Source organism: Salmo salar, chromosome 19 (genome assembly GCF_965601325.2).
Source record: "Salmo salar chromosome 19, fSalSal1, whole genome shotgun sequence".
Classification (NCBI taxonomy): Eukaryota; Metazoa; Chordata; class Actinopteri; order Salmoniformes; family Salmonidae; genus Salmo; species Salmo salar.
The window spans coordinates 54,403,840-54,542,500 of NC_138309.1; the positions used below are offsets into that span (position 1 = coordinate 54,403,840).

At 43.1% G+C, this 138,661-nt stretch overlaps 7 protein-coding genes and 1 non-coding gene across 10 annotated transcripts; 3 read left to right on the forward strand and 5 right to left on the reverse strand.

Moving 5' to 3' along the window:
• The first annotated feature begins 7,903 nt into the window (after positions 1–7,903).
• Positions 7,904–17,664, forward strand: zdh16 (Probable palmitoyltransferase ZDHHC16). The gene is given in 6 exon segments (NM_001141856.1): positions 7,904–8,057; positions 10,989–11,242; positions 11,656–11,850; positions 11,973–12,061; positions 12,182–12,193; positions 17,184–17,664. Coding segments are annotated over 5 exon segments (573 nt in total). The 5' UTR covers positions 7,904–8,057; positions 10,989–10,996; the 3' UTR covers positions 17,215–17,664.
• A 2,692-nt stretch (positions 17,665–20,356) lies between these two features.
• On the reverse strand, positions 20,357–37,405 carry LOC106578995 (MMS19 nucleotide excision repair protein homolog). Of its 2 annotated transcripts, none has more exons than XM_014158374.3 (31): positions 37,269–37,405; positions 36,796–36,844; positions 36,581–36,681; positions 36,398–36,483; positions 36,187–36,261; positions 36,001–36,070; positions 35,709–35,837; positions 34,542–34,603; positions 34,064–34,150; positions 33,778–33,852; positions 33,600–33,677; positions 33,326–33,464; positions 32,062–32,216; positions 31,671–31,740; positions 30,609–30,734; positions 30,292–30,373; positions 29,918–30,015; positions 29,628–29,789; positions 28,987–29,142; positions 28,660–28,753; positions 28,235–28,337; positions 27,994–28,068; positions 27,661–27,787; positions 27,463–27,569; positions 27,124–27,180; positions 26,779–26,965; positions 26,567–26,649; positions 23,166–23,330; positions 21,475–21,534; positions 21,229–21,329; positions 20,357–21,017 (listed from the first exon to the last, which is right to left on the reverse strand). In XM_014158374.3, the coding sequence occupies exons 1-31, from the start codon at positions 37,354–37,356 to the stop codon at positions 20,987–20,989; spliced, it is 3,078 nt and encodes a 1,025-aa protein (XP_014013849.1). In that variant the 5' UTR covers positions 37,357–37,405; the 3' UTR covers positions 20,357–20,986. The 2 variants fall into 2 exon arrangements, with proteins under 2 accessions (XP_014013849.1, XP_014013848.1); XM_014158373.3 differs by having other exon boundaries at positions 27,994–28,071.
• Positions 37,406–37,768: 363 nt separating this feature from the next.
• Positions 37,769–49,313, forward strand: LOC106578996 (ubiquitin domain-containing protein 1). 2 transcript variants are annotated; one of them, XM_014158376.3, is made up of 3 exons: positions 37,769–38,549; positions 45,523–45,750; positions 46,014–49,313. In XM_014158376.3, exons 1-3 carry the CDS (start codon positions 38,462–38,464, stop codon positions 46,394–46,396), a joined length of 699 nt encoding a protein of 232 aa, XP_014013851.1. In that variant the 5' UTR covers positions 37,769–38,461; the 3' UTR covers positions 46,397–49,313. The 2 variants fall into 2 exon arrangements, with proteins under 2 accessions (XP_014013851.1, XP_045558405.1); XM_045702449.2 differs by lacking the exon at positions 37,769–38,549 and adding an exon at positions 43,652–44,144.
• An 18,417-nt stretch (positions 49,314–67,730) lies between these two features.
• Positions 67,731–67,860, forward strand: LOC123729073 (small nucleolar RNA ACA64). Its single transcript, XR_006760852.1, has one exon. It is a non-coding gene; the product is annotated as a small nucleolar RNA ACA64 (small nucleolar RNA).
• A 705-nt stretch (positions 67,861–68,565) lies between these two features.
• Positions 68,566–96,055, reverse strand: LOC106578998 (anthrax toxin receptor 1). Its single transcript, XM_082965789.1, has 18 exons — positions 95,205–96,055; positions 86,512–86,583; positions 85,493–85,564; positions 85,224–85,305; positions 85,081–85,111; positions 84,905–84,978; positions 84,728–84,796; positions 83,916–83,996; positions 83,619–83,679; positions 82,631–82,729; positions 82,396–82,465; positions 80,486–80,564; positions 80,169–80,264; positions 79,111–79,149; positions 78,391–78,489; positions 78,044–78,211; positions 77,758–77,838; positions 68,566–71,264 (listed from the first exon to the last, which is right to left on the reverse strand). Exons 1-18 carry the CDS (start codon positions 95,363–95,365, stop codon positions 71,004–71,006), a joined length of 1,695 nt encoding a protein of 564 aa, XP_082821915.1. The 5' UTR covers positions 95,366–96,055; the 3' UTR covers positions 68,566–71,003.
• Positions 96,056–100,394: 4,339 nt separating this feature from the next.
• Positions 100,395–110,815, reverse strand: LOC106578999 (retinol-binding protein 3). The gene is made up of 5 exons (XM_014158379.3): positions 105,939–110,815; positions 102,794–103,108; positions 102,423–102,613; positions 101,822–101,964; positions 100,395–101,701 (listed from the first exon to the last, which is right to left on the reverse strand). Exons 1-5 carry the CDS (start codon positions 108,594–108,596, stop codon positions 101,373–101,375), a joined length of 3,636 nt encoding a protein of 1,211 aa, XP_014013854.3. The 5' UTR covers positions 108,597–110,815; the 3' UTR covers positions 100,395–101,372.
• A 651-nt stretch (positions 110,816–111,466) lies between these two features.
• Positions 111,467–114,403, reverse strand: LOC106579001 (growth/differentiation factor 2). The gene is made up of 2 exons (XM_014158381.2): positions 114,055–114,403; positions 111,467–112,564 (listed from the first exon to the last, which is right to left on the reverse strand). The coding sequence occupies exons 1-2, from the start codon at positions 114,401–114,403 to the stop codon at positions 111,663–111,665; spliced, it is 1,251 nt and encodes a 416-aa protein (XP_014013856.1). The 3' UTR covers positions 111,467–111,662.
• A 1,608-nt stretch (positions 114,404–116,011) lies between these two features.
• LOC106579000 (growth/differentiation factor 10) lies at positions 116,012–120,627 on the reverse strand. The gene is made up of 3 exons (XM_014158380.3): positions 120,131–120,627; positions 118,460–119,355; positions 116,012–117,012 (listed from the first exon to the last, which is right to left on the reverse strand). Exons 1-3 carry the CDS (start codon positions 120,387–120,389, stop codon positions 116,821–116,823), a joined length of 1,347 nt encoding a protein of 448 aa, XP_014013855.1. The 5' UTR covers positions 120,390–120,627; the 3' UTR covers positions 116,012–116,820.
• Positions 120,628–138,661: the final 18,034 nt, after the last annotated feature.

Genomic DNA, 138,661 nt, shown 5'->3' on the forward strand with positions numbered 1-138,661 from the left:
TTTTTAAAATCATGTATGTTCAGACATTACAATAATACAGTGCAGAATGGAGAAATGTCATTTCAGTAGAAATACATAAGTATACAATCATTTGAAATGGAGTAAAGTTTAACGGCACTGTATGAATTGGTTATCTATAATGTTTGTTTATGGTGTAGTAAGGAGCTCTTCCTATCTAGGATCAGTCTAGACTGGAAGAGGGAGTGTCATATTAATCTGGCAATTAATTGATCAATTGATGTAACTTATTGGCTGGAGGCACAAACCTAGTTTACTAGGTCCAAATGAAATACTGAAAATGTTAAATCTGCAAGTGTACAGTCCTCCAGGAGCCTAGTTGACACTAAACAGATGCAGTTTTAAGGTGAGACAATCCCTACAGGGGATGTACAGTGTCTTCAGAGAGTATTCATACCCCTTGTCTTATTCAGCCTGAATTCAAAATTGATTACCGGTAAGTATTTTTTTTGTATCACCCATCTACACACAATACCCCAGAATGACAAAGTGAAAACACTTCACCATGATCAGAGATATTCAATGTCTGCTTTTTTATTTTTACTTATCTACCAATAGGTGCCCTTTGCGAGGCATTGGCATTGGAAAACCTCGCTGGTCTTTGTGGTTGAGTCTGTGTTTGAAATTCACTGCTCGACTGAGGGACCTTACAGATGATTGTATGTGTGGGGTACGGAGATGAGTCATTCAAAAAATGACGTTAGACACTTATTACACACAGAGGGAGTCAATACAACTTATGCGAGTTGTTAAGCAAATCTTTACTCCTGAACTGATTTAGTTTTTACAAAACAAAGGGGTTGAATGCTTATTGACTCAACACTTTTCAGCTTTATATTTGTTATACATTTGTAAACATTTTGAATAACAATTCCACTTTGACATTATGGGGTACTGTGTGTCGGCCAGTGACCAAAAAAATCTAATTGTAATCATTTTTAAATTCAGGCTGTATCACAAAATGTTAAAGTCAAGGGGTGTGAATACATTCTGAAGGCACTGTAGATGTATGGGACAGGGGATGTAGTTGATGTCCTCAGGTCCTAGACTGCAGGGTGAGGTGTTGAACCATGTCTGAGATGTGAGACATGCCTGGCTGCTGGGCCTGGCGCTTGATGAGTTCTAATGTCCTCACCTGTCAAGAAAAAGAGGGCGACTAAGAAATAAACCATATTCTGTGTTGTGTATATAGAGATATTCACTATCTCTCCCTGTTTTGTTTTTGCACCTAAAACTGCCTGTGCTTTACTCACGGAGGTGCGGGTGTCGCAGTAGCCGTGCTTGTGGCTCAGATTCCACAGGTTGACAGACAGCTGGTTGAGTTTGTTGTTACGTAGTTCCCTATGAGCCGAACAGAGAGAAGGCTAGACTACCCTGTCTACGAACACTATAGCACAAAGAGGAAGAACAGGAAGGGATAAGAGAGGACAGTTAAGTAAAACATGTTCTATGGAAAAATACAAAGAACATCATGTATAAGCAGCGACTTTGACTCCAATGATTCTTTAATTTCACGTTCTTCTATATTTCTAAAGTCTTCTCTGAGAAATCAATATCAAATGGTCCTCTATAGCTCAGTTGGTAGAGCATGGGCTTGCAACATCAGGATAGTGGGTTGGATTCCCAGGACCACCCGTACTTAAAATGTATGCAAGCATGAGGCGGCAGGTAGCCTAGTGGTTAGAGCGTTGGGCCAGTAACTGAAAGGTTGCTGAATCGAATCCCCAAGCTGACAAGGTAAAAATATGTTGTTCTGCCCCTGAGCAAGGCAGTTAACCCACTGTTCCCCGGCGCCGAAGACGTGGATGTCGATTATGGCAGCCCCCCTCTCTGATTCAGAGGGGTTGGGTTAAATGCGCCAGACACGTTTCAGTTGAATGCATTCAGTTGTAGAACTGACTAGGTATCCCCCCTTCCCGTGACTGTAAGTTGCTTTGGATAAAAGGGTGTGCAAAATGTTGTTGGCCTAAATGGCATAAAGTACCAGTCAAAAGTTTGGACACACCTACTCATTCAAAGGTTTTTCCTTTATTTATTTTTTACTATTTTCTACATTGTAGAATAATAGTGAAGACATCAAAACGATGAAATAACACATGGAGTCATGTAGTAACCAAAAAAAGAGTTAAACAAATCAAAATATACTTTATATTGATGACAGCTTTGCACACTCTTGGCATTCTCTCAACCAGCTTCATGAGGTAGTCACCTGGAATGCATTTCAATTAACAGGTGTGCCTTGTTAAAAGTTAATTTGTGGAATTTCTTTCCTTCTTAATGCATTTGAGCCAATCAGTTGTTGTGACAAGGTAAGGGTGGTATACAACAACAAGGTAGGGGTGGTATACAGAAGAAACGACAGTCCATCATTACTTTAAGACATGGAGGTCAGTCAATCCGGAACATTTCAAGAACTTTGAAAGTTTATTCAAGTGCAGTCGCAAAACCAAGATTCACATCTGGAGGAAACCTAGCACCATCCCTACGGTGAAGCATGGTGGTGGCAGCATCATGCTGTGGGGATGTTTTTCAGCAGCAGGGACTGGGGGATTAGTCAGGATCGAGGCAAAGTTGAAAGGAGCAAAGTACAGAGAGATCCTTGATGAAAACATGCTCCTGAGTGCTCAGGACCTCACTCGCAAATGCTTCACAATGTATTTCTTTGTAGGCTATATCCTTAAAATAATACGCCATAACATCTGATTTGCACTTAGTGGGACTATCATTTGTTTTTCAACAGGACAATGACCCAACACACCTCCAGGCTGTCTACAATGTAAAAAATAAAGAAAAACCCTTGAATGTGCACGTTCGTCCAAACTTTGACTGGTACTGTAGATAGTGCTGTGGTGTGACAAACCCTGACAAAAGCAGCAGTCTTATGGGAGTGGCTCCCCCTCATGACACGGCTTGTCTCCATGGCCAGCTGGTTCACAGCCTGAAAAGAAGACAATAAGTTGAGTGCATATACAGTATGTGCTCTATGTGTAACCTTCGGAAAATTATTACAACGTTTAACTAGATCGATACCAACTGTCAAAAGAAGTCAGTTTGTATTGCAATTACAGAACTACACACAAATTAATAAAGGTCAACCATGTCTAGTTGTCGCATGCATGTATGTGCACACATACACACAGATAAAACGATGTAGATAAGGGCTTATGCGGGTATGGTTGGCCCCTTGGCTGTTCTCACGTGGTGGTGGTGGGGGGGGGTCACTGTTTGTTAGCCTAGGAAATGCAGGAGGAGAAGTAGTGCATGAGGACCCAGAGGAGGGGTAGTCAGTCAGACACTCACCATGCATATGAAGCCATTGAGCAGTAAGGCTAGAGATCTCTTCTCATCCTCCAGAGTCAGCGCACTAAAGGACACAGAGAGAGTAGGGTCACTTTATAACACACCCACCCACCCACAGTTGACTACTTACTTTACAAAGTCGTGCATGGTCTTGCAGATGTGCAGTAGAGCATTGAGGATAACAGGGTCTCTGGTGTGCTCCTGTTGGTGTCTGAAGGGACAGACACATACAGACATTCGGGATAGACACGTGGATAAATGCACAGAAGCAAACTGGGTTCACATAGAAAAGAGTTGAAGAGGTATTTAGCTTGGGTGTCATTAACCACTTAGCATGACATCCATGAAGGCGTTGCCTAAATCAGACGTACTTGATGAAGACGTCCATGATGGAGAGACACCACCCTGGCGCTGTCCTTCTGGAACATGTCCACGAAGGGAAGGAAACGCTCCTAAGGGAGAATCACGGAGAAACTAGTTAGATCGATCCACTGACAAACACAAGTGATTGTGTGAGACTGGAGAATATCAAACCAAGTCTTACCATGGAGAAGATGATAGAGAAGTCATGAAAGTAGGTGAGGATCTTCCTAATCACGGACTGGAGCTGAGCATAGGCATCCTCAAAGGCACGATCCGGCATAATGTGCTTGATGGTGTCAGAGAGCACAGTGTTGACCTCACGTTTCTGAGAGAAAGAGAAAATAAGGATTATACTAGCATGAATCATTTGGAGACCCTGATGCTTACAACTCTTTCATTGGCAGTCTTTTGGAATGGATGGCCAGTAATAAACTGGTCCTGAACATCTCTAAAAAAAGAGAGCATTGTATTTGGTACAAATCATTCCCTAAGTTCTAGACCTCAGCTGAATCTGGTAATGAATGGTATGGCTGTTGAACAAGTTTAGGAGACTAAATTACTTGGCGTTACCTTAGATTGTAAACTGTCATGGTCAAAACATAGAATCAATGGTTGTAAAGATGGGGAGAGGTCTGTCCGTGATAAAGAGATGGTCTGCTTTTTTGACACCACACTCCAAAAAGCAAGTCCAGAGGCTCTAGTTTTGTCTTATCTTGATTATTGTCCAGTCATGTGGTCGAGTGCTGCAAGGAAAGTTACGCTGCAGCTGGCCCAGAACAGAGCAGCACGTCTTGCGCTTCATTGTAAATCAGAGGGCTGATATAAATACTATGCATGCCAGTCTCTCTTGGTTAGGAGTTGAGGAGAGACTGACTGCATCACTTCATCTTTTTATAAGAAACATTGTTTTGAAAATCCAAAATTATTTGCATAGTCAATTTACACACAGCTCTGACACAGACACTTATGCCACCAGACATGCCACCAGGGGTCTTTTCACAGTCCCCAAATCCAGAACAAATTCAAGAAAATGTACAGTATTATTTAGAGCCCTTATTGCATGGAACTTCCTTCCATCTTATATTGCTCAAATAAACAGCAAACCTGGTTTCAAAAAACAGATAAAGCAGCACCTCGCGGCACAACGCCTCTCCCCTATTTGACCTAGATAGTTTGTGTGCATGCATTGATATGTAGGCTACTTATGCTTTTTGTAAAAACATTTTTTTAAAGTAGTTCTGTGCTTGTCTATTGATGTTCTGTATTATGTCATGTTTCATGTTTTGTGTGGACCCCAGAAAGAGTAGCTGCTGCTTTTTCAACAGCTAATGGGGATCCTAATAAATGGGGATCCTAATAAAATACCCACAGTGAAGTGACGACAGGTGGACTCCACCCTGATCTCAGCACAGTTGATGTAATCCTGGAATAAGAGAAGGTAACATTTACAACCTGACCATTTGTCCATGTGCCCCACCAAGCATGTCTTCATCGTCTAACAGGGTTATTATTTGTTGTGCACCTGTGGACTGTGCACTTTGGTGATGACCTTATTATATAGAGCCAATCCTAAATGTATTTTTTATACTGTCGCAAAGCTAACTAAAAAACAGCGTTCCCCAAGAGAGGATGGCTTTCACTTCAGCAGTGATAAATTCAACTGCTTTGATGAAAAGATCATGATCATTAGAAAGCAAATTACAGACTCCTCTTTAAATCTGCGTATTCCTCCAAAGCTCAGTTGTCCTGAGTCTGCACAACTCTGCCAGGTCCTAGGATCAAAGGAGACACTCAAGTTTTTTAGTACTATATCTCTTGACACATTGATGAAAATAATCATGGTCTCTAAACCTTCAAGCTGCATACTGGACCCTATTCCAACTAAACTACTGAAAGAGCTGCTTCCTGTGCTTGGCCCTCGTATGTTGAACATAATAAACGGCTCCCTATCCACCGGATGTGTACCAAACTCACTAAAAGTGGCAGTAACAAAGCCTCTCTTGAAAAAGCCAAACCTTGACTCAGTGCTATGATGGGGTCCAAAACTATCAGCCTATATCGAATCTCCCATTCCTCTCAAAAAAAATTGAAAAAGCTGTTGCACAGCAACTCACTGCCTTCCTGAAGACAAACAATGCATACGAAACGCTTCAGTCTGGTTTTAGACCCCATCATAGCACTAAGACTGCACTCGTGAAAGTGGTAAATGACCTTTTAATGGCGTCAGACCAAGGCTCTGCATCTGTCCTCGTGCTCCTAGACCTTAGTGCTGCTTTTGATACCATCGATCACCACATTCTTTTGGAGAGATTGGAAACCCAAATTGGTCTACATGGATAAGTTCTGGCCTGGTTTTATCTTATCTGTCTCTGTGGATGGTTTGTCATCTGACAAATCAACTGTAAATGTAGGTGTTCCTCAAAGTTCCGTTTTAGGACCACTTTTGTTTTCACTATATATTTTACCTCTTGGTGATGTCATTCGGAATAATAATGTTAACTTTCACTGCTATGCGGTCGACACACAGCTGTACATTTCGATGAAACATGGTGAAGCCCCAAAATTGCCCTCCCTGGAAGCCTGTGTTTCAGACATAAGGAAGTGGATGGCGTCAAATGTTTTACTTTCAAACTCAGACAAAACAGAGATACCTAGTTCTAGGTCCCAAGAAACAAAGAGATCTTCTGTTGGATCGGACAATTAATCTTGATGGTTGTACAGTTGTCTCAAAAAAAAACTGTGAAGGACCTCGGCGTTACTTTGGACCCTAATCTCTCTTTTGACGAACATATCAAGAATAGTTCAAGGACAGCATTTTTCCATCTTCGTAACATCTTTGCAAAAATCTCTAACTTTCTGTCCAAAAATTATTCGGAAAAATTAATCCATGCTTTTGTCACTTCTAGATGAGACTACTGCAATGCTCTACTTTCCGGCTACCTGGATAAAGCACTAAATAAACTTCAATTAGTGCTAAACACGGCTGCTAGAATTTTGACTAGAACCAAAAAAATATGATCATGCCTCAGGACTACCTGGCCTGATGACTCCTTGCTGTCCCCAGTCCACCTGGTCGTGCTACTGCTCCAGTTTCAACTGTTCTGCCTGTGGCTATGGAACCCTGACCTGTTCACCGGAGGTGCTACCTGTCCCAGACCTGCTGTTTTCGACTCGCTCTCTCAACCTCTGAATGATCGGCTATGAAAAGCCAACTGATATTTACTCTTGAGGTGCTGACCTGTTCCACCCTCTATAACCACTGTGATTATTATTATTTGACCTTGCTGGTCATCTATGAACGTTTGAAAATCTTGGCCATGTACTGTTATAGTCTCCACCCAGCACAGCCAGAAGAGGACTGGCCACCCCTCAGCCTGGTTCCTCTCTAGGTTTCTTCCTAGGTTCCGGGCCATTCTAGGGAGTTTTTTCCTAGCCACCGTGCTTCTACATCTGCATTGCTTGCTGTTTGGGGTTTTAGGCTGGGTTTCTGTATAGCACTTTGTGACATCGGCTGATGTAAAAAGGACTTTATAAATACATTTGATTGATTGACCTGCATTAATACAAACACACTGCAATATATATATATATATATATATTATAGCAGTGTGTTTGTATTAATGCAGGTCAATCAATATATATCAAAATAATATGAGGTTCCTGCACGTAAGAGAAGTGTGTTTTTTCCCAGATTTTATTTTGATGCTGAATGTTGTTAGTTAGAAAGCTGACTTCGAGAAAAAACAAAGTCAAGACAAAGTTGACAGCTTCTGGCTAGTTATGACAGCAAGATCATGACAGCAATATCAAGCAAGTACACACATTTTAATTTGCTGTTATGCATCTAGCTATGTTATTTTAATGTGATGTTTATACTCTTAAGATTTAAAGAACAGCAAAGACCGATTTTTTTATCAGAAAATAGGCATCTTTCCACTGCACAGATGCCGTCTCTCTCCAGTCATATGACGTCTCCACTTCCTGCTTGCAGTACCAATTTTGAGACAACGCTGTTTTCTCCTCTAATAAGACATGTTTCCAGATTTAATTTATGGTACTCATTAAACATGAAAATCCCAAAAGGATGGATGATGTAGTGCATCTTGAATCAATCAACAGATTAGCAGGGAACGGTTTTATTGACATCTTGAAAAGTACAAAAAAAAGTCATTTCCCAAGATCCAATGCATGCCCAAGGGTGCACGACGTCTCGAGGATTTTTGACACAAGAAAATATGATAGGCTGCTTCCGCGCGCGATTTATAATGTTTTGCTCACTTTGCGAAATCTCTTGAGTATAGCTAACGTTTCACAGTTATAATGACTTGACTGTCAATGCATTTAACCTAGCTGGTCCTATCATCTCTGAAGATAAGGTGAGTGAAATATTTTGATTATTGGCATATCAATGGTGTCAGTACTAGTAATTAGCCAGCTAGTTATTATAGCTAGCTGCTAGCGAGCCATCATAAAATGGCAGTATTTTGCAATCAACACATCTCAGATTGTAATCTAATGTCATGGAGCGGCCTGCCAGCGGAAAACTCAGCAATCAAGATTGCCAGGCTGGTGGCACATTATCAACATTGTCTTATGTGGTAGCCAGCGGCAACAAATTTTAACATGACAGTGAGTATACTTGTCTGTGTCTTAAAGCGGCAATCGGAGGTTGCACCTCCCGAGTCCTGCCACCTTTTCGGTAAAAGGCTGAGAAATGGGTCTGGAGAAATGTTAACTCTCAATCTCAAATTCATAAGCAGAGCTATGGACACAAGGACTGAGTCATCCATGACATCAAATTGATCGTTTTAACCATGTTGAGGCTATATAGGGTTTGTTTACAAACATTTGAGTAATGGTTCTGATGGGGTACGGCAGTTGAACTAAGCTAATGAGACATTTATAAGTTAAATTCTTGAATAATTAATGGGTAAATATAATTAATTATGTCCAAATGTATGTAGTAACTGCAGATTGCCCCTTTTAACGTTAGAGAACCCTGTAAAATGAAGACTAGAAAGAAGTTAGGGCTATGTTATCTGTACAGTCAGCACAGAGCTGCAGACATTCCAAATATTTGGAGTGTTGGTGTGAATGTGATCATAGAAATGTAATACTTTAGGATGTAGAACTTACTGTTCAGTTGTGACTGCATTAACATTCTATGTTGTGGATTAATATGTGAATGTTTGACAGCTCATTTGTGTCTCTTTGGATTGTAGAATGAGGCCATTTTCTGGAGTACAATAACCCCAATAAACTCCATAATTCCTTGGGCCCAGTGCTGTCAACAACGGTGTAAATGTTTACCCCGAGTACTGAACAAAGAGACACAGCAGTGGCAGAGAGAGAAAAGTCTTGAGCAGGAGCAACAAACAGACTGAAGTGATTGTTTAGAGTTGTCAGTGCAGCTTGCCAGTTGCAAGGCCTGTGCTGCACACAAATATGCTAAGCCAGTTTCAGGGACAGACAGGGCAAAGCTTATTACCCTGGCAGAGCAGAGGAGACAATTTCCTTGCTGGGCAGATTGAGGTTGCCATAGAGACTGCCCTCGCTGCCTTAAAGAGCTTAATTGTCATGTTTTAAAACTGAGAATTAAGGGGTTAATCTGAGTGAGGAAAAAAACGAGCTTTCTGATGGTGCTGTTCAGGTTTAGAGATTGATTGCATGGTCACATTTTGTTCATACTGGTTTGTTCCAATATGTCACTCGGAACTCTACCTTTGGAAATTCAGGTGTAATTGGTAGGTAGTCAACAACTGCCTGTCAATTTGGCAGGAAATCACCCCTAATCTTTTCCAGTTCCACGCAGCTTTTCTATGACTGGCATGCTGCCATATGCTGATCAATGATCTCCGTAATACTGGGTGACTTCATGGTCACCTGTTGGCATTATTAGATTTCTGTCATTCTATCTGCGCAGGTTGTAAAGAGGGATTATATACTCTGCATGTTGACAGAGGGGGCAGTTCTAGGCCAAACAGCTGGCCACAGTGAAGGTCCCAGCACTAATAATTGATGATTAGGCCATTCAAATGTAATTAAAAGTTGGAACGAATGCCCCTCTTCACTTTTCTGGAAATTGCACAATTATAGCAAAAAATGATGTCCCCAAGCCTCCAGTGAAGAGAGAAACAACTTACCCCTTAAGTTATGGCTGAACCTTGCCTAATTTAGCTTCCCAAAAGGCAAAAATATCTTGATTTGGTTGCTAGATGTTGAACTAAGGTTGCTATAGTATGTTAACAAGACGGTCTACTTCTGTTTTTGTTGTTCACTCGCCTCACTCAAAAAAATAATCTGTAAGGCCTTAACGTTCTGGAGAGCCTAACCAATGTTTCCCCCTTATCAGTGTAACTAATACTCACTTTCATGAAATTGATGCCCTGAATGGGTGTCCACTTATTCCCCTCGTAGGAAATTCATCCTTGGGCTTTTGGTGTCTTATAAGGTTACTGGTTTTGCATACCCAAGGTCTTTCAATAGAAGGCTCAGCCACAGAACTGTATTTCTAATGAATTATTAACAGTATAAGTTTTGTGAGAGTGGATGTACTCATTACCTGATAGCCCTGTTCCATTTTCTGGACATGCCTCCTTTTGTTCCATTGGAAATGACACTCACCTGGTTTTAATTACTTTAATTCCTTGTCTTCGCTCTGTGGAGAGGAAGACTGCGCTGGGTCTTGGAGAGCTGGTTGTTGTTAAGCATTTAAAGGGATACTTCAGGATTTTGGCAATGAGGCTTTTTATCTACACCAGAGTCAGATAAACTCGTTGATACCATTTTTATGTCTCTGTGTCCAGTATGAAGGAAGATGCAGGTAGTTTCGCAAGCTAATGCAGTTAGCAATTGCACTAGTTAGCAACTTCCTTCAAACTGCACGCGGAGACATAAAAATGGTATCCACGAGTTCATCTGACTCTGGGGAAATAAAGGGCCTCATTGCCAAAATCCTTAAGTATCCCTTTAATTGAGAGATAAGATGAGGTTCTTCAGTATTTCTAAGGAGAGTGGAATTCCACCCTCTTTTTATTGTATTCATGTTTTAATCAGACAGATTAGAATTAAAGGAGGAGCTTGATGAGGAGAAGAACACATTAGGAAGGGTGGATGCAGGGATTGAACCCTGGTCTCCGAAGTCGCAGTATGTGTCGAGCTGGGAGTGTTACCACTCAACCGTGGGTTGTATTTCTCAAAGAAAGAGTGACGACGATGACATCATCTGCAATATGGATGACTGTACATTCCAAGTTCTTTCCGGTCGTAGTAGTTTTTCACCTGCTTCTGTGTTGTGTCTGTGGAAGACTGGGCCATGCGCAGCTGGAGGTGGCAGCTCTCCAGGATGATGAGCCTTTGCCTGCGCTGGTGCCGGCTGTGTCCTAAGCGAGGGGTGCGCCCCAGCAAGCCCCGGAGGAAGCTAGGAGAGCTGTGGAGCTACTGGAAGCTGCTGCTCAACTCCCTCTACTTCAACAGCCTCACCAACTCTGACACCTACCTGGACTGTGTCTTTGAACCCATCTACTGGATAGTGGACAATGTGACTCGCTGGTTTGGGGTGGTAAGTCAATACATCACTTTTCTGATACATTTGATATTTTTATATACATTTGAGTCATTTAACAGATGCTCTTATTCAGAGCAACTTTCAGGAACAGTTAGGGTCAAGTGCCTTGCTTAAGGGCACGTCAACAGATTTTTCACCTTGTTGGTTTGGGGATTCAAACCAGCAACCTTTCGGTTACTGGCCCAACGCTCTTAACTGCTAGGCTATCTGCTGCCCTGTCTGTAGATGTACAGTCAAATTATGTGTTTTAATGTAGTTAATTAAATATAGGCTAGTTAATTAAATATCCCATGTTTGGTTACAATAACCTCTTTGCTCTTCCATTTTTTTCCCCACAGTTTTTTCGCCTTTCACGCTCCCTCATGAGTTGTTCCCTCTGTCCGTGTCCTCCTCTCCTCTGTTCCCAGGTATTTGTGTGCCTGGTGATTGCCCTCACCAGCTCTGTGGTGGTCGTTGTCTACCTGTGCCTGTTGCCTGTTATCCTCAACACCTACCCACTGCAGTGGATCATCTGGCACCTCACCTACGGCCACTGGGTCCTCATGATGGTCCTCTTCCACTACTACAAGGCCACCACCACCTCCCCTGGACACCCACCACAGGTGAGGTGCCCGCTCTAATGCCTGCAGAAAAACGGTTTTGTGAAGACAACGGCTATAGGCAGTTTTAGGTGTGGTTGTGCGATAACTGTCTTCTATTTCCCTATTTTTGGTTTGTTTCTCAGGTTAAAAGTGATACACCGTCAGTGACCATCTGTAAGAAATGCATCGTCCCCAAACCAGCCAGGACTCACCACTGCAGCATCTGCAATACGTAAGTTAAAGACTATCTGTCAGTCATTAGATGATGTCATCAAGAAATACAAAACCTCTACTGGATAGCTCTAGTCCATGGCACAGGTCAATCACACTGAGTGACTTTCTTTCATTCCAGGTGTATTCTGAAGATGGATCACCACTGTCGTATCCTTTCTATCGAGACCCACAAACAGTCTTCAACATCTCATCTGTCAGAACTTTTTTTGTGTCATCTTTTTTATTTGAATTTAATACATGTTAAAACCCAAGGGGGGACAGTTATTCAATTGAATAATCTCTCGCATTCCTACATGTTTTATCTTTGTTAGATCTGCCTCATTAACTTTGACCTTAACTTGCCTTGTGACGCTAGCTTGGCTCAACAACTGTGTGGGCCACTTCAACCACCGCTACTTTTTCTCCTTCTGTCTGTACATGACCATGGGCTGCATGTACTGCAGCGTCAGCTGCAAAGACATGTTCATAGAGGCTTACAACGCTGTTGAGGTGAGGGAGATCAACAGATGGAAGAATGTCAACTTCTTACAGGTTCTAGAAGGCTTGACATTTTGACTTTCAAAGAGTATTCGGAGTACTGCCCTCCATGTAAATCATGCCTTGTTATTGACATGTGGACCAAACACCCTGATTGAGTGAGGCCGCTTGGTTCATGACTGTTTGGGTAGTCTGGCATGTCTTTGCCACATCTTTCCTTCTCTTATGTGCTAGGTGAAGCGTGGGCTTGTCGTATAGGTAAGCGAAAGGCCATACATTCTGAGCATGATGTGTCAAGTTGCGATGCCGCAAGTTTAGCTAAAGAGACAGGCAACAGACAGCAGCCAAGCAAAGATGGCTAACGGACCGCCAAGGGAGCTTTGGAATGTAGGAATCAGACATCAGATGAAACATTAACAGCAATTAAATACACTTGTTTCTTGTCAAGTCCACTGAGAAGGCTCATGGCTGTTTGTCTAATGTAATTTAAAGTCTCCAGGATCAAGATCACTTACTGTTTTGACACCAGTCCACCATGGTAAGATGGGAGTTTATATAGTAACAGATCCTATGGCTCTTAGGCAACACCTCACTGTTTTAAATTTTTAAAATGCTTCCATCGCTGTGTGACATTCTCTCTAGCTACAGAGGTATCATGATATAATAACCCATAACCAGTCTAGTCGATAGTTTCCCTCACTATTATGAGTTCCTATTGAGCTAGTCAACGGCACTAACTTCTCTCCTGCATTTGGCTGTTGTCCCCCAAATGGAATTTTATTCCCTATATGGTGCTCTACTTTTGACCAGAGCATTGTGGGCCCTGGTCAAAAGTAGTGCGCTACATATGGAATAGGGTGCAATTTGGGATGTAACCAGTGTATTGACATTGTTCCATTAGCAGTGTGAATGGGGAGCCACAGAGGGAGCCAGTGATAAGAGTAGGCGACAGACTGCTTCTCAGTCTGGCCATGTAGTAGTACAAAAGGTTCTTGAAATCACACACTCAGAACAGGGCCCAGTTTTCCAAAAGCTTCTTAAGGCTGTTCATCGACGCTTTTGGGAAACCAGGCCCTGGTGTGTTGACCAAAATTAAAACTGCAGATTAATTTGTAAAGCGTACTCAAAAAAAGTGTTGAAAGTCATTATTTTTTGGCCCAGTAGTACTGGGCAACACTGGGTCCCACTGTCAATTAACAATCAACATTTGACAACAATTAGGCAATCATCTCCATGTGTAGTATGGGGCCTTCTATGTTTCCCTGCCCAGTGAGACTGCAGCTCTCTCCTAGTTAGTTCGAGGTTTCTTGGCTATGATTGGCTACAGACTTGGCATCTCGAGTTTTGCTGATTTGCAACTAGTTGCATTCTGAGGACCGTGGATGTGCTCCTTTGTTAACCCAGCTACTGTTTGATTAGGCTTTTTGTGGTTGGTGGTTTAACCCTGTGGAATACTCATTGGTATCACATTTACTAATTGAACTGCAACTCGAGTGAGACCATTCCGCACATTTTAAAGTGCGTTTCTAGCTTAAACGGTGTAGGAGGAGTAGCGTGCTTAAGAAGGTTGAAAACTTAAACTGGGGCTTTTGCTGTGCAAGCCCCACAATTAAATTGCTTTTCATGTAGGGTCTTTACATTGTTTGGTTTCGCTTTCTTTCTAGAGCTACTATCAGACCCCACCAGCACTGTTTTCCTTCAGGGAAAAGATGGTCCACAATGGTGTCATTTTCATTTGGGTGCTGACAAGGTGAGATGAATTTGTAACCGCTAAAAGTTTTAGGTTTTATAGTACCGTAATTTCCGGATTATTAAGCGCACCTGAATAAAAGCCGCACCCGCTGAATTAAATTTTTTATTTTTTATTTTGAACATAAATAAGCCACACATATCTATAAGCCGCAGGTGCCTACCGGTACATTGAAACAAATGAACTTTACACAGGCTTTAACGAAACATGGCTTGTAACAAAAATAAATAGGCTTTAACGAAAAATTTGTAGTAAGCTTTAGTTGTCTTTTTGCACTGAGTCAATTCCTCACGCTGCTGTTTCCAACGTCTTATCATCGACTCATTAAGACCAAGCTCCCGTGCAGCAGCTCTATTTCCTTTTCCAACAGCCAGATCAATCACCTTCAACTTGAAAGCTGCATCATATGCATTTCTCCGTGTCTTTGCCATGATGAGGGTGACAAAATGACTACCGTAATCAGAATGATGGGAAGTTTGAGAGCGCTCGATTTAATCTAAACCGTAAACAAAAAAGTTGTTTGACCTTAACCCGTTCGGTAATTTCATTGGTCTAATGAAAGCTTCATGCCGCCAAAAAACTGAGCACGTCACAGAATGTTTTTTTTTTAGAAAAAAAATTGAAAGCGGGAAAAATCCATATTAGCCGCGTCATTGTTTAAGCCGCGAGGTTCAAAGCGTGGTAAAAAAGTTACGGTAGATAGTCAACTGTTTTGTTGTAGTGAACTGCTAAGGCTGTTCTGTGTGTGTTCTCAAATAGACCTCATCTTGAGTCGTGTTCAGTACAGTCGTGGCCAAAAGTTTTGAGAATGTCACAAATATTAACTTTCACAAAGTCTGCTGCCTCAGTGTCTCTAGATATTTTTGTCAGATGTTACTATGGAATACTGAAGTATAATTACAAGCATTTCATAAGTGGCAAAGGCTTGTATTGGCAATTACATGAAGTTGATGCAAAGAGTCAATATTTGCAGTGTAGACCCTTTTTCAAGACCTCTGCAACCTGCCCTGGCATGCTGTCAATTAACTTCTGGGCCACATCCTGACTGATGGCAGCCCATTCTTGCATAATCAATGCTTGGAGTTTGTCAGGATTTGTGGGTTTTTGTTTGTCCACCTGCCTCTTGAGGATTGACCACAAGTTCTCAATGGGATGAAGATCTGGGGAGTTTCCTGGCCATGGACCCAAAATATTGATGTTTTGTTCCGAGCCACTTATCACTTTTGCCTTATGGCAAGGTGCTCCATCATGCTGGAAAAGGCATTGTTCGTCACCAAACTGTTCCTGGATGGTTGGGAGAAGTTGCTCTCGGAGGATGTGTTGGTACCATTCTTTATTCATGGCTGTGTTCTTAGGCAAAATTGTGAGTGAGCCCACTCCCTTGGCTGAGAAGCAACCCCACACATGAATGGTCTCAGTATGCTTTACTGTTGGCATGACTCAGGACTGATGGTAGCGCTCACCTTGTCTTCTCCGGACAAGCTTTTTTCCGGATGCCCCAAACAATCGGAAAGGGGATTCATCAGAGAAAATGACTTTACCCCAGTCCTCAGCAGTCCAATCCCTGTACCTTTTGCAGAATATCAGTCTGTACCTGATGTTTTTCCTGGAGAGAAGTGGCTTCTTTGCTGCCCTTCATGACACCAGGCCATCCTCCAAAAGTCTTCGCCTCACTGTGCGTGCAGATGCACTCACACCTGCCTGCTGCCATTCCTGAGCAAGCTCTGTACCGGTGGTGCCCCGATCCTGCAGCTGAATCAACTTTAGGAGACGGTCCTGGTGCTTGCTGGACTTTCTTGGGTGCCCTGAAGCCTTCTTCACAACAATTGAACCGCTCTCCTTGAAGTTCTTGATGATCTGATAAATGGTTTATTTAGGTGCAATCTTACTGGTAGCAAAGCAATGATGACGGCACGTGTTTCCTTGCAGGTAACCAAGGTTGACAGAGGAAGAACAATGATTCCAAGCACCACCCTCCTTTTGAAGCTTCCAGTCTGTTATTTGAACTCAATCAGCATGACAGAGTGATCTCCAGCCTTGCCCTCGTCAACACTCACACCTGTGTTAACGAGAGAATCACTGACACGTCAGCTGGTCCTTTTGTGGCAGGGCTGAAATGCAGTGGAAATGTTTTTTGGGGGGGGATTCAGTTCATTTGCATGGCAAAGAGGGACTTTGCAATTCATCTTATCACTCTTCATAACATTCTGGAGTATATGCAAATTTCCATCATACAAACTGAGGCAGCAGATTTTGAAAATTAATATTTGTCATTCTCAACTTTTGGCCACGACTGTACAATTGACAGATGGTCATGATCGCTGTTTGTATTCCCTACAGTTCGGTGGCAGTTGCTCTGGGAGGTCTGACACTGTGGCACGCTATCCTCATCACTCGAGGAGAGACCAGTGTGGAGAGACACAGCAACAAAAAAGAGATCAGACGATTAAAGGAGAAAGGAAAGGTGAGGCTTATTGGACTCTATGGATTTACCAAAATATCAGCATGGTGTACCAGTTCGGAATTAGTGAGTAAAGCCTGTTTCTCTTTTGTAAGGTGTTCCGAAATCCATACCACTATGGGAAAATAAACAATTGGAAAGTTTTGTTTGGTGTGGAGGAGCCAAGGTAAGCCTTGTTTTTAGGCTGTTGTGAAACATACATGATTGTTCTTACAGAGTTGGTTTGGCTTCCTCTTCCCACAGTCACTGGTTGACCAGAGTCCTCCTGCCGTCAAGCCATGTTCCCCATGAAGATGGACTGATATGGGAATGCCCTCGGGCTCTCACCAGAAGAGACCCTATGACCATCTAACCTCCCACTACTCACTGCTGCTGGACAGTTTCTCATCTCCACACTATGGGCCATAATCACTGCTATAGCCCTGGCCCCTGGATGGTGGGGTGGACAGAAGACTTCTTTTAGCCTCTGAGGAGTGGACTATTTGGTGTTGATTGTGGCCCATGAGTCCAGGCACCTCTGGGTGTTTGGGGACCTTAATGTGAAGTGAACTGATGGTCCTGTCTTTAACTGTCTCCTTGTCTTGTGAACTGATTTTATGCGTTTTTGTACTGTTAGGTATGTTGTCCAAAGTTGATGTGAAGTGTGTGCTTTTTAATTGTACTGAAGTCAAAGAAGAAGCAGTTTGGACTTTCAGTGCCAAAGAACAGCTTTCCACCAAAGGCTAGGTTCGAGCTAGATAACCACATGCCTTGGCCATTGTCCAACTATGGGTGAGTAGTCTGGAGACTTTGACAGAATTAAATAAACAATATTACCATTCAGGCTCTAGTTAGATCATGGTGCTCATGTTACTGAGCAGTGCCCCTGTCAATATTAGGAATTGTCAAAAGATTGCTATGTGCCTTGTTATGTTAAATCTTTAACCTGTTTTCTATTTGTTAATTATCAGGCACTAATGCAAAGTACAGTTTTAATGTATTTTCTACTATTATCCAATCTCTCCCACATTGATTTCCCCACAAAAAAGCGGCGTGTACACTACACGATTTTGGTCCTGATAGCTGTCCCGGTCAAGTTTTTGAGATTGGTATTTTCAAACATGGTTTTACTTTATCGGCACAAAATCAGCATTGATCTTGTAGTGTGAGATGTGCAAGAAGTTTTGAGAATGGTGATAAGCAATAGCCAATGAGAGCTCGCCAGTGAGATGACGCTTCGCATCACACAGAACGTGTAGACTCGAGCCGGAGCGATGAATACTACTAGTACGCGTTTGTACTTCCCTTTAACCAAAGCGTCAAGTCGTTACAGCTCTGAAGTTCACAAGCAATGTTATTGAATTCAAAATGTTGGCTAGACATTTCAACTCTGTATGGAAAGCGTGAAAGTCTTAAAAAAATAAAGGAGGGCCGCACACTCTAGGAGCTCAGATGCAAAACTATTTATGTCCAAAGTTTGGACAGACAAGCTGTCTTCATCAGGGTATAATGACAAACACTGCGAGATGACTCTTTATATAGTGTCAAAAGACACACAGGTGTCTAATCATGGCCAGTTGTGGCCTGATATCATTGGTTAATTATATTAAAATAGCATACAAAAAACAAATGGGTAACGTATGATCATAGATACAATTTGGCTACAGCGTGAAAGTCTGTCTGAAAATGTTTGAGGCTGTTCAGACAGCTCGTTGTAGCTACATTAAATCTAATATTGTTTTTGCGAGATAGCGTGGTATCTAGAATCCTCACAAACAAGTGAATAATGTTGTTTGACCCGTCTGCCACATCGTTTAGTGTGCATTTAAATGGCATATTATTGAATGCTCGCGGGGACACGGCTGAATCAATACCTCTGGCACAGAGGAATAATAATGAGAATGAGATACAAGGTCTGTGGGACAACTGTCACAGAGAGAACACATCTCTGCCTGATGGTCACATTTGACTCCTATCTATTTAGCTTTATCAATACTTGTCCTATTGGCATATGTCACGTTTATAATGATAGTGTGTGTGTTGTCTCTTAACATACCCTATATACACACACACACGTGGACTCCCCTTAAAATTAGTGAAGTCGGCTATTTCAGACACAGCAGTTGCTGACAGCTGTATAAAATTGAGCACACAGCCATGCAATCTCCATAGACAAACATTGCCAGTCGAATGGCCTTACTGAAGCGCTCATTGACTTTCAGCGTGAACCAACATAGGCTGCCACCTTTCCAACAAGTCAGTTTGTCAAATTTTTGCCTTGCTAGAGGTGCCCGGTCAACTGTAAAACGGGACCGCCTAGTGTTAAAGAGCGCAAAAATAGTCCACACTCACTACCAAGTTCCAAACTGCCCCTGGAAGCAACGTCAGCACAAGAACAGTTTGTGCGTTGGCTGGAATGGTTTAAAGCTTGCTGCCATTGGACTCTGGAGCAGTGGAAACACCTTCTCTGGAGTGATGAATCATGTTTCACCATCTGGCAGTCCGATGGACAAATCTGGGTTTGGCGGATGCCAGGATAACGCTACCTGCCCCAATACATAGTGCCAACTAAAGTTTGGTGGAGGAAGAATAATGGTCTGGGGCAGTTTTTCATGGTTTAGTCGTCACCACTACGTTGGCAAGACAACTACAGGAAAGAGGTCGTTTAACCTCTACGGGATCAGTGTCCCCCCCGGGGGATGGTTTTACGCTAACGTGATGAGCATGACGTAAGTAACAAGAACATAGATTAACAAGAATTTAAGAATCTAACTACACTGTCCAATTTACTGTAGCTATTAGTTAAAGAATATCATGCTATTGTTGAGGAGAGTGCACAGTTAGGTACTTGAAAATGTATCAATAAACCAATTAGGCACATTTGGGCAGACTTGATACCATCTTGAACAATGGTTCATTGGATCAGTTTAAAACTTTGCAGACACTGCTGCCATCTAGTGGCAAATCTAAATTGCACCTGAACTGGAATAATACATTGTGATCTTCCTCTTGCATTTCATATATACAAAACTTGTTTCCCTTTGTATTTTCTTTTACCAGATCTAATGTGTTGTTCTCCTACATTAATTTCACATTTACACAAATTTCAAAGTGTTTCCTTTTAAATGGTATCAATAATATGCATATCCTTGCTTCAGGTCCTGAGCTACAGGCAGTTTCGATTTGGGTATGTCATTTTAGGCGAACATAGGAGAAAAAGAAAGGGTCAGATCCTTGAGGTTTTTAATATGAGAGGCTCAGCGATGTTAAGATTGTGTAGTGTACACCTGGCTTAACCAACATTAAGATCACTTAACATGGTCATACACTCTTAGAAGCTGCTTCTCCAAGCTGGTCTCAAATATGGCCACCATAGTTAGAATTCCTAGAATGGTCGGGGGATATTTCTTGTGGCCAGCCTGTAACAGGAGGGAGGGGCTATGTGGTTGACATAGTGAAAGTTGACTGCTGTGACATGACCAATAGAAACTGCTTCACTATATTGCGCACATCTGTATCATTACTTTTGATATTAGCTTGTATTGTTTTAATATTTGATAAAGGATTGTTTTTGGAAACTTCATCCAGCTTCTTTGATTGAGCTCTTGTTGATTTTAAACCACTGATTCATTTACAAAAATGGTTTTATTGACGGCTTAAGTTAGACATTTAAATATTGTCCACATATCTTCGGCATGTTTTTGTGAGGTTCAAAGTTAGCCTAGTGAAATGAAATGTGCAGCCTACCATATGCCAGCTGCATCAACCCTTCCAATACAATGTTGACTCTTCATAATGGCATCTTCACGAGCGATGTTAAACACATTAATATTGTCCTCTATGGTTAGATAGTCAATGTACGTAAATCAGTAGCTCTCGTACACAACTGGCAGGGTGAGGTCAAATGTTAGACTTGCAACTCATGATTTCAAGGCATAATATTGTAGATAGAAATGGTTCTCTCTGTGCCAAGCTTGTTTCAGTGCAGCGCCGAGTCCTTCCATGGTGGACGGTTAGCGGTCACCTATAGGTCCATGCCACCATGCAGTGGTGGTCAGTCTAATGACGGTCAGGGTAGCAGTACAAAAAAAATAAAAAATGGCCGTGTAAAAGGTGAAGTGCTGTGGGTGGTGGTGAGATGTCCCAGACTCCAAGGGCAAAACTTGGGTCCCATGCCTGGATCCAAAGCCTCTTCCTCAGGAGCAGGCGGTCCCTCTGTCCCCTCCCACAACCAGTCCGTAATGGCGGGGCTAAACTCACCTTCCCCCTGGACTCCCCAGTAGGAACCTTCACATGAGGAGACACACATTGTAATGAAACCTTCCATTGACACAATGGAGAGAAATTCAGGGCCTGTTTTTCTCTCTGTTAGGCTTTCGTGCCATATTGACTTCTTGTCTGTTAGAAATGGAACAGGATTCACCAAATGTTACATCAACAGATTGAAATGACTAACCCTTGTAGTTGTGAGAATGTTTGAGGAAATCTAATGCCTCACCATTCATTCCGTGCCACCACCGCCTCACTCCTCACCATCCTCTTGAGGTCGTCCAGGGGCACAGCCAGGGCACGCAGCACCCTCGCACGGAAAGGCATGATCTGCCAGAGGAAAGGTGGGTTTGTTTATGACCAGAGTTTATATGAATCGGTTGTTAAAGCCAATCACAATCACTTGTTAAAGTCCCATCTGCGTGGCCAGTTGGCTGACAGAGGGTGTTCTGTGCAGTCCAGGACCGAGTCTTACCTCATGTTCTGGAAAGCGGGAGAGGGCATGGATACAGCGCAGAGAGGCTATCCGCACTTTCTGTGAGGACGAGGAGAGAGACAGACAAAAAAATTACCTTCATGAGTGAAGTTAAGTGTTTTGGCACTGTATGGGGATTGGGGACAATGGTACTCAAGGTTACCTTGGTTCATGTTGCAGCTACAATACTGAATAGTCCAGATTTCAAAAACGCTGAGTTGCACTCTTGGGGTTTATGACATTAATTGCATTTCAGGCTAAAGACCGCACCGGTACAGTCAAGCAGCATTTCATTTGCAGATCTATTGTGGGTTATAGTGATAGTGGGTTCGATTCCCGGGACCACCCATACGTAAAATGTATGCACACGACTGTACATCACTTTGGATAAGTGTCTACTAAATGGCATATTATTGAATGCGCGCGGGGACACGGCTGAATCAATACCTCTGGCACAGAGGAATAATAATGAGAATGAGATATAAGATCTGTGGGACAACTCTAATGTCACAGAGAGAACACATCTCTGCCTGATGCTCACATTTGACTCCTATCTATTTAGCTTTCTCAATACTTGTCCCATTGGCATATGTCACGTTTATAATGATAGCGTGTATGTGTTTGTCTGCCTGCTATTGGTTGGCAGTGTGTGGTGTCTCATATCTATCTATCTATACACACACACACACACACACGCGTATGTGGACACCAATTCAAATTAGTGGATTCGGCTATATCAGACACACCAGCTCCTGACAGATGTATAAAATTGAGCACACAGCCATGCAATCTCCATAGACAAACTAACAGTCGAATGGCCTTACTGAAGCGCTCATTGACTTTCAGCGTGGACCGACATAGGCTGCCACCTTTCCAACAAGTCAGTTTGTCAAATTTTTGCCTTGCTAGAGGTGCCCGGTCAACTGTAAAACGGGACCGCCTAGTGTTAAAGAGCGCAAAAATAGTCCACACTCACTACCAAGTTCCAAACTGCCCCTGGAAGCAACGTCAGCACAAGAACAGTTTGTGCGTTGGCTGGAGTGGTTTAAAGCTTGCTGCCATTGGACTCTGGAGCAGTGGAAACACCTTCTCTGGAGTGATGAATCATGCTTCACCATCTGGCAGTCCGATGGACGAATCTGGGTTTGGCGGATGCCAGGATAAACGGCGTATACATAGTGCCAACTAAAGTTTGGTGGAGGAGGAATAATGGTCTGGGGCAGTTTTTCATGGTTCTGGCTAGGCCCCTTAGTTCCAGTGAACGGTAATCTTACAGCATATAATGACATTCTAGACGCGTCGGTGCTTCCAACTTTGTAGCAACAGTTTGTGGACGGCCCTTTCCTAATTCGGCATGACAATGCCCCTGTGCACAAAGCAAGGTCCATTAAGAAATGGTTTGTCGAGATCGGTGTGGAAGAACACCTTTGGGATGAATTGGAACGCCAACTGCAAGCCAGGCCTAATCGCCCAACATCAACGCCCGACCGCACTAATGCTCTTGTGGCTGAATGGAAGCAAGTTCCCACAGCAATGTTCCAACATCTAGTGGAAAGCCTTCCCAGAAGAGTGGAGGCTGTTATAGCAGCAAAGGGGGGGTCCAACTCCATATTAATACCCATGTTATTGAAATGAGATATTCGACGAGCAGGCGTCCACATACTTTTGGTCACTTAGTGTATGATACGTACCATAGCAGGGCTTGTGGTGAGGGTGAGGGTGCGGCCCACCAGCGCCTCCAGCTGAGTGATGAGGGCGGAGGGGGGGTCCATGAGGACAGGTTGCAGGCAGGACAGGGTGGACAGCTGCACCGCCTGGTCTGGACAGGACAGGGCCTCTAGCAGGAGGGGCAGGAGCTGACCAAACAGTAGAGAATATAAAAGGAGGACATCACCACATCCTTAAGATACAGTGCCTTCAGAAAATATTCACACCCCTTGATTTTTTTTCTACATTTTGATGTGTTAAAGTGGGACAAAAATGGACTTAAGTAATTCTTTTGTAATTTTTACATTTTTGACCCATCTACCAATAGGTGCCTTTCTTTGTGAGGCATTGGAAAACCTCCCTGGTCTTTTTTTGTATTTTATTTAACCATTATTTAAATAGGCAAGTCAGTTAAGAACACTTTAATTTCCAATGATGTCCTGCCAAAAGGCCTCCTGTGGGAACGGGGTCTGGGATTAAAAATGAAATATAGGACAAAACACACATCATGACAAGAAACACCACAGCAGTACATAAAGAGAGACCTAAGACAACAACATGGGAGCAACACAATATAGTAGCAACACCACATGGCAGCAGAACAAAACATGGTACAAACATTAATGGGCACAGACAAAAGCAAGAAGGTAGAGACAACATCACCCGAAGCAGCCACAAGTGTCAGTAAGAGTGTCCATGATTGAGTCTTTGAATGAAGAGATGGAGATAAAGCTGTCCAGTTTGAGTGTTTTTTGCAGCTCGTTCCAGTCGCTAGCTGCAACGAACTGAAAAGAGGAGTGACCCAGGGATGTGGGTGCTTTGGGGACCTTTAACGGAATGTGACTGGCAGAACAGGTGTTGTATGTGGAGGATGAGGGCTGCAGTAGGTATCTCAGATAGGGGGAGTATTGAGTGCAGTGATGTGTCCTATAAGGAACATTGGTGGCAAATCTGATGGCCGAATGGTAAAGAACATCTAGCCGCTCGAGAGCACCCTTACCTGCCGAACTCTAAATTATGTCTCCGTAATCTAGCATCGGTAGGATGGTCAACTGAATCAGGGTTAGTTTAGCAGCTGGGGTGAAAGAGGAGCGATTACGATAGAGGAAACCAAGTCTAGATTTAACTTTAGCCTGCAGCTTTGATATGTGCTAAGAGAAGGACAGTGTTCCATCTAATCATACTCCAAAGTACTTGTATGAGGTGACTAACTCAAGCTCTAAACCCTCAGAGATAGTAATCACACATGTGGGGACAGGGGCATTCTTACCAAACCACATGACCTTTGTTTTGGAAGTGTTCAGAACATGTTTTTTTGTAGTTTTTTTAAACCTTTACTTAACTAGGCAAGTCAGTAAGGAACAAATTCTTATTTAACAATGACGGCCTACCCCAGCCAAACCCTCCCCTAACCTAGACAACGCTGGGACAATTGTGTGCTGCCCTATGGGACTCCCGATCACAGCCGGTTGTGATACAGCCCGGGATCGAACCAGGGTCTGTAGTGACGCCTGTAGCACTGAGATGCAGTGCCTTACACCACTGCGCCACTCGGGTTAAGGGCAGAGAAAGCTTGTTGCACACTAAGAAAGCTTTGTTGTAGAGCGTTTAACACAAAATCCAGGGAGGGGCCAGCTAGACTATCATCTGCATATAAATAGAGGAGAGCTTCCTACTGCCTGAGCTATGTTGTTGATGTAAATTGGGAAGCGCGTGGGGCTGAGGATCGAGCCTTGTGGTACTCCCTTGGTGACAGGCATTGGCTGAGACAGCAGATGTTCTGCACTCTTTGAGAAAAACCAGGCCAACGACCCCAATACTCCTTAACTGGCCCACAAGAATGGAATGGTCAGTCGAGTCAATAAAAATAGCAGCACAACATTGCTTAGAATCAAGGGTAATGGTGACATCATTTAGGACCTTTAAGGTTGCAGTGACCCATCCATAACCTGAGCGGAAAGCAGAAAGAATACTATAGACATCAAGAAAGCCAGTCAGTAGATTATTGACTGTGGTCTTGTGGTTAAATCTGTGTTTGAAATGTACTGCTCCACTGAGGGACCTTACAATTATCTGTATGTGTGGGGTACAGATATGGGGTAGTCTTTCAAAAATCATGTTGACCCCAATTATTGCACACAGTGTCCATGCAACTTATTATGGGAGTTGTTAAGCAAATCTTTACTTCTGAATGTATGGCTTGCCATAACAAAGCGGTTGAATTCTTATCGACTCCAGACATTTCAGCTTTTTAATTATTTTTTAAAATAAATTAGTAAAAGAATTCTACAAACAAAATTCCACTTTGACATTATTGGGTGTAGATCAGTGACACATCTAAATGTAATCGATTTTAAATTCAGGCTGTAACACAACAAAATGTGGAAAAGGTCAATGGGTGTGAATACTTCCTGAAGGCACTGTAACAGTACCATAGTGGGATATAATGCTCACCACAGATGGATAAAATAAGAATTTTATATACTGGGTGGTTTGAGCCCTGAATGCTTGTTGGCTGAAAGCAGTGGTATATCAGACTGTATACCACTGGTATGACATATTTATTTTTACTGTTCTAATTACGTTGGTAACCAGTTTATAATAGCAATAAGGCACCTCGGGGGTTTGTGGTATATGGCCAATATACCACGGCTAAGGGTTGTATCCAGACACTTCGCATTGTGTTGTGCCTAAGAATATATCTCACTGGTCACCCCCAAAGCCAATTCCTCTTTTGGTCGCCTTTCCTTCCAGTTCTCTGCAAAAATCACTTAAGCTGGAGAGTCATATCTCCCTCACTAGCTTTAAGCACCAGCTGTCAGAGCAGCTCACAGATCACTGCACCTGTACATAGCCCATCTGTAAACAGCCCATCTATCTACCTACCTCATCCCCATACTGTATTTATTTATTTATCTTGATCCTTTGCACCCCAGTATCTCTACTTGCACATTCATCTTCTGCAGATCTACCATTCCAGTGTTTAATTGCTATATTGTAATTACTTCGCCACCATGGCCTATTTATTGCCTTAACTCCCTTATCTTACCTCATTTGCACACACTGTATATAGACTTTGTTTTCTTTGTTCTACTGTATTATTGACTGTATGTTTTGTTTATTCCATGTGTAACTCTGTGTTGTTGTATGTGTCAGATTGCTATGCTTTATCTTGGCCAGGTCGCAGTTGCAAATGAGAAATTGTTCTCAACTAGCCTACCTGGTTAAATAAAGGTGAAATAAAAATATATACCACACCCCTCTCAGATATGTGTTTTAGATTTCAGGAATATATTCATGGAAAAAATGCATTTCTAAGTTGTTCCTGTTTTTGCTCCCTTGTCTGGCACTTATCTATACTGTTTTACTGGTCCTCTCTACTTACTGCTGGTAGCTCAGTGAGCTGAACCTGTCTGGGTAGGTTGTTCACTATGTGAGACAGTGCCTTCAGGTAGCCAGACTTCCTCTCTGCAGAGGGAGAGAAGGAAGGGAAAGTTAAGAATCGGTACAATGAACAGGACTCTCACAAACTGGTTAACAAGTTTCAACACGTGGCCAGTATCTGTAGTGCATTGAAAATGTGTCCCTCTCCAGTACCTTGGGCTGCAGAGTTAAAGCCCAGGACCAGCTTGGCCGAGTTCTCGGTGAAGAAGCGCTGGCGGTACATGATGCGTATGTCGGCGTTGCAACCGCGGTTGAGGACGTCCGGCGAGTCGCTCATCAAGAGAGAGAATCCATCGGCAGCTAACAAACCCAGTTCTGAGTCACTGAGCAGGGAGAAAAGCTGAGACCGACACAGGATTATTGCGGGGGGGTGTGTGTGTGTGTGTGTGTGTGTGTGTGTGAGGTTACTGAGGTAGAGATATTTTTCTAGGGGAGAAGAGACAAAACAATTAAACTACAGACTGTGTGTGTGTAGGAGGACAGAGGACTGTCCCTTACCTTGTCAGTCAGGGCTGTGGACAGAGGGTGGTAGCGGAGAAGGAGAGCCTTGGCCACCTAAAGATGAGAAAAGCCATTCACAACTTGATGAATGAATGGACAGAACACCACAACAACATACAATAGGCAAGTCACCATTCACCCTAAAGGAGAGGTCGTAGGAGTATCAGAGATCCCTAGTCTAGAGACACGGGGGGGTTGTAGTGTGGGAAGTTCAGTAGGGTAAGTATGGGCTGAGGGGAACGGAGAACGAAATAGAGAATACATGGAAATCATAGAAACTGATGTGAATGGATAAAACACTGCCATGTGAGTAGCAATACAAAACGGGGGTCTAACCCAGAGCAGCAGCGTGAACGCCTGCGTTCGGACCGAGGAGGACGCACAGTCCAGCTCAGTGGAGATCCTCTTTAACATCCTGTCTATCAGAGAGTCCAGGGCTTCTCCTGTAGAAACACACTACATTAAATATACCATCTCACCAACATTCACTTGACCAATCCTCATTCAGATCAAGGACAGGACTGGAGGACTCACCTGCAGGCCTCTTGTTGACCAGCCCAGCGTAGCACTTGGCGGCTGAGGTGTAGGAGAGGGGATGGTCACAGGTACAGCTCAGCTCCTCCAGTTCTAACAGTAGCCTATCCATCTGTGGAACCTCCACCTGTCCAGGACACACGGTCAGTCAGTCAATGATAACAGGCTAAATTAAGCCATTAAATGTCAGGATATCTTAAGAATGCAACATACTAGTATCCAGTATAACGCATTAAACCGGTATCCATTGTATGAACATTTAACAGTACAAACACGATTACAATGTGGTTTTGAGGCCTTGTGATGAGTAGCAGAGATGTAAGGCGTTCTTACGCTCCGAGGCAGCGAGCACACACAGCCCATGAGAAGACACACCATCTGGGACTGGCTCCAGGAGTCACCTACCTGCTTCTGGAGGACAAGGTCAAAGGACAACCCATTTAATATACCACTCACAGATACAATGTTCTATTTATTCCCAGCATGCATCCTGTCCCTTGAGTAGCCTCAGTAGTAGGTATAAGTGTGTTTTGATAAAGGAGATGGCTGGGTGTCTTTAGCATTGAACCCTGACCTTGAGGAGCTGGATCTTGGAGGGGAAGGCATTCTCTGGAAGGAAGGACATGTCACCGTCCAGGAAGAGGGACACCGCCCGCGAAGCTGTTTGACCCGCCAGCCTGGTGACACAGCAGAGCTTAGTAGGGTTACAAAATTTCGGGAACTTTCAATAAATTCCCATTGTTTTCCAGAAATCCTGGTTGGAGGAATCTGGATTTCCTGCCCGTTTCCTCCTGAATCTGGGAATCCTCCAACCAGGAGTTTGGGAAAACCAGGGAATGTATTAAAAGTTCCTAGAGTTTTACAACCCTAGTGGTTAGCACCAAGCCAACATATTTACATATGACATAATACATGTGCCGTCATCAATTATGTGTGTGTGTGTGTGTGTGTGTCTCTCATCTGACTGGGTGGCTGGCTCTCTCAGTGATGCCAACTCACTGGGACTGTAGTCGTGCACAGGTGGTGCTGATGACTGGTACCATGGCTGATAGGACAGACTCCTCCACTAAAGGACTCTGATGGTCTGAGGACCCTTCACATATAAAACAGAGCAGAAAAAAAACATCAGTCAAAAAGAGTTTGGTCTTTGCATTTAGTTTGCATAGGTTTGCCAAAACACACCTACTCATTTTCAGAACAGCTCTCCATTGAACCAGAGATTCCTTATCTCAAGGGACTTCCTGGTTCAATAAAAGGTTACATTAATCAAAACATTACAATGTGTTGCAGAGGCCTGAAGGCATTAGTTGGTCAGAATATTCTCACCCTGCATAGCTGCCTGCAAGGCCAGTCCGAGCAGGCGCGGAATGACGATGTCATGGAAGACGCGGCCGGTCTCTTCTGTGTCCTGGGCATGCTCTGCTATCCTCTGCAGATTGTGGCACACAGAGATCACCTCCTCCAATGAAAATGAGCCAGTGCCTGTTGGGAGAGAGATTACATCTTCATTGTCATCAGAGTCTACTTATACAAAAGGTGCAATATGCAGAAATTGCTCCGACATTTCCTGGTTGCTAGAATTCTTATAGTTCAAGCTATGTATAGTGTAGAGAACCATTGTACAATCTAAACTGCTGGGAAATATATTTTCAACCACCACAAAAATTCTGTTTTTCAGCTATTTGAAGCTGGTGTACAAAACCGAAAGTAAATGACAAAAAGGAAACGGGAGGCATCGAAATAGTGCACATAGAAGAGATCTGCCGCTTCTTAGACTTGCTTTCAATGAGAATAACATATCTATAACTCACATTTCTATGTGAATTTGGTCAGGTCGCCCAAAAAGTTAGATATTGCAGCTTTAACATAGAGAGATAGGGGAGTTTACCTATACAACGAAACATAAGACATATTTAGAAAGGGTCTACCTATACAAAGACAGAAGAGTCTATGGTAGTGACACATACCAGTGTGTGAGGAGGTGAGAACCTGTAGCAGGACAGGTGTGCTCTCCTGAACCACACTGGGACGGGACGACACCGCAGCCAGCGCCGTCAAACACCGCTGACGCACGGCCTGCTGGGGATGTTCCTGGGACAGCGGGGCACTGTCACCTTGTGCCATGGACTCTGGGAACAGGAGAGGAAAGGGTTCAAATTCAGTAACCCTCCTCCGGTTGGAATGACGTCATTGAAGGAACGTAAGGATAAAGACCCTTGTTTATATTATTTCGTTTTGACCTTTGACCCTAACCCACCTGAGAAGATCTCCTCCTTCAGCCGTGGAACCATCTTAGAGATGAAGGCTAGAGGGTGCAGACAAGCCAGAGCCCCTGCACACTCAACCACAGCCAGGCTGGACAGACAGGGAGAGGCAGAGAGAAGAACCAAACCCTTGTGTTAATTGATTAGGTACACACAGGTTGTGTTTACACAGGCAGCCCAATTCTGATGGGTTATTTTTCACTAACTGGTCTTTTGACCAATCACATCAGATCTTTATCAGCGCTTATCTGATTGGTCAAAATACGAATTAGTGAAGAAAAAAAAAAGATCAGAAGTGGGCTGCCTGTGTAAATGTGACCACAGACTTCTGATTGCCCTCCCAGAAGAACTGAAAACAGGTACTAACCTGACTTTAGCATCTTCCTCCTCCAGGATGAGCCTGGTGAGGTGTTCAACGGCCAGCTCCACATCTGACTCTAACAGCAGGACTAGGAGAGAGGTGGTAGAGGTCAACCTATACGTCTCAGCATAGGAGAGATGTAGCACAATCTGAATAGCCAATTAAATGCATTCTCTATCCCACAAGCTGAACAGCATGTGAACAAAGACTCATTCTGACTTCAATTCAATCCTGCGTAGCAGTGAGATGAGCTCAAAAGGTCACAAAAGTGTTGGTCAGGTATACGTTAATTGGAAGAGGGATTGCGAGGTCAGGAGTCTCACCTGTGTGTTGGCTCAGGGCAGTGAGCACACGCAGTGATGTGATCTGGAGCCCAGCACTGTTCTCAGACAGAGCAGAGAACACTATACTGCAAAGAGACTGCCTGAAGTCCAACAGCACACTTTCATCTGGCGAGAGGAGAGAGGAGGAGGTGGGAGAGAAAGAGACAAAGAAAGTAGGGAAGGCGAGAGGGAGGAAGAGAGAAAGGGGAGAGAAGGAGGGGTGTGAGTGGTGGGAAAAGGTTAAAGAACAATTCACACCGCCACATATAACACAAACCAGGAGGGAAATTTCATGAGGGACTGAGTTATTGTACAGTAGAAATGGCTGGATATTCTCATCATTCCTAAAGCATAAATTGTTATTATGCTTGGGCAAGTTCCAATGGCATTCTGCTTCAAATACTCTTTCAAATGGAGCCCTGAAATGAAGCATTGTAAATCCCTTGTTTAGCTACAGAGGCAGAACATGAAAGGAGGAACAGGGGACATTAAATCTCTAAAAGTCTAAGCCATTGGAGGGGGGGGGGGGGGATGACGAAATATTTAACCCACAGAACTACCTCTGTACTTCCATTGGTTTGTATGGGTTACATTCAGAAAAGTTCCGTGACACTCGTGGGGTCATAGAGCAAAATGAAGAATCGTGTTTGTGCGAGTCTCCCCTTTCCATAGTGGGGTCAAATTAGTTTGTAGCTCAAACTAAACGGCATAAATTACAGACAGAAATTGGCACATCAGAGTTACTGACTTTAAACGAGTCCCATGCTGTGGGGCTCGTAGAGCAAAACAGAGAACACCGCCATTACAGACATTTTCGTGAGAAGACCGATTTCTCATGGGCTGACAAACACCGCTGTAGCTCGGACACCTTCCACCGCAGATGCGCAAGGCCAACATAGGAGGATGTGGCGGATTGAGAGGCAGCCCATGAAAAAACATTTTTTTTAAAAGATGTCTCTGAGGGGTTTTGATAGAGATTATTTTATTATGTTACCTAGATTGACGCACAGCTCTTAATGAACGTGGCACAAAGAGCGGGACAGTAATGAACGTTACACTTACCCTCCTCTGAAGACTTCACTGGCTGGACGAAGCCCTGTAACATCTCCAGTAGGGTGCGCCGCTGAGCACACTACACAGGGGAGGATACAGACGGAAATTTAAGATTTCTGTAGGAACCAAGGAACCACATGCCTGTAGGAACCAAGCCAGAACCAAGATACTTACAACAGGCTGGGCTGCCTACATGTCCTGTGGCAGTATTGGGTCAGCAAAAGGCCATAACTTACAATGCAATAACACTGTGATTTTGACTATGTGGGAAGCCAGCAAAACACACAATGTGAGAAATGACTCGCGGAACTGACTCAAATCATTACCAAACAGTCAAGAATGGGAGACGAGCGTCAACACTGACGGAAATGGAACGACCTAGCTGGCTGGTGTGACTCACTTGTGTTCGGCTGTTGTATTGTTCTATGAGGGATGGCATGATGGCGGCTGCAACTCTGTGGCTCGCCCTGTAGGAGGCGGTAGAGGTGGCCTGCAGCAGCTTGGCGCTGGGCCACACCAGCTTCAGGTCCGGCTCACACAGGTGGTGCTGACAGTCTACAAAACATTAGGCTGGGTTGGCACACTGGCGATGGCACGTGTATCAGGACATCGAGCTGGATTATATGAAGTGTGTAAACATCTATCCGGGTGTAAATAACGCACAGTGTGGTGAGTCGAAGGTGGAAGGTTGCGAGTAAGCATCGAGAGCAGACAGGTAGCAATGAGCCTGAGATTTATTTACCATCGCTCGCTATCATCTGTAGCCAAGCTGCCTCTGTGGAGATGTCCTCGTCTCTCATCTCCCCCCCACCTCTCTCAATTTTAAAAATGTTTCAATTTAAGGGGCTGTTGGTATGGGAAACATATGTTTACATTGCCAAAGCAAGTGAAATAGATAATAAACAAAAAGTGAAATAAACTAAAAAAAAGTTTACATTAAACTCACAAAAGTTCCAAAAGAATAAAGACATTTCAAATGTCATTACGTATATATACAGTGTTGTAATGATGTGCAAATACAAAAATAAAAAAAACATAAATATAACCTGTATTTATAATGGTGTGTTCTTCTTCACAGGTTGCCATTTTCTTGTGGCAAGAGGTCACAAATGTTGCTGCTGTGATGGCACACTGTGGTATTTCACCCAGTAGATATGGGAGTTTATCAAAATTGGATTTGTTTTCAAATTCTTTGTGGGTCTGTGTAATCTGAGGGAAATATGTCTCTCTAATATGGTCATACATTTGGCAGGAGGTTAGGAAGTGCAGCTCAGTTTCCACCTCATTTTGTGGGCAGTGTGCACATAGCCTGTCTTCTCTTGAGAGACAGGTCTGCCTTTGGCGGCCTTTCTCAATAGCAAGGCTGTGCTCACAGTACACAGTCAAAGATTTCCTTAATTTTGGGTCAGTCACAGTGGTCAGGTATTCTGCCACTGTGTACTCTCTGTTTAGGGTCAAATAGCATTCTAGTTTGCTCTGTTTTTTCCTTTCTCAACACCTCTCCTACTTGGGTAAGCACTGAGGAGAACAACTGCCAAGTCTGTCTCCCTCTCACACATTTCCAAATACACTGACCCCACACAATAACAAAATACACGAACACCTTCGACAATAGTTGGTTCCTGTTCCCAGAACCAGATTTGTTTGGGGGGGGGGGGTGTTACCTTTGAGGACCAAGTCGAGGAAGACATTGAGGTAGTCTTCAGAGTCAGAGTTGAGGACGGAGCGGGAGATGCAGGCTGTCAGGGCACCGAGGGCAGCTAGACCAGCGGACTCCACCCTCTCACTGGCTGTCTGGAACACCTGCACAGGGATGGAGGCCAATCAAACTCTCCATTCAGACTATCAAGATGCCTTGTGTACTGTTCGAGACACTTTCACACAATTCTAATAGTCATTTTCGATGTTGCCAGCCCCCCAGGTTCCATTGAAACGCACCTCCCTGCGCAGCGAGGCCCAAAGGCCTGGTAGGAATTCGGCTAGCTCTTTATGTTCATACACAGAAGCACAGGCAGTCTGCAACATGAGGATGAAACACAGCTCATTAAGACATGAATGCCATTTACTTTTATATATAAACCATAAAGACGATCGGAGGTGACCAACATGGTCTTACCAGGGTCTGCAGGGAGTCCACCTTGGCACTCTGAACATCTGAGTCCAGCTTCTCAATGATCAGCGGCAGCAGGAACTGTTGAAGCGAGACAATCAACAAATCATGACTACACACCCCCAAACTCTTTCACTTGTTCACTTTCTGTCTCTCATAAACAAAGACTATATCTGATGTCCTTTAACATTCTAAAAGGCTATGCGTTGTGTGGTCTCGCTTGCCAGACAGGGCAGATGTGGGAAGAAACTACGCATTGTGTGTAGTGTGCAGTACAGTACGTCTTCCCCACCTCTGCAAAGCGTGGTGTTCCAGTAAGCACGGCCCTCAGGGCGAGGATCAGCTCTTCCTGGGTGATGCCGTGGGGGTCATTGGGTGGCTGGGTGGACACACACACAGAGACAGTCATGGATGTCAACCATTTCAAAACACGGAACAAAATGTATTGAATGAACTTAGATCCAGCTCATTAAAAGACATTCCTTAATACTCTTAACACTTAAAAATGAATGTTAATCAAGTACTGTTCTGAGTGATCTCCGCTATCAAGCTCTATCTGAATCACAATAAAATGGAATAATACAAGCTGTCTGTCAAAGTGTTTAGACTCGGGGCTTATCCATTTCCTATATTCCTCTGCCAGATGCTAGTCGGTGTCACATGGCTCAGGTATCAGAGCACACAGGACAGAGAGTCACATACGCATTGTCTCCTGGGTAGGTTCATCTGGTGGGTCTAAGTCCACAACAGCTGCACAAACAAACACTTACCGGGCTGAAGTCTATGGGGAAATAGCAGGATGTAACTTCAAACAGCTCCTCTGTGAATTTACCTGAATAAAGAAACACAGACATGATATTACCATCTACGGATTGAGGAATCATTAGATAATACATGTGTTAAATCTCAACCCAACTACTGGTATACATCAAACAGGGCTTAAACCTGTCCTCGTGTGTGTGTGCACGTAAAGGACTCCAGACTAACTCTTTCCACTGGTGCAACTAACATTTTCAGTTGGTGACACCAGCCCATGATTTGGTCGCACAAAAATGTTGTTGCGGCACCACGCAATATATATATATATATATATATATTTTTTTTTGCTATCATCTTATGAAATCATTCACAGTGTTACTTAGTGGGTATGCTTCAAGACATACATTTCATCCAACATGTCCAAGCAGAAATGCATGAACAGGATGTCTTGATGTGCAACCTAAACCAGTGACTCGCGAACTGTGCTCCATAAGGCGAGCTCTCAGGAGAGCTGTTCTCAGTAATGACATGCAGGTTTTTCCATGCCTCCGCGCACCCTAATCGCTGCGATTTACAGATACAATTTCATTACCGGAGAGAAAGACACCGGCAGTCTAAACAACACGAGCAGCACTCGCGAGACTACACTAAGTTCACTTCCGAAACATGACTCAGCTTGAATTAGTCTCTGTCCATCTGTCACACACCACAGACTAAACAAGCAGAAGCCAATGCTTCATTTCTCGTAACCAGGACATGGTTAATCCACAACAAAAAGTCAAGAGTTCATATCATGCCTTGACACCGTGTTGAATTGATATTGTTACCTGACACCGTGTCGCTATTGTTACCTGACACCGTGTTGATGGTGAGTTTTGGTCACCTGTGTGCAGCACACGTTTAGAGGGTCTTTTTTCCCATGCTTGTCGTTATAGCACGTTTTCCTGAGACACAGCTGATCAAGTTCCTCAAGCAATGTCATTTCCCTGTTCCTTAATGAATACAACATGCCTTTACCTCATTACTGAGGAAGCAATTAAATGAAGATGGATGTGTTACAAGTTCACTCAATGCCCAGTAAACCTGAGCAACATTGAAACACAAGATGACAACACAACTAAAAAAAGGTACATAAAACACGTTTGTAAAGTTTGGAATAACAATGTGTGTGTTCTCACCCAGATCATAGCCTCCATGGATGATTTTCCTAGCGATCTGGAAGGCCAGGAGAAGATTGCGTGGGTCCCTCTCCCCATCCACTGACTGGACAAACCCAAAAACAAAGTCTGCACCCAGGCCCTTCAGCTCTGTGGGATGGGAAAAGTGGTCCATCAATTTAACAACATGCAGATAAGCAACATACAGATCATGCTGATTATTACAAAGCTGTACAGTCTCAATGTTGACCACAAGGATTTCTACAACCCGCTGATTTCTCCATTATAGCTACCACTCGACCACAGCTCTTACCTGACTCTCTGGATTCCATAAGCTGGGTTAGGATGTTGTAAACACATGACCGCTCCACCAGCATCAGGGACTGTAGTGACACAGAAAGCAGAAACAGGGTCAGGAGTGTTGCAGTATAAGAAACATATCTGTATGCTAATTATTTAGGAGAGTTGACACTTGACAGGGCAGGTTGGATGTGCTCACCTGCACATGAACGTCCTGGAAGAGTGATTTCAGAATGGACACTGCAGACCCAGGCGGCAACACTGAGCATTTTGTCTGAGAGGGTATTTCAAAACGTTGGTCAGGAATGGGCAAGATATACTCTGTCTGTCAGTTCACTTTTGACAATATTCGCATTTCTATCTAATATTCACGTCAAATTTAACATGAGGCTACTAAGATTGAGACTTACCAACGCATTCAACCCCTTCAAGACATGTGGTGTGATGACATAGTGGTCCTTGAGTCTGTTCTCATAAAATGCTAGAAGGACTTCCACTGAGGGCAAAACGAAAAGAAGATAATCAATAGCCATGGACAGGACATATAGCACCCACAAACCAAAACGACAAAGATGTGTCATAGCGCTGTTTACCTTCTCTCTCTGTAAGGTCTCCATGGCACTGCTGTAGGACATTGGAGAGGAGCTGGACACCGCGGGCTCGTGTCTGGGGTTGGGAGCTGGCCAGATGCAAGCTGCACAGAGACAAGATAGTCAGCTTGTTAGTGTTGGCTGGAACTGCATGACATTGAAGTTGATGACATTGATAGTGAATGGGACAATAATGCTTAATGTAACTTAAACATTACCCCAACGCTTCAACCAACTGTAGTATTGTAAACTGTCCAGCCTTGAGTCCTAATAAAAAGAAAATGCATTTATTCAGCCAGAGGAAAGACAAGTGGTCAATGAGTAGGATATATCATACAGACACGTTTAGGGGACAGGGAAGTAGGTTCAGAGTCTAATGTCAAAGGATGGTTAGAAAGTTAGCAAGCAAGTTGTGGCCAACAACATATGTTCATTCGCTTGACTTCAAAGACATCGATTGACACTTTGTATACGTTGATAACTACTGAACAGGCTGTAGTCCGTTTTTGTAGTATGCACTTGAACCAATGACGGGTTAAACACAGAAAGTAACGTTAAGAGTTTTGATGGCCTGCTGCTAGCTAGCATGCTAGCCAGATGTCATGCTGGGCCACCAATCACGCGCGATTTCTGTATCGTTCATTGACGTTCATCTCAAAAACCAAATCAGAGAGAAAGGTGGCTGAAATACCTGTTGCGGTGTCTGCGGCCTTGCTGTCCTGTTGTCCCGAAACGAATTCTTCTACCAAGCCCACTAGCAAGGCACTACCCGCAGCCATCACGAACAGCCTTGGTTCAACCAAACTGAAGTGAGCATGCGTGGAAAGTTCTTGCGATTACCCTGAGAGCAGTCACAAAAAAAGTAATATTATCAAATATGATATTGAACTCCATGTATAACTGTGCAAATACTTTTTTGCTATGTATTAAAGCTGTACATTATTACTAACCAAATAATACAGAAACTGTTTGTTGTGGAAGTGCATGGCTATGTGCATATTCTAAAGAAATGTTATATATGGAAATGTTATATTTCTATTCAGCATTTTACCGTTCATCTGCAAATAATATATATATAAAGTTAGTTTTGGCATGGTTGAGGACTTTCATTTGTTCCAGGGATGCTCCCCACCCATGAAGGAAGTCGTGACGTGCCATAATCTGACACCCCTTGCCTTGAGCACGCGCAGGCGTAAAAAGTTACTGTTGCTACCCGCACCAGGAAGGGAAGGGGGATTTAAAAACCTGGCTGAGAAAAATGAGAAAGGTTTGAAATTGACCACGGTGTTAAACGGAGAATCATACCAACAATCATTTTGGTTTAAAATACAAGCTATCTGTTTAGAATACTTACGTGGTCGTGAAAGGTTGTTAACTAATGTTAACTAGTTAAATTAGCTAAGGCTGTCTCGCGCAACGACGGATGGCAGTGTGCGAGTTATCAAGACATCGATCTAATGTGAGCTTGCTAACAAGTTGCTTAAAAAATTGTTGTCAACGAAGCTAGCTAGTTGGCACGCTAACTTGTCTAAGTAGAATGTATAGAGGGCAGTCTAGATATAATGCAATCAATTATTGTTGACATTTATCCCGTTAGGTTGCTAGCGAGTCTGCACGTGACTACTGATTTTTGGAATGTTGGATCGCATCAAACAATAATAAAGCAGAAGTAGCTGGCTAGCTCTTCCGTGTTTACCATTTAGAGTTGCGAACAGTGTTCACATTCCGTGTAACGTTAATTTGTGGATTCTGCTATCAAGAAAAGCACCTTGACCTAGCGAGTTAATTTTGTACAGCGGATCTAGCTATATCTAATTGTTTTGGAAATAGGTAGCGGTTGGCTAATAATGGGGCCCCGACATAGTTAGCAAACTGATAATAATCATGGGAGGATGTGTTGGGAGAGAACGTGAGGACACACAGGGCCACGGATCATCCAGAAGCAGTGGAAGGGCACACCGAAAACGTGGAAGTAAGTAATGGTAACTTTGTTGTCTGAGTGCATCGAATAGAAACATAGTTCAACATATTACATGGTAAATGTTTACCATTTAGTACCATATCTACCCATTTCATTACTACAACATACTAACCCCCAGAGAAATATGGATTTCGTCCTTAAGGTTCTCACTCTTAACACGGGTACCCAGTCTGGACTGTGCCCAAATAACGGTAGGATAAATTTGTAATTTCCCTTCCCCCATCTTGCAGGACACAAATGGACACGAGTTACTTCCTGTTACCCCTCTGCCAGTACAGAAAAATGTATGCACTCACTACTGTAAGTCGCTCTGGATAAAAGCATCTGCTAAATTAGTAAAATGTACCAACCGATGGCTGTATAAATAGCAACCAACACAACTAGGCTAAACCTCATTTGATCAGGGAAAGCAACACTGGTTGACTGTCAATACTCAATACATCATAGTAGTTGAGCTGACTCTTCACCAACAATGTTATCTTGATTTTTCATGTGCAAGTCCATTACCGTGCTAAGATTATTTTCTGCATAAGAAAAATAGTGGCAGACTGCCATGTTTAACCTGTTATAGTTTGTTGGCGTTTTTAAGTGACTGAAGCACTTTGCATAAAGACTAAAGCTACAGGCTCCAAATAGCTTAGGTCTAATCAAATTCAAATTGGAAACTTCCAAGGGACACGGAAAGCAGTAAGATCCCTCTGCCACATAGGACCTATCAACGCCTCGGCCTAATTTAGAAAATGCAATCTTACACTGGACTGTGGGACTGTCATAACACAATTTCTAAACCCAGAGGCCCAACATCGCAAGACTTCCGGGAAAGCTCGCGAAACAGACCATCCCGGGGATTGGGGTTTGAGAAGTCAATAAGTGAAGTGAAGAATTCTACCTTAGATTCAAGCCATGTCTTAAGTGGGTGGCAGGTAGCCTAGTGGTTAGAGCGTTGGACTTGTAACCAATAGATTGCAAGATCAAATCCCCGAGCTGACTAGGTAAAAAACTGTTGTTCTGCCCCAGAACAAGGCAGTTAACCCAGTGTTCCTAGGCCGTCATTGAAAATAAGAATTTGTCCTTAACTGACTTGCCTAGTTTAATACAGGTAAAATTAAAAATGTCTTAAGTAGTTGAACATGTTATTGCTCCAACCTCGTGTAAGTGACACTGACACTTTTCTTATTGGTGAAAAACAATTTTATATCGAAGGATTGCCTTTTGGTTTGACAGCCTGCGCAGTTCGGCATGAGGTGACCGTTAGACCCGATGATGGGTTTCTACGCATGAGCTTTGCTAGCCAACATCACCTTCAAGTGTGATTGGGATTTCTATTGGAGAAGCAGTTTTAGTCTTTCTTCATACTGTACGGTCTTTAGTCACTATGTGCCATTAGACTTTCTTGGTGTATTATACAACAGAGCTCCCGAGTGGCGCAGCGGTCTAAGGCACTGCCTCTTAATGCTAGAGGCGTCACTACAAACACCCTGGTTCAAATCCAGGCTGTATCACAACCTGCCATGATTGGGAGTCCCATAGGGCGGCGCACAATTGGCCCAGCGTCGTCCGGGTTTGGCAGGTGTAGGCCATCCATTGTAAATAAGAATTTGTTCTGCCTAGTTAAATAAAAACATTTAAAAAAATCGGAAGACCTCGCCTATGAAGTTGACTGAAGAGCCAACAATGATTTGTAGAGGCTTTAGGACAGTGTTTCCCAAACTCGGTCCTAGGAACCCCAAGAGGTTCACATTTTGTTTTTTGCCCTAGCACTACACAGCTGACTCAAATGGTGGTCAGCTGATTATCTGAATCAGCTGTGTAGTGCTAGGGCAAAAACCAAAATGTGCAGCCCGAGTTTGTGAAACGCTGCCTTAGGAGCAGTGAGTGTTTGATGCAGGTAGACTAGAGGCGCTCCCAGGCCGGTAATAAGAACAAGTCGTGTCATGTGCCCTACAGCAGTGGTTCTCAACCCTCTCCTCGGGGACCTCCAGCCATTCCATGTATTTGATCTATTCCAGAGCTAGCACACCTGATTCAACTTGTCAACTAAGTATCAAGCCCTTGACTGTGTGAGTCAGTGAGTGAATTCAGGCCTACTACAAAATTGTGAAAAGTCTGGGGGTCCCTGAGGAGAGGTTTGCGAACAGCAACTGTTCCACCGGGGCTGCGTGCACCAGGCCGGCATGCAGTGTGCCATGTGAAAGCAAGGAGAAGTCCGATGTTTCTGTGACGTGTCTCCCTTTATGGCTAGAAATGAATACCACGGTGCTAAGTTAAGGACGACTTGCTGCCTTTGTGGGTGGAAGTATTGTTTTATTCTTTGGTGTAGAACTTCATTTGGGTGTAAGCATTTGTTTAATTATAACCTTGGCCAAGTCATGTTGTAGCTACATGTAAAATAAAGGAAACACCAACATAGTGTCTTAATAGGGCGATGGGCCGCCAAAACAGCTTCAATGTGCCTTGGCATAGATTCTACGTGTCCTAAACCTATATTGGAGTGATGTAACACTTCTTATAAAAATAATTATGAATACATACTTCATTGAACTTATATATTCTTCCACAAGAAATTCCATAATTTGGTGTTTTGTTGGTGGAAATCACTGTCTCAGGCACCGATCCAGAATCTCCCATAAGTGTTCAATTGGGTTGAGATCTGATGAGACACACACCCTTTAAACCTCCCTATGTTCATTTCAGACTTCTTTCAAAGTCACTGAGATCTCTTCTAGCCATGGTAGCCAAAATAATGGCCAACTGGGCATTTTTATACATGACCCTACGCATAATGGGGACGTTAGTTGCTTAATTAACTCAGGATCCACACCTGTGTGGAAGCACCTGTTTTCAATAGAGTACCGAAGTATGAATCCTAATAAAAACGATTGGATCCATTTCCCTATTTGACTGCTAGGTTTTATGGGTATTATGACACCTCCACTGTGGAGCTCTATCCATATCAAAGTTGTCTAGCAATTGGGGCTAAGCCTAGTTCATAGCAGTTTTCAAACAGCTTTTTGGATGTTCCGTGGAGGTTTGACAGGCGAGGCCAAGTTTTATCTTTAGCCGCAGAATGTCGAGGAGGTTTTGAAAAAGCTGATAAGATTGTCAATTACAGGGGTGACTATATGTGTTCACAGTGAATTTGTGCTTGGCCCAAGCCTAGTTTTGACTTTCATTGAATTAATTCCTACATGGCTGTTCTGTACTGTTTGTGAAAGGGATACTTCCTAGTCTTGCGGATATGCTTTTAACTTGCAATGTTGGTTCAGGGCTGAAATTGGCCTACTTCAACATTGACATTGTAGGGGTGAAAGCAGGCCGTAGGCCTCTAGGAATAGATCCGCCCTATATTTAGTGTTATCGGGGGAGTGAGGTGCTATGATGTAAGATTGTAACCTATTATTTTGAACCCAAGTCCCAAGATTATACTTTTTAACAGCCACATACAGCCCACCGCTACATCACAAGTGTATCTTCGAGTCCTGAAACAATACATAATGTGATCTGCAATGCAATCCTGTCTGTAAAATGCAATTTATCTGCCCCTTCATAACCTCAACAAGCCCCACATGAGGAGCACACCCTGCTATTGTGTCATGTCTCTGGAATGCTTCTCTGATGCTGCGGCAACATGGATTCATGATGGGTGGATATGCTCCTTGGCCTAGTGCAGCAATATCTGCACACCTGGAAATAGGCCTGCACGTTTCCAAACTATTTGCTAATCTGATGTTAAAAAGTTAGCTGGTAATCAAGACAACACATTAGACCTAGCCTATTCACTTTTTTCCAGAGGCCTAGTCTCGGCTATATGTTGACTGGAAAGTCTACAAGTCCTTTTTCCCAAGACAGCATGTATGTTGAGTTGAACTTACAGTATATGATGTCCCTTTCGACAGCGTTTCCCAAACTCGGTCCTGGGGCCTCCCCTGGGTGCACAATTCGTTTTTTGCCCCTAGGACTACACAGCTGACTCAAATAACCAACCATCAAGCTTGGATTATTTGAATCAGCTAGGGACAGAACCAAAACAGGCCCCAGGACCGAGTTTAGGATACCCTGCCTTACGACATCACATAGTGTTGCACACAGAGTTGTGTCCTAGTCCTGTATGCTGCCTGATCAACAACTCTCGTAGACTAGTCCATTACTCTGCTTGAGTACTAGTATGAAGATCATTACACTCTACTCCCTGTATATCCTACACTGTCCTACCGATTACTCCTCGTAAGCTACCTGCACCATAAATAATTAGTTTGGTGGAAAGGTGACCTTTTTTAGATACTTGGCAACTGTCTTTGTTTCCCTTCCTTGCTGCCCTTGGTTAGCCTAGTTGTCAATGAAGACCAAAGATACCGCTGATCATGTTAGGACAACAATCGCCGCCTCAGCAGACTCTTCTTTGACCATTCAAACCCTCGTTTGTTAGCTAACTGGGCCCGTTTAGTACCATGTGACAGACCGAGCCGAAGTCGCACTCTGGTGCCAACTATAAAACTCAGCTGCTCAGTTTGACACCAAGTCCTCATTGGAGGCCGGGACCTACCTCTCCATACCATTCTGAGAGCTGCTAGTCTGCCTGCGTCCAATTAAGCCCTCTCTCTCCTTTAGGTTATGTGGTTGAGACAGGATGTGTTTTAGAGGCGCTGTATGGTAGTCAGCCTGGCCTGGTGCTGAAGGAACACTTTACCACATGCTGAAAAGTGTTTTCCTGGCTTCCCCGATAGGTGTGCAGTGCTAATCCTATGCTAAGCATGGATAATCTTTCAGATGTACATGGTGTAATACTGTCTGCATATTCTAATTATAAACCCTGATTGAAGATATAGAGAGCTGCGTGTGGGGGGAGGGGTTCTTTGCTGGCAATGTAGGGAAAACTTCTCCAGCCGGGCAGGCCCAAACACTCCATAAATGTCTTGTTAACTGTTGCATCCGTGCTAGTGAAACGTTTGGAGATGGGAACGCCCATCACACACTGTGTGTACCCAGTGCAAACGAGATTGCCACACACTCACTCTACACTATCCTGGACCGTGTATGGCGCGGGAGGGGGAATTTTATTGTTCAAACAACCCCCCCCCCTGCTCTCGGAATGCCTCCTTTGCTCTGTCATGCAAACGAGCATAGCCTAGATTGGTCTTGTTTATGTTGTGTGGCTCACCTGGCTGCCTTGAATCTGGCAGAGAGGGGAGGACTTTGGTCACGATGATGAGGAAGAGGGTTTATTATAGCTGGGTGTATTAGTCCTCGTGGAATACCAAACGCTGCATAGGCCTGCTGTGGCATAGCCAGAGCAACGTGTAACGTCTATTCGTTTCTTAAGTATCTCTCTAGGGCAGTTTTTTTTAAAGAGCTCTAGTCTTCTGTGTCTGGTACAACTAGCTTATATGGTATTATGACCTTATTGAATGTAGGTGATAGGCTATCCTATTATAATGAGATTCCAGGCATTGACAGACGCCACGACATTGTTGCTCTAGTTTCGTCCATGGTAATGACTGTGTCATGATGATGCCGCCCACATTGTCTAAGCCCCCTCTAACATTCTTTAAAGGGTGTTCACTCTGCGTCGGAAATCAATGGCTGCTGGTAAGTCTCATTAGGTTATAGGCTATCTAGTCTATTCTACTTGAAAATGAGCATTTTAGTAATTTAGCAGACGCTCTCATACAGAGCGAAGGTGAGACCACAACATAGAGTACATTTAGGGGTGGGAGGGGCAAGAGACCAGTGGTGGCGGAACGGAGTGCTCTGGTTGGGGTGTAGGGTTTGAGCATAGCTTGAAAGTAAGGAGGGGCAGTTCCCCTTGCTTCTCCGTGGGCAAGCACCAGAGTCTTGAAGATGATGCGAGCTTCGACTGGAAGCCAGAGTGTGCGGAGGAGCGGGGTGACATGGGAGGACTTGGGAAGGTTGGACAGCAGGCGGGCTGCAGCGTTCTGGGTAAGTTGCAGGGGTTTGATGGCACAAGCGGGGAGCCCAGCCAACACAGTTGCAGTAGTCCAGACGGGAGAGGACAAGTGCCTGGATTAGGACCTGAGCCGCTTCCTGTGTGAGGAAAATTCATACTCTATGGATGTCGTAGAGTATGAACCTGCAGGCGCAAGTCACTGCTTTGATGTTTGCCGAGAACGACAGGATGTTATCCAGGGTCAGGCCATAGTTCTTTCCACTCTGGGAGGGGGAGCACCGTGGAGTTGTCAACCACAATGGAGAGGTCTTGGAGTGGGCAGGCCTTCCCCGGGAGGAAGAGCAACTCTGTTTTGTTGAGCTTGAGGTAGTGGGCCGACATCCAAGCTGAGATACCTGCCAGGCACGCAGAGATGCGTGTCGCCACCTGGGTGTCAGAAGGGAGGGAAGAAGAGTAGTTGAGTTTCATCCGCATAGCAATAATAGGAGAGACCATATGAGGATATGACAGAGCCCAGTGACTTGGAATAGAAATCGCTTTGTGGCCAACAGTTAGTTGGAGGAAGGCAAAGAACCTGGATTGCAGCCTTGACAGATAGTGATGATGTGGGATGTACTCCCATTGCCCTATCATCTGAAAACCGTCAAAAGGCCAGACATATGCAGCAGACATTCCCTATCATGTGCTAGATTGTATATACCCAGATAATCCCCATCCCCAGATAAGAACCTAACATGTTTACCATGTCCATGCCCTTTCCTTGGACATGCCTACGATCTACCTTTGGAAGGTGTTGAAAACAATTATGTTTGACTTAACTATATTTTGTAACAAATAGGCTAGAATGGGTATCTGGCACTCTGACATTAGCCCTTGGTGTAACCATATGGGTTTTTAGAGAGATGTAACCCAGTATATATTGCTGAGCATGTGACTAAAACTGTACCCATTTCAATGCACTAAACAATGATGTGTAGTGATATTCTGGTATGTAGTCTGTAGGTTGATATTAGAAAAGCCTTCTAACAATGTGACTTTTTGTTGTGTCCCTCCCTGCAGGTCGCAATGAGCCCCTGAAGAAGGACAAGCCCAAGTGGAAGAGTGACTATCCCATGACGGAGGGCCAGCTCCGCAGTAAGAGGGATGAGTTCTGGGACACAGCCCCGGCCTTCGAGGGCCGAAAGGAGATCTGGGACGCTCTGAAGGCAGCCACCGTCGCCCTGGAGTGCAACGACCACGAGCTGGCCCAGGCCATAGTGGACGGAGCCAGCATCACTCTGCCTCACGGTGAGGCACACACACACAAGCACGATATGGGGAAGCTATGATAACCTGGGGGCACATTTGGAATCTGAATAGACTTGAACTGTCAGTACATTTGGAACAATGGTAATATTACACCATGATGTTTTTGCACAACTATTGACCTGATTATGAAATCTGATTCATGTTTCTCTGATTCATGCCTGAGTCAAGACCACTTCCTGAGCAGTTGTGAAATAACACACATTTAGCAACAGAACATGGTTTTTCCTCTGTCTGTGTTCCAGGCTCCCTGACGGAGTGTTATGATGAGCTGGGTAGCCGTTACCAGCTGCCCGTCTACTGCCTGGCCCCTCCGGTCAATCTGATCTCTGAGCGCAGCGACGAGGACCCCGGCGACAGCCCCGAGCCCACAGCCGCCCCCAAGAAGGAGTTCCAGCTCAAGGTGCGCCTCTCCACGGGCAAGGACCTGCGCCTCAGCGCCAGCATGGCCGACTCCATCGGGCAGCTGAAGAAGCAGCTTCAGGCCCAGGAGGACATCGACACGGCCCACCAGCGCTGGTTCTTCTCAGGCAAGCTGCTCACGGACAAGACCCGCCTGCAGGACACTAAGATCCAGAAGGACTTTGTCATCCAGGTCATCGTCAACCCGCAGGCCCCCATTAACTAGGTCCCAGATGAGAGGAGGATCGATGGAGGATAATGGTTTTACCGCTCATCTGTAAAACAGAGAGGTGATTTGGGGAATTACAGTTAAGAGATGAACAACAGAAGGGAGAGACTCTGAATGCTTTTCAATGTTTCATTGTTTACCATTAAAGAGTGTGGTTCTTTTCAGTGTGTCACTTCTCTATAGGACGGTTGATCGCTCGATCCAGACGTTTCAGACGAGACCACTCACCCTAAGAAGGGGTGTTCTCTGTCACTCACCACACTAACTTTGAAGTAAATCATAGCAGAATTGCCCCCCAGATGTGAGACACTGCAGGTGTGCACCGCACAGCACGTGCAAGAGGTCTGCGTCTGCACTAACATTAACCAGGTGCCAATTGAAATCGCAGAATCTTTTACAGAGTTTGTAAAGCACATCTTTTACTGTCCCTGGTCTCTACTCTGGTACCCTGTAATGGATACTTCCCATGATCCTCCCTCAAGTGATTGCAAAACTTTTTCTCTCATTTCTTTCTTTTTTTTGAGTTAATCTCAAACAGAGCTTTTTTTGCACAGTTGATTTGTACTTGTGTGGTAGTTTGTGTGCCTTCAAGGAAGAAAACAAAACAGAATCCTTAGGGGGGGAAATGCTATTTTTACTGCTAAAGCCTTCTGTCTCTAGATTCAGGAATAATTGTTTCATAGATCTATACAAATCCTAAATATACTGCTGCATTTTTCGATCAGCTGTCTCTATATCAGTTATTGCATTTCAAATGTACCACTGGTGTTTCCATGGATGTTGTCCCTAATGGTTGTATGTGCCCCCCGCGCTCCCATTGTCAATGTACTGTAAAGTGACAATGATTAGAGAGCCTAGCCCTTGTATGCTGTGCCACATTACAATCCTGAGGTGAAATGTGAAGCTCAGGCTACAGTGAAGATGATAGGAGAACATCTCTCTGTTTTAGTATATAGTCATGGAAGAGGAACAGTGCTTTTCTGTCTGTCTCGGGTGGCACCTCGCTGCACATGAGGTGCTCCTTTACCCTTCATGTCAGTCCTTTTGCTTTTCCATCTTTCTCTAAGCGCTTGTGCCTCTTTCTTTTATGGCCTCATCAAAAGAACATAAACAAGATACTCAGTGGTGGATTGTTAAACTGGAGGTGGGAAGACTTGTTACCAGGCTATTGTCATCATAGCATAACTCATTTAAAGGGATATTTTGGCAATGAGGCAATTTATCTACTTCCACAGTGTCGGATGATCTCGTGGATACTATTTTATGCCTTTGTGTTTAGTATGAAGGAAGTTAAAGGTAGTTTCACAAGCCAATGCTAACTAGTGATAGCGCACTGACTGGAAGTCTATGGGTATCTGCTAGCATGTTATGCCCTTTAAGGATTTTAGGTTTGTTGTCTGTATAGGCACTTGAACTTTATCCAACTTTAGCTCAAACAGTTGATCAATGACTGTGCTGGGAATATATTTGTTAATCTTTATGCAAAGTTGAGTATTTCTCTCAACTTACAATGTATGTGCAATACAAAATAGACCTCGTACCTTTTTGATTCTCCCCTTATTTCATATATACAGTAGCATTAGCTATGACTATGTAAAGGTTCTCAGAAACACAGAACATAGGAGCCTGCTATGTTGAGATTGCTTTGTCATTGTACAATCGACCTTTGACCTTGTTCAGAGTTTCATATTGCCTTCATCTCTGTTTTGAAATGTTGTGCCATCTATAAGTGTTCAAATGGCCACTTCTTTCTTTTAATGGGATGTCCTCACTATAACAATCATGTACCTTGCGTGAATTGGCTTGGCCCTTGTCCCCCCACTTTGTGTGAAGGTTAGCACATCCATTTGGGCTCAGAAAAATACCTAACTTTGCAATAGAGCCTCTTTTTAGTTTCCCACCTCTTCTGTGTAAAACAGCAGAGACCCATGTTCTGTTAGCTGTGTTGCTACATCTTGTCTCAATCCCTCCTTGCAGAATGTGGCTCAAATGTTTGCTTCATCTATGTTCATTTAGTGCTACGAGAGGTAACGAGATACGTTGGTCTAACTTCAATGTACAATCCCTACATCGGACAGCACAAAAATAGAAAGCTCAATGTAATCTATGTGAGGGAGCTGCACAATGTTGCCAGTAAGGACAAATGTGATATCACAGAGCAATGACATCACACAAGGGCCGTGGTTCGATCCAGGCCAGGAGAGAGAGAGGGGGAGAGAGAGAGAGGGGGAGAGAGAGAGAGGGGGAGAGAGAGAGAGGGGGAGAGAGAGAGAGAGGGGGAGGGAGAGAGAGAGGGGGGGAGAGAGAGAGAGGGGGAGAGAGAGAGAGAGGGGGAGAGAGAGAGAGAGAGAGAGATGCTCTTCCTTCAGTTTTCTGAGGCCTGTGAACCTCCCATCACAGTAGTTAGAGAGATTTCAACAATTGTCTAGGAAAGATCCCTTATGCAGGCCATTAATCAGACACGCTTTGAGTTTTCTGTTTTAGTAAGAATGTACAAGTATCTTTTGTATGCATGATACATGTTTGATCATATGGGTGTCAGAGCAGGAGTTTCATTTGTATGTTTTCTGTAATGTCCTAAGTCATGGTACACAGGTGGACTCAGACATGCACTATACTAAAGCTGGTAATATGGCCATGGATATTTATTTTAGTTATTTTGTCGGTTACTTTAGGACACAATGTACACTGCTTTATGTTCCTCTCGGACCTCAGATACCAATAAGCCATTGCATTTTAATCAAGCATTTTCACCAGGGTGGATCAAGAGGCCTTGCTCAAAGCAGAAACATGCAAATTGTGTTTTTGTTGATGTCCACAAAGATGTATAAAGATATGTATATTTAGTCATTTTGAAAAATATAAGTGATTATTATATATGAGATTTCTGATAATTAAATATGCTTACAACTCATTTTACAAGTGACGTGTACATTTATAAGCTGATTTCATTTTCAACCTTGTTTTTAGCTGTAACATAATTACAATTATTGTTAAAGGAAATCTCTCTTCATTTGATCCTGTAGCCAAATCTGTATGTGGCCTTGGACCAGAATATCCTAACTAGCCTCTGTAAATGAATAACAACCAAAGTGAATTTTTATTCGTTTAAATGTTTGTGTTCTCTTGTTCCTTTGGTGATCAGTTTTTAAAGTTCAATACTTATTGAATGAACTTTCCTGGACTCGCCCCACACAGTACAAGTTCAGGTAATTGATTTAGGTCATACTGCCACCTTGTGGATATACAGTATAATTTAGTGTATTGATTATTGACTCTGTGAAATTCTCTTGTGGTGCACTAAAGAAACATGATCTCTTCCTTTCTTCTATAGAAATAAGATAAAAAGGAAGAGGGTGTGAGCGAAAAGCACATGGAGACATGACACCGAAGCAGAAAGATCTGCATTATATTCCAGGAGTAGCCGAAGACTGGAGAGAATGAAGTTGAGTACTCTAGAGTCGTCGATGATGACATATGCTCCTCATGGGGCGACTAAGCAATCTATTCTACTCCCACTAATTCAAGTATTTCCAGTCTTATTGCTCAGATCCCCACCATCCAGCTTTACTCCCCATCTGGAACATGAATGAGAGACCATGCTGTTATCCTAAAACCATGGGTATGTTTTTGCTTGAAAGACATATAAGGCTCTGATTTCCCTGACCTCTGTGTTGAAAAGTTTACAAAACCCCTGCATTATCTCTGACTGTTATTTGAATATACTGTTCTCTTACATTATGTAATTTACTTGTCAGTCATTTTCTTTTCCAGAACTGGAACACTTAATTGTGATCATATCTTCAACAAATTGAACTTTGATGGGCCAAAAAGATGTTGGTGGGCTACTGGACTTTCTGGCTCTAACAAGGTATGTTTGGAGTCCCTGATGAGTCCAGTGAGCCTTGCCCAGTGAGAAGGTATGACTGCTGAGCAGGCTCTGGTCTGGTCTCGTGTGTTTGACTGGGCTTGTCTGATCCAGAAGGAAATACCACCCACGTTAGTTGACCTCTTCCTCGATCCTCCACTATGCCCAGATTAGGTTGTGCTGAGTTCCAGGATATGCAGCATTCAGTCGACCATCCTCGGTTAATTTAATAATAATTGTGAAACATTAAAGTTATTGTTTTTAGATAAAACTATACTAAATATATCCATTTCATCAAATAATTGATTAAAACACTGTTTTGCAATGGTCTACAGTAGCCTCAGCAAAACTCTGTAGGGTAGCACCATGGTGTAGCCGGCGGACAGCAAGCCGCTGTCCTCTGGGTGTTGGTCAATACAACACCTAGGAGGCTCATGGTTCCATAGACTTAAACAGTAATTATGACAATTTCTGGAGGACGCTCTCAACCTGTCAGAGCTCATGCAGCATGAACTGACATGTTGTCCACCCAATCAAAGGATCAGAGAATGAATCTAGTACTGAAAGCATAAGCTTCAGCTAGCACTGCCGTGCATCTCTCTTTGAGTAGTTGACTCAGCGAGAAAGACAAAAGTTGAACAGTTTTGAACAAATACAATTCTTAATTTGTTCAAAAGCAAGAGGGAGAGAGAGCTAGCTATATTTGGTTGTATTTTATTTTTACTTTCACTTAGCTTGCAAATGCAGCTAGCTAGTTTAGCCTACTCAAACAAATGGCTCAAACAGAAAGGGATGCTATGTTAGCTAGCTGGCTATGGCTATCCAACACTAGAGCTATGTTCGAATACCCATACTAACATACTGTATACTACATACTTAATGAGTATATATTACATACTGTTAGTTCATTTTAGTATACTGAAAACGAACGGTGTCCTTTCAGTTGAGTGTACTAGTGCTTTGCCGGTCTCCTGGAAGTTGATGCTGTTGCTATACAACCTCCTGCTAGCTTCTTAGCATAACAAATTACTAGCTAGACATTTTATGTCTTCGGGTGTGTTCTTAACTTCTTATGGGCAGGTCATCCGGCCAACATCCGGTGAAATTGCAGAGCGCGAAATTCAAAAATACCAAATTCAAATATTTAACATTCTTGAAAATATGTGTTATACATAAAATAAAGCTTAACTTCTTGTTAATCCAGCCGCTGTGTCAGATTTCAAAAAGGCTTTACGGCGAAAGCAAACCATGCGATTATCTGAGGACAGCACCCCGCATATAAACACATGAAAATCATATTTCAACCAGGCAGGTGAACCACGAAAGTCAGAAATGCCGATATAATTAATGCCTTACCTTTGAAGCTCTTCTTCTGTTGGCACTCCAAAATGTCCCAGAAACATCACAAATGGTCCTTTTGTTTGATAATGTCCTTCTTTATGTCCCAAAAGTGTCCATTTATTTGGCGCGTTTGATTCAGAAATACAGCGGTTTCAACTCGCCCAACATGCCTACAAAGTATCTAATAAGTTACCTGTAAACTTGGTCCAAACATTTCAAACAACGTTCCTAATCCAACCTCAGGTAACCTAAAACGTAAATAATCAATCAAATTTAAGACTGAATAAACTGTTTCTAATACCGGATAGAAACAACGTGAAGCACGTTCCAGTTCACGCGCACCAAAACAGTAGAGTCCACCTGGAGTGACACTTACAATGATTAGCACTACTTCTTAATTTCTCAAAAGAAAAACATCGAACAATTTCTAAAGACTGTTGACATCTAGTGGAAGCCATAGGAACTGCAAACAGGGTCCTAATAATAAGGGTATTCCAAAGAAAACCATTCGAAAATCAAAAGAAAAATCCCCCCTGGATGGTTTGTCCTTGGGGTTTCACCTGCCATATCAGTTCTGTTATACTCACAGACATTATTTTAACAGTTTTAGAAACTTTAGTGTTTTCTATCCAAATTATATGCATATCCTAGCTTCTGGGCCTGAGCAACAGGTAGTTTACTTTGGGCACGCTTTTCATCCGGAGGTGAAAATACTGCCCCCTACCCAAGAGAGGTTAAAATCAATCTAGAGTGCCAGAGTGTACTCTGGGTGTTCGTAAATTCAGACCGTTGTCAGATTGTACGTTTGTAAATTCAGTGTTTCACTCTGGGTGAGGAATTGGGTTGATCTTACAACGGTAGGGAAGCACCAAAGCTAACTTGCAAGCTACTTCCAGACACAAATGAGAGAACGCCTCACTGACCATTTTATTCACCCTAGCAGAGCTGGTTAGGCTATATTCATGTTATCCAGAACGTTGGTGACTATAACTGTGCTGCTGGCAACAATTTATGCTTTTTTGCCAACGTTTACTGAAACAGGCCATATTCAACAGGTGTTGAGCGTTTGTTCTGGTACACTCAATGTTACATTGAACTGGGTGAATGGAATATGAATGACAGTCATCCAATATGCTGTAATAGAAATAAGGCCATGCTCATAAAAAAAATGTGGATCCTCCCTCATCTTAACCGCACCGACCGCCACTGGCAGCATTATGCAGTTAGTTTAAAGCACATGCTCACACTACTACTAAATAAAGAAAACCACCAACATTTTAATTTTATTTCACCATTATTTAACCAGGTAGGCTAGTTGAGAACAAGTTCTCATTTACAACTGCGACCTGGCTAAGATAAAGCAAAACAGTGCGACACAAACAACAACACAGAGGTACACATGGAATAAACAAACATACAGTCAATAATACAATAGAAAAAGTCTATATACAGTGTGTGCAAATGAGGTAGGATAAGGGAGGTAAGGCAATAAATAGGCCATAGTGATGAAATAATTACAATATAGCAATTAAACACTAGAGTGATAGATGTGCAGAAGATGAATGTGCAAGTAGAGATACTGGGGTGCAAAGGAGCAAAATAAATAACAGTATTGGGATGAGGTAATTGGATGGGCTATGTTACAGGTGCAGTGATCTGTGAGCTGCTCTGACAGCTGGTGCTTAAAGTTAGTGAGGAAGATATGAGTCTCCAGCTTCAGGGATTTTTGCAGTTCATTCCTGTCATTGGCAGCAGAGAACTGGAAGGAACGGCGGCCAAAGGAGGAATTGGCTTTGGAGGTGACCAGTAAAATATACCTGCTGGAGCGCATGCTACGGGTGGGTGCTGCTATGGTGACCAGTGAGCTGAGATAAGGTGGGGCTTTACCTAGCAAAGACTTATAGATGACCTGGAGCCAGTGGGTTTGGCGACGAATATGAAGCGAGGACCAGCCAACGAGAGCATACAGGTTGCAGTGGTGGGTAGTATATGGGGCTTTGGTGACAAAACGGATGGCACTGTGATAGACTGCATCCAATTTGCTGAGTAGAGTGCTGGACGCTATTTTGTAAATGACATCGCCGAAGTCAAGAATCGGTAGGATAGTCAGTTTTACGAGGGTATGTTTGGCAGCATGAGTGAAGGATGTTTTGTTGCGAAGTAGGAAGCCGATTCTAGATTTAATTTGGGTTTGGAGATGCTTAATGTGAGTCTGGAAGGAGAGTTTACAGTTTAACCAGACACTTAGGTATTTGTAGTTGTCGTGGTAAACATTAAGTGTTGGGCCACCACGAGCTGCCAGAACAGCTTCAATGAGCCTTGATATAGATTCTACAAGTGGCTGGAACTCTATTAGCGGGATTCGAATCCATTCTTCCTAGAGAAATTCCAGAATTTGGTGTCTTGTTGATGGTGGTGGAAAATGCTGTCTCAGGCTCCTCCCCAGAAGCTCCCATAAGGGGTTAAATTGGGTTGAGATCTGATGACTAAGACGGCCATGGCATATGGTTTAGATTGTTTTCATGTTCATAAAACCCTTCAGGGACCACTTATGCCCTGTGGATGGGGTATTGTCATCCTATGGGCTGGGGCATAGCAATGGTGGCCAAAATAATGGGCAACTGGGCCTGCCCAGCATTTTAATACATGACCTTAAGGGGGATGGGATGTGAATTGCTCAGGAACCACACCTGTGTGGAAGCACCTGCTTTCAATATACTTTGCCTCCTTAATTTACTTTAATGCTAAATTTTAATTATTTCGCCTCTATGGCCTATTTATTGCCTACCTCCCTACTCTTCTACATTTGTACACACTGTACATAGATTTTTCTAATTTTTCCTATTGTGTTATTGACTGTACATTTGTTTATGTGTAACTTTGTTGTTTTTGTCGCACTGTTTTTCTTTATCTTGGCCAGGTCGCAGTTGTAAATGAGAACTTGTTCTCAACTGGCCTACCTGGTTAAAGGTGAAATAAAAATAAAAAGTGTTTCCATTATTTTGGCAGTTACCTGTACAAATACACGACCAGTCAAACATTTTAGAACACCTAATTGAAGGGTTTTCCTTTATTTTTACTATTTTCTACATTAGAATAATAGTGAAGACATCAAAACTATGAAATAACATATATGGAATCATGTAGTAACCAAAAAAGTGTTAAACAAATCAAAATATATTTTAAATTTGAGATTCTTCAAGTAGCCACCCTTTGCCTTGATGACAGCTTTGCACGCTTTGCAGTCTCTCAACCAGCTTCATTAGGTAGTCACCTGGAATGCATTTCATGTGGAATTTCTTTCCTTCTTAATGCGTTTGAGCCAATCAGTTGTGTTCTGACAAGATAGCCCTATTTGGTAAAAGACCAAGTCCATATTATGGCATGAACAGCTCAAATAAGCAAAGAGAAATTAGTCATCATTATTTTAAGACATGAAGGTCAGTCAATCTGGAAAATGTCAAGTTTCTTCAAGTGCAGTCTCAAAAGCCATCAAGCGCTATGATGAAAGAGGCTCTCATGAGGACCGCCACAGGAAAGGAAAACCCAGAGTTACCTCTGCTGCAGAGGATAAGTTCATTAGAGTTACCAGCCTCAGAAATTGCAGCACAAATAAATGTTTCACACAGTTCAAGTAACAGACACATCTCAACATCAACTGTTCAGAGGAGGCTGCGTGAATCAGGAATACATGGTCAAATTGCTGCAAAAAAACAACTACTAAAGGACACCAATAATAAGAAGAGACTTGCTTGGGCCAAGAAACACAAGTAATTGACATTAGGTCGGTGGAAATTTGATCTTTGGTCTGGAGTCCATATTGGAGATTTTTGGTTCCAACTGCCATGTCTTTGTGATACGCGGTGTGAGTGAACGGATGATCTCCGCATGTATATTTCCCACCGTGAAGCATGGAGGAGGTGTGATGGTGTGGGGGTGCTTTGCTGGTGACACTGATTTATTCAGAATTCAAGGCACACTTAACCAGCATGGCTACCACAGAATTCTGCAGCAATACACCATCCTATCTGGTTTGTGCCTAGTGAGACTCATTTTTTTCCCCAACAGGACAATCACCCAACACTAGGCTGTTTAAGGGATATTTTACCAAGAAGGAGAGTGATGGAGTGCTGCATCAGATGACCTAGCCTCCACAATCCCTCGACCTCAACAAATTGAGATGGTTTGGGATGAGTCGGACCGCAGAGTGAAGGAAAAGCAGCCAACAAGTGCTCAGCATATGTGGGAACTCCTTCAAGACTGTTGGAAAAGCATTCCAGGTGAAGCTGGTTGAGAGAATGCCAAGAGTGTGCAAAGCTGTCATCAAGGCAAAGGGTGGCTATTTGAAGAATCTCAAATATAAAATATATTTTTGATATGTTTAACTTTTTTTTTTTTTGGTTACTACATGATTCCATATGTGTTATTTCATAGTGTTGATGTTTTCACTATTCTATGATGTAGAAAATAGTAAAAATAAAGAAAAACCCTTGAATGAGTAGGTGTTCTAAAACTTTTTACCGGTAGTGTACAAGATAATACAAAACTAGAGCCTGCAGGACTTTGTGGAGTGTGGTATAATTAAAGCAGTACATTTCTTGATTACGGACAGATTTATATGTTTTGACCATGACAGTTTACAATCTAAGGTAACATCAAGTAATTTAGTCTCCTCAACTTGTTCAACAGCCACTCATTCATTACCAGATTCAGCTGAGGTATAGGGAGTGATTTGTACCATTTTAGAGATGTTCAGGACCAGTTTATTACTGGCCAGCCATTCCAAAACCGACTGCAACTCCTTGTTAAGGGTTTCAGTGACTTCCTTAGCTGTGGTTGCTGACAAGTATATGGTTCAATCACCAGCATACATGGACACACAGGCTTTGTTTTAATGCCAGTGGCATGTCATTGGTAAAAATAGAAAGAAGTGGAGGGCCTAGAGAGCTGCCCTGCGGTGCACCACACCCTACACTACATGTTTGACATTAGAGAAGCTTCCATTTTAAAGAAAGCTCTGAATCCACGATATGGCAGAGGTTGAAATGCCATAAAACATACACTACCGTTCAAAGGTTTGGGGTCACTTAGAAATGTCCTTGTTTTTGAAAGAAAAGTAACTTTTTATTGTCCATTTTTAAAATAACATCAAATTGATCAGAAATGCAGTGTACACATTGTCATTGTTGTAAATTACTATTATAGCTGGAAACGGCTGATTTTTTTTTTTTTTTAATGGAATATCTACATAGGCGTACAGAGGTCCATTATCAGCAACCATCCCTCCTGTGTTCCAATGGCACGTTGTGTTAGCGAATCCAAGTTTATCATTTTAAAAGGATAATTGATCATTAGAAAACCTTTTGCAATTATGTTAGCACAACGCTGTATGCTACTCCCTTCACAGAACAGCGCAAACTGGCTCTAACCAGAATAGAAAGAGTGTGAGGCCCCGGTGCACAACTGAGCAAGAAGACAAGTACATTAGAGTGTCTAGTTTGAGAAACGGATGCCTCACAAGTCCTCAACTGGCAGCTTCATTAAATAGTACTGGACAAACACCAGTTTCAATGTCAACAGTGAAGAGGCGACTCCGAGCTGAGGCCATATCTCAGACTGGCCAATAAAAAGAAAAGATTAAGATGGGCGAAAGAACAGACACTGGACAGGTGAACTCTGCCTAGAAGGCCAGCATCCCGGAGTCACCTCTTCACTGTTGACATTGAGACTGGTGTTTTGCGGGTACTATTTAATGAAGCTGCCCGTTGAGGACTTGTGAGGCGTGTGTATTTATACCTGTGTTTTCCGTCTGTCTGTTGCCAGTTCATCTTGTTTGTTCAAGCCTACCAGCGTTTTGTCTCAGCTCCTGCGTTTTCCAATTGATCTTTTTCTTGTCCTCCTGGTTTTTGACCCTTGCTTGTCCTGACCTTGTACCCGCCCGCCTGACCACTCTGCCTGTCGCTGAGCCTGCCTGCCTTCCTTGTACCTTTGCTCCACCTCTGGATTTCCGACCTCTGCCTGACTTGAACCTGCCTGCCATCCTGTACCTTGGCCTCTACTCTACATTATCGACCCCTGCCAGCTTGACCTGTCATTTGCCTGCCCCTGTTACAATAAACATTGTTACTTCACACAGTCTGCACTTGGGTCTTACCTTGGTACCTGATAGAGCGACAGTTGCTAATAATGGGCCTCTGTACGCCTATGTAGATATTCCATAACAAATCAGCTGTTTCCAGCTACAATAGTCATTAACAATGTCTGTCTACATTGTATTTCTGATCAATTTGTTATTTTAATGGACAAAAAAGTGGCTTTTCTTTCAAAAACAAGGACATTTCTAAGTGACCCCAAACTTTGAATGGTAGTGTGTTTTCTCAACAACAGGTTATGGTCAATGTCAGTCTGCACTGAAATCTAACCGTTTAGCTCCCACAATCTTCTTATCCATTTCTTTCACCCAATCATCAGTCATTTGTGTCAATGTAGTACATGTTGAGTGCCCTCTATAAGCATGCTGAAAGTCTGTCAATTTGTTAATAAAGAAATAGCATTGTATTTGGTCTAACACCATTTTTTCCCCCCAACAGTTTGCTAAGAACTGGCAGCAAGCTGATTGGTCTGCTGTTAGAACAAGTAAAGACCGCTTTACCACTTTTAGGTAGCGGAATGACTTTAGCTTCTCTCCAGGCCTGAGGACAAACACCTTCCACTAGATTCAGATGAAAGACAGGAGTGGCCATAGAGTCAGCTACCATCCTCAGTAGCCTTCTGTTTAAGTTGTCAATGCCAGGAGGATTGTTATTGATCAAAAACAATACTTTCGCACCTGTCCCAAACTAACTTTACAAAGTTCAAATTTACAATGCTTTTTTTTCATGTTTTTTTTTTTATACATGAATACGATGGCTTACTATTCGTTGTTAGCATTCCTGCTCAAGTTTGCCCACTTTGCCAATGAAGTAATAATACAAATAATTGGCAACATCAAAAGGTTTTGTGATGAGTAAGCCATTGATGAAATATGTAGTTGAATTGGTCTTTCTGCCCATAATTTCATTTCAAGTACTCAAGTTTTTTTTCTCCAAATCATTGATCTTGGCTTCATAATACAGTTTCTTGCTCTTAATTTTGCAATTTGCAGAAGGTCAGCCAGTCAGATGTGTAGCCAGACTTATTTTGCACTCCTTTTGCCCCATCTCTTTCAACCATACAGTTTTTCAATTCCTCATCAATCCATGGAGCCTTAACAGTTCTAACAGTAAATGTCTTAACAGGTGGCATGTATGTAAAGAATTAGAAGAAGCTATTTCATAAATTCATCAAGTGCAGCGTCTGGATGCTCCTTATTAATCACATCAGACCAACAAATATTTTTTACGTCATCCACATAAGTCACAGCAGACACTCCCCCAGGTGAAGAAGCCAGATGTGGAGGTCCTGGGCTGGCGTGGTTATACGTGGTCTGTATTTGTGAGGCCTGTTGGATGTACTGCCAAATTCTCTAAAACAACGTTGGAGGCGGCAACAGCTCTGGTGGACATTCCTGCAGTCAGCATGCCAATTGCACGCTTCCTTAACTTGAGACATCTGTGACATTTGTGTTGTGTGACACAACTGCACATTTTAGAGTGGCCTTTTATTGTCCCCAGCACAAGGTTCACCTGTGTAATGATCATACTGTTTAATCAGCTTCTTCATATGTCACACCTGTCAAGTGGATGCATTATCTTGGCGAAGGAGAAATGCTCACTAACAGGGATGTAAACAAATTTGTGCACCAAATTTGAGAGCAATAAGCTTTTTGTGCATGTGGAAAATGTCTGGGATCTTTAATTTAAGCTCATGAAACATGGGACCAACACTTTACATGTTGGCTTTATATTTCTGTTCAGCGTTATAGCCAGTATAGTATGCACAACAGACAGCCTGACTCATAAACAGTCACTAGTTTGTCATCACCACTAGATGGCACTGTGCACAAGATGTTAGAACAAGGAGGATTTTTGGCTTGGATACCGGTGTACAGTAATAGGCTGCAGGCTGATTCCTTCAACTGAGAGAGCTTATATTTGAAGTGTTCCCTGAAGAGAAGACGTATTAGGAACATTCATCATGTTCAGATTTTGTCATCGATTCAAAAGTGTTTCGATTTTTCCATTACTGTTTTCACCATTTATGTAACATGAGGCTGATGGACAATGAATTAATATAATATTATTCCCAGTAGCACTGTGGGGCGAATGGTATGGCTGTCATCAGAGGTCTGAAGGGTTCAATGTTAGGGAACTGGCCTGAGGACAGGACCAGAGGTGGTCAGCCAAGGACGTCTGTGATTTCTGCTGGCCCCAGATCTGCTGCTTGGCTGCCTCCACTCAACTTACTGTCACACATAATATCCTAATGTCACTACACAGCCCCACAAGTACTCCAACAGACAGTATTTGACCCGGACGTGAGAGATCATTGAGATTTTTGAAAGATGCTTGAGTAATCCTCAATAGACTATACTGTAACACCATACAGTGACGTTACATTTCTTCACAAGTCGACTGAGGTTTTTTCATATTTTTCCCAATATATGACGCCCATGTACATATGCACAAGAAAACGCACACACTATACACACAGTACTCTCTCTCTCTCCCTCTCAAAGCAAATACAGTCTACAGGGTGAATGAAAATCCCTGAAAAAAGGCCCTATTGATGGAATTTCTCAAGAGGCGTTTGTGGTTGGCTGCCCTGCCAGGACCTGAGTGGAATCAGGCCATTCTACACTGTGTCCCATTACAGACCCAGAATGAGCCTATCAAATATGCACAAATGTGCTCAAAACAGTTTTCAATGTGTTGAGGTGCTCAGCTGAGCAATCTGGAGTCTGCATAGGCATCTTTGACTGTAATTTACCCCAATTACCCCATTATAAATGGACTCATTTCTCAGCTTCTCAGAACGAGCAGTATCAACATACTAAGGGAGAGGGATACACATTTATGCAATTTTTGAGCAAGAGCTCTGACTGAATCTTGTGGGATAGCTTGTAGGCATGTTAAAGAACATACACTAAGGATTTGAGTGATTCAAAAAATATTAGATAATGGTGGACAGGTTCTGTTTATCGGGCCCACAACCAATTCATGTTTTACTCCTTGTGTAAATCCCTTCCGTGCTTTGGCCGACTTACACCAAATGTCATCGGTATGCATCGTCAACGGGGAAGAAGGATTTTAAGGTCACAGCTGTTCGTGGCGGAGGGCTATGGAGCAGGGCATATAGGGTTGCTCTATGATCTTGTGCAAACTGGGCAGCTCTTTGTCCAGAATAACAGAAAGCTCTGACCAGAATAGAAGAACCAATCCGGTCAGGGCAGCAGATCTTGCAGAACACAGTTCATGTGAGTCAGTGTGTGTGGGGTTGGAGGCCCGGGGAGTTAGGAGGGCTTTAATGCTAATCTGCTGCCATCTCCTCGTGGCCAGCCACCTGGAACGTTCCCCCACCGCTCACTAAATGCTTACCTAATGCTCCTCACCTCATAATGCTGCTCACCTCAACACAATGTACATAAACCTGTGTTGAGGTGAGCAGCATTCCATGGGCTGATGTGACGTCACATGGTCTCAGTGACTCCAGGGGAGGACAACAGCAGACGCTGGACACCTTGTTTTTCCAGGAAGTGAGCTGTGGACCCAATGACCAAACCCCGGTCCTAAACGGGTTTGAACTCCCTAACCTCTCTACACAGATCTCTTTGAATATAGCAATGAAATCAGCATACAGAGGTTTAAAGTAAGCCATCCACCCTCACTATGCAACATAATACAATATCACACCATCAAAAGTCATAAGTCAATCCCAATTAGCCAATTACAGGAATCAACACCTGTAAACTTAACATATATTTCACTGACACACATTGTGTCCCTTTACTGGATTACAGGGGACAGGGACGGGAGCCAGAACAGGGTGTCCATCTCACCTAACTGTAGTAAGCTATTGAGTTCGATGTGGCCTAGTTCCATCTTAGAGACAGATTTCCTTTCCCCTTAAGGCTGTGGCACCAGCTCCCTGTCTAAGCCTTGAGCCCCCTGCCCTGCAAGCTGGCCAAGCCTGCCAGCCAGCCAAACACTCCCAACAACACAAACAACATCAAAAACATGGACCAATGAGTACGCTGCGCATCGGCTCCAGCTCCGACGCCAACCCTAACCAACTCAAACACCCTCTGAGCTACTGACAGACAGAGGCTTAGGAGAATCCAGAGGTCCCTGGATTCATTTGCTAAAACTCTGCCAGCTAATCTGTTAATGCGGTTGTTTTTAATAGGGTGACGGTGTATTTGTCTGTAGAATTAAGGTAGACCTGCATCCCAAATGGTACCCTATTCCCTATGTAGTGCCCTACTTTTTACCTGAGCCTGGCTGAAATTAGCACACTACGTATTGAGGAATAGGATGTCATTTGGGATGCTCACAGTGCTGTGGTTGGGGATGTGCTGCTGTTTCCAGGATATTGCGAGACCATTGGGTAGAATGGGCCTGTAGAGGGTTACATTCTTGAGGGGAAAACAACATAATTGCAACTGGCCTAAATATTTCTCCACAGACCGCATGATGGAGATAGTGGAAAATGTACAGGTAACTGCCAAAATAAAGGAAACACCAACATAAAGTGTCTTAATAGGGCTTTGGGCCACCACAAGCCGCCAGAACAGCTTCAATGCGCCTTGGCATAGATTCTACAAGTGTCTGGAACATGACACTAAGCATGATGGGATATTAATTGCTTAATTAACTGAGGAACCACACCTGTGTGGAAGTACCTTTCAATATACTTTGCCTCCATTTACTCAGGTGTTTCCTTTATTTTGGCAGTTACATGTAGGTTTGTGTCAACATTTCAATGTATCAGATCACATTAATTTTCATTCTGTGTTTTTTATACTGTGGTGAGGGATTGAAATTGATTGACGCTTGCTTTAAGGGTCTATTCCATCACCATTTTCTATGGTGCTCTTTTTTTATGTTTCTGTACATGCAGTCTGTTATGTTAATTTCTATGGAGGTTGTGTAAGGATGGGAAATAGCAGCATATGTTTCTGTTGGAGTTCTGGATATTGATGGCTTCCCCAGTGGACCTCTTTACTCCCAATGGGCAGTATCCACATTTGTGCACAGCATTTAATTTAATTCACTGTGTGTGTGTGTGTGTGTGTGTGTGTGTGTGTGTGTGTGTGTGTGTGTGTGTGTGTGTGTGTGTGTGTGCGTGTGGGTTTTAGGAGTTATTCAGTAAAGTCATACCATGCCAAAATTCTTTCTGCAGTCTTGTGGTTGTTTTTCTCAGAGAAAAAAAGTCAGTCTAACCCAGCAGGCAGCGGGCGGCCATTTGACAAAATGTCTGACGACCGTTTGAGTCAACATAACCAGTAGTCTAGCTTAGCCAGAGCCGTCCGAGGCACGGTTCTGCGCCTACTTCCAATTAGTTTCCCCAGCTAGTATCCCCTCTTACAGTATATATCTCTGTTTTCTGTCTCTCCTGGCCTGTTCTGTCAGTGGACAAGGGAGGAGGAGGGGGGAAAATAAACTGTGTGTGTGTCCGTGCATGTGACTTTGTAGAGCATATCCCAGTTCTACCAGCAGGAGTCGCTCTCTCTCTCTCTCTCTCTCTCTCTCTCTCTCTCTCTCTCTCAGCCCTTTGGCAGAGGAGAGGGTGAGAGGGGGAGTGGGAGAGGGGGCTGGGGGCAGATGTGGGTGCCACGTTTGCATCACAGTACTGTAATACTATTCATAGCCAAGCTGGCATTTTTTTTGCTGCCTAACTTTTAATCTGAGGAATCCTGCTCGTTACTAAACGCTCAATGTATAATCTCACTGACCAGAAAGACTCTTATTCATTCAAGTTAAGAGAGAGAGAAAAAACATAATTCCAACATTCAATAACATTAGGCCTACTACCCGTGGGAATGGAACAGTGTCTGCACTGTTGCTCACGCATTTCTATAGGACAAAACAAAAATCACCCAAGACTATGCATTTACTCAGAGGTGGCTGCTGTTTCAGACAGAGCGAGAGAAATAGTAAGAAGAGGGAGAGAGGAGAAAAAGTGGAGAGAGGGAGAGAGTAGAAAGACAGAGAGAGTAGAAAGAAGGAGAAAGTAGAAAGAGGGAGAGAGTATAAAGAAGGAGAGAGAGAGAGAGAGAGGGGGAAGAGAGATAGAGGAGAAAGAGAGAGCGAGAGAGTAGGAACCACATGGTTGACTTGGCTGTGGCCTTGAAGTATTTGGGTTTTTCCAACTGATGATGCCCAAAACCTCATGATTAAGTCATGCTATTTTGAAGAAAAAAGGATGAAACAATATATTCTGAGAAGAGTTGCCAGACAGTAGTGAATTCAGGGAATTCAAAACCCAAAGATTCCATCATTACTCTATTCAATGAAATTCAGCTTCAATCTACGTCTTACTTGCGCTAAACAGCAAGACACAAACAAAAACAGTTAATTCCCAGCATATTGAAATCTTGGAAGTTTGAAATGCTTTGGTGTTAAATCAGAGTGAGGGCAAAACAACATAAGATGTTTTGAAGAAAGAATTATTTGACAAGAGAATAACAACTTTAATGTAGCCTACTGCTCAAACATTTCCTTCTTCACATGTTAACATAGAGAATGAACACTAACTTTGGCCTTTTTAAACACGGATTTGAATACAAAGCACACTGTGCTCTCTCACTGGTTGAATTAACCTTGTTTCCACATCATTTCAACCAAAAAATAAAACTTGATGATGAATGAATGTGGAAAACTGAATGGATTTACAAAAAGTAATCAATGTGAGGGCTTTTTATTTTTTTCACCCAACTTTTAACCTAAATCCAATCACATGGTGATGATTATTACATATATTTTTTATGTTGAATTCACGTTATTTGACCGTTAAACCAAATCAAAACTAGACGTTGAACTGACATGTGTGCTCAGTGAGCTGCTTACAAGACAGTTTTCCTTCTGTTTGCAGTGTGAAGTTGCCCTGGATACAAGGGCATCGAAATAGAAGGTTAATGACAATACTAGCGGAGGGAAGGAGGAGGCAGGAATAAGGATTGGGTCAGGGAGGTTCAGTCTTCAGTCTGGGCTGTAATGTGAGACGCTGAAGACAAAACGGAATCATCAGCACATTCCTCTCAGCCCGGGGTTAGACTGAAAAAAAGACCACTAACTGTTCATGTACGTGGTTTCTCAGCTTGGTCTTGATGCATAAACAAAAAGCCAGGGAATTTACTGGTCCAACAAGAGAGGTTGGGTGGGGTTGGAGGGCTGCAATCTCCAACCCTCGGGGGTAAATTACCACAGTTTCATCACCTTGTCAGGTAATTATGGTAATCCGTTAAAAACACTCCGATATCAGACATAACAGGGAATAAACAGGAAATGGGAATAGTTTTTCGAATGCAGTATTTTTCCAGATAATGGGCAGCCATGAAAAAGCTATCTCAGAAACCTTTTTGGGAATACTGGGCAGCTATTTGAGGATATTTTACCAAAAGATAGTCCATGATAGTTTCACAGGGTATTTTATTTTACACTGAACGAAAATATGGTCCCGTGTTTCATGAGGTGAAATTAAAGATTCAAGAAATGTTCCACATGCACAAAAAGCTTATTTCTCTCAAATTTGTTTATACCCCTGTTAGGGAGCATTTCTCAATTGCCAAGATAATCCATCCACCTGACAGGTGTGGCATATCAAGAAGCTGATTAAACAGCATGATCATTACACAGGTGCACCTTGTGCTGGGGACAATAAAAGGCCACTCTAAAATGTGTAATTTTGTCACAACACAATGCCACAGATGTCTCAAGTTTTGAGGGAGCGTGCAATTGGCATGCTGACTGCAGGAATGTCCACCAGAGCTGTTGCCAGAGAATTGAATGTTAATTTCTCTACTATAATCCGCCTCACAACCGCAGACCATGTGTAACCACGCCAGCCCAGGACCTCCACATCCGGCTTCTTCACCTTCAGGATCATCTGAGACCAGCCACCTGGACAGCTGATGAAACTGTGGGTTTACACAACCAAAGAATTTCTGCAAAAACTGTCAGAAACCATCTCAGGGAAGCTCATCTGCTTTGTCCTCACCAGGGTATTGACCTGACTGCAGTTCGGCATCGGAACCGACTTCAGTGGGCAAATGCTCACCTTCAATGGCCACTGGCACACTGAAGAAGTGTGTTCTTCAAAGATGAATTCCGGTTTCAACTGTACCGGCAGATGGCACACAGCATGTATGGAGTCATGTGGGTGAGCGGTTTGCTGATTTCAACGTTGTGAACAGAGTGCCCAATGGTGGCAGTGGGGTTATGGTATGGGTAGGCATAAGCTTTGGACAACGAACACTATTGCATTTTATCGATGGCAATTTGAATGCACAGAGATACTGTGATGAGATCCTGAGGCCAAAGTCATGCCGTTCATCCGTCGCCATCACCTCATGTTACAGCATGATGATGCACAGCCCAATGTCGCAAGGATCTGTACACAATTCATGGAAGCTGAAAATGTCCCAGTTCTTCCATGACCTGCATACTCACCAGAGATGTTAACCATTGAGCATGTTTGGGATGCTCTGGATCAATGTGTATGACAGTGTGTTTCAGTTCCCGCCAATATCCAGCAACTTCGCACAACCATTGAAGAGAAGTGAGACAACATTCCACAGGCCACAATCAACAGCCTGATCAACTCTATTGCGAAGGAGATGTCGCGCTGCATGAGGCAAATGGTGGTCACACCAGATACTGACTGGTTTTCTGATCCACGCCCCTATCTTTTTTTTTAAAGGTATCTGTGACCAACAGATGCATATCTGTATTCCCAGTCATGTGAAATCCATAGATTGGTGCCTAATTCATTTATTTCAATTGACTAATTTCCTTATATGAACTGTAACTCAGTAACTCAATTGTTGCATTTGTTTTTGTTAAGTGTAATACACATCCTAGTGGTCCTCATCAATCACGTTCCTCTCACAATGTACATCCTGGCCATAATGTGTTGGCTTTGGGCTGTGAGGACAGCTTCACCACAATGAGTGGGGCTAGGCTGTGATTTATGCTGATAAAGGCGTGGGAGTCATTTATGTTATCTGGAGAAGTGCTGCCAGCCTCCGGCTAAAACCACATCCCTTATCAGCCATGCATTCTCTCTCCCCCGGGAGAGGAGGGGCACGGCCCTGGCCTGCACTCTCTTCCACATCTCCTGTAGTTTAAAAAATAGATATATATTTAACCACGCAAGTCATTTAAGGACAAATTCTTACTTACATTGATGGCCAAACCCAGATGATACTGGGCCATTTGTGTGCCACCCTATGGGACTCCCAATCACGGCCAGATGTGATGCAGCCTGGATTCGAATCAGGTACTGCAGTGACACCTCTTGCACTGAGATGCAGTGTTTAGACCACTGCGCCACTCGGGAGTCCCAAGTGTTCTGCGAGACTACAATGCAATTATATAGCTGTAACTGCTCATTGCTCAATATTCCCAAGAAGGGATTTCATTTTGATTATGAATATTCCCATAGTCGTAGACCAGCATGAACAATACGTTTTCTGGTCCGAAATGTCTTCTGATCTTCATGAGAAAATAATAATTGTGTAATTAGCTGGAAGTACAGTTACACATGTAAACAAAGTTGGATAGCACATTGCTTGGTTAAAGTTGGGTGGAAATTATCATTCTTTTTGGTATACAATTGAAGCTCTGAATGGATATGCGGTCTTTGACAAATTAAATGTTCCAAGGTTACACAAACAACCTCTTTGGGCCCTGTGAATGTGACATGTGAAGTGGCCACAACTTCATATCATAGTTATCTAAATGACATAGTGGATCATACAGAAGCTGCTGAATGTGTGTGTGTGGCAGAAGTAGAGGGTGGGCCAGTCCCTGGGGAGGCCTGCCTCTCTTTACAGTTGTCTCCTATCCAAATGTTCTGGGTGGAGCAGCAAGGAGTGTGTTCAAATGGGGTCAGTGACTGCTTCTTTTACAACACAGAGCCTCTCATAATTCCCATCATTTAAAGGCTTGCTGTATTTCATTGTACTTTACAGAGTTTGTTGACACAGTCTGAGAATTATCCTATATGTGTCATTTGTCTGGGGGGAGAGAACTGTGTCTACAGTATTGTGGTACGTTAAGCTTATTGCCTGGTCTGTTTGTGACGGTGTAATAAAACCCAAGCGCTCACAAACACTGCAGTAGAAGATATTTAAACAAGTGGCTGTAGTATTACTGGTGTATTAGTAACAAAGTTGTAAATGTTTCTTCCCTCCATAGTGGTGCTCTCCCTGCTGGCCTGTCTGAGCTCCTCTGTCCGTGAGGTGAGGAGGGCAGCCACAGCCACCCTACAGACCCTGGCCCAGGTGGACAGCTCTCCCTTTCACCCCACCATCGACAGGCTGCTGAGGACCACCGAGGAGCTCATTGCTGACCTCACCACCTCAGCCAGGTCTCTCTCCTTCTCCCACACACACACATGCACACACACAGTCCATAATTCATATAGTCTACACACACACACACACACACACACACACACACACACACACACACACACACACACACACACACACACACACACACACACACAGTCCATAATTAATACACTGTCATATACTGCCCATAATGTCCATACACACCATCATATACATATATATTTATATTCTGGACTCTGACATTACTCGTTCTAATATTTCTTAATTCCTTTCTTTACATTTTTGGGATTTGCGTGTATTGTTTTGTATTGTTAAGTAGCTATTACTGCACTGTTGGAGCTAGGAACATTAGCATTTAGCCAAACCCATGATAACTTCTGCAAAATATGTGTACGCAACCAATAACATTTTAATTGGATTTTGACACACACACACACATAAAAACAACCCATTAGTCACATATAAAAGCTTGGAAGTCAACCTTTATTAATACTGTTAAAAAAACCATATTATATAATATTAATGTCTTTCCATATTTGTTTCAGTACTCCCATTAATACATGTAAAACAATGGTTAACATGTAAAACAATGGTTAACATTTAGCATCTCAGTTTTTTCTCAGAACACCACTCCACAAAGGTCCTAATGGTCATTCTGAAGCATAGAGATAAAAACGACATAATAATGAGGTGTATATAATGTTGTTGCTTGCTCTTCTAACTACTGTATGCCATTGCTTGAATGGGGTGATGTACTAATAAAAGCCATCAATCCAGTCAATGAAATGAAGGGCTTTCATCATTGTCAAAAAGCAGAACTTTAATATTACACTTGGGTGCCTTTGAGCTTTATTTGTGTTATTGTACCAATAAAAACTAAGTAAATGTATGCACCTCTTAATCATCATCATCATCATCCTCCTCCTGAACAGCTTTCAGCAGTGCTACAAGATATCAAAGGAATATAGTAACACAATGGTATTATAGTACATAATCGAATGAAGTACATTATACAAAGAGAGTAGAAAAATCTAAGTAGAAAAAATCCTGAAAGGTACCGAGTGTAATACGTTTCTAATAGTGTTCCTCAACCTTTGTCTGTACCAAGGACTGGCATGCTGTAGTTTTCCTCCTTTGGGGACTTGATTGAATCGGTGTTGGTTCATAGAAAAATCACTCAGATTTCACCATGTTTTATAGCCTTTTGATAAAGTACAGTTGCACTAAGGAAGCAATATTTCATGACCTAGTGCCGGACTATAGACCAATGGGGTTGAGAAACGCTGTCGTATGAAGTTGCGTGAATAGTTTGTTTACATGCACAGTGTCCGTCTTTGTCAGCGGACACCTTTGTCGTATTCAAGTACCCTCCTCTAGGTCTGGGGGTTAATAAATTAGAGACGTGGTGAACTGCCCTGCAGTTGCAATGTGATTGTGGTCAAAAACAAAAGGTAAATGATACAATGTATCAAATTACTGTACAGTTTTTGGAATGTAAAAACTTGATGAGAGAACAATGACCTGACTTTGGTTGTTTGATTTGAGAGGTTTATTTTTCAAAAGGGATCAAAACAAATGAAAGAAATAAAACTAAAATAATGCTATATCTGAACTGCATTCAATGTGCACAATTACCAATATTAACTTAGGTAAACCTGGGTTCACCCTCAGATATTGACCAACGAAGTGTTTAAAAATGCCAGATTTTGTCGATAGACATCTCTTACGCTATGTATGATTTTCCATTTACTAATTCAAAAAATATACACATTTTACGTGTTCAGTCCATATCAAAAGTATCTCAGTGTCAACTTATGCTTATACGCTTATGGCTTCCGGCAACACTATCAAATGGGAGTAATGAAAATCGGTTTCTCAATGGGAATATGGACTAACTCACATGGGCTAAGACCAGTGGTGTAAAGTCCTTATGTAAAAATACTTTAAAGTACTACTTAAGTAGTTTTTTAGGGGTATTTGTACTTTACTTATATTTTTGGACAACTTTTACTTTTACTCCACTACATTCCTTATGAAAAGAATGTACTTTTTACTCCATACATTTTCCCTGTCACCCAAAAGTACTAGTTACATTTCGAATGCTTAGCAGGACAGAAAAATTGGCCAATTCACACACTTATCAAGAGAACATCCCTGGTCATCCCTACTGTCTCTGATCTGGAGGACTGACTAAACTCAATTGCTTCTTTTGTAAATTATGTCTGAGTGTTGGAGTGTGTCCCTGGCTATCCGTAAAATAATAAAACAAGAAAATTATCAAAAGTAAAACATTTACTTTTGATACTTAAGTATATTTAAAACCAAATACTTTTAGACTTTTACTCAAGTAATATTTTACTGGGTGACTTTCACTTTTACTTGAGTATGACTTCGGTACTTTTTCCACCACTGGCAAAAACTGTCTTCTCAGTCTGAGTTTAACTAATTTGGACATCAGAGAAAAAACATAATCAAGCCCTGAAATCTTTCAATGTACAAAAGAGAGATCTAAAAAGCTATATGTAAATATTCACAAAAGAGAGATGCAAAAAGCTAATCCAGATTGGTTTGACAGCAGGTTTGTCATACTACAAAAAATCCAATCCTTGTGGTTGAAAGTAAATCGACTCAGTGATAACTAAAGCCACACAAAGGCCCAGTCTACTCTACTGTCACCTTGACACTTACCATCATCGGATACTCAGTAGTTAATAAACAAATTTCATCCATTGCAGTATTTTTCCTCCTATGACTAAATCTTTTGCTGTCCAGCAACAAACCATTACATCTCCTGCTAAATTCACCCCAACTCAAATAAATACTATGTTTATTTTTGGTTGAGGGAGCATCTTTGGCAGCGGGGACTATTGCTTTATTGGAGTGGGGTCCCTAAATCGCTTTCATGGTCTGTTGTTGGGGCACGGTGGGGGGCGCGAGGGAGGGGGGCAGGGTGGCCCTGGGGGGGTGCGGGAGGGGGGTGGCCCCGGGGGTAGCTGGCTGACGGGCGGTGCTCGCGGGGGCGGGCTGGTCTGTGCTGGCGGCGGTGTAGTGGGGCGGATCAGGGGACGGTAGTCTGGAGCAGGGGGGCTATGGGCCCGAGGAGGGGCCTTGGCTGCTGCCGCTGCCTCATCTTTCACCCGGGTGAAGTTGATGCATCGACCCTGGGGGGAAAGATACCGTAACATCCGATTACATGGTGATCAATGTCCTAAAAGTCAGGAGGTATACAGAACCCCATTAAGCTACAGTAAAGACATAACTCAGATTACATTGTAACCCCCCTCCCCTCCCCCACATGGTCCAGCCCACCTCCCACGTACAGTACACAGGTGTCTTACCCATCAGCCCCTGCTGTGAACCCTCTACCCTCTCCTCCCAGCCCAATGTCCTGTTCCAATGTCCTGTTACCAATGAAACTGTGGCCGCTTTCCAATAACCCCATGTTGTTTATAGCACCATATGGAGAATGAGAGAGAGAAATGTAGAGACAGACGTGGGGGGGGGGGGGTTGCTTTGAGTCAATTCAAAGCAATACGTTCCTTTTGTAGCATAAACTTTTGCTCCCTATGCTCGTCCACCACAGCTACTTCCCTACATAGTGAGAACCCCTAACTTCGACCACAGTGGCGTCTTACAGTGCACTCTCGTGGTATATGGTCTAACTCAGATTTATGCCCTTACCAGACAGACATCCCAGTGACCCCTTTTCCATTCCCCACGCAGATAGGCAGACATGGACTTACTAGGTCATACTGTAGAGCCATTTAACATATGCAAACACACACACAAACACACACTCACACACTGAGTGGCTGCATTGGCAAGACATCAATGAAAACAACAGTGGACACATTCCATTCATCTTGACTTGTAAATGATATATGAGGTAGAAAAAATACAGAAATCCTCTGGTAAACAAACTCGGTCTCTGACATTCAATCAAGTCAATAACAGGATGAGAGCATGAGAAGGGTCATGGATTTTAATCAAATATTCTTTCATTCTCAGTGCATACGTTCTCTGCAGACCCTTTGAGAGAGGCTCATTTTAGCAACCTTTCTGCGAGTTCATAACATTGAACCAGTGTGGTCAAATCAAATCAAGCTTTATTTATACAGCACATTTCAGACATGGAACACAAGCATTTCGCTAAACCCGCAAAAACATCTGCTAAAGATGTGTATGTGACCAATAAAATTTGATTTGATTTGAATGTACTTCACAGGAAAAAAAATAATAAAAACAATAAATAAAAACTGAAATATTTACTACACAACAAACATAAGAGGATAAAAACAAAATAATTACAATAAAACTGAACAAATAAAAAGCACCCTAAGGAAAAGCCAAAAATATGTGTTTTAAGTTATCTTTTAAATATGTCCACAGTTTCGGCCCCCCTCAGGTTCTCTGGCAGGCTGTTCCTGAGGCTGGGGGCATAATAACTAATGGCTGCCTCTCCGTGCATCTTGGTCCTAGGCTTTAGGATAATTAAAAGGCCAGTGCCAGAGGACCTGAGGGACCTACTGGTTACATAACTTAAAAACATCTGACATGTATTGGAGTGCACAATCGTGGATTGATTGAAAAACCAATAGAAGAATCTGGTGTGAGACTTTGAACCAGAACTTACAGTACAAAGGCAAAACAAAGATGCCCCTTCAAACCTCCTTCTTCTAACGTCTACCATTAAAACCCAGATGTCACAAAACAGGCTAGCCCGTGTTACATCAGAATGGTTTTCATGTGCCCCCGCTGGTATAGACGACTCTCGCGGTCATCTCTGCTCGCTATTACCTCATGTCCTTCGCATTGCGAACACTCTATCAGGGGAGACGTTAAATCAAAGCCTCTAATGTAACCTCAGGAGGCGATCTGCTCGAACACATGATGTTCTACATACGAGCTCGCTGAGAAGTTGAGAGTATTTGGAGACATAGCTGTGGTCCTATGTAGCAGTGTGGAGCCAGTGAATTAAGACTAGGGCTGCACAAAGAGAGAGGGATATGACTAAACCAGACTATGCACAGATAATCATACCCTGTAGGGCTGTGCCCACAGTACACAAGCGCACATATACTGCACTATACCACACTCAAACGAAACTAAGCAAACAAGGAGTGTGTCTGGGTGTCCTAAACCAGCACAGAGAATCCCACAGTAAAGCTGGGGAGGAAGTTAGAGGGAGGGAGGGAGGGAGGGAGGGAGGGAGGGAGGGAGGGAGGGAGGGAGGGAGGGAGGGAGGGGGAGATCACACTCTACTTGAACAGAGCTATGCTCAATCATGAGGCATCAAAGCCAAAGAAACTGCACAATATTAAGAAATACTATAGATGGAAGGAAAGTAGTGTAAAAATATACAAAAAAACTGTTAGGCAACAACAAATTAAATCCCTTCTAGACGACTTCCTGGACAAAATGTTTCACTGTAATAGTGAAGGAGTAAACTTGGCAGTAGAAAACCTGAACACTGTATTTGACCTCTCAGCTTCCCTATCAAATCCAAAAATTTCAAGCAGACAACCTAAGAAAATGAACAACTATGACAAATGGTTTGATGAAGAATGCCTAAGAAATAAATTGAGAAACCTATCCAACCAAAAACATAGGGACCCAGAAAACCTGAGCCTACGCCTTCACTATTGTGAATCACTAAAACAATACAGAAATACACTACGGAAAAAGAAGGAACAGCACGTCAGAAATCAGGTCAATGTAATTGAAGAATCCATAGACTCTAACCACTTCTGGGAAAATTGGAAAACTCTAAACAAACAACAACACAAAGAATTATCTATCCAAAATGGAGATGTATGGATAAACCACTTCTCCAATCTTTTTGGCTCTATAACAACGAACAAACATATACATGCTCAAATACAAATCTTAGAATCATCTATTAAAGACTACCAGAACCCACTGGATTCTCCAATTACATTGAATGAATTACAGGACAAAATACAAACCCTCCAACCCAAAAAGCCCTGTGGTGTTGATGGTATCCAAAATTAAATGATAAAATATACAGACCACAAATTCCAATTTGCTATACTTGAACTCTTTAACATCATCTTCAGCTCTGGCATCTTCCCCAATATTTGGAACCAAGGACTGATCACCCGAATACACAAAAGTGGAGACAAATTTGACCCCAATAACTACTGGGGGATATGCGTCAACAGCAACCTTGGGAAAATCCTCTGCATTATCATTAACAGCAGACTCGTACATTTCCTCAGTGAAAACAATGTACTGAGCAAATGTCAAATTGGCTTTTTACCAAATGACTGTACGACAGACCACGTATTCACCCTGCACACCCTAATTGACAATCAAACAAACCAAAACAAAGGCAAAGTCTTCTCATGCTTTGTTGATTTAAAAAAAGCTTTCACCTCAATTTGGCATCAGGGTCTGCTATACAAATTGATCGAAAGTGGTGTTGGGGGAAAAACATACAACATTATAAAATACATGCCCACAAACAACAAGTGTGTTAAAATTGGCAAAAAACACATACATTTCTTTCCACAGTGCCAGGGGTGAGACAGGGATGCAGCTTAAGCCCCATCCTCTTCAACATATATATCAACGAATTGGCGAGGGCACTAGAATTGTCTGCAGCACCCGGCCTCACCCTACTATAATCTGAAGTCAAATGTCTACCGATGATCTGGTGCTTCTGTCCCCAACCAAGGAGTGCCTACAGCAGCCCCTAGAACTTCTGCACAGATTCTGTTAGACCTAGATTTTCTGCACAGATTCTGTTAGACCTGGTTGGGAGGTCTGGGGTCCGCTCACCAACCAAGAATTCACAAAATGGGACGAACACCAAATTGAGACTCTGCATGTACAATTCTGCAAAAATATCATCTGTGTACGACGTAAAACAACAAATAATGCATGCAGAGCAGAATTAGGCCGACACCCGTTAATTATCAAAATCCAGAAAAGAGCCGTTAAATTCTACAACCACCTAAAAGGAAGCGATTCCCAAACCTTCCATAACAAAGCCATCACCAACAAAGAAGTGAACCTGGAGAAGAGCCCCCTAAGCAAGCTGCTCCTGGGTCTCGATTCACAAACACAAACAGACCCCACAGTGCCTCAGGACAGCAACACAATTAGACCCAACCAAATCACGAGAAAACAAAAAGATAATTAGTTGACACATTGGAAAGAATGTACAAAAAAACTGAGCAAACTAGAATGCTATTTGACCCTAAACAGAAAGTACACAGTGGCAGAATACCTGACCACTGTGACTGACCCAAAATTAAGGAAATCTTTGGCTATGTACAGACTCAGTGAGCATAGCCTTACTATTGAGAAAGGCCGCCGAAGGCAGACCTCGCTCTCAAGAGAAGACAGGCTATGTGCACACTTCCCACAAAATGAGGTGGAAACTGAGCTGCACTTCCTAACCTCCTGCCAAATCTATGACCATATTAGAGACACATATTTCCCTCAGATTACACAGACCTACAAAGAATTCGAAAACAAGTCCATTTTTGATAAACTCCAATATCTATTGGGTAAAATACCACAGTGTTGTCATCACAGCAACAAGATCTGTGACTGTTGCCACAAGAAAAGGGCAACCAGTGAAAAACAAACACCATTGTAAATACAACCTATATCTGTCACGTCCTGACCATAGAAGCTTTTATTTTCTATGGTAGAGTAGGTCAGGGCGTGACGGTGTTGTGTCTAGTTTAGATTTTCTATGTTGTCATGTTCTTGTCTCTGTATTTCTATGTTTTTTTGGGGGGGGGTGATCTCCAATTAGAGGCAGCTGGTCATCGTTGTCTCTAATTGGAGATCATACTTAAGTAGTTGTTTTTCCCACCTGGGTTTGTGGGAGATTGTATTTTGAGTAAATGTATGTTGCACCTCTTCGTCACTGTTTGTTGTTTTGTTCATTCATTTATTTGTATGTCTTGCATAGTTTCACAGTCATAATAAAATGTGGAACGATACACACGCTGTGCTTTGGTCCCATTCTTCAGACAGCCGTGACAATATTTATGTTTATTTATTTTACCTTTAACTATTTGCACATCATTACAACACTGCATTTATACATAATATGACATTTGAAATGCCTTTATTCTTTTGGAACCTTTGTGAGTGTAATGTTTACTATTCATTTTCTATTCTATATTTCATTTTTGTTCATTATCTATTTCACTTGCTTTGGCAATGTAAACATATGTTTCCCATGCCAACAAAGCCTCATGAATTGAAATTGAGAGAGAGAGAGAGAGAGCAACAGATGCTGCCTTTCTGTTTTTCAATAGTCATGGAGTTAGATCGATAGCTACGTGAGTTGTATTCAGAGGATGCATAGACTAGGGGACATAGCAGGTCCATTGTAAACTGATAAAATCAAAGGAAACTAGGCTTGATAGATCAGCCTTTCTACTATGGATACGAGGAGCATTCAGTCGTGTTTTATGGAATTGTACTGGAAAGGCTTTTAGCCAAGGCTTCTCTCAATAGTGCCATTCAGGATACAGGCATCGTCATAGCAATCTGCATGGCGATAAAATGCAACATAGCAACAGACTGAAATATGTCTGTCGGGAAACCAGATCTGACCTTGGCCAAATGGGTCCAACGGAACACACAAGGCCCGTACATGTTCTGTGAGCACCAATATGGCCTCTGTGTGTGTGTGTGTGTGTGTGAGAGTGAAAGAGCTGTGTTACCAGCAAGCATGGCCCAGTCTCCTCAGGTAACACTTTACACAGGAAAGAAAAGAGCTCCTCTGCCTTGCATATGTGTTCATTCCTCCCTGAAGGAAAAAATATATATTACACCAGTACAAGTAGGCCTGCCTCTGAATTTTTGTGCTTCTTCGTAACCGACCGCAAATTACTCGAGTAGGCGACGCCATTACACGGAGGGATGGAAACGATTCCGCTGGAGTAAGCATTGCGTCACGTAACCTTTTGCAGGTGGCGATCGTTAAAAGCTTTCCTGGGTCAAACCCTTTGAACAAAGTATTGACATCTTTTTGTCCGGGAGAAATCTGAAGGACGCTAATCATCATTGTTCCTCTTCGCGGTCGATAGCTGACTTCCCGTGTCGTTGTTGAGAGCTTATCTGGCAGTACAGTCATGTCTTCTCAGTTCCTATTTTTGGCCGAGAGAATAATCTTTAAATGTGGAATTCCAGTTAAAAAGGGCTATTGAAGATTTTCGGCAAATAACGCATGATTTTAACTAGCACCTGGAGAGGTGCCATCTCAGCAGGCTAGCTGCAGCTCTCAAAGGAAAGAAATGAGAGGAGATCTATGGGATACAGTCCCTCAGATAGTCTAGCCCTCCAAAGTGCATATCTAGAGCAAAAACCAACTCCAAGCCAAACTCCAATCTCCGTTTTGATACAAAGGGTCAGCATTGCAAAGTTAAAACATGTGAAAGTAGTGATTTTAAAACATTAAGAGGAACTTCCTGGAGTGTGTCCACAGTCCTGGTTTATTTCCCTTTTATGGCTGATTTGAAGCAGGTGTTGGGCTCTGCCTTGTCATGAATCTTGGCACTGGTGAGGTGTCGGCCACTGCAGGGGCGTTTTTTGGGGATTGGACTGTCTGATGAGGGATTGGACTAAGGCTGGGCTCCCAGGGTGTTTTAAGGCTTTAGTACTCACATGTTCTCCTGGCTGAGGCCTCATGAGAGAGACCTGGTCGTAACCACGGCGAAACAGGGCCCAAATGGCGTCCAGTTTACCCTGCCGACAAGAGACAGAGAAATGACTACAGTGAATACTGTCAAAAATGCATTCTAGCTAGCCAACTGGTAAGTGTGCATGGCCAATATGTTCTTTCATACTACACAGTACCCTATTATAAAAGTAGCGGTAGCGAGGAAGAGAGTGTACATACTAGTCTTAGAAAGAAACGAAGAAAGGAAAGAGAAGAAAAGTGTGTTTCTACCTGTATGGGAGTGTACCACTTCCTGTCCGCGGCTGGCTTCCTGTTGTGGGCCTTCTTGGGCTTGGGCTCGTAAGGCTCAAACTCCTGCTCGGGCATTTTCACCACAGCGTTCTTGGGCATCTCCAGTTTAGCCCCCTCCTCCGTTGAACCCTTCCCTCCCCAGCGCACCTGTAGGAGTGGAACACAGCTTATATGACCTACAGTACCTGCAGAAGGAGTTTTACATACTACACACGGGCAGTGATGTAGTCTATAATAAAGTTCCAACTTTGATGTGTTTGTGAGGAAATATGGAGGATAAAGATTATAGCAATTTCAATGTCAAGAGTGGATTAGATCCAACTCGCCTCCATTCTTTTGATTCCCCCGACTCCTCTTCCTCCATAGTAGGATGCATCCACGGTGGGCCACTTCTTCTTGGGCATGCCATCTTCATCATCTGATTCCTGGCGGAGAGAAACGATAGGAGCATGTGTTCATGTGTTACGATATTATGCACCTTTCCCATATTCTTGGCCACGATAGTAAACGTCTCCAAAAAGCTATTTATCTCACTTGCCTTGTATGAAAGCTTTTTTCATTCCCCAACAAAATAGCTTCACAGAAAATAAAACAAGAATTCCCCCAAAAGGAAATAGAATTGAAAGACTCCCAGTGGGGGTAAAATAGAGAATTAGTAAGTGCTTTAGGCTATTCATGCATCAGAGATCCATAGAATATAATGCCTCTGTTTCACGACCAGCTGTGTCACATCTATGGAAAATGTGACAAAGACTTATTATTTGGAATCAACTTCTGTGGCGAAATGCCCTGAAGAGGCCTCATGACTGCATCACTTAACATTTTGTCACTTATTCTTGATTTTTCATCTGAATACTGTTGCTTTCTCTGGGAACTTCATCCATATTGAGCATAGAACCCACTGAGCTTGATGATGCGTTTCCTGGCTCACTAATAGGTCTGTGCTATGATTGAGACCCTGTGTGTGACTGAGTGTGTGTGACTGAGTGTGTGTGTATAGTCTTTAATGCATGTGTATACTTTCAGAGATTTAAGGGCTGACTTACTGGCTCTGGAGGGGGTGGTGGAGGAGGCTCCTTGATCACCTTGACAGGAAGTTCAGGGGAGAAAGTCACATTAATATCAACTGTTGGACACTAGCTATGTTTCCAGTAATTTGTCCAGTGATTTTTCTTGTTGACATTTAGAACGTTTGCATAGAAAATAGATTAGATAATTGCCTGCTAGGGTGCATATGCATTTAACAATTTTGTTTTGATAAAACAGCTGGATGTAATGACATGACACCAGAAAAACTACAGTGTCTCATAAAAATGTACTGGCTGAAGTGTTTCATTACCCATTTAGGCAAATTGCGCATTAATAAATTGACCTTCCGTATCCCCTCCCACCTATCTGTTTCAGGTCTCAGGTAGCCCGAGAAAGCCAGCATAGATAGAATGCAATAACTAACTAATATTTGCCATATTCTAATAATTCTCATGTGCCTGAATGGATCGCCATGGTCCATGCCATGGTGAAAGTTGCACTCCTGTATATCTGACATAATTGGATGGTGCAACTTGTATCAAGACAACCAGAAAAAACTATTTAGCCATTCTTGAATGTCAGGAAAAGGATCCTGCAAAGAAACATTATTTTTATAGTTGAAAAATAGATTTAGCAAGCAGTTTAGATGTGGAGCTTCATAGATACGTGCCCCGTGTTCCTTTAAAATTATTCGCCAATCATCATTTATTGTCCAAATGAAGAATGTTTAACAAAAGAAAAACCACAGATGTATCATTTATTATCTGAATGAACTGCAAAACTGAGAGAAATTTGTTACAACCGTTTAAAGTAATGTTTTCTGGTAAGTAAAAGCCCTTTCAAACAATAACAACATCATTTTCATTACATTGAACCAGGTTACTTTGTTTACGTAATTACATAAGTCATTCCAGTGGCAATTACTCTGCCATAGGGTCTACTCTATACGGTATACAGATGTAGGACCTTCATTTGAGCCAGTTTGCTACAGCAGGAAAGTAATCCTGCAGTAACTGGAAATTAGAATTATTATGTGAATTATAATGAATGGACATTTTTGTAGGGGTACACTAACCACAGTGCAGCAGAGGGGCCAGAACCACCACATGAACAGCACGGCCATTAACAGGAACAGAACCAGGAGGGTGATGAGAAGGATGGTGCCATCAAACTGCCAGGGAAGATAAAAGACAAGAGTTAAGACAGGGTTACGACTAACATTAGGAGAAGGAGGAGGAAGCAGAAATAAAAAACAGAAAAAGATTCCGATAGAAGAAACAAACAAACGATTCAATGCAAAATGATGGAAATTGGATAATTTTTTCCGAACATTAGACAATTTCTAGTGAGTTTTGAGTAGTAGTTGTAATGTGATTGGTAGAGCATACTTACACACTCTGTGGTGGTGATGTGTACAGAGCTAGTGATGAACGACAGGCCTTCATTCATGCTCACTTGTAGATAAACAACCCTGAAACGCAAAAACAGACAAATTAGGCTAGTTAAGACCTGTTTGCCCAAGACCACTGAATGGCAAAAGGGCACAGTTGTCCAGTGTCAAGGTGCCACACAAAGAGAGCTTTGCGCCCAACAAACAAAGCTATTCTTGCGCAGCAATGTTATTACATGTCTGAGACTAAGTAGGGCACTGGTATCAAAGTTGATTTAACCCTTTTTCAGCCAAGAGAGGTTTTTACCTTGCCCGATCAAAAACAGTTGATGCCCACATTTCTTCATATCTCCAAAAACTACTGCAAGTACCTTTCTCTTCTGGGTGCAAAACAATTATTCACATGTGACCTCAGGAAGCCTGGAAAACTTCTCAAACCTTGGTGATAAAAAGCCTAATTTGGAATTCCCTGCATTTTTCTAGGGTTGCAAAGCACGCAGACTGATCAACAGGATATGCGAACTAGGTCATTTGGACTGATAAGCATTATTTGGTTTGGCTGTCTGGAGTCCGTGGGTTAAATTCAGTGCCAGCAAACGGCTGTGTATCCCTGAAAGAAGTAACGATCAGGGGAAAAATATGGTCAGTTGGACTTGGGCCATGTTCACATTTTGTGGAGATGTGAGTACGCGTGTGCATGTGTGTGAGGGGAGAATGATCAATTTGACCATGGGATGCTAACTGCTAGATGACTACAGATTAAAAGAAGATGAAAGATGAGGAGGAAAAAATGGTGAAAAACAATGGGAGAGAGGGAAGAAGGAGGAGGGAGTTAACTACAGAAACTGGATGTTCAGGAATAAAATACCAGACAGAGAGGAAGACAGGAAGTGCCAGTCTTGGCTGTGTGGTGTCAGACATCTGTTAAACAAGCAGATGAAAGGGCAGGGTCTGCACTAGGCAGACATTCTGCTGCTTTGATCAGAGCTGTTAGTGGAGAGAGAGAGTGAGAGAGCGAGAGAAGTGTCAGGGTGAGGGTAGAGGAGAAAGCTGGAGGTAGAGGGGAGAGGAAGGCAGGCAGGGGAATGGGGTGAGGGCTGGAGGGAGATGAGAGAGGAAAGGAGGAGTGGAGAGTAACAGGGTTTTGAGTCTGGGGGAACACAAAGAGTGGGTGGGAGAGAGAGTTTGTGGGCTGGAAAGTACGTCATGCACTTTTGTTTTATTTCTCCCTTAAACTGTCTCATCCAAGGTCAAACGAGCCCTCAGAGTCTTAAGTCTTTTACCATTGCTGTCTAATTCCTCAATTTATGACCTGATCCAATAAGTTCTTAAAAATGGGGTTCTGAAGTGGTTTGTTGATGTTGGAGATTCTGAGGCCTACATTAGAAATGAGGCAGCCTGATGATGGATGTAGCTGTTATTGGATTATAGAGCACACAGGAGGCTGCTGAGGGGAGGAGGGCTCATAGTAATGGCTGGAATGGAGTAAATGGAATGGTATCAAACACATGGAAACCACATTCGATATCATTCCATTAATTCCGTTCCAGCCATGAGCCCTCCTCCCCAATTAAGGTGCCACCAGCCACCTGTGATGGGGCAACCGTAACACTGTCCTCATTATGAAAACACAGGGCTCTAACCAATGAGGCTCTACCTGAATGAACTCATTGACATATAGAGAAAGAGAGAATAGAGGAGGAGTGGAATTTGGCCCTGACAGAGTCCGTTAAGACACCCTAATGAATAGCAGGCTTCTTCTGGTAGTGTGTTTATGTGGGAGGGCTTGGGGGGGGGGGTGATCGGCTAGAAATGCGAGACAACACACACTCATCCTACAGTGCATAAAAACAGTGATAGCTCTGACCATCTTAAAACGGATTAAAAATGTCTTTTTAAAAAAGGTACTCACTGCCCAACTTCATCTATAACCGGAGCTGTACACAGCAGGAACGTGTCTTTGATTTCCACAGGCTTCTTATCTATGGAGAGAACCAAACACTCCGTTTACTTAAATACGTTTCGTTTCTTCAATCGACTGTAGTTCTTCATGCATGTTACAGCTGGAAATACACATTGCACACATTGGTATGAAACACCCGGTGAAGCCTACAGTAAATGAAGTGTAAATGTAAGCAGGTACTCACTAATGGTGAGGGTGTCATTGAGTCTAAAGCTGCACAACACCTGCTCTATGTTCCTGGCGTGAAGGAAACCGTTTCCTCTCACCACTACCTGGAAGCTCTCTGGAAATAAGACACCTTGAGTTTAGAAAAATACTACATACATTTAATATGATCATAGGCTATCCGACTTTGCACAATTATGTTGGGTAGCATACAAGAGTAGCTAGACTGACTTGTCAACATCGGTTAAATAAAATACAGGAAACATCATGCTCGGGAAACACAGGTCTTATGGGACTTGTCTCTCTCGATTAGAAAACAAGTAATTTATCAAATTGACTTCCATTTGGCAGGCCAGCATAAATTAAACATGGACATTCCATTTAGAGACCATTTCATAACAAGATCCCCAATACACTACCCTCCATTAACCCCAATGGGGATTCCTGTCTGTTGAAGTCATTTGAGTGATCAGGGTCCTATTCATTAGGTACCAAATGGCAAAAAAACCCAGAATGAAACAGAGAGGGACCACCTGAATTTTTCCAATAAGAAACACATTTTAGTTTTAGTCATTTAGCAGATGCTCTTATCCAGAGCGACTTACAGGAGCAATTAGGGTTAAGTGCCTTGCTCAAGGGCACATTTTTCACCTCGTCGGCTCAGGGATTCAAATCAGTGACCTTCGGTTATTGGCCCAACGCTCTTAACCGCTAGGCTACCTGCTGTTTTCCATTTCAAAATGTTTTTCTATGTTTTGCTACTGTGTGCCATAATTACATTTACATTTTAGTAATTTAGCAGACGCTCTTATCCAGAGCGACTTACAGTAGTGAATGCATACATTTCATTTCATGCATTTTTTTTTTTTTGTACTGGATGAATACGAGCCAGCTGAGCCCCAGTCAGAGGGAAGGGCACCAGCCTGGCCCCTTAATGAAATGAACACAGCACTTAGGCAATGACAGGGAACTAGCGTTGATCTGCTTTGATCCTTTAGGGACCCCACCTCCTGCACAAACACTGGAGGGCTCTGCAGCTAGGATCTCAATACAGGACTTCTTGATGATCTGGAGAAGGAGAAAATGATTGAGTTGACTAGGTTAAATAGGCTAAAGGTGACTCATATCTTGTGAAGATTCTGTATCGAAATAAGAGACAGGTTCCTCAAATTTGAGACACTCAGTAGCTATAGGCTACATTTACAACAGTCTATTTTGACTTTTCAACTTTATTTGATCTTTCTCTGAAGGTATGTTTCGTGAAACAGGTCTAAGTCTCTCCTTCCTGGCCAGTGTGTATTTACCGAGTCGATCACTCCTCGCAGGGCTACGAATCCGCCCATCACAGGAAACACATGCTCGATGGTGTCTGCTATGGTGGCCAGCTATAGGGGGAAGGAGAGAACAGGTTTATTTACACAGACCCAGTGCTTCATCCTGGCTCCCGTCTCAGAAACCAGAGACACACACATCATGACCCATTCACTTCGGTGAAGAGTTCAGTGAACACTTGATTTGAGATGAAATAACCATACAATTATATTGTATGGTTATTGTACCTTCATCTCTCTCTACATGTATGACCAGGTTAGGGGGGAAATAACAGTAAAATGATAGGGACAATAAGTACAATCCTGATGTACAATGGACATTGAACAGAGGCCTAAACAACCTTGATGAAAGGAAAAGTACAGTATGTTATATCCAGACATTTAGTGAAAGTCAATCTGGGTGGTAGAACGACGCATAAAAAATCCAGTTAAAACATTGCATGACTCTGAAGCTTGCTTCTTTAGCTAATATGGTAATCGTTTGCATGCAAGTCAAATCGCCCAATTTTATTACTGCTCAGCCTGGCGTATAAGTAGCCCTGTAAACCTCACAAGCAAACTCGGGTTCAAGATGTGTAGGTAGATGCAATTATGGGATACATAGTCTACAAATGAGTTACTAAATATAAATAGCACATATTGTAATCATTGTAGTGAAATAATATTGAGTGCGTAGTATTACTAGGTGTAATTACAGTATATGATTTTCTGTTAACAACAGGTTCCTAAATGTGTTTTGACAGGGGAGCAGGACATGCATGTTTTACTGCAAACTAAACCCTTGCCTGTGTCTCGTTGAAGTCCTTTACTCCAACACAGTACACCATAGCTCCTAGAGATCGGCTTCTCTCTGCCTGTTTGTTGGGAGGAAACCAAGAATCAGCACCAGAGAACATGGTTTAACATTGTCTTTCCTTTACATCAACAGGAAGGTGAATGTTATAGAAATCCAATTTGCCTACCTCCTGTTGTGCAGTGACGAGTTGGTGTTCGTTCAGCTCCCCATCAGTCAAGGCAATGATAACACTTGCTGTCCCTGTAACGGAGAGGTCAATCAATAGTATGACCTCAACATTGCCAAGTATCGAGTGATCTTTGCTATGTCTAACCCTAGTGACAGATGCCATTGGAAGCTCACCAAAGTTTTCATGGTGTATCTGCTCATTTGCCTGAAAGGAGAAGACAATGTTATTCTTCTCATTATGTTTTTTGTTTTGTTTAAATATGTTAAACAGGTGAATAACATGATAAAGTAAGACCACGTCAGAAGCAGATATATACCCTTTCCAAGCCCAGGTGCATAAAGGTGTCTCCCCCAGGTACCTCTTTCCTCAGCACATTCAATCCTTTTCTTATCTCCACCCTGACAAACAACACAAATCTCACGTTATAAAAAAAAATGTCTTGGTCTGATGTCTAAATGGCATTACTGAGTAAAATAGTCACCACTTCTATTCCTCATACAAGGAAAACGGATGCATCCCAAATTGCACCCTATAACCTGAATAGGGTGGCATTTGGGATGCATTTAACCAATATTTTCAGTGTACCTGTTTTCTGTCAGTTTCATGAGAGTGGTTCCTCTGGATGAAAAGACAATGAAGGACATTCTCAACATTGGGCTGTAAAACAACACAGCACACAAACAACGGTTAGAGACTATGGTGGTCCTGAACCATTAAAAAATTCCTTTTGTCAAGCCTCAAAGAGGCCATACTATGTTTGAACTCAACACATAAACAAACAAACTAAAAATCGTGACCACACAATGGACACACTCTCCAAATCATTTATTTCACGTATTTATTGTGACATGCAAGGACGTGTTTTGGCGTCAAAAATGTCCCTAGGATAAAAAAAAAACCTTACATGGAAACATGTCCATGCATTCAAGCATAAATCACTGAATTCTCTGTGGTTAGTTCTATCCTATTGTTTGTTTATGGGCCATGTTCACAAGGACTCTGGACCCAATTTGATGGATTCATATGTTGTTTTTGAGAGTATTGTGATGGGGAAAAACAATATCACCCAAACTGAGGAAGCTTACTAGCTATTGACGTTAAGGGAATAGCGAGCTGACATCGCTGTGCACTTTGGTCATGTATGTCTTTGTCCTCCAGCTTGAAGCTCGCGAGCTGCCGTTATGTTCATGACACATGCCATTACCGCGGTTGGTTGGTAAGTGAATGAGCACATGGACAGTCTTTGCTCCATTGGGGAAATCATTTTTTTTGCTGTTTCTCTTAAAGCTCGCTGGATGGATCCTGCCATTACAGGCCAAGCAGCAATGAAGATACTTTTCCTATTAATAAATAAATGCTGTTACAGAATTCACATGCCGATGGCGATGAAGGACTATTTTCCGGCATGCGCGTTGTTTATTTCTCCGGCTGACGCCGTAGAGTCTAGCTCTCACCCACCCTCACATGAGAGATCGCTATCACCTACAGCTCGTGGTCTCAGCCAATCGGACAGTCCCGATTCAACTCACCTCTGTGCACGAACTAGCCATGCTGCCTCTTCAGGCCCTGATTGACAACAAAATATCTTTGTGATGTTCTCTTACCTGATAAACTTTTCAGCTAGATGCTCCACAAAGGAGTAGATTTCATTCCAGTGGTGTTTCACACTGCCAGATCTTAGAAAGAAAGAAAACAGAGGAATACTTATATCCTACAACCTAACGTTGTTTAAACCCACATGTGACACATTTCCTAAATGTTTATCCAACACCTCCTAGTACAGGAATTGATTGTACTATTGCGACATATAAAGTTAACAGAAAATCATAACAGAGAGGTTATCAGTAAGCTGATTGGCCAAACAATATGTCATGGAAAACACAAGCCATTTGAACATTAGCAGAAGAATCTCCATTGACACAAACTAACCCCATTTATTAGTGAAAAGGAGGAAAGTGAGTTAGGACACATCTGAGGACCAAGTGTGTAACTCAGCAGCCGGCCCAGCTAGCTACCCTGTGGTCTCTGAGCTTCCATAAGGGACGGTAGCAGTAATAGTCCCTATGAAAGCAGAATGCTTTCCACAGAGAGGAGCTTCATTTCCTCTTAGTTCGGGAAGGAAGGGACCTGGCTGGGGGTTGTGGCGGTGACTCGTTACTGAAGAATACTACTCATGGGAAATGATCTAATTTATTGAACTGAACCAAACCGCTGTTAGCGGATGGATGAAGCAGTAGCCTGAAATAGGACAATGCTGCTGACGAAGCCTTACATGGATGTCTGATGTAATAGTTACAATCTGGGCACCAGACATAACATGAACTTGTTTTCCCAGTTTGGTCTCCGTACTGGTTTTCTGGTGTATATTTGTGTTGTTAATGTGTAGGATAAACAGGCATGACATACTGTGCAGCTAGAGTTGAGTATATTCTTTAGAAGCTTTACAAACATTGCATTCATCGGAGTCAAAGCACCCTGTGAGGACAATACTTGTCAAACTAAACAAACCTTACCCAAATAAAACTTGTGGGGGAGGCCAGCTAGCGTCACACTTGGATGTTCAACAAATGTGTTGAATAAACAGTGTTCATCTGACACAGCTTGAACACACAGTCGCACTGCCCTGACCCGAGGGAAGAGCCAATCTGTCAGGCATGCAGTTTCTTTCATTACTACGGGGGAAATACTACACCTCAAAATGGCTTCTTTCATGTACAGTACAGCCATATAGGGATAGTGTTTCAGTGATTTTCTAAGAGGAGTGAAGCTAAGGACTCCCCCCCGCCTTGGAGATTTTTTTTGCATCATAATGGATATTATTTGTGTTGGACAAGACTGTTTTCTGAGGTACCAGGCAGTCGTGGGATTGGAGCCGAGCTTGCAATTTTCTCACCTGTATAAACAGCATTAGGAAAGGAAGTGGGCTATTGTCTTGTGAGATCCTTGAAGAAAAATGTTGTGGTATTTTTTCTTTGATACAATTTTAATAGACTGAGTCAAACCATTACAGTTCAAAAGTTTTGGAAGTTGTTATTGCAAGCTTCAACAGCTTTGTTGACTAAAATGATTGAGCTCTTGACGACAGGAGTTTGAGATTATATCATATCAAAAAGAGTGCACGTTTCCTTTGTCTAGTGTTATATAATTGATCAATCCTCTGACTATATGTACATGATAAACGGCACATGTCGGGCCATATGAAACTCATTTTGAAACAGATGGAACCCCATAGCCAAGAGAGAGAGAGTGATCGGGGTAACATTCGGATGACTGGGATAATTAAAACCACGCGCTGGCTCTTTAATGTCTCTTCTGCTGGGGGAAGCAGAAAAGATCCACCATGGATCTCCAACCACAAGTAGATTTTTTTTGTCTTTCAGCCCACACAGCCAAAATAGATCAGGACTGGTGAGGTCTGTGCTCTAACCAACCCACTGAAAACTGTCCTGGGGAATAACAGACCAACGAGCACAACAGACAAATGACATAAGACGAATGACAGGCTATGGCCTCAAGGCCATAAACAACAGTTATTTAGTTTACTACAGTGTTTGATCGGACGGCTGTAGCTGTACTGTTTCCAAACACCTTAGGACACTCAGGGAAGAAACATGCACGATCGACATCTAGCAACGCTAAACAGACCAGGTCAGGACTGTGCTAGATGTCTGAGAGGGAGAGAATTTGTTACTTTGAACATGAAGAGTCATTTATATATATATATATTTTTTGTTTTGTTTTATCAAGCCTTTCTTTCTGCTGACTGTGTGAAAACTCACCACTACAATGAGCAAAATGAAGTGAGTCAGGGAGAGAGAGAGACAGACAGAGAGAGTGTTCAGTCGGTCTAAGCGAGGGATGTCAGAAAACATGTGGGGGAAAAGGCTGTCAGACCCAGGTGTTCAGTAAAAGGCTCTGCTCTCACGCTCCTAAGTGTTGAGAGGAGAATCCAACAGCATGAAGCTGTACGCTCCCTTTCCAGTTGGGCCTGCTGCATGTTAAGAACCACCCCAGTCTGCGAAGCAATGATCTTACTCCAATTTAACTGACTATGCACATGGATTTGTACGGATAGACCATTAACCTACTTTCCGCTTGAGGCCTACTTGCTGTGTCTAGGCTTCCAACTGCAATCTTTCTTTACTCTCACTCCCTTACCTTTTGGATTTAAACAAAAAAAAATCCCTCTCTTTCTTCTTCTCACCCTCTTTCTCTGGGTGCAATATTATTTTCTCTAAATAACTGACTGCCCATTTAAAATGTCTGTCTTGCTCGGGTACCCCAAAGCACTGGGGATTCTAGATGGTGTGATAACATTTAAAGCTGCAATATGTAACTTTTTGGGCAACCAGACCAAATTCACATAGAAATGTGAGTTATCGATCTGCCATTCTCGTTGAAAGCAAGTCTAAGAAGCGGTATATCTGTTCTATGTGCATTATTTCTATGGCTCCCGTTCTTAAGTTTTTGCGTCTTTGTACAATACAAAAATACAATATTTTGGCTTATGGAAAATATATTTCATAGCGGTTTAGATGGTACAGTGATACTCTACACAAGGGATCATCAACTCGACTCAGCCGTGGGACAATTTTTTTCTTGAGCGGATGGTGAGGGGTTCGGGAACATAATTACAAATAATTTGTAAACTGCAAATTGACCAAACGGACACAATATTTAACTAAAACAGAATCATTTCAAACCTTGCTGACATTTGTATACGATCACTTACTGTATATCTCTCTATTATGCCTGGGAAAACTTTGGAACAGATTTCCAAAATGAAAATCACTTGGAGCTGATTTGCTGGCATGTTTACAGTCTTTTATGTCCAACAATAAAACGATAATACAAAAACAGCTGGGCCGCTGGGCCACCAGTTGGGAAACCCTGCCCTATACTATACTTGTTGTTTTGTCACATAAACTGAAATTAGGTGAACTTTTAGAATTTTAGCAAACAGGAAATGGCGGAGTGATTTCTTCATAGCGCATCACCTTTAACAAGGCATTTATTCCTGCAAATCACACATGCCAAAGGCTTCTTCTGACACATTATAGAGGCCAGAGCAGCACCATGGTCCAGGAGAGAGAAAAAAATACACATTCCACAGTGAGAAAGTCTTGACATGTTTACATTATTTATAGACTCCAGATGTAGTCCGGGTTGGCTTGGATTTTAAAAATGATCACAACTTAACGCCCAAATTCAATGTTGGCCTGTGAAAAAAACAAACATTTCGCAATGATTAACATTCTTCAGAAGAATGACTAAGACTTGAAAAGGAAGTACAAATGGCTGCTACATGCAGCTTCTATTGGGAAAACACAGGTGCCAAACAAAATTGTTTCCTATTGTCAAGTCCTGACCAGTATAAGGGGTTATTGGTTATTGTAGTTTGATCAGGACGTGGCAGGGGGTATTTGTTTTATGTGGTTCGGGGTTTAATGGTATATGTATTTATGTAAGAGGGGTGTTTGATTTATGTGTTCCGGGGTTTTTGGGTAATGTTCTTGTTTTGTATTTCTATGGTTTTCTATGTTGTGTATTTCTTTATGTTGGCCTGGTATGGCTCTCAATCAGGAACAGCTGTACATCATTGTTGCTGATTGAGAGTCATACTTAGGTAGCCCTGTTTCACCTGTCCCTTTGTGGGAAGTTGGTGTTGTACTGCTGTGTGTTAGCCTGCAACACTGTTCGGTCGATCGTTTTTCTTGTTTTGTTTGTTACGTGTTCTAATAAAGTCACTATGAGCACTCAACCCGCTGCGCCTTGGTCCACTACGTACGACGACCGTTACACCTATTGTCCCATAGCTTGATCAGAAAATAATTATATCAAGGCCAAGCGGGTCAAGACACACAGTATGGCTGTGGGAATCTGCTAGGGCATCAGAGCTTCTAGCAGTATTATCTTGTGTCTTCTAAACAGTGAATGTCCCGTAGGCCTGAGTTTTCACGTCCTACAAGAGGTAAATGCAGGTGGCAGTAGCTAGGTTTCCATCCGAATGGCGACAGATTTTCACGCAGATATTCTCCAAAATCTGCATTAAGAAAATATGCAAATATTTCCACCAGTTTCCACCAAACAGACTTGTTGCGGGTAAAACTCTGTGCGTGATGACGTTGTGCACACAAAATGTACCTTTTCACTTAAGTGTCCAAGGACCGAATAAAAATCAAATGTTCAATGTGTTTCCATCGCTTTTTCAACTCTACCGATAGTTGTCACAAATACTGTTGTGTTAAATAGCAAATGTACCTAGTCTGGTCTTGGCACATGTGCTCTAGACAACAGCAGATATAGTGGGGGTAGGCTCTGCGGGTAAGTTAGTCCACCTTGCACTTTCACCACCCTGTGAAGTTCATCAAAACGTATTTCATCTGTAGCCTAATAAACCGCATGGTTTCCCGAGTTGTATAGTGAGGACCACACAACAAATCATTGCGTGACTCCAAGTTTACTTCGACATTATGATTATTATATCAATATTTTCTCATGAAGGTGTTTCCATCGCCATTTCTTGTATAATTAATTTTACCGGCACAAAAAGATGCCACCATGTCGAACGAACAAATGATCTGTTGGCATTTATAAAATTGTACCCGAAACTTCCTGTTTCCATCACAGCTGATGTGATTATTTTTTTATACAGTATGACTTTACTCGCATAAACTGTGGATGGAAATGTGGTTTTTATTTTTATTTAACCTTTATTTAACTAGGCAAGTCAGTTAAGAACAAATTCTTATTTACAATGACCGCCTACCAAAAGGCAAAAGGCCTCCTAAGGGAACGGGGGCTGGGATTAAAAATAAAATACAAAAATATATAAATATTGGACAAAACACACATCACTTCAAGAGAGACAACACAACACTACATAAAGAGAGACCTAAGACAACATAGCAAGGCAGAAACACATAACACAGCATGGTAGCAACACAACATGACAACATGGTAGCAACACAACATGGTAGCAGCACAAAACATGGTACAAACATTATTGGGCACAGACAAACAGTACAAAGGGCAAGAAGGTAGAGAAAACAATACATCACGAAAAGCAGCCACAACTGTCAGTAAGAGTGTCCATGATTGAGTCTTTGAATGAAGAGATTGAGATAAAACTGTCCAATTTGAGTGTTTGTTGCAGGCTGCAGCGAACTGGTTACAGATAAGGAAGTAAGGGCAAGGAAGTGATGTCTACAGACCAAAAGTAAAACTAGGGTGTTTTCCCATAACATCTGATGAGCATTAGCTACAGTGGTAGGGAGTGTGTTTTGATGATTTTTATTATGCAGAACATTTGGCATCAGTACTGGTCTGCAGTGATAGAAACATGCCCTAAAACAATACATTTTGTTGTGTTCCTTATAAAACAGCAGGATAGGGCCTACCAGTCTGATTAATGTCAAAGTCATACCCATAGAGATCTTATTAAATTACTAATTATATGGTCATACCTCAGTAAGCCTATAGTACACCACAACATAGGGATAACTTTAGCTTGGTTCTCTTTGATCCACTACCCATTTGGACCTTAACAGTAATGATTCATGATATCCACATGGTCTGTTTTCCTGTATTCGGTGACCACTTGGCAGAGGGAGATTTTTCCATAAACTAGTCGTGAAATTTACAGGATTTATATTCAAAGAAACTCGAGACCAAAGTGTTGACTCCAGCCATTCCAGTGTTCGGCGCATGTGACAAATATAATTTGATTTGATTTGTATCCTAGTTGTAGCCCTATGCAGTGTGACAAGAGCCAGACCCGGAGGAAAAACTCCTGGTCCTATGGGATGTAACTAAGGCCCAGAGTTTTTCCTGTTCAGGTCTGGTCAGGAACCCAATGACCAGGCTAAAGTACAAAGGGCTATGTCCGTAATCTACATCTCAACCAGAATATGGTCTGTGCTAGTGTTGTGACGATACCAGTATTGCAATACTATGACACCAGATTCTTCTTGGCAAAAAAGAAAACATGAAGCAGAGTCAACTTTATGGTCCATTAAAACATACTTTTGCAAAATAGTGTGTGCTATAGCTTGCAAAAAAAAACTAATGTGCCTCTGGGTGACAACACAAGACTGTTTTTCCCCCCAACATTAGGACTTGAGTCTGCTTCATGTTTTGTTTCCTTTGCTTCCTTACTTCCTAGTATTGCGATACTGGTGTTGTGAAAACACTTGCCTGTGCATCTCATAAACAGCTCAGGCCTGAGGGATGAGGGGATGTCACTAACGAGCATCCGGTTGTTTGAAGTCAGGAACCTCGCTTAGTAGCACCAACATCCTCATCATCCAGGGCCACACAAGTTTGTACACATAGAAATCTATCAACATTGAATCATACATCTTCTACGAGTTGTGTTACCAGATGAGAACTTATCTAAAATATGTCCAAATTAGATCAGATATTGTAAGGGGTGCGTACTGGCGGCAGAGAAGTCAGACGCAGGAGAGCAAAAACTGTGTTTCCAAACGGCGCAGTTTAATAACTAAAAAACCCACCGGAAAACAGAACAATCAAATAATGGGTACATTATTGACACCAGGACAGACGTGCACAAGCACTTACAACAAACAATCACCGACAAGGATATGAGGGGGAACAGAGGGTTAAATACACAACATGTAATTGATGGGATTGGAACCAGGTGTGATGGAGACAAGACAAAACCAAAGGAAAATGAAAAGAGGATCAGCGATGTCTAGAAAGTCGGTGACTTCGACCGCCGAACGCCGCCCGAACAAGGAGAGGGACCAACTTCGGCGGAAGTCGTGACAGATATATTACATAAGGTCAGAGAACTGGCAATGTGTTGCCAGGACAACAACCTATCCCTCAATGTGAGCAAGACAAAGGAGCTGATTGTGGACTACAGGAAAAGGCGGGCTGAACAGCCCCCCATTAACATTGACTGGGCTGTAGTGGAGCGGGTCGAGAGTTTCAAGTTCCTTGGTGTCCACATCACCAACAAACTATCATGGTCCAAACACACCAAGACAGTCGTGAAGAGGGCACAACAACACCTTTTCCTCCTCAGGAGACTGAAAAGATTTGGTTTGGGACCCCAGATCCTCAAAAAGTTCTACAGCTGCACCATCGAGAGCATCCTGACTGGTTGCATCACTGCCTGGTATGGCAACTGCTCGGCATCTGACCGTAAGGCGCTACAGACGGTAGTGCGTAAGGCCCAGTACATCACCGGGGCCAAGCTTCCTGCCATCCAGGACCTATATAATAGGCTGTGTCAGAGGAAAGCCCATAAAAGTGTCAGAGACTCCAGTCACCCAAGTCATAGACTGTTTTCTCTTCTACTGCACAGCAAGCGGTACTGGAGTGCCAAGTCTAGGACCAAAAGGCTCATTAACAGATTCTACCCCCAAGCCATAAGACTGCTGAACAATTATTCAAATGGCCACTGGACTATTTACATTGACACCCCCTCCCATTTGTTTTGTACACTGCTGCTACTCACTGTTTATTATCTATGCATAACCACCCCTAACTACATGTACAAATTACCTCAACTAACCTGGTACCCCTGCACACTGACCCAGAACCGGTACCCCCTGTATATAGCCTCGTTATTGTTATTTTATTGTGTTACTTTAAAAAAAATGTTTTACTTTAGTTTATTTGGTAAATATTTTCTTAATTCTTCTTGAACTGCACTGTTGGTTAAGGGCTTGTAAGTAAGCATTTCACGGTATGGTCTAAACTTGTTGTATTCGGCACATGTGATTTGATTTGACATGCTGACTCCAAATTGACACAATACATTATATACAATTCATTTCTATTGGGCACAAAATATTCTGAAACACAACCAAAACAAACAGCAAATGCATCCAACAAATGTGTAGAGTCACACGCTTGATGTAGTCATTGTGTGCTATGGAACCAAATACTTCACTTTTTACTACTTTAATACACATATAACTGAATTTGTCCCAATACTATTGGTTCCCTAAAATGGGGGGACTATGTACAAAAAGTGCTGTAATTATAACCGATATGGATGAAAATACCCTTAATTGAAAGCTGATAGTCTGCACTTTAACCCCATAGTCATTGTATCATTTAAAATCCAAAGTGATGGAGTACAGAGCCAAAACAACAGAAAACGTGTCACTGTCCTAAAAATGTTGGCGCTCACTGTACGCTATTGTCTGTTTAGTAATGACTTAATACGGTGTAACGAGCGAGGCTTGGCATCTCAATATAACGGCTCCCTGGGTTTATTATGCAGTATAATAATAAATATGCCATTTAGACAGTTACTTACTTGTCAAGCACAAAATACAAGTCAAAAGCCCCCTGACATGTACTTTCCTCCCCTTCTTCTTCTACTTCTTGCTCTGGTTCAGCATTTACAGATGCTAAAGTAAACATAAAAAATCCAAGGAAAAGTAGGGCAAGAGACACGTTTCCCCAAAACCTCGCCATCTCAAAAACGCAAAATACTCCAAAAACTCTATGGAACTAAGTCAATGCTGTCTCACAACCACAAAGTCTTGAAATTACTTATCTAGGCAGAGATACATAACCGACAAAAAAGACGGTCAAGGCTTCGCCATAGAAAATCGTTGCTCTCAGTATCCAAACAATACAGACCGTGTGCCTCTGACAAATATTGGATGGGCGGTGAAGGCGAATATACCATACCAAAACTTGCAGCACTTTGTTCTCCTTTGAAAACGTAGAAAATAATTTGTTCAGAGATTTTACTCTCCGATATCATCCTGTCATATTCGCATGCATGATAAAACAATCGTGGAGTATTTGAGTAACAAATCTAAAATGTTTCAATGTGTTAGAATATATGTGGATAATTCACAAAAATGCAAGTTTCCTGTGAAAATTGTACAAATAATTTTGGTTAAAAAAAGCTAAGTGGAGACGTGCAATGTTAAGAACTGGGAGCTCGGGAACAAATATGGCAGAAATGAACCAGGTTTCATATTTCTGCCTAGAGAAAAAAAAATGAAAAAAGGTCGAGATTCCGTTTTGCACCTCCCTCTCAAGAAGCTAACTTTTGAGAAACATATGCCTGCCTATAAAACGACGAAGAAATGATGAGCTGCAGCATCCACTGACATCTTAACACCAAAATCCCATCTGTCCAGAATGTTATTGTAGGCTGATAGAGTACCACAGTATGAGTCATTATACCCAGAAAACCTAGCGGTCAAACAAGGAAATGGTTCCAATCGTTTTCCCACCATTTTTCCCATAGGGGATTTTAGAAACACTTAAAATAAGGGCTGAGTTTCTTGTAGGCTTACCCTGGCTTGACATTTTGGTAACCGTTTAAATCTCTATAGGACAATGTGACTTTTATCAATATATTTGCCTGTATTTACCCCCCCATGAAATGCTAATTAGCTGTTAATGTGGCTATCATAAAGAACTACAAATGCCATGATGATCTGGGCGAAACTTCCAAATCGAGGCAAAGGTAAGAATCTCTGGATTAATTATCTAATGTTAGCTACATTTAATAATGAATAAATTGGCAACATTTTTTTTCATTTGATAATTCTGTGAACTGTTGTGTGCAAGTTTTCAATTGACAATCCCTATTAGCAAAGGTCTCAGCTAGAGATGACGTGCAGGAGCTTGCAGGGATTTGTAGTCTTGCATGATGCCTACTTTGATGCTATTTAGCATTTTAGAATCTGAGAGTAAATAGAGCCGAATATATTGATTAAAATCAACTTGTCCGAGAGAGATTTACATGATTATCGAAATGTAACGCCAGGATAAGCATACACGAAACACAGTTTTAGGTGTTTTGAAAACTCCCTATAAAAAGAAATGAATGGTGGAAAATGTATTAGGAACGATCATGGGCTCCAGAGTGGCACAGAAGTCTAAGGGACTGCATCTCAGTGCAAGAGGCGTCACTACAGTCCCTGGTTCGAATCCAGGCTGTATCACACCCGGCCGTGATTGGGAGTCCCATATGGCGGCGTACAATTGGCCCAGCGTTGTCCGGGTTTGGCCGGGGTAGGCCGTCATTGTAAATAAGAATTTGTTCTTAACCGACTTACCTAGTTAAATAAAAAATCCCTGTTTGACTGCTAGGTGTTATGGTATTATGACACATCCACTGTTGGGCTCTATTGAGTACCATAGTATGAGTCATAAGGATAAAATAATAGCCAATCAATGTTGAGCTGAACTGTGAATGGTCCTGGAGCACCAAAAAAAGTGTAATGGGAAGCTAGTTTGGATTTGGCTTCACTCCAATCACATCACATCGAGAGCAATATGTCATTGACAGAAACAACTTGAATTGTTGCATCTTGTTGTGTTGTTGTCCTTTGGTGGCTAGCTAGCTAAAATTGGCCATTTCCTAAATTAGCCATGGATGAAGATGGACTCGTGGTTTTACTTAATTCTCTGTACTGGTCAATGATTATAACATCAATTCTGATCCAACCATACATTCACACATTGTGTCCCTGGCCTGAGAGGATGGACGTTCAATATGTAGCTAGATGTAGAAGGCTAATGTTAACTTGCTAATGTTGCCCAAGAATGGAATTTAGGCTGGCGAGCAAGCATTTTAGCCAGGTAGCCTAGGACAACAAAAACGTAAGTGTGTACTGTATGACGGCATCACAGACCGTTTCATCAACATGAAAGAGAGGAGGATGGCATTGGCGTTTCTCTTCAAGTAGGGTGGGTCAACATCTACTTGCACGAACGCACAAACACACACAAGCGGAAAGAAATCACAACCATGAACAGCCACATCATATTGATCTTGCGTTTTTTAAATTGTTTTTGGCATCTTTTAGTTGTCTTTGTATTATACTACGCATAGGGGATTTGATGTTAAAATGTTGAAATTGAAATGGTGCTGGAATAGTGGAGGCAGCTCCTGTTTTCTTTGCGACTTGCGGTAACTCTCTGTGGTTCTAAATCAATAGTTTAGTAGTCCGAGTACCAACTTGCTTGACCATGCTGTAGGTCATGTAGCTGTTTGTTACATGCAATATGCTTTGTGGACTTCACCTGACAGAGGTTGCTCTCCAGTTTTGTGATGAAACAAATACGTGGTTGAATTTATTCTGCCACTGTGTCTTCTTATTGTCTCGGCCTTATGCCTATATATCATGGTCGCAAGGTATATAAACTAAAAGGTTATAGAGCAAACAATGCAATTATCACAATACATACTGCAGGTTGTAATATGGCTTTTCTTTCTGGCTTGGCTTCCCCAGTGATTTTACATACCCACCGTTACTGTGCATATAACTACCCTTTTCACAGCTCATCCCAGCATAAGACTAGTCTGATTAATCAGACTGTAATACACAATGAATTTGTATATACAGCCTGAAACTAATGGCTGAACAATCCTATAACTGTTCTTTACAAGCCAGAATGTGTAATAAAATTACATTTAAAGGTGCACTATGCAGAAAGCGCGTCGTCATTTCCTGTTTGCAAAAATGTGAATAGTTTGCCTAATTTCAGTTTATGTGACAAAACAAGCAAGTATAGTGTGGAGATGCTAAAACGAAACATAAGAATGGGAGGCACAGAAATACTGCACATAGAAGAGATCTACCACTTCTTAGACATGCTTTCATTGAGAATGACAGATCTACAACTCACATTTCTATGTGAATTTGGTCATGTCGCCCAACTGGTTACATATTACAGCTTTAAACTCTACCGGTTGTCTGTGCTGTTTGTCCTTCAGCTGGTCAAAATGTTTAAAAAAAAATCCCCAGGAAAGTATTGTTTACCCAACTTTTTAGAGAACCTGTAGGTATAGGCTATGGTTCCGTTCGGCACCATGGTAAAGCTAGTTTTATATTGTATATGCGGTTTTCTCTCATCAATAGCTATTGAACTAATAAGCATGTCACGAAAATAAGAAAATAATATTCTTGGGCTGTTATGTTTTCCCACCTTGGTGGGCTCACGCAAGGATGACAGGTAAGGCCTATTGTCTAATCAAGAAATCCCCAAATATCCCTTTAAGAGATAAACATGGTAATGCTTTCACTGATTGCACATAAAGGAAGATAGTTCCTACATGATAGTGTGCTTGCTTTGTTATCCAACTGATCTTGTGTCCTTTCTGTCATCCTGTGAACCCCGTTCATTGCGGCTTGCAGCTATATTTATTGTTTCTTTATACTTCTCTAGACAAACAAAGTTAATAGATTTATTCAAGATAAAATCTCACCTCCTGTAGGTTACCACTGACTTGTAACCTACCTTATCCCTTGTTTACTGGGCTGGCCCTTCCAGTTAATTAGCACTGTGGAATGATGTGACTATGTAATTAGCCTACACATTTATAATGACATGCAATTACTGGGACTGTAATGAACACATGATGATTGGCACATTCTCATCCTCTCTCAGAGGCTGAATGTCGAAGAGCCAAGCAGGCAGAAGCTGTAGTGATGTCCATAGTATTTAATCCATAGCCAGCAAGCTGCTGCAGGTACCACATGAGTCAGCTGTAAAGCAAAATTACGCCTCCAGAGACAAGTAAAGCAAGAATTATCAAATGAAAGTGATGACTACAGGAAAACTGGATGTCTGTCTTAACATGTATTTCTACATTAATCATTTTTCCCATTACTCTATTTAGGCGTATGACAAGCTTACCTTTTCACACAATGGAAACATACAGTACAGTGCACACAGTACATGAAACACAGAACACACACACACACATACTGTACACACACACACTCTCTCACACACACAGCTAAACTTTAGCTACTGTATGTGGTCTGTGATTAGCTTCATTCATTAGCTTCATTCATCTCTTCATTCAAAGACTCAATCATGGACTCTTACTGACAGTTGAGGCTGCTTTGCGTGATGTATTGTTTTCTCTACCTTCTTGCCCTTTGTGCTGTTGTCTGTGCCCTATAATGTTTGTACCATGTTTTGTGCTGCTACCATGTTGTGTTGCTACCATGTTGTGTTTCTACCATGCTGTGTTGTCATGTGTTGCTGCCTGGCTGTTTTGTTGTCTTAGGTCTCTCTTTATGTAGTGTTGGGTTGTCTCTCTTGACCACTGTCCCTTGGCTCTGCACGTGTTTATGTACGGTGGTATTCCCTGCATACCGTATCCTGTTAAATCCTTGTGTTTTGAAAATGTGCTTGCCAAAAGCTGGTCTGTTCTCTCTCTCTCACTGATCAGTATCTGTATGTGCCTCTGAGATGTTACAACTGCACTGCCATCTCCTGGGTGGAATGGATTTGCATCCCAGTGGTTGAATAGAATGGTGCAGATTGAAAAGGGACAAAGGGAGTAAATTGAATTATATTGCCTGATTAATATATCCTCTAACAGAATACTAATAAACTGTGTTTGTGTATTACAGACCAAGTTGAAACTGCAGAAAGCAACTAGAATAGGTAAGTATTACTTGAATTGACAGACTGATAATTTTTCTCAGGTTTCATCTGAATGAGTAGTTTTAATAAAATGTTTTTGCTGCTTAGAGCTGAAATACAGTTTATCTCAGGCATAATCTCACTAATTTGTTGGTTTGGATTATTACAAGAGGCTGTAACGGAAAGTCGTGTAACAATGGCTGGGATTGATTCCATTTTGTTGGTGTGTTTAATTGCCATCGGGAGAAAATCTGGTAGGAATTGTAGTAATTCTAATGTGTTTGGTGTTATATAAAATAAAAAGCTGCTTGGTTTTCTCGATCAACTCCTAACCTCTGTTATAAAACAATACACAGATTTATTATTGTGTTTCCATTGCCTTTATTGTGTCCCACCATTGGAATTGATACAACCCAAATGTCCTCACATGGCAAGTCACTGTGTATGGACACAACACTACTTCCCATACACAGCAAAAAGACCCTGCATCAAATTTAAGAGTGCTTCCCCAACAGACAGGACAATTTGTTTGTAAAGGTCCTAACAATGTTACTTGAAATTATATAAGAATATCGTAGGAAAAGCAAATATGTAATTAAAAATATTTCAGCGTTTGATCCAATACTGCTTTTTAAACTAGTTTCAGCTTTCCTGTTCTCGCACAATTTACAATTCACATTATTTTTGACAGCCAAAGATCGAAGCTGCTTTGACAAATCATTGCCACAAAGGCTAGTGGATCAGTAACTCAAACACAAACATAGTTTCTGAACCACTCCTTTACGAGTCACATTTCAGTATAACATTTAAAATCACTCACACTTTCTTAAATCATTCTGCAATCACAGTAGTTTTCAGAAGTAAAACTATAAGTAAAAACAAACCAGAATCTGGTTCAGAACCTCTCACATTTTCTTGCAAAACGAGAACAGGCTACAGAAAGAAGGCTTAGGTGCAGAGGCTGGTTGCCTAAATTTGGTAAATTACATGTAACGGTACCCTACTCACTTCTCTCCTCTGAGAACATAAGATCCTAAACGCCTTTGGCTGCCAACATCCTCGGTCAGAGACTTCACTTCTTTGCACCGGCGAAGTGCTTGTTGAGGATGCCCTTGGCGGTGTCCAGGGCTGCGTCGGCAGGCACGGGGATGTGAGGGGTGACCCCGGCCCCCTCCCAAGCGGGGCCCTGGGCTGTGTCTGAATGGGTGGTGGGGATACTCAGGAACACATCACTGTCGCCCACGCGGAAGGTCTCAGGGGGGTGTGAGGCACCGTTGGTTGTCTCGCCCACGATCATGGCCCGACCATGCTTCTTCATGATGTAGACAAACTCCTCGGCGGCGCCGGCCGTGGCTCTGCTTGTCAAGATGATCAGGCTCTTCTTGGAGCCATACCTCACACCTGAGAGAGAAGATGAGAGTCATTTTCATCTGCTGACAGCACACAGTTGTGTTCTGCTTAATCCAAATCGATAAACTCATTATACAGTGCACATTATGAAACTTGGGAGTTTTTTTAAACCTGTGAGCTCAGGTAGAGTCCACAGCTCCTTAGTGGTGCCAGACGGTCTGTCGTACAGTTTGTCCAGCAAGACCTGCTTGTCTGCATCAAAGAAGTAGGAGCAGAAGCCCGCAATGGCAGTAGTGGCCCCGCCAACGTTGTTCCTGCAAAATCAATTATACAAACTCATTCAATATAAAAGATGAACATGTTGTAAATAAAACCTTTCCCTATGGTGCAATTGTCCCCATTTAACCCAATTAAATGGTAAGCCACTATGTAACTCTGTTCATCTTGGTGAACATAAATATCTTTCTCTAGTTGCTATGCTCGTAATTTGAGCTTTGATTTTCACTATAAAGAGAAGTTCTTCAGATGTAGGATCTTAATTTGAGCCAGTTTGCCACAGCAGGAAAATAATCATGCAGCAACAGTAAATGTGAATTATTATGGGGATTATAATTAATGAACATTTTTGTAGGGGTTGATACATTTTTCATAAGGGAAAATCAAGTGTGAAATTTCAAATTGGAAATTACAAACTTCAGAAGCCTTTTTAAACCTCATATACACTACTAGTTGTACATTTCCTGCATTGCAAATTAAGATCCCACATCTGTACCTGAGATCAACAATCAGAGCGTCAGTGTTAACAACTTTGTTCCACACATGCTCCACGATGATCTGGGCAATGGCCTGAACCTCCTCGAAGTTACCAAACATGTCAAAGCGCAGGTAGCCAATGTTGTTCTCAAACAGATCCGTGTGGAAGGAGACCTTGATCAGCTCAATGAACATCTCTGGAGATGGGTTCTGAAATCAACATAAATGTCTCAAAATTGTCCCCCTAATTAATACTGAAATTCAACATAATTTATTTTCAGGCAAATATTCATAAAAAAATAAGTTGCTCTCTAGATTCACAAAAGTATTCTCTATAGATAAATGTATTACATAGGCTAGAAATACAATACAACATCAAAAGTGTCTTACCATTGGTGGCAGGGGTGGGATGTTGTGTGTGGTCTTCAGGCACTTGTCTCCAGACAGTGTCATGAGGTCAGCGGAGAGTTTAGTCTCCAGAGCCACCTTTGAAGAGATCAAGTTGTAGTCACCGCTCGCTGCTGCCAGCTTCTCTGCAACGTCCGCTCCGACATTCTCAAAGGCGTAGTTGTCGGCCACCAGAGCGCCAGTTGCCTCGAGAATGGCAGGGATCTCGGCACGGAGGTTAATGATCTTAATGGCAACGGCCACGGCATCTTCAGCATCGACCTCAACATCAGGCGTCACGCCGGTGACCTCCCAAGACTTCCCTGTGATGGGGTTGATGGACTTAGCCGAGGGCACTGTGACATAGAAGTCTGTGTCCCCAATCTTGATCTTGTCAATTTTCACGGAACCGCCAGCGGTTTTCTCCCCAACGATTGTGGCTCTCTTGAGGTTCTTCAGACAGTAGGCGACGTCCTCTGCAATTCCCTTGGTGTTTGCACTAGTCAGGATGACGAGGGATTTCTTGGTTCCGTACCTCTCGCCCAGCAGTTTGGGCATGGACCACATCTCGGTGGTGGTGTCGGAGGGACGGTCGTACACACTGTCAATGTGAATCAGAGGCTCGGCGTCGGTGAAATAAGACACAATGTATGGGATGCCCGACAGATCCCCGCTGCCTGTGTAGCGGAGGTCAAAGATCAGAGCGGACGTGGGCAGAATCTTTTTCCAGACCAGCTCCAGGAGGAGGGTGCCGATCTTGTCGGCCAACTCCTCCCCGATGATGTGGTCGATCCTCAGGTAGCCGATGTTGCCCTCTAAGACCTCCAGCTTAATGGAGCTCTGGAGCACGCCGATAAGCTGGTCCGGTGGCAGGGGTGGCAGGGCAGGGGCCACCGCAGGGACGTAGTTGGGCTCATTGGAGATGACCAGTCGGGGGTCGTTGATGGTACTCTGGACCCCGCCGGTCAGGACAGAGGCGAGAGTGTCGGGGTCGGGGATGCTGAGGATCTCTGTGTTGCTGCTCGCAGCGTCGATGGCCTCCTGCATGCCAGTCAGCTTCTCCGGAGAGCAGTAGTTGTCCAGGAGAATTTTAGCCATGTCTACAATCAGGTCGGGTGCAAAAGCGCTGTGGATGGCAACATTGCCGAAGACCAGCACCGATGCCAACAAGAGGAGAGACTTTGCCATCTTGTCGGGTTTCTAGATTGTAGTAAACCACAGTAGTAGCTGCTCTGCGGTGGAACGTACGTCCGCAAAGAGGTCCTTGGTCAAATGAGACTGTTTCTCCTGAAAGTTTCTGTTAACACACACAAGGATTTTCCTCACAATAAACCTTTAATCGTATTATCCCAAGTACTTTGGTAAGACAATAACAAGCTAACAATGTAGGTGCAACATGTTGCCCAAGATGTAGATGTTAAATATATATTTGTTGCTATGCATGTGAGGTAAGGTTTGACTAGACACAAATATCTGCTGTGATTATACTTGGTAGAAATATTCACAATACTGTATACATTTATGAATATTTTTCATTTGAAGAAAGAATCTCACTGATTGAAGATCAATGTTAACTAGATAAATAAATATATATATATTCATTTTTTGTACCTTATAATTAGGCCTTCTGTTGGTCAGTAAGTTGATTTTAAGTGTAATATTACCTGTTACTGTCCTTATACCATATTTAGGATTCTAATCTCACACAGCATTATCCTTAGAATATAGAATTTATACTTAGAACATAGAATTTATACTTAGGACATAGAACATACTTAGAACATAGAACTTATACTTAGAATTTATACTTAAAACTTAGAACATAAAATAGTCAAGTCGTCCACCCCCTCCCCTTTCTTAATTTCCCATTGGCTGACCCAATATTATGGTCTGTAAATATGACATTGAGCTCTGAACAGTTCATCTCAGGTAATCAATAACTCACAAGTTTATTTAACAGTTTAATGTTGATTAAAAATCAAATGAAACTTACTAGGAACCAATAACATTTGCTCTACAGGTATATTCAACCTACTATACCAGCGTAAAATTGAACATTTGTGTTTTCTCTTCTAAACTACAGTATATGTGTTCCATCTGGTCATGACACTATTCATCATTTCTTGTGGACAGACTACGTAAACATAAATGGTACCGTAGATCTGTCATGATAAAAAGGGATGCTCTTCGTTCCGGTTCCGATCCTTGTTCTATAGTCTTTTCTCCTAACATGTGTGAGCCCAGAACTTAATCAAGCATTTGACCAATTACGTGAATCTAGGTTAACTGATATTACACTATTCATAATGAGTTCATGTGGTTATCATTGATGCTATTACACAGTTGGACAACTGAGTACAGTAGTTCACTACAGGTTTGTATGGGAAATGCTCCCACTACTGACTGGCTAAAGACTCTTCTACATTGCATGACTTAACAAATGAAGTAAAGGACAAATAACAAATGCATTTAAAAGCAGATTAATATAGAAGTATAAAGTATTTGCGATAATCAAATGAAGTACATGATAGTACAATGAAATGAAATGTCAACCCTGTCTCCTCACCCATATTTAGGCCAACACAAATGTAGCTCAAAGAATGACATCAAAGAGATTAAAAATACATTTAGATATTCATAAAATATAAACAAGAGGATTTACTTCTAAATCTAATCCAATTTTTCAAACAAAATGATGCACAGAGGGGTTGGTCAAATTCATCGAAGGCAACTCATTTCATCCCAGTGCTGCGACAGTTATTGATCTGTATATTTTCAGGTGCAAAAAGAACGCTTTCATAAGGTGCGTAAATAATAATGTGCAATGTACTATTTTAAGATTTCGAATAAGAGAACCAAAATAGCTTTCCTTGGGGTGGATATATTATACCACAGATATATTATGTCAGGTTTCAGAAAAATGATGATAATAAATAACATTTCTGTTAGAAATTACACAGGAAAAATAACATAATTCCAAATACCGGACAAACAAAGTTAACATTTAAAGGAAAGAGAAATTAAAACATGATCACTATTTCCCTTTATCTTGCTTTAAAAGCCTGGCTGCAATGATTCTCTGTGCAACACTCAGAGCATCACTTGCCTGGGCAGCAACGTGTGGCTCGACCCCAGAGACACTCCACACCTTCCCAGTAACAGCACTCAGGACCACCTGGTTAGGTATGGAAGCATACAGGATACTATTCCCGATCTGGTAGGTGCCGCTGGACAGGGACCCTCCGATGGTCGGCTCTCCAATCACCTTCGCCCTGTTCAGGTCCTTCATGGCCCGCGTGAACACCTCGGCAGCTGACCCTGTCATTTGACTAGTGAGGATGTAGATATCCTTGGTGGAGCCGTACCTCTGACCCTGGATCTGAGGCAGGGTCATGACCTCGGTCATGATGGTTGTAGAGCGGTCAAAGACGGTGTAAAGGTGCCTCAGGGGCTCAGCATCAAAAAAGTAGGTACAGAGGAGCGGTATGGCTGTGGAGTAACCACCTGTGTTGTATCTCATGTCAATGATCATTGTGTCTGTGTTCACCAGCTTGCTCCACACCAGTTTGATCAACTGAGGGCCAATGGCTCTCATCACTTCTATGTCTGCCATCATATCGAACCTCAGATAGCCCACGTTCCCGGGCATCACCTCGATCTTGAACAGCGTGTCAATGATGTAACCCACCTCCTGAGCTGTCGGGATTTTTGGCATGTCATGCAGAGACTCGGGTTCGATGTCGCAGTAGAATATGTGCAGCCGGTGGTCGCCTGACGTCTCCTGGAGGTCAGCTGTTAGCTGGAATGCCAGAGACTCATAGTCGACCACCGATCGATATGAGCCCTCGGCCCATTTGGTGAGCAGCACTCTGCTGAGCTTGTTGGCGACCTCAGGGATGGCATAGTGTACTTCCAAGAGCTCCCCTGTCCCCTCCACCAGTGACAGAACCTCCTTGTGAAACTCTATTATCTCATGGGCGTGGTCCACGGCCTCCTCAGCAAGCACTATGGCATCGGGGACCACGCCTCCACCTAGCCAGCACTCCCCGTTGTTGTCTATGAAGTTTATGAAGGGGACGGTGATGACAATGTCTGTGTCTTCCACCTGGAATGACTTGGAGTGCATCAGGGTCCCAGATGTGATTTCCCCGATGAGGGTGCCACGGTGCAGCGACTGCATCAGATAAGCAAATTCCTCCCCTGCACTGGCGGTATAGTGACTAGTCAGGATGTACACTCCACGTTTAGACCCGTAGGGTGGGCCTAGGAGGCCGGAAAGCGTGTTAAACTCAGTGGTGGTGTTCTGGATCCTGTCGTATATGGTGAAGAAGTGGAACTGTTGTGACGGGTCTTGGAGGAAAGAGAGCAGGATGCCCATGGAAGCTGAGGACCCGCCTGTGTTGTATCGCAGGTCGATGATGAGGTTCTCTGTGTCTTTGAGGGCCTCCCAGATTTTTTGGGCAATCTGTTCTCCTAATTTGGCCATCACTGACACGTCTCCAAACTTGTCGAAGCGGAGATAACCAGTGTTTCCAGTTAGGATGCGTACTTTGAAGACTGTATCCACCAGCTTCCTGAGAAATGCTGGATCACCTGGTATGTTCTCAGGTTCAATGTCTTCCTCAATGATAACCGGGTGATCTTGGGTCAGTTTGATCATCAGACGAGGGTCCTCTGACACAGACTGCAGTTCGTTGTTGAGTTTATTCGCCAGGTCCTCCTCTGAAATGACAGAGAAGAAATCAGTGGATTCCAGATGTTGAAGGAAAGCCGGTACTCTGTCTGTGAATGAGTAGTACTGCCTGATGATGTCAGAGACGCTCTGGATGGCCCTTGGAATGGCACTCCTGACCGCCAGTAGATTTTGGGCGTTAGCAACAGCCTCCTTGGCATTGATATTTACAGAGGGAGATACTCCACTCACTTCCCAGCTTTGGCCTGTTATTGGGTTCACTGACCTGGCCACTGGAATTGTGATGTAGAATCCAGAATCTCCTATTCTTATCTTCTCCACTTTCACTGACCCCCCGGCTGACCTCTCTCCAACAATGTTCGCCCTCTTCAAATGCTTCAGAGTGTAGGCAACTGCCTCAGCCGCACCCATAGTACGCTTACTGGTTAATACGATGAGGTCTTTTTGCTTTCCGTACCGCTCTCCCATGATAGATGACATAGTCCACAGCTCCTTAGTGGTGTTGGAGGGTCGATCGAACACAGTGTCAATGTGAATGAGAGGTTCAGGGTCGGAGAAGTAGGAGATGATGAACGGGACTCCGGACAGCTCCCCAGCTGTGCTGTAGCGCAGGTCAAAGATTAACGAGGAGGTGTTGGCGACCTTGTTCCAGACGTTGTCCCGGAGCAGCGGGCCAAGCTTGGTGGCCGTCTCCTCCCCTATGATCTGGTCGATCCTCAGGTAACCCACGTTGTTCTTCAGGACCTCCAGCTTCACAGAGTTCCTGACCAGACGGATGAGCTGCTCAGTGGGGAGAGAAGGGAGGGCGGGCGGCATCACTGGGACAAAGTTTGGCTCGAAGGACACAGTTAGTCGAGGGTCATTGAGTGCACCCTGCACGCCAACCGTCAGCACAGATGCCAAGGTCTTGCGGTCAGATATTTTGAGGATTTCTCTACTGTTGATGGCTTGCTGAATGGCCTCCTGCATGCCGACCAGATTCTCAGGGAAGCAGTAGTTGTTGAGTAGAATTTTTGCCATGTCCAGCACCAGAGCCGGCTGGAAGGAAGAGCTGCCAAAGAGAATATGGCAAAGAAGCACCAGCAGTGCTGGTGAGAACCGACCTCCTGCCATTACTGTGGAGAATGTTATATTTTATCTGTGTTATCCTGCTTTTTTGTCCATTCATTCAGAGGGGCAGTCCTTTGTTAAGAGAGAATGTTTAAACCACCAGGTTTCGGACAGCAACAATGATGTAAGAGGCTTTTGTTCCCAATAAACCTTTAATCGTATTATCTGCGGTGCATCCGCCAGACAGTAACAGATAAAAATGTTTAATTGGAGATGTTACATCAAAGGTATTATAATATACATATTTGGGGATGCCACAGGATTATTGGAGTTTCCCTTTTCCGCTTGCTTTATTTCATTTGTTTTATTACTGTGAATGCTTCTGTGTGGATGTACAGTATTTCGTTTTAGGCATCAAATACAAAACCTTTGCATTCCATATTCTTTTTTGGAATTTCTATGATATGCACTACCATGTCATACTCATTTTCTTGAAAAAGGGGATGAGATATGACAAGAGATTAGGTCAGATTAAAGAAGTGAAAGACTACCGGATTAGTATGAAAACCCCATGTGAAAGTCACAATCACTTATGAAAGCATTGTGGTTTAGCCAGGTGGAGAATATGGCCATGCTTTGTGAGGTCATGTCTGGGGCACGGAGTGGATGACACGATTACACCGTTTGTGTTCACGTGTGTATTCCTGATACGTTGCCTTAAACACAGAATGCACGATGGAAACTGAAGATTCAACAGCAATGATTATAAAAATGAACATGAATTACCATTTGTTTGAAAATACTTATATATTCACTATTTACATTGCATGTTTGCGTCCAGATTTTCACTCACTGATTTGAATGGCATTTCCCCTGTGTTAATTTATCAACAGTGAATATAATTTAGGGTTGAGTGAGTTCAACTCTGAAATTTATCACTGGGAATTTTTACAACACAGAATTACGCAACTACATATCGTCTAATGCTGCAGCACGGTGTGTACCGTTAATCTTGCCTTAACTTCTAATACCCATTCTTACATAAACCCGTCTGGCGATTCCTCATGACCAATCAGGACCTGGAATCTCATTTTAAGACTCTGGTACATTGTTCACTGTGTCATTTGGGAGGGTTAGTGTTATCCGTGATCCTTGGAACGTCCCTATCCTAAACCCTAACCTTAATCCCTACCCTAACCCTAACCTTACCCATAACCATTACCTAAGCCTAACCTTAACCCTAACCATTTTAATGGGGTAGGGACATCCCAAGGATCCAGAAAGCAAGGACCTTCTGGAGCGTAAAGATTTCCCTACACTGGAACTATGGGGCCTAGTCCGAACCATGAAAAACAGCCCCATCCGCCAAAACCAGATTCGTCCATCCATCGAGCCAGATGGTGAAGCGTGATTTATCATTCCATAGAAGGCATTTCCACTGCTCCAGAGTCCAATGGCGGCGATCTTTACACCACTCCAGCCAACGCTTGGCATTGTGCATGGTGATCTTGTGTGCGGCTGCTCGGCCATTGAAACCCATTTCATGAAGCTCCCGACGAACAGTTCTTGTGCTGACGCTGCTTCCAGAGACAGTTTGGAACTCGGTAGTGAGTGTTGCAACCCGAGGACAGATGATTTATACACGCTGTGCACTTCAGCACTCAGCAGTCCCGTTCTGTGAGCTTGTGTGGCCTACCACCTCGCGGCTGAGCCGTTGTTGCTCCTAGATGTTTCGACTTCACTATAACAGCAGGGCAGACCAGGGCAGCTCTAGCAGGGCAGAAATTGACTAACTGATTTGTTGGAAAGGTGGCATCCTATGACGGTGCCACGTTGAAAGTCACTGAGCTCTTCAGTAAGGCCATTCTACTGCCAATGTTTGTCTATGGAGATTGCATGGCTGTGTGCTTGATTTTATACACCTGTCAGCAACAGGTGTGGCTGAAATAGCCGAATCCACTAATTTGACAGGGTTCCACATACTTTTGTATATATAGTGTATATTAAGACTGGGCTATATTTGTTTTTACTGTGAAGCGGTGATGTAAGTGTCTACATCTAGGCTTCCTCATCCCCTGACAAACATTTGCTTTATTGGGACGGGAACCATCACCTCTGATTAGAATACATTGATGTGTATTGACTATTGTGCATTGACTAATGTTCACAACTGAAGTATGTCGGGATCAACATGTACTTAATATTTAGATATGTGTGCAATATTTTAGTTGAATAATTTCAACAACAGTCAAAAGAAAATGTAAGGAATGAATGAATGAAGGAGTAAGATGTATGTATAATATATATATATATATATATATATATATATATATATATATATATATATATATATATATATATATATATATACATGTATATGTATATATATACATACATACATAAATATATACATACATAGATATATACATAAAAATACAGTTTATTGTCCACCATTAGAGGGCGCTCTTTACACATTATTCAAAGAAGAAATTCAAAAGTTGAACTTTAGAAATTCAAAATTAATATTAATTTATACAGTAGAACATATTTAGCGGAGAAATACACTGTTATGCTATAGAGCAGTTTCTGCCTCTAATATGAAACTAATGAGAACACTACATGTTTAATTCAAATTAATTATTTAGAAGTCATAATCATCATTTTTATTTAACCTTTATTTAACTAGGCAAGTCAGTTAAGAACAAGTTCTTATTTACAATGACGGCCTATCCCGGCCAAACCCGGACGATGCACGCCCTGTGGGACTCCCAATCACGGCCGGATGTGATACAGCCTGGATTCGAACCAGGTACTGTAGTGACGCCTCTTGCGTATACTACAGATATGCCCTCTTATAAAAAATACTTTCAAAATCTACTATTTTCGATTATGATAATTTTGTTATAGATATCAAACAATTGATGAACACTGACTTCATAAAGATCCAATTTATCATCTCTTTTGTTTTCTAAAACCATTACAATAATGATAAATAGTTAATAAAAACTGAATTACAGGTTTTATTCATATATTTTCTGAGCGTATACTAAATAAAATAACTCAAAAGCATCTTACAACAGAAATGTACAGATTTACAGTAAAGGGGACCACCATGGATGTTACCTCTTACTACCTACATCCACACTCTGCCACCTTCATCTCCTCATACATCTGTCGCAAGGTGATGACACCATTCTCCTGGTACATGACCGGGATTGGGGCCAGTTTTGTGGGAACGCAACATGCCATGTTGGCTTTTTTGGGGTTCTTGAGATTGACCAGGGTTTGGATGAGGGCGTGTTTGGAAGGGGTCATGTCCTCAGTCAGGGGGTAGTAACACACCCCTCTACACTCAAAGGCGTCATACTCAGGGGGCGCTACGATCCACTGGTCCCAGCCGATATCTTTGAATTTGACGCGCATGGAGGTCCGTCGGCAGTAGCTGGTGTCCCCCTGCCTCTTCCGCCTGGGGTGTAGGTCCACAAGGATCTCATTGAAGTCGGGCCCTTGCCAGTCGCTCCCTGAGAAGACCGTCTCTTCCTCATGGACTATCTCCTCCCTCAGCTCCTTCTTGGCCTCTCTCTTCCTGCTCCCCAGGTCATCAGAAAAGACAATCAAAGCAGCTGACTGGTTATCCCCCGCACCCACGCTCACGTCAAAACTTCCGCCTTTGAAAGGCCCACAGTCCCACCTGTCGACCACCACCTCAAATGCACTGGCCCCACGGCCTGATTTGACCCAACTCTGGATGGCGGTGGTCACATCGAAAGCTTCCCAAGAGTGATGGGCCCCAACGACCTCTTTCCCATTCACAAAGTGGGCTGTGACATTGTTTCCTTTATACTCCACTTCATAGACCTTTATGGAAGCCCCGATCTGATTGGTGGAGGTTGAGGCTGAGGTCGCCCTATTATCCAGCAGGGTGAATAGCCTGAGTTCCGCCATGGTGACCTCTTCGTGATTTGGGACAGTTACATTGAACAGCAGTCTGTGTTTTGACTTGGTTCCATTTTTTGCAGAGTGACTAACATCTGAGAAAGTAGGCAACAGGCATACGCAGTTTCATATTTGATGTCACTTATTTGAATCAATAGCCTTAGAGGCACACAGGCTTGCTTAATAAGCATACAGTACTAACATAATGCCTTCAGAAGTATTCACACCTCTTGACTTTTTCCACATTTTGTTGTGTTACAGCCTGAATTGTTTAAATTGAAATGGTATGTCACTGATCTATACACAATAGCCCATAATGTCAAAGTGGATTTTTGTTTGTAGAAAAAAAATGATTAGAAAAAATAAATAAATGATAAGCTGAAATGTCTTCAGTCAAAAAGCATTCAACCCCTTTGTTATGGTAGTCACTACAAATATACAAGTATCCATCCTAATTCAGTTGCCAGAGAGGAAGGAAACTGCTCAGGGCTTTCACCATGAGCCAATGATGATTTTAAAACAGTTACAGAGTTTAATGGTTGTGATACTGTATGACAAAACTGAGGATGGCTCAACAACATTGTAGTTACTCCACAATACTAATCTAAATGACAGAGTGAAAAGAACGAAGTCTGTACAGAACAAAATATTACAAAACATGAATCCTGTTTCCAACAAGGCATGTAAGTAATACTGTAAAAAATGTGGCAGAGAAATAAATGTTTTGGTCTGAATACAAAGTGTTATGTTTAGGACATATGCAACACAACGCATTACTGAGTACCACTCTTCATATTTTCAAGCATGGTGGTGGCTGCATCATGTTATGGGTATGCTTGTTATCGGCAAGGACTAAGGGAGTTTTTGGGGATAAAAAGATACGGAATACAGCTAAGCACATGCAAAGCCCTAGAGGAAAACCTGGTTCAATCTTCTTTCCAACAGACACCGGGAGACAAATGTATCTTTCAGCAGGACAATAACCTAAAACACAAGGCCAAATCTACTCTGGAGTTGCTTACCAAGACGACATAGAATTGTCCTGAGTGGCTTAGTTACAGTTTTGACTTAAATCAGCTTGAAAATCTATGGCAAGACTTGAAAATGGCTTTCTGACAATGATCAACAACCAACTTGACAGAGATTGAAGAATTTAAAAAAGAATAATGGGCAAATATTGTACAATCCAGGTGTGCAAAGCTCTTAGAGACTTACTCAAAAAGACTCACAGCTGTAATCGCTGCCAAAGGTGTTTCTAACATGTATTGTCTCAGGGGATGAATACTTACCTAATCAAGATATATTAGTGTTTTAGTTTTCCTAAATATTTCATCAATGTTAGAATTTTTCTTCCATGTTAACATTACAGAGTATTTTATGTAGACCGTTGATCAAAAATTACAATTAAATCCATTGTAATCCCACTTTGTAACAACTAATTGTCCAAAAAGTCAAGGGGTGTGAATACTTCTGAATACTTTCTGAAGCCACTGTATGTATGTAAATGTTGTGATAACTGATAAAAAAAACCCTGTGACATAAGTCTTGCCCCAAATATTCCTGTTTGACTTGCCTATGTACATACCTTGAACGGTGAAGCTGCGAATGACATCAGAACGAGGCATAGTGTACTTGTCGGAGGCATACTTGTCGTACAGTTCAATCATGAATGGCGGTGGGTATATCTTGCTGTGCTCTTGTGGGACATCTGATAAGTTGAGTTTTCTCAGAAACCCTTCCTTCATGTTTCCCAGAAAGCTCTGTAACCTGGAGTCCATTTCCTCCTCTTCAACCAGGTCCTGATTGGAAGTCTCAGCGAAGCCCTCTGGATCTTCACTTTGGAGGACATCGTTCAATGACTTGCATCTACAGGACCCTGTGGACACCAGCAAACTCAGACACATCTGGAAGAAGAAACGCCTTGAGCATTGCATCTTCAGAGCAAATCCTTCCCAATCAACACGCTTTACCTTCCCAGTTCCCACTATGTATTTAACATGGACTTTGGGTGACAATCTGTTGAAATTGAGATTCTTCTATGTTAGAGCTGGGGTCCACTCCCATGTTCTAGAGTAAACAGTAGCCTCGTTTCAACCAAAATAGTAGCACAGCCATTCTTATCTCGACCATTGATACTGTATCTTCATTTGGGCCTTGTTATCATTAGGGCGCTTGCCGTTAATGAATATTCTGTAAACATTTGACAGACAAACTGCGATAATGAGAGAGGCGCTGGAAATTGTGAGACTACTGACAAACACTTTGCTAAATTCTTCCCACTTGCTTCCCACTCGCAGGTCATAGTTTGAGGCCGACGGAAATCACCATAAGTTAGGAGAGGCAGAAAAATACATAGTGAGAACTTTCCCATATTGATACAGGACATGTTTTCTTCAGAGTCTTTTAGATACATAAGCAATAAAGATGTCAAACTAACACATTTGCTTAGAAATGTTAGTTACAGGTTAAATTGGCAGCACTCAATATTATAAGGGGAATTATTTGTGTAGAACACCTTCTTCATCACCAGTACACACAGTGGCTAGGATCCAGTGACATCCGAGGCCAATGTATCTGAGGACATTGGCCTGAGTCCTGGCACTTTCCAACAGTGTGTTTGTCTCTCTCACACATTCAGGCAGACCCCCCTCCCCCCCATCTGTGGGATATCTTTATGAGTAAAGGCCAGTTAAATATCCTCTGACATGCATTTTCCGTAGAGGAATGCACCAGATAAACAAGTGATTTGGTGATTAAGGTACTTTCTTTATTTGAGTCTGAAATGAGTAACGCATTCCTATTTCCTAAACATTCCTGTCATTCTAATATTAGCTGCTTGACTAATACTGTAAATATGCAGGATGTTCTTTTTTTCCACTAATTGTTTTTTGACCAATCACATCAGAGTTTTTCACATCAGATCTTTTTCAGTGCTGATCTGATTGGTCAAAAGACCAACTAGTGAAAAAAAGATCAGAATTGGGCAGCCTGTGTAAACGCAGCCTATGAGGACTCTGGACAAGGTCATCATAAAATTATTACAACCCCACCCAATCTCACAGGGTTCTCATTATACACTTTATGTAGCATTCAGTTTATTTCCATTTAAGTTTTGAGTCAATCTAGGCCATATTTGATCAAAACCGGACAAAGCCTAAACAAAGGATAAATGCACAATTCACAATGTTGGAATAGAAATTACATAGCACAATATTCTCAAGACTTTTGTGGTAGTTTGACATTAATCAACTACAGTATGATGCTGAAAATGTTGAATGTAATAACTTTGCACTAGTGGTCTATAAGTAACCAGAAATTAAGCTCTCACGATCTTTATGTCAATAACATCAAAACAATCAATATCAGGTCTACCTCTTCAAATGGCCATTTTTGAAAAACTATTTTCTATTTCAAAACAGCAGGTGGCAGGAATGTGCTGTCTATCTCCATTTTCTTTGCTGAATATGATGACAATGGATTCCTGATTCAAACTTATGCAAACATGACATTTTATCTTCCACAAAACATCACAGTATGCATACTGTCATAAAACAACATGGAATTATTTATTATAACAGTACATTCTCTCATGTATTAACCATTTATTTTGACAGATTAATTCAAACTGCACAACTAGTGAACACTACAGGCAAAACATAGTTTAAGATCCCAGCAATTATTTACAGAAATAAGTCTTATTTAGTTGTATTAGTTACATTATTATTTACAGAGGTTCAGCTTTTGAGTCTTGTACCGTATGAAGACATCATATCTAAAGCTCACCTGAGTCCAATAGTCTAAGTGCAGCAGTGGAGCCTGGTGGGAGGAGCAATAGGAGGACGGGATCATTGCAATAGCTGAAACTGAGTAAATGGAACTGAGTCGCACATGTTATTTCCATGTGTTTGATAGCGTTCCATCTATTCCATTCAAGCCATTGCAAGGAGCCCGTCCTCCTGTAGCTCTTCCCACCAGCCTCCATCGAAGTCCAATACATGGCAATAGGGTCCATCATTTGAGTTACTTTGGAATCCGTGTATACATCAGGAGCTCTGGATGGCTGAACACTTGGAACTGACAGTGATACAGGCCCAAATTCAACTACAGTTGAGCTGCAGAATGACAAAGAAATGTCTGTGTGTATCACACTAATCTGATTGTCAGACTCTGCATCTCGCCACCCGAAACCCTTATTTATAATCCAGCTCTCCCTCCATAGTGGGTTTATCCAGCGCAGCCTCATCCAAAGATGTCTGTCTTTTTTACTGTACTGACTGAATTTCTCTTCTGCTCCACTCTGTCTGATTCATTGTACTCTGGCTCATGCATTATGCATTGAGCCTCCTTAGTTCTACTGGCAGGCGCAGGTCTCCACAGACATGTTGGGGTAAACCTTCAACACCATGTTCCGGCTGGGGTCCAGGAAGAGAACACTCAGAGAGCTCATCCTGTCCGGAACACAGCAGGGCTCCGGAATGCCGGGAACGATTCCCACCGCCCTCACAATGCTTTGGATGGTGGCGTGGTTCGAGGGCCGGGCAACCTGGGAGCCAAAGAGGGAAAGAAGCTGGAGTTAAGAGGGATTCTCTTTCACAAGGAAGTATGATGATGACATCACATTTGTCAGGCATGTACACTATATATACAAAATATGTGGACACTACTTCAAATCAGTGGATTGGTTATTTCAGCCACAACCATTGCTGACAGGTGTATAAAATCTAGCACACCGCCATGCAATCTCCATAGACAAACATTGGCAGTAGAATGGCCTTACTGAAGAGCTCAGTGACTTTCAACGTGGCACTGTCATAGGATGCCACCTTTCCAACAAGTCAGTTCCTCACATTTCTACCCTGCTAGAGCTGCCCCGGTCATCTGTAAGTGCTGTTATTGTGAAGTGGAAACGTCTAAGAGCAACAACAGCTCAGCCGCGAAGTGGTAGGCCACACAAGCTCACAGAACGGGACCGCCGAGTGCTGAAACACGTAAATATCATCTGTTCTCGGTTGCAACATTTACTATCGAGTTCCAAACTGCCTCTGGAAGCAACGTCAGCATAAGAACTGTTCGTCGGGAGCTTAATGAAATGGGTTTCCATGGCCGGGTAGCCACAAACAAGCCTAAGATCAGCATGCACAATGCCAAGCGTTGGCTGGAGTGGTGTAAAGCTCGCCACCATTGGACTCTGGAGCAGTGGAAATGCCATCTCTGGAGTGATGAATCACGCTTCACCATCTGGCAGTTTGACGGACGAATCTGGGTTTGGCAGATGCCAGGAGAACGCTACTTGCCCCAATGCATAGTGCCAACTGTAAAGTTTGGTAGATGAGGAATAATGGTCTAGGGCTGTTTTTCCTGGTTCAGGCTAGGCCCCTTAGTTCCAGTGAAGGGAAATCTTAACGCTATAGCATACAATTACATTCTAGACGATTCTGTGCTTCCAACTTTGTGGCACAGTTTAGGGAAGGCCCTTTCCTCTTTCAGCATGACAATTCCCCCGTGCACAAACCCGAGGTCCATACAGAAATGGTTTGTCGAGATCGGTGTGGAGGAAGTTGACTGGCCTGCACAGAGCCCTGACCTCAACCCCACTGAACATCTTTGGGATGAATTGGAACGCAGACTGCGAGCCAAGTCTAATCCCCCAACATCCGTGCCCGACCTCACTAACGCTATTGTGTGGCTGAATGGAAGCACGTCCCTGCAGCAATGTTCCAACATCTAGTGGAAAGCCTTCCCAGAAGAGTGGAGGCTGTTATAACACCAAAGGGGGGACCAACTCCATATTAATGCCCATGATTTTGGAATGAGATGTTCGACGAGCAGGTGTCTACATACTTTTGGTCATGTAGTGTATTTAATCCAGCATGCCCTTCGTCATCTGATCAATTAAAGCAATTCCAAGCATCTTTTCAAGACAATGGAACATTTTATTTACTAAATAAATACTGCATGACACACTGAAGTGAAACACTACGCTAACTTACCTTAGGAATAGGAAATCCGCAGGTGCCTGCACAGTAGTAGGCATCAAAGGCTTTCGGGGCTAGCACCCACTCGCTCCAGCCGATGTCTGCAAAGTCCACTCTCAGGTAGCGTCGGGCGCAGACCCTGGGCTCACTCCACTGTCTCCTGCGAGCCTTCTTCATGGTCCTCTCATCAAAGCTCAGCACCTGGGGCTTATTCAACCCCTCACTGCTCTCCTGGCCATGCTTTTGCCCATCTTTCATTGAGGGCTTGATCTTGGGAGCCAAATAAGTGCTCTCCCATAGCTCATGGCTCTTCAGGGTGTTGAACTGGACCTCAGGCAGGTCATTGTCCAGTATTTGGTCCAGGGGGGACAATGCTTCTCTTTTCAGCCTAGAGGCTGGAGGAGATTCGTTGGATGACCGGGTGGGCTCCTCGCCCGAAGGGAAAGGCCCGTACCTCTGCAAGGTCATGGCCACGCTGTTGGGCTCAGATATGGCCATGTCATTGGCATACGCCAGGACGTACGGTAGGCTGGCTGGAGAAAGGTGCTCCTGGTTCCTCTGTGGCTTCATCCCGAAGTCAAACTCTGCGGTAATGAGGAAGACTCCCAGGATGCGGGCCTCTTTGACTACAGCGGAGACATCCCTTGTCTGCCAGGACCCTCTCCTGGGAGGGGGCAGGGTGACGTTGCCCAGCAGGGAGGCAAAGGCAGAGTTTGGGGACGTTCCTCGGAAGAGGAGCTGGGACGGCGGATGCCACTGGAGGCGACAGGAAGCGCTTCGGGAGCGCCGGCAGATCCAGGGTCGGTGGCGGGGACGCTGGTCCAGGAAGTGGAATGTTGCGGACAGGATGTCCTCCGACTCCTGGATGGACGACAGGTTGAAATGGAACCACACACTGTTCTTAGAGACTCCTGCAAAAAAAAAGACAAGACAATGGAAAGATGTGTGGTGACAGCATTTTCAATTCTAAACCTTATTTTTCAATGTAGCTTACTTTCAACTGTTTTTTCTGCAAACTATAATGTCATAAAAACAATGAATGATTAGCTGTGGGTGAAATAGCATCACATACAGCAGGTTATAGCGCATGCAACCAGATGGCATGATAACGATCTGATTGCAATACACAACATTTAGATTACAATAAACAATCATCTTAATTTCATCCCTTGACTCCCACTGCTGTTTGAAAGATAAACATTGCCCCTGAAAAGGTCTCAGACATGTGGAAATGCTTAGGAGCGCACGAGAAGAATTTTCCATGTGCCTCTAAAGGCGTCATAATCGGCTTTGGTCTAATATGTCGTGGATATTAACAGTAGCCTATACTCTCTGATCACATGGAGCTTGTATCAAGTGACAGGGCGTGGGGGTGCTTATATTAAACACATTCAGTAGCTGAACTTTATGTATTATGTATTTTTTACGTTTTGCTCTTGCAAAATTATATTTATGTCACTGTACGGTTCCAACTGATATAGGCTACTGTAGCTGCTGCATCCTACCTACAGCAGCCCGTCACTTCATATTAGGTTATGTGATATTACAGTGTCATGCAGTAACATATGCACATATAATAATAATACATTTTATGTAGCAGACGGCTTTCGGGACACTCAAGGACATCTTACATTAAAAAGGCCTACATAAAATCTACTGCAGTACATAGGGCAGGAGAACACTCACCTGGAATAGCCTTAAAACTTCTAACGGTATTTTCGTCTCGATAGCGTTGTGGTTCCTTACTGTACTTTTCATAGACTTTAAACATATTGATGGAGACCATGTCCCGCCGTGCGCTTTCGCGCGAGGAGGTGCCATCGGTAGTTTCGTGGATATCGCTGTCCTGCTGCGTAATTTCGAATGGTTCCTCTGATAAAACTTCCCCGATACCGGAATGAAAAAATAACATCAAATGCACCAGATGTAATAATATCTTCGTCATATTTTCGATGCAAAACGAGTTATTCCATCAAGTACCGTCTTTCTTTAGTGTTTGAATGTGCCAAAATGTGAGAAAAATCCTCCACAGCTCTCGGCAGTGCAATTCCAGGACGCGCTTGATTAGTTGTTTTTCTTTTTACTCATATGTAGATTGGAGGTCAACATTTAAAAAGGTAAGTCTATGGCAAACTTCACAGCGTATTGCTCCACACTGTTTTCTTACTAACAGAGAGACTAGGGGGTAGACTACTGTTTTAGCAGTGACAGATGGTGACGCTTTGCTGCGCCCAGCCAACGAGAGAGTCCGCAGATCTCCCCCATTGTAGAATAACTGTATGTGCTGGCTGCTGTTACATTTACAGTGCATTAGATATTGCAACTATGAAAACAGGAATTATATTCTATTATTATTAAAGGTTTTCATACATCATTTAAAAAAAGCATTTACACTCTAACCTAATGAATTCAATTCATTTTGACTGTTTGAACTGTAATGCCTATTTCGTTCCATTCTAGATAACCATAGGCATGATGATCACATAATGACTGGGGCACAGGGCACTCCCTTGTAGTGAAGAGTTGCATGAAGAATTGATGTTTCGGTGGCATGCCGATATGTAAAGATATGTCTCCCTTCCTGGTCTCTCCAGCCAACCATGTGATGTTAAGACCTTTTTTGAGGTGCTCTTGTTTTTCTTCCATTTCATTCTTTTGTGGCCCCTCGGTCGGAGGGGCCTGCTGGAGCCTCCTGCGTTTCTGGGGTCTTGATGTCTAGTTAACAGCAGCACAATGCAGACCCTGTGAGAGAGGTGGTGACAGCCTGGCTACTGGGGTCAGTGAGCCATTAAAATACATTCTACTGGCCCGACGGGAATCACTGGGGCCTTTCACACCATGCTTTACATGTCCTGCAACAGCACTAAAGGCCCCTGCTCCTGAAGCACTCACTAAAGCAAGGATTGTCTTAAGGTTTTCACTACATAGCCTAAGCAAGATCATATCAGCCTCAGCTGTCATCATGTGTCGAGATCATGGTAGACCCTTCCCATTAGAGCCACCCATAATTTCCTTTGTAACAATGAGGTTGGAATAATACTGTGAACTTGTGAAAATTATGTTAATGGTTTTAGTGTAAGAGCTGTTTGAAAAGACCACCTGGTGATGTCACCAGGTGGTAAATTAGTTATTAGACCAATAAGAAAGCGAGTTCCAAACCTCTCTGCCAATAACAGCTAGTTTTCAGTTTTCTCTTCCCCACCCAGACCAATCCAAAACAGTCCTAGAAAAATGATTGTTTGAGAAATTTCTCTTAGCTAAGAAACTATTTTTGTTTCTTCTGGGCCATTTTAATTGAAAACAATCACAGTAAGGTACTTAATTGTTACCCAGAAAGGGTAACAATTAATATTGAGATAAAAATGGCTGCATTGGACCTTTAACTGTTCATCATTTCATATTTTTTAATCGGTACAGCAGACACTGGCCAAGACAATGGCCCCTCACACATAAGACCATTTAAAAAATGGCATCCCATATGACATCATGCATGCATGAATCACCTCTGGTAGAGAGATGAAGTAGGGGGACAGAAGAAAATGCTTTGATTCACAGAATATCTGCCTGGGGCGTTCATCAAGGAGTGAAAGACAGTGAGTCCGCCATGTTGCTTTTGGCTGGACACCAATCTCCCCTCGACTTGTTTTCTTACTGCTGGCTAGGACTAAATGACCGCTCTGACTGATTTGGTCATGGATGTCCGAGGGCCATGAAAACCCCTCCATTACTCATCTGATCCCTGCCAAGATGTCCATGTGTGATCACACAGACCCTCACCAGACTGGGTCCTCTGCCATACCTCCCTCATGGACACTCAGAGAGAAGAGTTCACATCAATGTCCTCCTTCTGAGAAAAACAGACAGCAAGACAGACAGCCTTCCTCTCCCAGAGAGATATCCGGAACAGCTCCTGCATTTGCATAGCAGCGCATTTAGCGATCAACGCCAACAGAAGATGGAATGCCTCCTGGAAAGGATATGTTATGACAAATTTATGGCCCAAATCTCAGCAAATTGCAGGGTTTACTGGGTATAGATGACATCCGAGTGGGACTGGAGTAGTTTATCCCCCCCACACACCACCTGGGCTGCTTGCTGACAGAATGATCACATAAGGGTGTATTTCTGCAGGCCTTGTCTCGTCCAGCCGGGCCGCTCAGACGTCTGATTTCTGAATAGTGGCCTGACCCAGTGCCACGGCCTGTCGGAGCTCCGCATAAAAAGTGAGTGATTTATCTTTGGGGTTCAGACATTTGGGTTCAGTAACAAAGGTAAAGAGCTGCTCTCAGCAGTGCGAGCAGCGCTAGCCGAGCGGTGCAGCTCCTCTCCTGAGACCCACTACATCTGCAGAAACTCAACCCACCGACAGAGCCAGCAATCAACATGATGGATTTCACCTCCAACGTTCGCTTCATGTGACCCAATTAGAAAAATACTTTTGTGTGTTATTATTACTGCAAGAAATCATTATAGATACAAAATTAGACTTGAGGTATATTCTCTGACCACTTATGAATACACCAAAGTTATCTTTGCCTCAGTAAGGAGCGCTGGAGTTTTCCCTTCAACTCAGGAATAATTGGCTGTAGATAGGGGAAATCCCTTAGCACTTAGGCAGAGAAAGAAACCATATAGTCTTGAATCAAAGTTACATCCACTCATTAGATGGTTTTATTTCTTCAGCTCATTTTCTTCAAACCCCAGAGTAATCATTAAGCCTCTGTATACAGTCTGCACTATATCTGCCAAGACACTTACAACTAATACAGTAAAGCACAAACACTTACACAATTGACCGTGTGAACTCTTACCATTGCACTCACGCACACAATCAACTGAGATGGACCATTCTCTATTTCTTATGATGCTATGTCAAGTTATTATCAGTCGACGATCACTTTCCAGAACGTGAACTCATTGCTTTGATTACTTAAAGCAAGTTTTAATTGACTTGTTGGTCATTCTTAATGCGAGATGCCTATCTGAAAACAAGCAAGCCTGATGTGTTTGGGCACTTTTGAAAAATGGACAAAGCTATTGAGTTACAACCATTATTCACTTTTGGAGGCTTCTGTTTGGACGACACAGTGAGTTTGGCTGAGAAACAGCTGTATCTGCTTCAGGCAGGGGGAATGGGCCACGCCAATGGCCCAGTCGATCTATGGCCCCTCTTTTGTTTATGCCTACGATGAGTTGCGGAAAGCGTGATTGGTCATAGAGCGCTGTATTCTATCCACATGGTTATCAATCACTTCAAGGGTTCCCAAACAGGGAGGCCATTTTCCCCATCATCATTCAGTCAGTGAGACCATTACACTTCACTTTAATGCACCAAATGGACTGACGACTGGCACTGCTCTCTCCCCTCCCATCCACACCGTTTCATTTGACTGTCTATAAATCACTCTGTAATGCTGTGACTTTGGCCCTGTGCAACTGTGATTGATGAGATTTGCCCTTAAGCCATTTTTTTATCTAGTCTATGTGTGATATATCAGTGCTCGGACGCAAATTATTTGAATGAAGTGTGTAACTTACCAGCCAGTTTTGAAGTTGTGCTTCCCTCCTCTCCCCTCCAGCCCCTTTTGTCATGAGAGAGAATGGAATTAGCTTGGTGTATTTCAGACAGACTTTTCTGGCCAAGCATATTGTTTTTCTTGGCCTCACACAGTAAGTCTGGCATTATGGGCTTTTTTTATGCCTTTAAATATATTTTTTTCATCGATCCATATGGGAATGCTTGATTTTAAGCAGGATTTAAGAGGATGCTCTACTCTGTTAGGGGCCTGGATTTGTTACCCATATTCTCATAGTGCTTTGATGAAATACGCAGTAATATTGATAATCATGATAATAGTAGGAGATGGCTGCCGTTTTAGGATCTCCTAACGAATTATGCTATTGAGTGTGTTTTTTCGCGTTATTTGTAACTTATTTTGTACATAATGTTTCTGCCACCGTGGCTTATTACCGAAAAGAGCTTCTAGATATCAGGACAGTGATTACTCACCCCGTATTGGAGGAATACTTTTTCTTTAACGAGTCGTACGGGAAGGATTTACTTCAGACGCCTGACAATGCCCTCATCCCTGTCATTCGCAGGAGAAAGAGACGGAGATATCGGGGATGAAGGTCTGGGTGCCTCATAAGGATCCAACGACGAGTAGGTAATCTGCCTTTACCATCAGTCCTATTAGCCAATGTACTATCATTGGATAATAAAACAGATGAGCTACGACTGTGTATATCCTACCAACGGGACATAAAAAATCTGTAATATCTTATGTTTCACCGAGTCGTGGCTGAACGACGACATGAATAACATACGGGTTTTAAGCTTTTTTGGTAGGATAGAACAGCAGTGTCTGGAAAGACAAGGGGTGGCGGTACATTTGTAAACAACAGCTGGTGCACGAAATCTAAGAAAGTCTTGAGGTTTTGCTCGCCTGAGGTAGAGCATCTCATGATAAGCTGTTGACCACACTACCCACCGAGAGAGTTTTCATCTATATTCTTTGTAGCTGTTTACATACCACCACAGTCAGAGGCTGGCACTAAGATAGCATTGAATGAGCTGTATTCTGCCATAAGCAAACAAGAAAACGCTAACCCAGAGGCGGCGCTCTTAGTAGCCGGGGACTTTAATGCAAGGAAACTTAAACCAGTTTTACCAAACTTCTATCAGCATGTTAAATGTGCAACGAGAGGAAAAAGAACTCTGGACCACCTATACCACACACAGAGATGCATACAAATCTCTCCCTCGCCCTCCTTTTGTCAAATTTGACCATAATTCCATCCTCCTGATTCCTGCTTACAAGTAAAAATTAAAGCAGGAAGCACCAGTGACTAGATCAATAAAAAGTGGTCAGATGAAGCAGATGCTAACCTACAGGACTGTTTTGCTAGCACAGACTGGAATATGTTCCGGGATTCCTCCAATAGCATCGAGGAATACACCACATCTGTCAATGGCTTCATCAATAAGTGTATTGATAACGTCGTCCCCACAGTGACCGTACGTACATACCCCAACCAGAAGCCATGGATTACAGGCAGCATCCACACTGAGCTGAAGGCTCGAGCTGCCGTTTTCAAGGAGCGGGACTCTAACCTGGAAGCTTATGATATCCCACTATGCCCTCCGATGAACCATCAAACAGGCAAAGCGTCAATACAGGACTACGATCAAGTCGCACTACACAGGCTCTGACGTTCGTCGGATGTGACAGGGCCTGCAAACCATTACAGACTACAAAGGGAAGCACTGCCGAGAGCTGTACAGTGACTCGAGCCTACCGGATGAGCTAAACAATTTCTATGCTTGCTTTGAGGCAAATAACACTGAAACATACATGACAGCACCAGCTGTACCGGAAGACTGTGTGATCATGCTCTCCGCAGCCAAAGTGAGTAAGACCTTTAGACAGGTCAAAATTCACAAGGCCGCAGGGCCAGACGGATTACCAGTGACATCACTGACATTTTCAACCTCTCCCTGTTCGAGTCTGTAAAACCAACATGTTTTAAGCAGACCACCATAGTGCCTGTGCCCAAGAACACTAAGGTAACCTGCCTAAATGACTACCGACCCGTAGCACTCACGTCTGTAGCCATGAAGTGCTTTGAAAGGCTGGTCATGGCTCACATCAACTCCATCATCCCAGAAACCCTAGACCCACTCCAATTTGCATACCGCCCCAACAGATCCACAGATGATGCAATCTGTATTGCAATCAACAATGCCCTTTCCCACCTGGACAAAAGGAACACCTATGTGAGAATGCTATTCATTGACTACAGCTCAGCGTTCAACACCATAGTGCCCTCAAAGCTCATCAATAAGCTAAGGACCCTGGGACTAAACACCTCCCTCTGCAACTGGATCCTGGACTTCCTGATGGGCCATCCAGGACCTCTATACCAGGCAGTGTCAGAGGAAGGCCCAAACAATTGTCAAAGACTCCAGCCACCATAGTCATAGACTGTTCTCTCTGCTACCACACGACAAGCGGTACCGGAGCACCAAGTGTAGGTCCAAAAGGCTTCTTAACAGCTTCTACCCCCAATCCATGTCTTCTGAACAGCTAATCAAATGGCTACCCAGACCCCTCTTTTACACTGCTGCTACTCTCTGTTTATTTTCTAATTCATAGTCACTTTAACTCTATTTACATGTACATATTACCTCAATTACTTTGACTAACCGGTGCCCCGCACATTGTACTGGTACCCCCTATATATAGCCTCGCTATTGTTATTTTACTGCTGCTGTTAAATTATTTGTTACTTTTATTTTCTATTTTTACTTATCTATTACTTAACACTTATTTTACTTTTAACTTCTTAAAGCATTGTTGGTTAAGGGCTTGTAAGTAAGCATTTCACTGTACGGTCTAAACCTGTTGTATTCGGCGCATGTGACAAATAACATTTGATTGAATTTGCCAAATTGCTCATTAATGCATCTCCACAGCTCTGGAGAAAGTACAATTTAGTAGAAGTCTGGTGACAAACAGCTCAGGGGAGATGAGAAAGGTTAGCGTGGTGTAGATCTCATTTTCCTCCTCCTCTGAGACAGAGATAGAGGGAAAGAAAGATAGACAATACGAGTGAGAAAGAGAGAGAAAGTTGAAGAGAGACAGAGAAAGTATAACAGAACCCACACCAACCAGCCAGTCACCTAGCAGCCACACCAACCGGCCAGAAATCTACCACCCACACCAACAAACCAGTCTTCCAGCAGCCACACCAACAATCAGTCATCTAGCAGCAGCACCAACCAGCATGTCATCTAGCACCCACACCAACAATCAGTCATCTAGCAAACACACCAGCCAACCCGTCATCCAGCAGCCACACCAGCCAGCCAGTCATCTAGCACCCACACCAACAATCAGTCATCTAGCACCCACACCAGCCACTCACACCAACCAGCCAACCACACCAACCAGCCAGTCATCTAGCCGCCACATCAACCAACCACCCACAACAACCAGACACACACACCAACTAGCCACACCAACCAACCAACCAGCCACCTACACCAACCACCCTGGCATCTAACACCAACCACCCAGTCATCTAGCAGCCACACCAACCAGTCATCTAGCAGCCACACCAACCACCCACACCAACCAGCCAGTCATCTAGCACCCACACCAACAGGTCATCTAGCAGCCACACCAACCACCCACACCAACCAGCCAGTCATCTAGCACCCACACCAACAGGTCATCTAGCACCCACCTATACCAACCAGTCATCTAGCACCCACACCAACCAAGCAGTCATCTAGCACCCATACCAACCAGTCATCTAGTACCCACCCACACCAACCAGTCATCTAGCACCCACACCAACCAGTCATCTAGCACCCACATCAACTAGTCATCTAGCAGCCACCTACACCAACCAGTCATCTAGTAGCCACCTACACCAACCAGACCGTAATCTAACACCATACCAACCAGTTGTCTAGCACCCACACCAACCAGTCGTCTTGCAGCTACCTACACCAACCAGTCATCTAGCACCCACACCAACCAGTCATCTAGCAGCCACCTACACCAACCACCCACATCAAAAAGTAATCTAGCACCCATACCAACCAGTCATCTTGCAGCCACCTACAACAACCAGGAATTTATCACCCACACCAACCAGTCATCTAGCAGCCACCTACACCAACCAGTCAGTCATCTAGCACCCACACCAACCACCCACACCAACCAGGCAATCATCTAGCACCCACACCACCAAATCATCTTGCAGCCACCTACACCAACCAGTCATCTAGCACCCACACAAACCAGTCATCTAGCAGCCACCTACACCAACCAGCCAGTCATCTAAAACCCACACAAACCAGTCATCTAGCATCCATACCAACCCGTAATATAGCACCCACACCAACCAACCACATCAACCAGCCAGTCATCTAGCACCCACACCAAACACTCATCTAGCAGCCACCTACACCAACCAGTCATCTAGCACCCACACCAACTACCCACACCAACCAGCCAGTCATCTAGCACCCACACCAACCAGTCATCTGGCACCCACACCAAACAGTCATCTAGCCGCCACCTACACCAACCAGTCATCTAGCACCCACACCAAACAGTCATCTAGCAGCCACCTACACCAACCAGTCAGTCATCTAACACCCATACCAACCAGTCATCTAGCAGCCAACTACACCAACCAGTCATCTAGCAGCCACCTACACCAACTAGCCAGTCATCTAGCACCCACACCAACCATTCAGTCATCTAGCACCCACACCAACTGGTCATCTAGCAGCGACCTACACAACTAGTCATCTAGCAGCCACCCACACCAACCAGCCAGTCATCTAACACCCATACCAACCAGTCATCTAGCAGCCAACTACACCAACCAGTCATCTAGCAGCCACCTACACCAACTAGCCAGTCATCTAGCACCCACACCAACCATTCAGTCATCTAGCACCCACACCAACTGGTCATCTAGCAGCGACCTACACAACTAGTCATCTAGCAGCCACCCACACCAACCAGCCAGTCATCTAACACCCACACCAACCAGTCATCTAGCAGCCATCTACACCGACCAGTAATCTAGCACCCACACCAATCAGTCATTTTGCAGCCACATACACCAACCAGTCATCTAGCACCCACACCAATCAGTCATCTAGCAACCACCTTCACCAACCAGCCTGTCATCTAGCACCCATACCAACCAGTCATCTAGCAGCCACCTACACCAACCAGCCAGTCATCTAACACCCACACCAACCAGTCATCTACCACCATACCAACCAGTCATCTAGCACCCACACCAACCACTCATCTAGCACTCACACCAACCAGTCGTCTAACACCCACACCAACCTGTCATCTAGCAGCCACTTACACCAACCAACCAGTCATCTACCACCCACACCAACCAGTCATCTACAGCCACTTACACAAACCAACCAGTCATCTAGCACCAGCACCAACCAGTCATCTAGCAGCCACCTACACCAACTAGCCAGTCATCTAGCACCCACACCAACCATTCAGTCATCTAGCACCCACACAAACTGGTCATCTAGCAGCGACCTACACAACTAGTCATCTAGCAGCCACCCACACCAACCAGCCAGTCATCTAACACCCACACCAACCAGTCATCTAGCAGCCATCTACACCGACCAGTAATCTAGCACCCACACCAATCAGTCATTTTGCAGCCACATACACCAACCAGTCATCTAGCACCCACACCAATCAGTCATCTAGCAACCACCTTCACCAACCAGCCTGTCATCTAGCACCCATACCAACCAGTCATCTAGCAGCCACCTACACCAACCAGCCAGTCATCTAACACCCACACCAACCAGTCATCTACCACCATACCAACCAGTCATCTAGCACCCACACCAACCACTCATCTAGTACTCACACCAACCAGTCGTCTAACACCCACACCAACCTGTCATCTAGCAGCCACTTACACCAACCAACCAGTCATCTACCACCCACACCAACCAGTCATCTAACAGCCACTTACACAAACCAACCAGTCATCTAGCACCAACACCAACCAGTCATCTAGCAGCCACTTACACCAACCAACCAGTCATCTACCACCCACACCAACCAGTCATCTAACAGCCACTTACACAAACCAACCAGTCATCTAGCACCAACACCAACCAGTCATCTAGCAGCCACTTACACCAACCAACCAGTCATCTAGCACCCACAGCAACCAGTCATCTAGCAGCCACTTACACCAACCAAACAGTCATCTAGCACCCACACCAACCAGTCATCTAGCAGCCACCTACACCAACCAGTCATCTAGCACCCACACCAACCAGTTATCTTGCACCCATACCAACCAGTAATATAGCACCCACACCAACCACCCACATCAACCAGCCAGTCATCTAGCACCCACACCAACTAGTCATCTAGCACCCACACCAACCAGTCATCTAGAAGCCACCTACACCAAACAACCATTCATCTAGCACCCACACCAACCAGCCAGTCATCTAGCAGCCACCTACACCAACCAGTCATCTAGCAGCCACATACACCAACCAGTCATCTAGCAGCCACATACACCAACCAGGCAGTCATCTAACATCCACACTAACCAGTCATCTAGCACCCACACCAACCAGCCATCTAGCAGCCACCTACACAAACCAGCCAGTCATCTAACATGCACACCAACCAGTCGTCTAGCACCCACACCAACCAGTCATCTAGCAGCCACCTAGATCAACCAGCCAGTCATCTAACACCCACACCAAACACTCATCTAGCAGCCACCTACACCAACCAGTCATCTAGCAGCCACCTAGAACAACCAGCCAGTCATCTAACACCCACAGCAAACAGTCATCTAGCACCCATACCTACTAGTCATCTAGCAGCCACCTACACCAACCAGTCATCTAGCAGCCACCTAGAACAACCAGCCTGTCATCTAGCACCCACACCAACCAGTCATCTAGCACCCACACCAACCAGTCATCTAGCACCCACACCAATCAGTCATCTAGCATCCACCTACACCAACCAGCCAGTCATCTAACACCCACACCAACCAGTCATCTAGCAGCCACACCAACCAGTCATCTAGCACCCACACCAACCAGTCATCTAGCAGCCACACCAACCAGTCATCTAGCAGCCACCTACACTAACCAGTCATCTAGCACCCACACCAACCGGTCATCTAGCAGGCACATACACCAACCAGTCATCTAGCACCCATACCAACCAGTCATCTAGCACCCATACCAACCAGTCATCTAGCACCCACACCAACCACCCACACAACCAACCAGTCATCTAGCAGCCACCCACACCAACCATTCATCTAGCAGCCACCTACACCAACCAGTCATCTAGCAGCCACCTACACCAACCAGTCATCTAGCACCCACACCAACCAGTCATCTAGCACCCACACCAATCAGTCATCTAGCATCCACCTACACCAACCAGCCAGTCATCTAACACCCACACCAACCAGTCATCTAGCAGCCACACCAACCAGTCATCTAGCACCCACACCAACCAGTCATCTAGCAGCCACACCAACCAGTCATCTAGCAGCCACCTACACTAACCAGTCATCTAGCACCCACACCAACCGGCCATCTAGCAGGCACATACACCAACCAGTCATCTAGCACCCATACCAACCAGTCATCTAGCACCCATACCAACCAGTCATCTAGCACCCACACCAACCACCCACACAACCAACCAGTCATCTAGCAGCCACCCACACCAACCATTCATCTAGCAGCCACCTACACCAACCAGTCATCTAGCAGCCACCTACACCAACCAGTCATCTAGCACCCATACCAACCAGTCATCTAGCACCCATACCAACCAGTCATCTAGCACCCACACCAACGAACCACCCACACCAACCAACCAGTCATCTAGCACCCACACCAACTAGTCATCTAGCACCCGTACCAACCAGTCATCAAGCAGCTACCTACACCAACCAGCCAGTCATCTAACACCCACACCAACCAGTCATCTTGCACCTACACCAACCAGTCATCTAGCACCCACACCAACCAGTCATCTAGCAGCCACACCAACCAGTCATCTAGCAGGCACCTACAGCAACCAGTCATCTAGCAGGCACCTACAGCAACCAGTCATCTAGCAGCCACCTACACCAACCAGTCATCTAGCACCCACACCAACCAGTCATCTAGCACCCACACCAACCAGTCATCTAGCAGCCACACCAACCAGTCATCTAGCACCCACACCAACCAGTCATCTGGCAGCCACCTACACCAATCAGTCATCTAGCAGCCACCTACACCAACCAGTCATCTAGCACCCATACCAACCAGTCATCTAGCACCCATACCAACCAGTCATCTAGCACCCACACCAACCAACCACCCACACCAACCAACCAGTCATCTAGCACCCACACCAACTAGTCATCTAGCACCCGTACCAACCAGTCATCAAGCAGCTACCTACACCAACCAGCCAGTCATCTAACACCCACACCAACCAGTCATCTTGCACCTACACCAACCAGTCATCTAACACCCACACCAACCAGTCATCTAGCACCCACACCAACCAGTCATCTAGCACCCGTACCAACCAGTCATCAAGCAGCTACCTACACCAACCAGTCATCTAGCACCCACATCAACCAGTCTTCTAGCACCCGTACCAACCAGTCATCAAGCAGCTACCTACACCAACCAGCCAGTCATCTAACACCCACACCAACCAGTCATCTTGTACCTACACCAACCAGTCATCTAGCACCCACACCAACCAGTCATCTAGCAGCCACACCAACCAGTCATCTAGCAACCAGCCAGCCAGCCAGCGGCTGCCCTGCTCTGCTCTTTGTGCCTGTTACCTATGTGATTTCCCCTCTGACAGCTGTGAATGCTTGGCCCCCTGCACCAGGGCAGCTTTGATCTCTGCCTCTCTGTCACTCAACATTAGTTACCCCTCAGAATGGAGAAACTCTCTCTCCCTCTCTCCATCTGCCTTTAACTCTCTCTCTCTCTGCCTCCAAATCTCTCTTTCTCTCTCTCTATTTGGGTGCACATTTGTGAGTTGGTTGTCAAGGGTACAGTAGTATATTTGGTGAAAGATGGACCAGAAAGCAGTATTTTGCATTGGCAATGGTAGGATAGTCAGCCATTGGAACTGATGTCTTCACTTCTAAGGGAACTAATTAACTCTCAGTCTCAGTGACTCTACCCAACCTCACATATCTACACCAAACCACACACACTCTTGTCAATGTGCCCAAATTGACTGTACTGGGGCTAATTTCAGGTTTCGTCTGACTTATTTCTCTAATTACAGCTTCCACCAGGCATGCTCTTGCTACAAGCCTTTTCACATTGCCTGGAGCTATGATCTAACCCCAGTATGAACCTTTGACATCAAATATCTTGAACATATAATGAGTAGAGTCTAAAGGTTGTCTGCTGCGTTCAACAGAAAAATCCCACACCTCACAAACCACTTTCTTTTAAGTTTCCTGTCTCTCTTTTGGTCTATGTTGAAGAGTGAAGTCAGTCAGAAAGATGGAGCCAAACATTGCTCACTCAGATATTCAATACCACTTCATGAAATTGCCTTGGGAGGTAGGGGACTCAATTTCAATGTGTAATCCCAATTAATTTCAATGTCTATCATGTCACAAGCAGGAAATAAAAAAGTGTGTTAAACAGTTGGCTTCCATTGAAAAACATTTAACTGGACGTCTACTGTACACTATATGATTTAACCATCAGCATATGTTTACTTCTTCCAATACGGAGCCCCCGCCGTAACTGAAAAATGTGTTTTTCAGATCAACCGTCAAATGTAACCCTCTCGTGTGAAAAGTGCCTCACAAAAAGGGCATAGTGTTTTGCCAGCAATGGGGCGGGTGGCTGGGTGTTAGGGAGGGCTATAGATTGTATGGGCGGCAGTAATCCCATTGGCTCTGCAACTCAGCAGGGGAAGCATTGCCTGGATTCTAAATGCTGTGGAGAACGTAAGAAAAAGGCCGTCTAGAAAAAATATTGTTAGAGAAGGCCCTGTGTGAGACAATAAGCCTGCATTGTGTGGCCTCCTCCCACCCATGTCACACTGTACCTCTGGTGTGACATCATTCACTATGGGTTGTCCCTTTAGTCCAGGCTCAGACAAAAGAAGATAAGAGATTTAGCTAAGAATCAGTTGAATATACTTATGTACTGATGGTATCCAGGGTGATGATCTTGATTGTATAAATTTCGTTTATTCATTCATAACACGTTTTGTGTGGTCTTTTTTGGGGCTGAAAGACCCTCAGATTCAAGTGGTTGTGGTTACTAAAACCAGCAGCAGATCTGAAAAGAGAGGAAAGTATTTACTTTGTATTTAGTTTGAAAAGGTTTCAGGCAATACAAATGAATGAACATGTGGACTTTTAAAATACATAGTACTGCCTTTCACAATATGCGGTACTGCCTTTTATAATACATAGTACTTCCTTTTACAATACACAGTATTTCCTTTTACAGTACTTAGTGCTGCCTTTTACAATACAGTGGCTTGCGAAGGTATTCACCTCCCTTGGCATTTTTCCTATTTTGTTGCCATACAATCTGGAACTAATATTTGTATTATTTGATTTACACAACATGCCTACCACTTTGAAGATGCAAAATATTTTTTGTTGTGAAACAAATAAGAAATAAGACAAAAAATAGAAAACTTGAGAGTGCATAACTATTCACCCCCCTAAGTCAATACTTTGTAGAGACACCTTTTGCAGCAATTACAGCTACAAGTCTCTTGGGGTATAGCTCTAAAAGCTTGGCACATCTAGCCAATGGGATTTTTGCCCATTCTTCAAGGCAAAACTGCTCCAGCTCCTTCAACTTGGATGGGTTCCACTGATGTACAGCAATCTTTAAGCCATACCACAGATTCTCAATTGGATTGAGGTCTGGGCTTTGACTAGACCATTCCAAGACATTTAAATGTTTCCCCTTAAACCACTTGAGTGTTGCTTTAGCAGTATGCTTAGGGTCATTGTCCTGCTGGAAGGTGAACCTCCGTCCCAGTCTCAAATCTCTGGAAGACTGAAACAGGTTTCCCTCAAGAATTTCCATGTATTTAGCACCATCCATCATTCCTTCAATTCTGACCAGTTTCCCAGTCCCTGAAGATGAAAAACATCTCCACAGCATGATGCTGCCACCACCATGCTTCACTGTGGGGATGATATTCTCGGGGTGATGAGAGGTGTTGGGTTTGCGCCAGACATAGCGTTTTCCTTGATGGCCAAAGAGCTCAATTTTAGTCTCATCTGACCAGAGTAACTTCTTCCATATGTTTGGGGAGTCTCCCACATGCCTTTTGGTGAACACCAAACGTGTTTGCTTATCTTTTTCTTTAAGCAATGGCTTTTTTCTGGCCACTCTTCCGTAAAGCCCAACTCTGTGGAGTGTACGGCTTAACGTGGTCCTATGGACAGATACTCCAATCTCCGCTGTGGAGCTTTACAGCGCCTTCAGGGTTATCTTTGGTCTCTTTGTTGCCTCTCTGATTAATGTCCTCCATGCCTGGTCTGTGAGTTTTGGTGGGCGGCCCTCTCTTGGCAGGTTGGTTGTGGTGCCATATTCTTTCATTTTTTAAATAATGGATTTAATGGTGCTCCATGGGATGTTCAAAGTTTTGGATATTTTTTTAGAATCCAACCCTGATCTGTACTTCTCCACAACTTTGTCCCTGACCTGTTTGGAGAGCTCCTTGGTCTTCATGGTGCCACTTGCTTGGTGGTACCCCTTGCTTAGTGGTGTTGCAGACCCTGGGGCCTTTCAGAACAGGTGTGTATATATACTGAGATCATGTGACAGAACATGTGACACTTAGATTGCACACAGGTGGACTTTATTTAATTAATTATGTGACTTTTGAAGGTAATTGTTTGCACCAGATCTTATTTAGGGGCTTCATAGCAAAGGGGGTGAATACATATGCATGCACCACTTTTCCATTTAATTTTTTTTTTTTTTTAACAAGTAATTGTTTTCCTTTCACTTCACCAATTTGGATTATTTTGTGTATGTCCATTACATGAAATCCAAATAAAAATCCATTTAAATTACAGGTCGTAATGCAACAAAAAACGCAAAGGGGGATGAATACTTTTGCAAAGCACTGTACATAGTGCTGCCTTTTACAATACATAGTACTGCCTTTTGCAAAACATAGCACTGCCTTATGTTTTCAAGCATATTCCAATATTTATTCGATAACTGGTGTTATTATGAACTGTACCATACACTCCCAAGCAGCCCGGTATCATAGAGACAATCTGTTTCTGCTTTCATTCAAAGCCCAGCCTCAGAGCTTGGTAGTAGTGAATGACATTACATTCATCAGTAGACTGGTCCATGATGACACATGTTGTGTGACTCAACAGCTCATCTCTCAACAGCGGTCACCACCAGTGTCTAGACACATTCATTCTCCCTCAACCTGCCTGAACTTCAATGATGCCGTTTTGAATCCAGGGCCAATAAAAGCCAGTTTGGGGAGAGGATAAACGAGAGGTTGGGGGATCTGGAAGGGGGTTGTGGGGGTTGAACTCTGCAGCCTCTGGTTGTTTATATCCAGATTCATTAGGTCAGTAAAATACAGTCCTCAGCAGGATAAGTGGAATCTCAACCATCAACAGTTTGATTATGACTACCGGGGGATACACTCAGACAACGGGTTCAAGTTCCCAATGTCAGTGTTTGTAATTTGAACTGCTTGACTCCAGATGAAGTATGTCTGGACTGTTTCCACATGGATGATTTGTCTGTTTATAAATGTATGTCGATTTAATGTTGATATGTGATATTTGTATTTTCTTGTTTTTGCCATTTTTTTGTTATTTTCAGGAACAGCAGGGGACCATCCTATACCAAACAATAAGACGGTTTTAGCAGCGTAGTTTTATCACTAAGATTAGTGTGAGTGGCCTGTTCGCACACTATGCAGCGGGTCAAGTTCATCGACGATACGAGCCAAGCCGAGCAAATTGTCCATCCCCAGAACGAACCATGCACTGCCTTATTTCATCATGAAAGTTTTATGCGTGGAAAAATAACAAGCTGGAAACCCAAGTGCTCAATGTAGAAAAAAAGCTAAACAAAAGGCTTCTGTTGTTACTAAATCAACGTTAATTTGGGACTTGGCAGCCCCTGCTTTAAGGAAGCCTGTGGTAAAAGGGTATTTCTTTCACATTGCTATCTGATGTCCTGGGTGGATTTTGTGTGATCATCTGGCATGACCTTGTAGATCTGAAATCAAGCCGGAACGACTTTCTTGAAAAGACGTCATCGCATATGTCTAACAGTAGATTTTTGTGTATCCAATTGCAAAGATAACAGTGAAGCATAGTTAAACCTTTGTCAAGGAGATACTACATCCGATATTCCCCCTCTGAATCTAAATCTAAGCACAGCTGAACTGGTCAGAGAGAGAGAGAGAGGGAGGTAAAGAGAGATAGAGAGGGAGATAAAGAGAGAGAGCGAGAGCGAGAGAGAGGAAGATAAAGAGCGAGAGAGGGCGATAAAGAGAGAGAGAGTGAGAGAGAGGGAGATAAAGAGAGAGTGCAAGAGAGAGGGAGATAAAGAGAGAGAGAGTGAGAGAGAGGGAGATAAAGAGAGAGTGCAAGAGAGAGGGAGATAAAGAGAGAGAGAGTGAGAGAGGGAGATAAACAAGAGAGAGGGAGATAAAGAGAGAGAGAGCGAGAGAGAGGGAGAAAGGGAGAGAGAGTGGGAGAGGGAGACAAAAGAGAGAGAGAGCAAGAGAGGGAGATAAAGAGAGAGTGAGAGCGAGAGAGAGAGATAAAGAGAGAGAGAGGGAGAGAGAGGGAGATAAAAGAAGAGAGGGGGAGAAAATGGCACGCTTAAGTCACATTCATGAAGGGGGGAACCATTCCTGCATATTCTAAAATGAAATGAAAAATGTTATTCTCTGTGGCAACAGGCCAATTTCAGGATGTAAGGCTAAGATATAAGAAACAGGTGAACACCAAGAAACCAGGCCCGTTTTGAGTATGGAGGGAATACATCATGCAGTTTCATCTGACATGGTGTTGATGACTCCGTGTGACTTGTCAATTGGCCCTGAACGACCTGAACGTCACCTGAGCACTAGTACAGCTATTACTGTAACTATGCCTACATGAAACCAGGCCTCGACTTGATACAATGAGCAATCTGAGAGGCACCACATTTGTCATAATTTGGTCGGAGATTAATTTGTGTCTCGATGCATCACTGACATGTGTTCCCTGTCTGAACTCTGACCCTGTCTGAACCCCGGCCCTGTCTGAACCACGACCCTGTCTGTGTAGTGTACAATTACTGTATCTTTATGTGTATGTGTGTGTGCGTGCGTGCCTGCATGTGTGTGTGTGTGTGTGTGTGTGTGTGTGTGTGTGTGTGTGTGTGTGCGTGCTTGCATGTGTGTGTGTGGAGAGAGAGAGAGAGAGAGAGAGAGAGAGAGAGTATACTGAGATAAGAGAGAGGTGATGTTACAGTAGGTGCTAGTACAGGTCAGAGACTAGTCAAACACACTGGACAAATAGCCCAGGGTCATATTCGTTTACACTCCACTTCAGAGAGAGCAAATGGCTAGGATTTTCTTACAACCAAATTGCCATTGCTAG

What these genes read in the sequence shown, in the direction of transcription:
- LOC106578995 (XM_014158373.3), bottom strand. Translation starts at nt 37,356, where the DNA reads ATGGCTGCGGGTAGTGCCTTGCTAGTGGGCTTGGTAGAAGAATTCGTT. An exon ending in CCATGGAGGCTATGATCTGG is followed by an intron (nt 34,604 to 35,708) that starts GTGAGAACACAC and finishes TTCTTTATTCAG; the next exon opens with GTAAATTCACAGAGGAGCTG. An exon ending in TGTGCTCGCTGCCTCGGAGC is followed by an intron (nt 27,788 to 27,993) that starts GTAAGAACGCCT and finishes TGTCCTGGACAG; the next exon opens with GTGGAGGTTCCACAGATGGA.
- LOC106578996 (XM_014158376.3), top strand. Translation starts at nt 38,462, where the DNA reads ATGGGAGGATGTGTTGGGAGAGAACGTGAGGACACACAGGGCCACGGA. An exon ending in GGCACACCGAAAACGTGGAA is followed by an intron (nt 38,550 to 45,522) that starts GTAAGTAATGGT and finishes CCCTCCCTGCAG; the next exon opens with GTCGCAATGAGCCCCTGAAG. An exon ending in CAGCATCACTCTGCCTCACG is followed by an intron (nt 45,751 to 46,013) that starts GTGAGGCACACA and finishes TCTGTGTTCCAG; the next exon opens with GCTCCCTGACGGAGTGTTAT.
- LOC106578998 (XM_082965789.1), bottom strand. Translation starts at nt 95,365, where the DNA reads ATGGCGAGGTTTTGGGGAAACGTGTCTCTTGCCCTACTTTTCCTTGGA. An exon ending in TCGTCACTGCACAACAGGAG is followed by an intron (nt 84,797 to 84,904) that starts GTAGGCAAATTG and finishes CCCAACAAACAG; the next exon opens with GCAGAGAGAAGCCGATCTCT. An exon ending in GGCCCCTCTGCTGCACTGTG is followed by an intron (nt 79,150 to 80,168) that starts GTTAGTGTACCC and finishes CTTCCTGTCAAG; the next exon opens with GTGATCAAGGAGCCTCCTCC.
- LOC106578999 (XM_014158379.3), bottom strand. Translation starts at nt 108,596, where the DNA reads ATGGCAGGAGGTCGGTTCTCACCAGCACTGCTGGTGCTTCTTTGCCAT. An exon ending in TCCCACCCCTGCCACCAATG is followed by an intron (nt 102,614 to 102,793) that starts GTAAGACACTTT and finishes TGTTGATTTCAG; the next exon opens with AACCCATCTCCAGAGATGTT. An exon ending in GACTCTACCTGAGCTCACAG is followed by an intron (nt 101,702 to 101,821) that starts GTTTAAAAAAAC and finishes CTTCTCTCTCAG; the next exon opens with GTGTGAGGTATGGCTCCAAG.
- LOC106579001 (XM_014158381.2), bottom strand. Translation starts at nt 114,403, where the DNA reads ATGCAATGCTCAAGGCGTTTCTTCTTCCAGATGTGTCTGAGTTTGCTG. An exon ending in TCGCAGCTTCACCGTTCAAG is followed by an intron (nt 112,565 to 114,054) that starts GTATGTACATAG and finishes CTACTTTCTCAG; the next exon opens with ATGTTAGTCACTCTGCAAAA.
- LOC106579000 (XM_014158380.3), bottom strand. Translation starts at nt 120,389, where the DNA reads ATGACGAAGATATTATTACATCTGGTGCATTTGATGTTATTTTTTCAT. An exon ending in AAGTTTTAAGGCTATTCCAG is followed by an intron (nt 119,356 to 120,130) that starts GTGAGTGTTCTC and finishes TTTTTTTTGCAG; the next exon opens with GAGTCTCTAAGAACAGTGTG. An exon ending in GCGGATTTCCTATTCCTAAG is followed by an intron (nt 117,013 to 118,459) that starts GTAAGTTAGCGT and finishes TTTGGCTCCCAG; the next exon opens with GTTGCCCGGCCCTCGAACCA.